The 128,453-nt window shown below is 41.1% G+C and overlaps 2 protein-coding genes across 3 annotated transcripts; one reads left to right on the forward strand and one right to left on the reverse strand.

The window, feature by feature from the left end:
- Nucleotides 1–14,418: 14,418 nt before the first annotated feature.
- On the reverse strand, nt 14,419–63,551 carry TRPA1 (transient receptor potential cation channel subfamily A member 1). The gene is made up of 27 exons (XM_037058222.1): nt 63,411–63,551; nt 57,432–57,591; nt 54,844–55,019; nt 50,780–50,887; nt 48,046–48,154; nt 47,703–47,848; nt 47,105–47,241; nt 44,168–44,216; nt 42,592–42,691; nt 41,827–41,927; nt 40,660–40,829; nt 40,410–40,574; nt 38,745–38,862; nt 37,424–37,590; nt 33,522–33,615; nt 30,250–30,309; nt 29,668–29,760; nt 27,045–27,115; nt 25,965–26,127; nt 25,070–25,159; nt 23,463–23,632; nt 21,393–21,522; nt 20,794–20,976; nt 18,081–18,149; nt 17,524–17,637; nt 15,828–15,925; nt 14,419–15,262 (listed from the first exon to the last, which is right to left on the reverse strand). The coding sequence occupies exons 1-27, from the start codon at nt 63,528–63,530 to the stop codon at nt 15,064–15,066; spliced, it is 3,360 nt and encodes a 1,119-aa protein (XP_036914117.1). The 5' UTR covers nt 63,531–63,551; the 3' UTR covers nt 14,419–15,063.
- A 48,284-nt stretch (nt 63,552–111,835) lies between these two features.
- OTUD6B (OTU deubiquitinase 6B) lies at nt 111,836–122,651 on the forward strand. Of its 2 annotated transcripts, XM_037058708.1 has the most exons (7): nt 111,836–112,109; nt 112,696–112,847; nt 115,061–115,141; nt 117,462–117,774; nt 118,575–118,636; nt 121,504–121,610; nt 122,417–122,651. In XM_037058708.1, the coding sequence occupies exons 1-7, from the start codon at nt 112,028–112,030 to the stop codon at nt 122,499–122,501; spliced, it is 882 nt and encodes a 293-aa protein (XP_036914603.1). In that variant the 5' UTR covers nt 111,836–112,027; the 3' UTR covers nt 122,502–122,651. The 2 variants fall into 2 exon arrangements, with proteins under 2 accessions (XP_036914603.1, XP_036914604.1); XM_037058709.1 differs by lacking the exon at nt 121,504–121,610 and having other exon boundaries at nt 111,839–112,109.
- The last annotated feature ends 5,802 nt before the right edge of the window (nt 122,652–128,453 follow it).

Below are 128,453 nucleotides of genomic sequence, written 5' to 3' on the forward strand. Positions count from 1 at the left end.
AGAAAGTTACTAACTAGTTCTCTTTTGGTTAAGCATATTGGTGGCCATGAATCAGCAGCTACTCAATGATTCAGGGGTTGAACAGAGAGAATCCGTGGTCTAAGTACTTCCAATACACGTAATGCGGGGAGAAAAGGAGAATGCTCCAGGAGTGATGACCAGGCAGGAGAGGTGAGGTGGCCTCCTCTAACCTTTCTCTCTCTCCGGACTTCCAGAATTAGCTGCAGGAGAAGTCCTGCTAATAGGGAGGGAGAGGGTGAGGGACCCGACAGTGTCCCATCTGCAGTGAGAGGACTTACTGCTTCCTCTACGGTACTGGCCTTAGGTGGGCTCTGCTTCATCATTGAAATATTCTGACCTAAGTGTGAGCAAAATCCCTTAACTCAAAAACTGGCTCACAGCTGAAATAGGAATAAAATGTCCAAAAATAAACTACAGTAAATTCTTGGGTAAAAAGAGAAACACACAGAGTGCTGTAAAACTAAATAATTTGGCTTGCAAAAAAAAAAAAATGCTTGCTCTCTGGGGACTTTCAACTGTTATCCCATTGCCCCTGGACCTCCAGAAAGAAAAGAAGACCCTGCCTAGAGTATGTCATTGATCAGTGTCCACTGTACTGCCTGCAGACTGGTTTTCTGTTTAAGACTGGCAGGAAGTACAGACCTAGGCATTCTCTGAGGTCCTGCTCTCTCTTTCCTCTTTTCATGTGTGTTACCCACTTGGTCCCAGACAGGAGTCCGTTTCTTTCTTCATTTGTAAGTTATAAATATAACTTCATAAAAAGATCCCTCTGAGTATTCTTAGAAGTTGGGGCAGGCTTCAGCTCATCTAGGACTTTTGTACTTCTTAAATATTTACCCTGGTGGTTAGGAATACGTATAGTTTCTTTCAAAAAAGTGATGAAATGTGACCCATGCTCATTAAAGAAAAATTTCAGGCAGAGGAATTTACTTTTGAAGTAAGTTATTCACAGTCTTTTCTTTACCCACCCTGTGAAAAATGAACAAATGGTAGAAGAAACATTTGTCTGCTTATTTTTTCCTATCTATCCACTTGGCTAACCATCTGTCCATGCATGCACGCATCCGTGCCTCCATCCACTGCTTAGGAGGGAGAGCGGACATCTTTCGTGTTGCCCGCTTGGCCTCCCCTTGGCTCTGACACGAGTTGACCACAGGATCTCTTCTCTATGGAGCCAGACACGTGAAACAGCCTGGCCAGTCACTGTTATTCATCACACTGGCCGCAGTATGTGTGGCCAGCTTTACCAAATAAACGTTATTTTACTATCCATTGTTTTATAACATTTTAATAAGTAAACATTGGTTATCTTTGTCTAATATCTTAAAATTGTATAGTATACTTTACAACACATTGGTAATAAAGAAAACCATTTAACGTGTGATTTTAGTGTTTTTATAATATGCACACCAGAAAAAAATAAACACTGCCTCCCTGGCTGGTGTAGCTCAGTGGATTGAGCGCGGGCCTGTGAACCAGAGGATTGCGGTTCTATTCCCAGTCAGGGCACATGCCTGGGTTGCAGGCCAGTTCCCAGCAGGGGACACACGAGAGGCAACCATACATTGAGGTTTCCCTCTCTCCTTCCCTTCCCCTCTAAAGCTAAATAAATACTATGTTTAAAAATATTAAACACTGCCTATTCAGGAACAGAAAGGTTTTAAAGGCTTCCTCAGAGACCCGGACATTTCCATCATGGCTTTGGGGTTTGTGCTAAAATAGTTAAAGTGGTCCCATTCCACGTTAATGAAAATATTTATATTGGGGCTCCATTTTCACAGATAATCTTTGCCCATCAGGGATTTTCCCTTTTAATAAAAATGTTAATTTTATTAAAACAACCAAAAAATCAGTCTCCTTGTGTATTATGTAGTCAGACACAAAAGGCCACATATAGGCATAATTTCACTTAAATGAAAAGTCCAGAATAGGTAAATCCAAGGGCAGAGAGAGACCAGTGGTCACCGGGTCTGAAGGTGAGGGGAGTGAGGAGTGACTGGTGACTGGGCACCTGGGTGTCTAGGTGTCTGAACAAGTTCCAGAACTAGGTAGTGGTTGTGATGTGACAGTCGTAAAAAAATTGCAAATGCACTCAAGGCTGCTTCAGTGTACACTTTGAAGGATCATGAAATAAAATTTGATTTTATTTAAATTAAATTTTATTTAAGAATAAAATTTATTTTAGTAATTATGGAAAATGTAGGAAACCTTTACATAGATGTAAGATAAAAATAATTTTTAAATGAAATTATAGGGGAGGGGGAAAGAGCTCTCCGGTGAGGCAGCCCACCCAAACTGCAGTCTAGGACCCGGTTCGAAGGCACTGTGGGAGCTGAGGCTCCTTGCTGGTATGATGTGGGTGCTCCTGAGCCTGACTGGAAGCTGTGTCTTGAGCTTGCTCTGGCTCCAAAATTGGAGTTGGCATATTGCTTGTTCTATCTCTTAAACTTGAATGGAAACAGCGCGATCCTGCTCTTGCTCTGTAGGTAGAGATGGTGCAGGTGGTTGTTCCAGAGCTTGACCTTTAACAAGAACTGTCCTGTGACTCTAAAACTGAAGCTAATGTAGTTGCTTATTAGAGCTCTCGAGTATGAATGAGAGCTGTGAAGTGAGCCAACTCTGGTTCTGCAATTTTATCTGGCATATGTGTTTGCTCTACCTGTTAAGCTCAGTCGAGAGCTCTGAATTGAGCCTGCTTTTGCTCCGAAGCTTGAAGTGGTGCAGATGCTTGTTTCAGAGCTTAATCTTGAGCAGAGATATGGGTTGAGCATCCTCTGAGTCTAAAGATGAAGCTGGGATAGTTGCTTGTTGCTTGTTCTAGCTCTTGAGCATGAAGGAGCATTCTGCTTGAGCCTGCTGTTGTTCTGTAGCTAGAGGTAGTGCAGGTGGTTCTAGCTCTTGGGCTTGAATGAGAGCTGTAGATTGAGCCTGCCCTGGCTCTGGAATCAAAGCTGGCATGTGAGCTTGTTCTGGCTCTTGAGATAGTGAGATAGTTCTGGCTTGAGCCTGCTTTTGAAGTTGCAGATAGATCAGGTGCCTCTGTCTTGCTCTTGTAAGGAGAGCTGTGGCTTAACTTACACTGGCTCTGAAGGTGAGGCTGGTGTGGTTGCTTAGTCTGCTCTGGTTTTGCAGTTTGAGCTGGTATATAGTTCCTTGTTCTAACTTTTGAATTTGAATAAGAGCTGTTGCCTGGGCTTGCTTTGGCTTTATGCGGAGCTGGCATGAGTGCTTATTCAAGATTTTGATCTTGAACAAGAACTGTGGCTTGAGCCTATTTTTGTTCTGAAATTGGAGGTGGTGTGGATGATTTGTTTACCTCATCAGCTTGAAAAAGAGCTATTGCTGTCACTCTAGAACTATAGCAGGCACCAGAATTGCAATTGGCATTAGCTCTTGAGATGGTTCTTGATGGTGCTCTGGAGCTGGTTCTGTAGCTCCAAGAAGAGAAAATATTAACGATATGACTGCCTTTCATGTGCCTTCCACAGACAGAAAATCTTGCATACCTATCAATGAAGTCTCAGTTCAAGAACCCACCCCCAGCAAGTAATCTGAGCTTATTCACACTCCTGGCCTAAGCCCTGCTTCTGGAAGCTCATCTCTGTGTGGCCCAGCCCCATCCCCTCTGTACATGCCCATATCACCCACCCTGAGTCGTCTTCATCCTCTGTGTGGACGAGGTACTCAGGGGGTTCAAGGTACTACCGCTCTGAAAGGAGAAGCTGGGCCTGGTGCTCCAAGTCCATGCCTGGAAAGTTGAACTCTGTGTAGGCCAACAGCATCAGACAGGGAAATTCTAGAGGCTGGAAAAAATTATCTGGGCATTGGTCCAGCCAGGTGTCCAGGATGGAGGAGGTGAGCCTGGGAATAGACTGATGGGCAGCAGTCTGAGGCCTGGCATTTCCCTCCACACGGCCCTCACAGAGCACCTCTGTGGAGCCCGGGGGGCCTGTGCCTCCTGCGTCTGCCCACCCAGAAGCCAGGGCTCCTCCTTGTCTACCCTCAGCCAGGCAGTCCCAGCAGTTACACGTCTGGCCACCCAAGAGGGGCTGGCAAAAAGCCTTTGTAACTCAGAGCTGCTGATCAATTGAGTGACAACCTACCCCTTTCTTCAGAGAAGCCTGGCATACTTCTCTGTTGGTCTTCCTGTCTCCTGTCCACTGGAAAGTCAAGTCCATGAGGGGAGGGAGGAGTGGTGTCTGCTCTGTTCATTACACTCACTGGCACACAGTAGGTGCTCCTTGAATAGCTCACCAATGAGAGAACAATGAGGAACCCTGTCTCCTGCCCAGACTTCCAAGGGCCCTCCTCACACCTGAAATTTTAGTGCCTGTGCCTGTGCTGCCTAATTCACTAGGTGCCCTGTGTCCGTCTCCTCCTCCCACTGACACTCGTCCTTCAAGGGGGGGCTGGCTGGCCTCTGAGCTCTCACCAAGTCCCCTGAGTGCCAGCTAGGTACCCACTGTCGAGGTTCTACCAGATAGTGAGCAGAATGTTCTGGGTGTGGGGTGGAGGCAGAGATGTGGGGTGGAGTCAGGACTGAGCAGGGATTGTCTTAGGGGCTGACACCGTCCTCTGACCTTCCCAGTGCTCTCCTATAGCACCCAAAGCCACATCCATAGCTCTCTGGACTCTTCTCTTCTTTTTTTGGAGAAGTCCTAACACCTCTGCTGTCTTGCAGAAATCCTATGATGTGTGGGATGCAAGTTCTGCCAGCACTTCTAATTTATAGTCCCCACACTCCACTCATAGTTCTGACCCGAAGCCCACCCACTTTTTCAGCTGGTCCAGAGGTCCACTGTCTTCATCAGAATACAAGAAGACACATTCCTGTCTAGAGGAGGGCCCAGGGCATCACATCGACGCTCCTGTGGACAGTGCCTGCTGTGAAGTCTAGTGTGACTGCCTCCAACTAGGACAGATGCCCTAGAGGGGAGTGTTGTCTGCTATGTACCCCGGGTTAGGGTCAGCACCCAGAGAAGTACCTGAACCCGGAGGGGCTTCCTACATATTTGCTGAATGAATGAGCCACATCCAACCCCAGTGAAGATATTGGAGTGAGCCTGGGGCCCACTGCTCACCCTAAGATTTCTGTTGCGGCTTCACCTCAGATAGGGACTTACAATGGAATCTCAAATACCCTTTACAAATGAGAAAAGGGGCCAGCTCAAGGCCATGGGGACAGTGAAGGGTGAGGCAGAGTTTTCAATATGGGGAGTAGGAAAATGCCCATTAGCACGCCCGTGGCTCCTCCAGCAGACCTGTCCCTGGGGCCAGGTCCCCAGAGAGCACTTTCAGGGGGCACTCCACCAAGTTCCTACAATAACTCTATGGGGCTGGCCCACCGTCCAGAGGAGTAGACTGGACACTCACCGGGAGCCTGTGGCCCAATAATACTGTGCTGTGGAGGGCCAGGCCGCTCACCTTGTAAATACTCCAGCACCTGTTGGGTGGTGGCAGAGGCTCTGCAAGTGCCCAGAACCATGGAGATGGAGGTATGGTCCCTGCCTAGGAAGGCGGCACCAGGTGTTCTACCTGCACATGTAGCTGGCGTGCGGGACAACACCCACACCCCGCAGGTCTCACTCTGCTCACAGGTGATGCATCGCCCCGCCCCCCTGTGTCAGAACAGAGGAGGGCCATGCAGTCAGAGGCAGCACCACGGACCACAAGGAAAGCTAGGGGCTGGAGCTCAGACCTAGCCTCTGGTGGCAGAGGTGGGACACGAAGGCTCCCAGGACGAACGTCCTTGCCCTTAGAAGTAGAACTGGAGGAGGGCAATGACAAAACACATTCGTGTCTGTGGTCCTGTTTTGTTAGGTGAGGGCTGACAGAACCTCTCCTATTAACAGTGTCGCCCTGTGATTTCTGAAAAATTGTCCCATTCTGAGATAAAAATGCAGAGACTTTTTTTCCGGCAGGGGTGGGGGAATCAAGATATTAGGCCATGTGGACTATTCAGGGCAGTACCATTGAACTGGCAGCAGAAGGGAATCATGTCAAGGTCAAAGTCCCATGGCAGTAAAGGGCTGGATCGCCATGGTAACCAATCCCCCTCAGGGTTGCAGCTCAGGGAGGCCCAGCTCCCGAAGTGGAGCGGCCAGGGGATGTGTTCCTCAGGACAGCAGGTGGCAGAGCCACTGACATGGTCCCACGAGCCCCACATCCTCTAGGGTGAAAGCACCCCGTTGAGCGTGAAGATGTGGGAGACTGGGAAAAGGGGTGCAAGGACTGTCAGGCCAACACAGTCACCTGGGGACCACAGTTAAAACAGGAAAGTCTACAGAAAAATTCAAAAATACTGCTGACCGAACAGGAGGTGCAATGGTAGAAGAGAGGCTTTTCTGATATTCCTACCAATACGTGGACAGTGACTGTGAATCTGGCCAAGGCAGGGGCTGGGCAGTGAGGGAGGGCTGGGGAGGGGACACGGACTCAGACTCCTTCACAGGCAGGACTCTAAGGGGGGAGCCCAGGGAGCGGCAGCGCAGCTTCAGGCACCTAGGCTGCCCTTTGGCTGGACAGGGTCCTAGGTGTTGGGCCAACTCGGCACCTGCCCTTGCTCTGAGCCTGCACTGGACTCTGTTGGCAATGTGGGCACCTACCCCTCCTACACGGAGACGGGATGGAGACCCCATCATCAGCTTCTCTCCAGTCTCCTGTATGGAGCTCAGATAGGGCCTGGCCACCAAGTAGAAAGCCTCGGGGCCCTGTCTTTGCTGGGTCTCAGACCTTGGTGACTGTCTCCACTCCAGACACACACACAGCATGGTCTGCTCAGACCTCCACCAAGGAGAGAAAAGACACAGTAGCCCAAGGGCCCTGGATTTCCAGGGGCACAGATGAGACATTCCTTGGGAAGCCCCTTTGCACAGCCAGCCTTGTCCTGGGGTATGATTGTGAGAGGACCACCAGGTCACCCACCACCCTCTGACCTGTTCCTGACTGGGGGGCCCACCCTTCATGTCCCTCTCCCCACAACATGAAGAGGAGGGTGTGGGGGCTGCCCAGAGAGAGCTAACAGGGATATTAGGGATGACGTTACCTGGACCAGGGAATGACATTACCTGGACCAGCCTGACCTAGGCTGCTTTGTATAAACTTAAGGGGCCTCCGGAGAATGGCCCCAGGCATTGGAGATGAGAGTTCAACCCTCAAGGCTCTCGCTGGGAAGTTTCCTGAAGCAACAGCCCCGCTTAGTTGGGACATAACAAGGAAACATCTTTCACTACCAAGTGTTCCCTGCCAAAAGAGAGAGTGATGAGGCTGTAGCTAGAATGTGGGTACCTGGTTATAGGGTTCCAAATTCTATTGGGGGTCTGCTGTCAAGGAAGCGACTTCATTTCCTGTGGTCCCTTATCCAAGCCCCCTCCTCAAATAACATATCTAGATAGTCCTCTGGGCTGCTGACTGCTCACGGCCCTCGCCATACACTTCCCTATCTGTACACAGTGACACCAAAAACCCCCTGGAGGGTGTGAGTGCAGCCAGGCTCCCAGCTTTGAGGAGACAAAGCTAGATCCATATTTGGCTGTGCCTTCTGACCATGATTCTGCACAAGGCATGAACTTCTGGGGTCTCTCCCCTTTCCCCTAGCATTTCCCCACAACCCCCACCTCCTGGTAGACACATCTCCTGTAATCCCGTCCCCTGAAGTGTGGACTGCATTAGTGACTCCACAGAGATGGCAGGGTGATCCCGTGTCACTTCCAAGATCTGGCTGTAAAAAGTCAGCAACGAACCGTGTGCTCATTCCGACCTGTGTTCTCTCTGGCTGCCTCCCCAGGTCTCTGTCTCTCAGGCCCCTGTCTCTGGGGCACAAGCCTCTAATGTAATGGGTTGCAATCTCATATGGCCAAGCACTGAGGGGGCCAATAGACAGAGTGGAGGTCAGGCCCTCAATCCAAATGAGTCCCACTCTTCCCCTGAGTGAGCTCAGATCCCAACTGACAAGGATGCTGCCTTGGTTGAGACCACAGCCACCCTGTCCTAAGGGACACTGTCCTCCCAGAAGCTGAGGAGGCTAGAGGCAGGCTAGAGGCAGGTGAGGCAGGCTAGATTCCTTGTCCCCAGAAAGGAAAAGATGTTGTGTGTTTGTTGTGTTTAAGCCACTGAGTTTGGGGTAATGTTGTCCCACAGCTGCAGTCCACGTCAGGCCCTGGGCCTGACCCCTCCCCCTCCCTCTCTCTCTTCTTAGACATCCTGAACTTCTTACAACCCTTGTGAGTATTTGTGCCATTTCCAAGACCAGACTGAGCGAACTCCTTTCTGCCTTTTAGCTAAGACTGACCCTCAGTAGCTTCAACAAACAGGCCATTGAATCTTTTATGAAAACTTGTCTTAGCTACCTTAAAGTTAGGGGGTGGCACCTTAAAGCGCTGTTTACTATTACAGGTCTCATTAGAATCTTTATCAAACCAATGTGCATGGGAACCTGGAGTGAGGGTGATAGAGTACATAGCATTTCCCATATTTGACCGTCGATTTTTGTTGTTGTTTTTTTAATGGATGTATCCAGCGGTAATAGTGTGAGGCCATCACAAGAGCAGTGCTGCTCAGACTGTGATACATGTGTGAACCCCGGGCCACTGTGGTTAACACACAAGTGCAAGTTCTGCTTCAGTGGGTCTGGGTGGGGTCAGAGATCCTGCATTTCTAACAAGTTGTCAGTGAGGACCACTGTTTAAACAAGGATGCTATTTAGCCCTGGCCACTGTGGCTCAGTTGGTCAGTGTAGTCCCATGTACCAAAAGGTTGGGGGATTGATTCCCAGTCAGGACAGATGCCTGGGTTGTGTATTTGATTCCCAGTTGGGGTGCATATGGGAAGCAGCCAATCAATGTTTCTCAGTCTCACATTGATGTTTCTCATTCTTGCTCTCTAAAATCAATAACTATATTAAAATTTTTAAAACAAGAATGCTATTTAGAAGAGATGAGAGAATGTGGGACAAACCCGCATGAAGAGCAAGCTCTGGAGGGAGCAGAGAGCCAGAAGAAATGTAAAGGAAGAGCGCAGGTCTCATTCAGCTGAAGTTCAAGTGGTGAATTTGTTGGGGAAGAACTAAGGAATGTTAAATGGTCCCTCAAATGGCATACAGACTAAGGTGGCTTCATTTTTTGTTATTAAAACCCAGATAAGGGGGAAAGAAAGCCAGGCCCAGTATGGGTTCAGATTTAGTTTACCCAGAAACTCAAGTTGCGTGGTTATGAATTGTTCTAAGTCCTTAATTTATTATTCAGGAGGGGATATTAATGTCCAAAATTGGAAGGGGAAAAGTGGGCTGGCATAAAAAAGAGGTGAAAATGGGTCAGGTAAGGAGGTAACACTGCAAAACCTAATCACGAACCCTCCTCTCTCCTACGCACAGACCCATCTCCTGACCAGGCCTGTTCACATCTGGGAAACTGTGGCACCGAGGTTACGGTAGTGGCTGCTGCTCTCTGCTGGCTGCCTTGGCCTAGACGTTTCTTCTCTCCGGGTTCCTTGGCAAATGTGTTTCAATAAACTTCGTGGGTCACAGAATTCGTAAATGTAGAGCTGGGATTAGCCTAATAGAGGTGTGTTAAGCTATTTCTACAGCATCCCTACCAATGATTCACTTCTACCATTTATAGTTTGGCATATTTTGATAACTTATTTGAAACAAAAGGGTTAATAACTCATGGCTTCCTAATAGACCAAAACCTTTATCAGTATAAAGCACTATTTTTGCCTAATTTCAGTTTTTCCTTTGGGTTCTTTGTGTTAAGTTCCTTTCATCACTCCTGTGGTCCACATTTTTAGATTAATTTTGCTCATCTCTCTGTAATACTAGTTTAGATTATTCTCTAGTTATTAAAATTAACCCAAATGGAGAGCATTTTGCCTTCAATGATCGTTATTTTTGTTGTCAAGATTTATAGGCTTTATTTGTGTAGTCTTGATTATGTTTTTAGATCTTTATGGGTCTTTTGTTTTTCTTTTTTTAAAGCTTTTTTTTACATTGTTTCTTTTCTTTTTTAGTGTACTGAGAGGTATTTATTCTGTTTAAATTATATTTATGACAATTTTTAGAGGAATTATCAAGTCTATATTTCTCAGTTTCCAATGTCAGATATGAAACAGTGACTTTAACATTGATTTGAATAGAATTGACTCCTTGATGTGAAAAATGGGTGATGTAGTATGTTTAGTATTAGCTCATTCACCACTCACTACTGTAAAATGCAAAAAGTCCATGTAAAATGGACAATTTTGTAGTTGTCAGAGCTGTCTTTGAGCTGTACTGAAGGTATAATCTGCAGTTACACTGTGCTGGCTTGGTCTTTGAAATGTACACAGTGGAAATTTACGAATGGGTGAGTCATCTCCCTATAAACACGTGTGTCCTGCGTCATGCACATCTGTGCTAGCGTTCCTGGTCTTTTGGAACTTCTGTTGGTTAGTGAGAATTCATAGGTGTCTCTTCTTTCAAAGTTTAGGCTCAGGCATGATCAGTTAAAAATAAGCTTTAAGCCCTGGCTGGTGTAGCTCAGTGGATTGAGCACGGGCCTGTGAAGCAAAGGATCACGGTTCAATTCCCAGTCAGGGCACATGCCTGGGTTGCAGGCCAGTTCCCGATGGGGGGGACACATGAGAGGCAACCACACATTGATATTTCTCTCCCTCTCTCCTTCCCTTCCCCTCTCTCTGAAAATAAATAAATAAAATCTATTTTTTAAAAAATAAGCTTTAAAATTATTATGAAAGGACTATCCAGTACCCAACAAGATATTAGAAAACATTCTTTCCATGTTTCAGCCTGTGCTTTAAGCTCTTGTCTTATCTAGTGGAATTGTCACATATGTCATATGGTGTTCCTCATTATGGTGAAATATGAAACAACAGGTGCTTTCCCCCATTACCTGTGTCCTGAAATAGCCAAAATATATACACAGAGGATCAAAGGACAGAGTTCACCTTTTTCTAATTTGTTGGAAAGTACAGTGCAGACAGGGTAAATTCAGCTGGGAATTCTGTTGGTCACAAATGTCATTAGCAGTTTGGAGTTGAGAGCTTTGTCTAGAGCTGACTTTTTAGAATAGTTACATGGTCAGGCTAAGTTGAGGTATATTTTTGTTTGTGTTTCTCTAAGTCTTCCCCTTTTAGGGTTATGACAGCTTAGTGACTAAATAGTTATTTTCTTTTTCTGTGATACATTTCTTCTCCAATTCCAAAGCATCTGATACTTCTTTTAATCAAAAATCATAATTATACACATAAAACTCTATATATTAACATAACAGCCAGAATTTATAGTCCTAGTTTGCTCTTTACCCAACTGATTCATGCAACTAATGTTGAACAGTCATTTAAAATAGTATGCACATAGACTTCTGAACTTAAGTTCTGCAGCTAATTAATGCTTTCTGATACTTTGTACATACATACATATATTAATATATTCTATGACAATGGTTTCTCAAAATATTTATTATTTTTATTGATGCCTTTAGAGAGAGAGAAGAAGGAAGAGAGAGAGAGATTGATTTGTTGTTCTACTTACTGAAGCATTCATTGGTTGGTTCTTGAATGTGCCCTGATGGGAATCAAACCTACAACCTTGGCATATTGGGATGATGATCTAATNTCTGAACTTAAGTTCTGCAGCTAATTAATGCTTTCTGATACTTTGTACATACATACATATATTAATATATTCTATGACAATGGTTTCTCAAAATATTTATTATTTTTATTGATGCCTTTAGAGAGAGAGAAGAAGGAAGAGAGAGAGAGAGATTGATTTGTTGTTCTACTTACTGAAGCATTCATTGGTTGGTTCTTGAATGTGCCCTGATGGGAATCAAACCTATAACCTTGGCATATTGGGACGATGATCTAATCAACTGAGTTACCTGGGCAGGCCTCTCAAAATATTTACTTAAAGACAAATATTAACAATAAATGAAAACACTTAGACTTGTATTTATTTTTCAAATTGCCATACTAAATGTGTTCATTAAAATACCTGCCTTGACTTTTTCCTACTTGTCCTTTCTAAGCAGAAAAATACGTGAACCTTAGAAACATTTCACCCAGGCAGTAAAACTATGCCCCGCACGCAAGGCCCACCAGCTCGATAACATGCTTTCCAACTTAAACAACCTTAAGCCCTGAACACAGAAGAGCATGACTAAGCAATTCAGCAACTTTCTCCTATTCTGTTTTCCAAGCAGGTTATAGTCATTGTATTCCTATGTTGGGGAAAACTAAAAGCAGCAATTCAGCTTTTCACAGATTCTTTTCTTAGCTAAATCTCCACATGCCAAGTCCATCATTGAAGCCCTTGTGGTGTTATACCAATACCAAGAAAAATCACGTGTTGATGATCCTTATTATCCATATTATTAAAATGGCAGATCATACATACCTCAACTTTTTTCTAGAATTTAGCTTTCTCTCACTGTCTGTTCTTTATTCTTATAATAAATATATTGAAACTACTTACAAAACTTAAAATTTTAAAAAATTTGAGCAGTCTCATAGATAGTACGCTTCCTGTTATTCCTGTTATTTTCAAAGTTCTCTGGACTACCAATTGCTCGTTTATGGAAATTTTCAAAACCCTGGATAGGCTTGGTCCTTTTCTTTCTGAATCATTTACCAGCTTGGACCGAATCCATTTCAAGGCAAGATGTAACAGCCGAAGAGGGGCAGCAGCCCCCAAACCAGTGAGAGCAGCAGGAGAATGAGGTATTGGGGGTGAAAGGAGGAGAGGATTTCAGAGCTAAACGATGCGTCACTGAACAGTAAGCTGCTAGAGAAAAGGTAAGATCGCTTATTTACGTTCAGCATCAGTATTTCCCACAGCAGGTGCGGGGGAGGGGGGCGTGTGTTCACACCCTCTTGGTGGTAGAATGAAGACCTGTCTTGTGCAATGCCACCCAAAGTTCTAGGAGTGTGAAGACGGTGAAAAGGCCATTTGCTCTCATGATCGTGACATCCCTGTTATTGCTCCTGGAATGTAAAGTTCCAGGCTTTCTGTTTTAAGGGAAACAAAGGACAAAGATTTTCCACTCAGCCAAGATCAAGGCATGTACATACAGCACTGACTCAAGACCATACATTCTGTTGGACCATGAGTGAAAAAATGTCTGGTTTTCTTCTAGTGTATATTGTCACTCTGCATTCTGTCCATTTGTGTGTGAGTGTGTTTGAAAATGTGTGTGACAGTGGCGGGTAGAAGCCACCAGGATGTCTGTCTCTGAGGAGATGAGTGCCCTGTGGGGTGTGCACAATGAGAGTAAACAGCAGTTGGAAGCTCTGTACCAGACAGACAAATGGTGCCACAGCTGCATCCTACAGGCATAGTGTCCATTGTAAAGAGGTAAGAAAGAGAAGAACCATAGCATAATTGCTCCTATATAAAAAAAAACATACCCCCAACAACACCGTTCAGTATGACACATGGGTACATACATGGCCAAAGATGCCTGAGAGTGGATGTCTCCTAGAAGTCATGAGGGAATAACCACGAAAATCGAGGCAAGGGGGGAAGTGAAATAAATCAGGAGGATCACCTTGACTGAGGTGAATATGGAATACATCACCTTCCTCCCTGCCCTTATTCATGGATCACAGTTCTGCCTTTTGTCTAAAATCAGAAATCAGTTGTTTTATGTATTTGCCAAGTTTTGTAGTTGTGCGATGGGGAGGTTAGTCCAAAGTCCATTTATTTGCCATAGTCCAAAAGAGAAAGAAATGTCTTTTCTCTTTTGAAAATTGTTTTAATAAGTTTTAACTTTTGTTTTCTTTTTGTATTTCTTTTGCAGTATTTTATTTTATCATTTTTACACTTGGCTTATACATGGCAGACAAAGGTCATGGGCACAGAGAATGGTAAATATCCCTTTCAAATAATTGATCATTTATTTGTCATTTTCTGTGGCCTGAATGTTTGTGCTCCCGCCCCCTCACAAATTCATATGTTAAAATCCTAAGCCCCAAAGATGATGGTACTAGGAGGTGGGGTTTTGGGGAGGTAATTAGGTCATGAGCAGGTAATTAGGTAATTAGTCTATTAGGCAGAGCCCTCATGAGTGAGATTAATGCTCCTATAAAAGAGGTTCCAGAGAGACCCTTCGTCCTTTTCACTGTTCGAGAATAGAAGTCTGTGACTCTGCTGAGGCCCTCACCCAACCATGCTGACACCTCATCTAGGACTTCTAGCCTCCAGACCAGTGAAAAATAAATCTCTGCAGTTTATTTGAGAGAGAGAGAGAAAGTCCATGAAAAGATCAACACAGAGGCAAGTGACTGGCACTGGGCATCAAAAGAAAAAGGGCATTTGTGACGGAGAAACTTTGGCAAATCTCAAAGAACTCAGCTCAATGAACGGCTCACACAATAGTCACTGGGGGTGAGTATATAGGGTTTCCATTTATTGTGACCATTGGCAAACAAAAATTACAGAAACGGCACATGCTACCTGTGGTAAGATTCATACATCTCATAAGGTCTGTTGATTTGAGCCTCAAGTCAAAGAGACATCAGGTGTGCTGGAGCAGAGGGGTGAGGCCACTTGTTATGATCAGGACAGTGCACACTGGGTCCCACCCACAGGATCTTCCCACACAGAAAGCACACCCAGTGGGAGAACCCAGTGTGATCCTTCACTGCGTAATGCATTACATATTATATAATTAGCGAACAGGAATCTAGTGTTGACATTTGTATTCTAGTTCAACAGTTACATTTATTACTCCTTATCAAAAATGTGTGTTCCAGCAGATGACGTCCTCCCTAGTAAATAACGAGAGCTAAAGTCCAACTTGGACCTATGAGCAAGGATATCCCCAATACAGAGTGATGGCAGAACATGTGACGGAGGAAGGGGTAGTTTACTTAGACACAGGACACAGGAACTATGACTTCGCATGGAGGAAAATAGAATCAGCTTCATGCTTTTTCCTTACTGATTTCCAAACTGGAAATCAGACCCAGTGTGTACATTCGTATATGTGTGTTGAAGACATAATGTGTCGGAAGCCCTGCTGCCTTAGGCAGCTACTGCTGAGGTCACGGTGTTTGGGCCCTTATTGCTCTCAGCACAGACTTCCATTTGCCATTCCTTTGTTCTAACTGCTCTTTTTTATACCTGTCTTGAAAAGAACTATGGTTGTCTTCATCCTCTGTCTCCGAGATGATTTCCATCTTCTGAATGATGAGTTTAATAAGCTCGTGCTGTTTTTCCAGAAGAGAAGTCACGTCCTTCAGCCTAAAAGGACAGACAGGCTTCATGAATTTATTTAAGCCCTTCTGGGTACACAAAAGCCTTTGAGAGATACTACAAGCACTCTGCATCCGATTACTTGTGCACTGGCTATACAGACTCACGGCATCAGAGTCCTTCTAAGTTCAAGTGATTTTCCTACCGTTATACTGTTGGTTCATGGCTGGTTTATTTCTGTTCCCATTTTAAAGGTTCAAACACTGTTGCATAGAAAGGTTAAGTGACCTAAACTCAGGTAAAAGAAGCCTAATACCCTTACACTGAACCACTGTGCCAGCTTCTCCAGGGATCCTCAAAATCTTTCAGAGTTTTTTGATGTACCAACTGAAATGGCTCAGGAGGATTGCAGCTTAAGATACCGATCAGTGAATAGCAACAATAAGTTGTTGGTTCTAAAAACTCATGATTCTCCATCTACTAACAACATCAGTGAGTTAAAACATGCCTTAATACATTAGATAAACACAAATATATAGTATAACCTTATACTATGCATCATTATTTAAGAGTTTTAACTTTCTCAAATGCAGATAAGAGAAAAAATACATACCGGTATTTCTGCTTCAATATTTCTACTTCTAAAGCTGTATCAGTATTTGGTATTTCTTGTCTTGCTTCATGAGTGCAAAAGATATACTGAAATATACACTATGGGATAAAAGATTAATAGTTACTCAAGTTAAACTCAATTCAGGAACTATTGCTTGAACACGTGCCATAGCTCGGCTGCTGAACCAGGGTGGGCTGGCAAAGTACCTGTGAGCCACAGACCTCAAGGAGCTCACATTCTGTTTGAGAGATTTAAATACATATGCAAAGAGATATAATGGAATTACATATGTTATAACATAGGAAAGTACAAGGTGTATAAGTAATGCAGAAAGAGGAGTGAACTGGAGTGAAGGATTCTTTAGGAAAAGGTTTAAATGAATCATTTTTATGAACAATGCTCATCATAAGTGGCAGTATTTCATCCAGGGTTGGTTATTTCTCTCAAACTGTTCTGCACCATTATCTAACACAACTGAGTTTCACATGGGGAAATTTCTGAAATTCTATTTTAATATATATTAAAAATATATAGTCTTTAAACCATTAGTGGGCTGGAGACGGTCGAGGGCAGATGTGAAGTGACCAGGAATGAGGTAATTCTAGGAGTCCAGGCAAGAGGAGACGGCTGTTTGCACAGGCCATTCAGGAAGTCAGACGGCCTACACCTGGGATTGACTGGGCGTGAAGGGTCAGGAAAAGGGAGTGGAAATGTCAAGGATGACACCTTGCACAGGCAAATGAATGGCATGGACAGTAAGTGACATGAGGAACTTGGGAGAAAGGTGGGCTTTTTCACCCTTTCCCATAGGGAATGTTGGGCAGGAGTGACATCTGGGAGGAGTGAAAGTCATGAACTTTTACCTGAGTTTGTTTTGAACATGCTGAATTTCAAGGACCTTTGAGACACACCAGGGGAGAGGTCAAGTCCCCGGTTGGATATAGGGGCCCAGAATACAAAGGAGAACTCTAGGCCGGAGAAATCAATTGCTGAGCTTCTGCATTAGGAAGTAATTGCAACCATGGATATGAGTGAAGTCAGGGAGACAGTGTAGAGTCAGAATAAAAGCTAAGCTTATACTTAGGTTGACTTTATCCTTTCATGACTCTACAATGGAAAATTAACCTACAAATAATTCAGAAGATTTGTAGAGAGGAGAGGAAGCCCTGAGACAGTTAGGATTAGTATCCAGTACTGATATATCAGTACTCTTAATATAGTCCCTTTTCCATTATAATGCAATGCCTTGCTTAATCTTTGTGTATTTTCTATGTGTATATTCCACATGTGTTTGTGAATATGTACATGTGTGTTCTGTGTATGCACACAGATACACATGTCTGCATGTGTGTGTAAGTGACATGTGATTGCAAAAAACAAAGCCTATCTGCACTGTGAAAAGGATAATTAAGGGGTACATCTGGTCTCCTCATCCAATGCTCTCACAGGGATGAGGCACATATTTAACATTGAAATTGTGGCTGAGCCACTTGGAAACAGGAACAAATGTTTCTCCTGCACTGCTCATCATTTTATCATCCTGGCTCCACCCCACACTTTTTTTGAAAGCACAGTTATTTCCTTCCCACAGGCAGAGTGATTCAAAGTGTGTAAAAGGGCACCCTTAGGGATCCACAATGAATGCAAGTCAAGGAGTGTCCCTCTGTGTACATGGATGTTTGTTACATGTACTTACTAATAACCCCCTCCTGTATCTGGGTCTGTTGGGATACACGATGACGGATTTCTGATCCACTTTGCGCAGGAACCAGAGTGGCAGCTTCTTCTCTAAGTTGGTATGAAGTTCCACCTAAAGCGCATTTTGGATTTAATGGGTAGAAATGCTTAATTAGCATCTGGAATTCATACTCTGAACAGACACAATTGTTAGTACAGCCAACTGAAACCAACTTCACATACAAGCAGCCGGGCTGGCCAGGTCTCCTTCGCCCCTACCTTTCACCTCACCCACTGACAAGATGGGAGCGAGCTACCTGGTTGACAACATGTTAATTCAGAAAGAGGCTCGGGTAATTGCTCAGTTTCCCTGCTGAAATTGCTGTGTGAAAATTTCCTTTCATTTTTGATTTTCTGACTACCAGAGGTACACCAAAGAACATGCGCACCAGGCATAGCATGGCTAGCCTCTGTACTAAGAAGATGCCATTATTCAACAACTTGTTCTCAGAACTCAGCTCTTCTTACATGTGAATGGTCAGGACGGTGCTGATTTCAAATAAATATGATACTTACCTGCATAGCGATCCTCTTCAGCAGTGCATGCTTCTGGACCTCCGCAATGTCACCAACTGCCAGACCAATCTGAAGCACAATGCAGCACTGAATCACGACCAGTTTAATGGCTCATGCCACAGTGCCCTTGAGTTCTCCCTGGGAACTGTGCGAGTGAGCGTGAAGTTTATCTGCAACGCCCCTGAAACATGGCTTACACACCTCACACAAAGCTGCACAGCCGGTGTGACTTGGCGACAGTGACGGCCATGTTGGTGGGTCTGGTAATCTTAAGTGTTATCATGAAAAGTGAAGACATACAAATTAATCTGAAACTCATTTTAATTTGAAGTCAAAGTATGTTCTTTTTGGAAAGGCAGGGGTAATGCAATACCAGATGCAATGGGTAACAGCCATTCAACATGGCTGGAAACTGCAGTAATTTAGGATCTATAGTAGACAAGAGAGACTGGACAACATGGCAAAATAAAACATTAAATTGAGGCAAATGAAGGAATTTCTGTCTTACATATGTTTGGCAGGAAAAGGTACATTTTAGGGTTGGGTGAGGCTCTGGTAAAAAAAAGACCCATTTAGAAATCTACAGTTAGAGAGAATTAGGTGAGGGGTAGAGGTCAGCTCAGTCCTCCTCAGTCCCAATTAAATTGTTCACATTCACTATTAGACACTCAGTACCTCTCTACGCTGAACCCGACTCTGCTTGCTGAGGCCTGAGAGGAAATGCCCGTCCCTGTCCTCATGGAGCTCAAAGTCAAGTAAACTCCAGGAGAGAGGGACTCTGTCTGTCCAGGTCACCGCTGTATGTCCAGTGCTTAGAACAGTGCAGGGCACATATTAGGCACACAAAAAAGCTGCTAAATGAATGAGCAGTGAAAGTGTACTCCAGGGTGTACAAACAAGCATTGAGAAACAAATATATTTGGCAAATAGGTGTTTGGCAGGATAATGTTTTTGTTCTCTAGTTCGCAAATCCTGAGGTGGGTGTTCTCTCTGGTTTAGATCAGGACCCCTCAAAGCCAACTGTCTCCTAACTGCGACTTCATACACCAAATGTACTTGCCTGGGCTCCGAAGGCATCTGAGCTTGTGAGACATAGGCTTATAGCTTGTGAGTCGTCTGAGCTGGGCAGTGTCATTATAACTTATTCATATCAGCTTGTAAATTTCATTAAAATTTACTAATTTAAGTAGCAAATTAATAATGAAATATTAATCAAATACTATAAATATTTAATTGTAGCTAACAACGATTAAATGCATATCATGTCTTAAATGCTTTGTGTTAGCTCATTGCAACCTTTTATTATTATCTTTCTCTGGTTGGTGCAAGATCTGGGTAGGATCTAGAGCATGATGACCCTTGCGTGTTGTGCTCATGGATTTAGATTGGACTGAAGCTTTAGAAGAGTCATAGAATAAAAGTTAAAAGAGCCACTGACAGGCTCAGCTTTTCATTACCAGAACATTACTGTGGTGATAATTTGCAGGAAGGATTAGACAGAGAAATGAGATGAGAAGGAAGAGCGATTTCTCAGTGCCCTACAGCAATAGGCATGAGGAACCATGAAGCTGCAAGCTTGTAGGGAGTGGCTAGATGAGGGAAACATGGGGGGAAAAAACTGAGGAAAAGGGGGGCGGGGTGGAGACTATTTTCCAGTGATCTGAGAGAGTTTCAGGGAATGAGAACATTGTCAGGACATGTGCATCTTGAGTATGGCACTGACCTATGCTATTGCTCAGCCAAATTCTCCTCCTGATAATGATCTTCCAAAATGTAACTGAGTCTAAGAGAAGAAGGTGGGCTTTGTATCATTCTCTATTATTCTTAGTGCTATCTTTTATTTTTTTAGGTCACCAAAATGAAACTCTGGAGTTGTGTCAAGCAAGTGAATCAAAACATCAAGTAGCCCGTACTATTATTTTTTCTTCCTGGAAACACTGCCTAGCACATTCCCTGGTGCATAGTCAGACTCATAAAAAGTGTGTGGAATATGTGCATATTTGAATCAATGAATAAGAAAAAAACATGCCCTGTAATGCCAGCTAGGATGCCCCGCGGACCCGGAGTATATTCCTGCCTGTGTTGGCCAGGATGCCGGTGGCCGGACAGGTTGTCTGGGGAAGGGCACGGTCATGTCTGCTGGGGTGGTCAGCCCTGGAGTGCTCTAGAGGGGGCACCTGAATGCTGCAGATGCCCTCCTGACTTAAATCTCTGGTTCAAGAGTGGTTCAAGAGATGAGTTCCTCCTCCTGCACCATGAAGGTTTCTGCCTAACCTTTGGCTTCCCCTCCCAGCCCCCCCCCAATTCCAAAGCCCATCATTCATTTTTATTCCTTATTCTGCCTTGTAGTTTTTCATAGCATTTATCACCGCCAAGTCACCATGCTGCGTATTTCTTTCTTCACTACTTAACTTCATGACAAGTTTGTAATTATGTAGAGACTGAGTATTAATCTGCCTTGTTCACCACTGTTTGCTAGTACTTGGATCAGTGAAGGGCATCTAGCACATTCTCGGTAAGTATTTGCCAACCGAATGCATCTTTGCATGTCCTGGCCCCCACCCTGTGCCTGGCACATTCCAGGCACATTGAAAAAATGAGTTTCATAGGTGTCCCATTTTCCCTTCATGGAGGAACGTTAAGGAGGCTCATAACTATTATTATTAAGCCCCAAATGATCAACAAACAGGAAGTACAAGGGTAAATTACTTACAAGTAAATTCATGAGGATAATTGGGACAAATATTGTGAAGGTAACAAGTTGTGCAAAGGAGAGAAGTGGATAGGCCAACTCATTTCTCAGAAATGGCTCTAGAAAGGCATCGCGGTAGTTAATATCTCCCAGCATCATGCTGAAGGTCTGAAGTATAGAAAGCAGCGGGGAGCTGAAGGCATCCTGAGGAAAGATAGCGAAGGAAAATGAAATGCAAAACCCATTAATGAAAAAAAATGTCTCCTGGAGAGTAAAATGATAAAATTATATTTAAAATATTTTTAAGGTCCTAGGGCTATAGCTACTAAAATGCAATGATTAAAACTACCAAAAAAACTGGTAGGACAGTCATCACAATGATTTTTTCTGCGCATAAAACAAATCACCATGCATTACACGTAAACTTGTTGGCAATGGAAAAAGTCATTTAATAAGATTATACTTTTCCCTGCAATGAAAATCACTTGAATATTAAATATATCAGATAAACTGGAACTATCCAAATATTGTTGTATCATTATTACGTCTATACATCAAGATTTGAATATACATATATACTCCTAATATCTACAGTGACAAAAGGAATCAGAGCTCCTCACCTGTATGTTCAGGAGGACGTAAAAGCTGAGTCCAAAGGCCAGAAAAAGGAACAAAAACACGACTGTGGACCTCAGCAAAGTCTTCATAATTACCTCCAACATAACAATGAAAATGCCACAATTTTCAAATCTAGAAAAATTTGAAAAATTACAGTATTTATTCCCTTTCCTGGTCCAGCGTATTTCATTTGGTGTCAGTATTTATCACACACTAGGTGCTAGTTTTCACAAGTGAGATAACAGGCCAGGCGCTGCCAACCAGAAGACATGAGAATTCATGAGGGGTCAAACTGTCTTGTTTTCCAAGCTGTTCATTCAACCTGCTTGCTTTCTTCTTGATTTCCCCTCCTGACCGCTTGGCCAAAGTAGGAGAGAGAAATCATAGCTTCCCAGTACCAGAGACAGTGCTCCCGGATGGGGAGGGGAGGAGAGAGATGAGTGTGTGGTGCATCGGTGGGGAGTGATGAGTCTCTGTACCTGAAGGTACCTGCCACCAGGCACATACACATGCTTCACACTCGCCCTCCTCGCAGCTCCCTGAGCTCTCCTGTGTCACCCCTAGCCACCTGCATTGTAAAATGTTTGAGTAGATAATGGAGTATTATGGCCACTAACTTGTGCTTTCCCTTTGGCTAAGGTACCCTGTTACAAAGGGCGCCACAAGATTTTAAAGCTGAAAGACTCCAGAGGCCTTAGGAACCAAGTTCCCAGAGACATCCAGTCACTTGCTAAGGTCACTGATAATGACAAAACCAAGAGAATGGCACCACCTGGACATGTTTAAAAGCCTCTTGCCTTCCAGGACATTGTTCTTCCCACCAGATAATGTCTTTTCCAGGGGGTGGGAGGGGACAGGGTTCAACCCCAGGGTTAGAAAGATTTTGGTAAAATGCTGACATGTGACTTAAGAGCTTAGATCTTGGGCAAGTTACTAACTCAGTGCCTCAGCTTCTTCTATTGTAGCCTGTGAGTGATAACATTTACCTCTTGTTATTATTAAGATCAAACAAAGTGACATATTTAACTCAACATTAGCAATTGTGGGAGGCAGCCGTTCTTTCCCCTCTAGAGTTAGATTCTTTGGGTTTACTATTTCCCTTCTATCAGTAATCTTCCCCATACCTACCACTTCATTTTGATTGTGTTAATCTAAAGTAAATAATTACCAGATAATACCAGGCAAAACAAGAATAGCCAATACTTTCATACCCATTGACTCCCACGGATTTTTCTAGACCAGTGGTTCTTGATTCAAGGTGATTTTGCCACCTAGAGGATGGTTGACAATATCTGGAAACATTTTTTATTGTTGTTACACGGGTAGGGCATGGTAGCTACTGGTGTGTAGAGGCCAGGGATGCTGCTAAACATTCTACAGTGCACAGCACAGAGCCCCACAAGAAAGAATTATCTGGCCCCAAATTGTAATAGTGCCATGTTTGAGAGAAACCTGGTCTCTCCTCTGAACTCCATACCTCCCTCCCTTTTTCCTTAATAGTATATAAAAGCTATCTTCAGCCCTGGCTGGCATGGCTCAGTCGATTGAGTGCCAGACTGCAAAGCAAAGGGTATTGCTGGTTTGATTCCAAGTCAGGGCACATGCCTGAGTTAAGCACCAGTCCCCAGTAGAGGGCACACAAGAGACAACCAAAGATGGGTGTTTCTCTCCCTCTTTTTCATTCCCTTCCCCTCTCTCTAAAAATAAATAAATAAACTGTTTAAAAAATAATATCAAAAGAGAACTATTATAAGTCCCATACATGCATAACTAGCTTATTCCTTATCCAGTTTTTATAGACTGTAAATATATCTTTTTAAAAATTTATTTATTTATAGAAAGGGGAAGGAAGAACGAAAGAGAGGGATAGAAACATTAATATGTGGTTGCCTCTCACGCAACCCCTATTGGGGACCTGGCTCACAACCCAGGCATGTGCTCTGACTGGGAATTGAACTGGCAACTCTTTGGGTCGCAGGCAGGCACTCAATCCACTGAGTCACAGCTGCCAGGGCCTTCTTTTGATATGAAACATGCCTAAAAGATATAGAAATCATTCAAGCTGGTTTTACCTCTGAAGATACAATAAGAAGGTCATCCAATAAAGGAAAATAGCGATTGCTCCACATTGCCACTGCAAATGAGCTGGTATACCAACAAACAAGGGCAACACAAAAATGATGCTTGTTGTGTAGATAGTCCACTCAATTCCATTGTTAGGGTCCAAGAAGTAATTCCTTTTCTGGTGTTGAAAAGAGTGAAAAATTACCACATGTAGAGATCAAGACCTAGCATCTTACAGATGGTTCTGTATTGCATGTAACCAGTCACAACAGTTTTATATTTTTCAAGCATTGCAGCTGGAGAGTTTAGGACCAAGGAGCCAGCTCCTGCCACCCTGGACTGAACTTGGAGTCCTGGGTTCATGTCATTGTTCTTGAAGGTGGCCCAGCCTCTTGTGTTGACCCGGCACTTAGGGAATCTGATGCCTAAGGAAATTCTACAATGTTCTGGCTTTTCCCCATAGAGTCCACTCCATTTTGAGGAAAACTCAGCGGGTAGGAGGAAGCTGCAGGCTGGTTTAGTAACTCCTGACTGCCTGCCTGTATGTGGACATACAGAATATAAAGCTTCTAAGGAAGTTTGGGACCTGTGCTAAGAATCAATTGCCATAATGATTTGGTGTATTTTCTACTTTTAAAAATGTCATGCAGAGTGGGTCATTTAAATGGCAATAAGGAAATGCAGAGACCAAATCTGTAATTCTGATGTTTAAAAAGTAAAAGTAATGAGATACTAAATAATATGCCCTAAATCATTTAATGTACAGTTGAACAATATAGTCTAACTCTCAGAATTGTGACAATTTAGTGAATATATACATATAAAAGTACTTGCAATGTATATTATAAACACAATGTGCCAGTATGGTCAGGCAAATACCCATGTGCTTACATAATGTAATGAGTTTAATTTTCACAGAAAATAAACTTTTGTGTAAAAAGTAAATTTTAGAAAATAACAATCATAAGAAGTATACCCTAAAATTGGATAATAAAAGTCTTAGAAATAAAAGACAGATGCCATCACCAGCCAAAACAAGGACCTGCAGATAATTTCCATGCCTCTTGCATCTGATCTGAACTTGGTTCATCCATTGTTAAAAGTAGAGTAGAAAGTAAATATTATGCTAAAAAGTTCCCAATTTTTATTATAACTTGAAATTTTATGCAATAAAGAAAAGGATTCCTTTTAGGAAAAGAATTCAAAGAAAAAAACATTTGAAATGAAGTCTTGGCCCAAATAAGTCTTCATAAACAGTTACATTCAAAATTATCCCATTCATAATATGTTAGCAAAATATTAACCTCATTTCAGAGAAAACACAGAAAAATCATTCCTAAGTTCACTTGTGGCCGGACCGGCCCACACAGACTTGTGAGGCTGGGACGCCGCTGCTCTGGGTATGTCGCCTGGGACCATCCGGTGCAGTGGCGTATCTGGAACTGTGTGATTTCTGCATTTGGAAAAGTTTATGCTTGGTGTTTCCAATCTACACATTTGTCCAGGTATGTGATTTTATTCTGACATACACTGTTTCAATAATTATTTAGCAGTTAATTTATGTCCTGCATATTAAAATATTTACAACTTTAGAGATAGGAAATGCATTATTTACCTGTTGGAAAATTTGGATCACTTCTTTGCAATATCCAAATAAACTTGATAAAAAAACTAAAATCATGCAAACTTTTATAGAATATGAATTCTGAAACAAAAATAATGTAAGAAAGCACATATATAAGGAGATACATTAAAACAACAATATTTCTTAAAATTTTCTACTATTAAATATTTATTGTGTTTCTTTTGCTCCATTTTGATGTACCATTTATGTTTGCTTTAAACAGAAAATTACTGTAATGCCAATATAAAGGTGATGCATACTCATTTCATAATGCCCTACTTGAAAGGGGCTCAAAAATTGCCATTCTAAAAAATCTGAAGGGATATGAATCTGAAAACTCACGTAAAAGTCATTTTACTCTGGCAAAATACACGAAATATAAAATTTATCATTTTAAGGGCTTTGTATTTTTTATGTACATTTACATTTTGAAATGTGCAATTCTGTGGCATTAAGAACATTCACAGTGTGCGACATCATCAGCACTATAACGTCCAGTTCCATAACGTCTATTTCACCCTGAATGGAAATCCTGGACCCACGGATACCACTCCCCGCCCTCTCCAACTCCCGCAGCCACAGATCTACTCTCTCGCACAGCAGTTTTCAAGTTCTATACCTCAGCATTCAAGCTAGCATCTCATTCATGTTAATGCCTTTAAAACTTAATTTACAAACTTATTTACTAACCTATGCAATTGTGGTCCCTCTCATTCCACAGAGGATTTTAGGAGAAACTGCTACCACATGTGAATTCTATAGGCTGTTTCTAATAATAATCAAAGTCCTGATATTTCAGCCTTATTATGGGGTCAGTATTCCTAAGGTAAAAAGCACACTTTAAATAATCTTTGACTTTAAAAAGTTGAAATATGTAAATAAATACCTTGGTGTCTAATATTTCTAAATGGTCACTGGTTTCATTGATGATTCCAGTTGAGTTGAAAGCCAGTCCTGGCTTTATATTGACAACGAGAAACGTCATAGGCAGGAGACCAAGGCAGTAAGACCCTAGGTTCAAAATATGGGCTTTAAACCCATAAGCCAACCTACAAACAGATAAGTAAGCGATAATTGAGGAGTTTCAACAGAAAAAATATTTCTTTAAGATACCTGTGGACAAGTAGTTAGGATCTCTCTCAGAAATTTGTTTGGTAAATGCACTGAACTTTAGAACCAAGGAGATCTTTGAATTCAGCTTTTTCATTTCCAAAAAGAATTATCTTAACTCCCCAGTNGTGTCTAATATTTCTAAATGGTCACTGGTTTCATTGATGATTCCAGTTGAGTTGAAAGCCAGTCCTGGCTTTATATTGACAACGAGAAACGTCATAGGCAGGAGACCAAGGCAGTAAGACCCTAGGTTCAAAATATGGGCTTTAAACCCATAAGCCAACCTACAAACAGATAAGTAAGCGATAATTGAGGAGTTTCAACAGAAAAAATATTTCTTTAAGATACCTGTGGACAAGTAGTTAGGATCTCTCTCAGAAATTTGTTTGGTAAATGCACTGAATTTTAGAACCAAGGAGATCTTTGAATTCAGCTTTTTCATTCCCCCCCCCAAAAATAATCTTAACTCCCCAGTAAACCATGACTTAAAAATCTCTCACCAATTAACAGAAGAACAAAGACATGAGCTCAGATCCTCTGACTCCAAAGTCATAGTTCTTTCCAGGAACACACCTTCCCCTTCATTCATGTCCACTAAACCACAGGGCCCCGAATACCTCTCCTCGTAAGGATTTGCCCCCACCCCAAAACATGTTATTTAATATCAAAAATAACCAATCTCATCATTTTAATACCCAAACATACAGATTTTCAACACATTTCATTTTTCAAAGTGTAAAACATTAAATTAATAAAATTGGAAACTCTAAAATTCTATTAAAACAAAGCCATTTAGAAGACTCGGTACATTTCATGGAAATCTCATTATAAAGAAATATTACCTAATGCTTACCATTTCATAAGTAAGTATTCCTTACACACAGGGTGGCTGAGAAGCTCTATGCGGTTATGTTGTACCATCATCTGAAAAAGAAATGATCAGTAAAAATGCAATCACCTTAAGCTAGCAAGTATAAACCAAGCTTTTTGTTTGCTGGTTTTATCATTTTACTTGCTATTATAAACATAACAGCTGTTTATTTCAGAAAATTTGAAAAACCAAAAATCATACCAAGAATGTATTTTAAAAAAAAAATCACAAGCTCAAGAGAAACATTTTATACAGATGCAAGTATTTGATTCACTCTGTCTCTTTCAATTTCTCACTTGTTGAGCTAACATGTGAGAAACCTCTAACTTTTACAACAAGTTAGAGCTTTTCAATTTTGCATAAGTTACAACCAGAAAGGATATTAAAGAGAAACAAGTGAGGGCTACACCCCTGTCTTTGCTTGAAGAAACTCAAAGCTCATCTCTCTAGAAGTATTTATAATAGTAGTTGAATTAGCCTGTATACCATAAGCTTGCATGAGTTACTGGGAACTACTAGTATCTATTTCAAAATTAATTTTTAAAAATGTATTGCATTTTTTCATTACTCAAAATTAATTTTTTATTCAATAAATACAGAGGGGGAGTGATATTGGCCAGGAAGCCCCAGACTCTCCTTCACCCACTGGGACTGGAGAGATGAGCTTAAATCAACAACAATACACGGACCAACTCCCTTTGTGAGAAAACCAGAAAACTAGTTGAGAGGGTCCTGCACCACAGGTGGGCCCTCAGCCTAAGGCGGTAGGAAAAGTCATGGCATTTACTTGCTATAGCCCCTCCCCCAGCACAGAACAGTGAGCAGAGAGGGAGAAAACTCTCAACTCCTCGGCTTCCCTGAGGAGGGGAAGAGAACGGTGCAACACACGTTCAATGTTCTAACTTTTCGGGGGCTGCCGAGGGTCTGTTTTCTGTCTTGCCTGAGTCTGAATGCCTACAGGTTGATCTAGGCTTCTGTGAGCAATAATTTCCTGCAGCAGACCAGCTACCCCTCCAGGAGACCCTCACCTCTCCTCGAACTACAGCAAGGGTTGCTGTGTTATTGAGGCACAATCCACTCATGGGCTTATGTGCTGCCCACTGAGTGTGGTGGTTTTATTCAGGGAGCCCGTTTCACATAAATTATTCTAAGTCTATATTATTCAGAGTCTATTTCTTTTTAAAAGCTACAAATATTTTATTTCCTCCTATTCTAGTGGTGGAGACATAAACTCTTCCTGATGATAAAATATTGCCTGTTCTTTCAATTACAGTGGGGGAAACCCCCACACATAGACCAAAATTCCCTATGTATAACTGTAGTTCATTACGCTTAGGCACTGCTATTGAGTCTGAACTATAAGAGCTGCAAAACGTAATCTACTCCGGCAGAACCAAAAGGCTTTGCAGAGTCATTGCCATCACTAGCCCTGTGGGCGGAACATCCATATGACTGCTTCCTTCACATTCCAAGTGCTCAGTAAGCCTTCTAGACTTTCACTTTAGGTGATGGCTGACATCAGGGTCTGTACCAAAGGTTTTCAGGTAGAGAAATGAATTCATTTAAGGTAAATGAAAGTTCTGAATTGGTCTAGACCAGTGCCACCCAGCAGAACTTTCTGCAGTAACGGAAATGTTCAATCTCTCTGATGTTGAATAGGAAAGCCATAGACTACATTGGTTCCTGAGGGCTAGAACAGTGGCTACAGCAAATGAAGAAATGAGTGTGTAACTTTATTTAATTTTAATTTTAGTAGTCACATGTGGCTCATGTTTACCACATTAGCACAGATCTCAGTCCTGGACCACAATTTACAAATCCAACCCTCAAATATGTTTTATTTTGCTTTCATGCCATTTTATTCATTGCCAATATTTACACAAGCCTGGGTTGCCCTTCCCACATGGCAACACTTTGTTGATACAACAGCCATTGTCCTTTTACACCAGGAGCTCATCACACAGCTGTTACCTGCTTCCTCTGCACTTACTTTGAGACCCCTGGTTGAGACTGAAGTAGGTCCGTTACATGGCTTCTATTGCTTCATCTGCTAGAAATGTACAAGCACTCTTTGGAATAAGAATTGGTTTGGAGCAAGTCACTTAGGAAATTTGGGTCCATACTGAAAATTTAGGGCCTGCTCTGAGGTTGTTTTTATTCTTCCCAGAGGTTCTAAAAGCTTCTGAAAGTTCGTTCCTTGTGGAGCCCAGTGGTTGGCTGAACTTGGAATCTATGATTGCAAATGTCAACCCCTGCATTTTCCTCTGGTTTACACTGGAGCAAACTCTTTTAAATATGTAGTTTGTCTGTATTGAGATGAGCAGCCTGTGTTATCCATGGTTTATTGGGTTCTGAGTTGGGTTAGGTTTAGCATGACCATTACAGCTAAAGTGATTAAGAGTATGGAACTTTAAAAAGGCCAAACTGTAGCAATTGTAGAAAATGATTGCTTTCTTTACTAAAAAAATAAAGGGTTGGGCCACATGGCAGACAAACATAAAACTATAAATCTAGAATTCTCTTGAGTCCCCCTCCTAACCCTTTGTACCAAGGCATTACAGAGCTGGGGTGGAAACCACCTGGATGACATACACACTAGACTTACATTGAGGGCCATGAGAGGTGGGTAGATGACATCCTGTGCTTTTTTTTTCGTGAATTCTAGTGGACACTGAAGATACCTGAAACTATATTCGATCTGTAGAAGATATAATTTTAAAAAATTATAGTCTAGTATAGACCCCCAAACTGTTCTTGACAAATCACATATACAAGCCTACAATTCTGCTGAAAATGAAGTGATTCAAATAAAGTTGAGTCATTTCATCCAAACAAAAGTAAATTAAGTTATTATTGTATATTAGTTTCAAAAATAAATATTCTAATAAAACAAAAAAACAGATATTCTAGAAAGCTGATATTCAATTGATTTTTAACTCATCGTCATGGGAAAAGATGAATTCTCAAAAAATCAACCCTAGATAATGCTATTAGAAACAGTTAAAATATTGGAGATAACTGAAGATCTAAAGGGGAAATTGTCTTATGAGTAAGTAATGTAGCAAAATGACAAATGAACACAATAATTACCACCTTTTGAGATTATGAAATGCTACTAACACTCTTAATATTCTTTAAAGAGTTATACTAAAATAAACTTCAAACTATTATAGTAAAATAGGCTTACATGGTAGTTTGGGCAGGACTTGTCTTCTCCGGAGGGTGTCACACAGCAATCTAAAAGTACCTTTGGGAGGAAAAATGGCTAAGATTTTGGGCAAGAGAGCGGGTAAGAGACAGGATTTGATCCCATTTCCACAAGAACACCCGAGACATTGCCTTCCCTTCCTTTGCTTCTTGTGCTTCCAAGGTAAACTGTAATCCATATCATTCAGAAACAAAGACAGTGACCAGAGGGGAGAGGGGAGGGGACTGGGGGGAAATGGTGACAGGTTTGCGGGAACAATTATAAAGGACACATGGACAATAATAACAAGGGGGGGTGGAGATGGGAGGGCTGGGATAGTAGGGAGAAGTGGAGGGGAAAGGCAGAAAACTGTGGTTGAACAACAGTAAAAATGTTAAAAAAAAGAAATACATTTGCAATTACTTTGTTAAAAAATAAAATAAAACAAAATGTGACATCTCTCACTGAACACCTCAGAAACGCCAGGGATTCTGAAAAATATCACGCACTTGAGAAACAAGGTGCATGTACTGAAATTTGAGGAGGAAACATTTCACTAGTTCTGCCTAAGATGTAATGTCTTTCTGGGATTGTAGAGAATATAGAGATTATTAAGGATTTCTTTACTTGGCATCTTTTAGTGATAATTTATTGTCCCTAATCAGCTCTCAGCGGAGCCCTGGGGTCTTCCTTTGGCGGAGGTCCCATCCGCACGGCTTGAGCCCCAAGTTCTGTGCTTGCCTCTGCCCCTCGCTTGCTGAGCAGTGGGGACAAAGCCTTCTTCCCAAGGAGCAGGGACAGGAAGTGGGGGACAGCTGCTGCAAGGAGAAGTGCTGCAGGCCTTACAGATGCTTCACAAAGGGGGAAGTACTTAAGAGGCCACCAGAGCCTTCCATAGGTTGTGTGGGGACAAATATTTTTGTGGGGATCCTGTCTGCATAAATGATTTGCGGCACCCCAATCTGTGGGTTGGTGCTTTCCTGGTGGCCCAAATTCACATCCCGAGAAAGTCATTATAGAAAACTAGAAAATATATAATAGCATAAAGAAGAGAAGAAAAACCAGTCATAATCCCACACCTGTGATAATTCTTATTGACATTGAGATATATTTTTTCAACTGTTTTCTCTGTTTTGTATATGTAAATATTTCTAACACTTTTTTTCACTATTATTGATAATGCTGCAGGAAACATCTTTGTATATAAATCTGTCTGTCCCTCCGATAATTCATTAGGACAGAATCCAACAACTGGAATTGCTGAGTAAGAAAGTCTGACATCATTATCTTTTTTTATTCTTGAATTATTATTATTTATTAATTATTGTGTTATTTTCCATATGAACAACTATGAACCAAGATTTTTTTTACTTTTGTATTGCATGTTTTTCATGATCATTTATCCCCTTTTCTATATGCACTTGGATGAAATTCATGCACCTAAAATGCTCATCCACGAGCTGGACCTGCTCCAATATCCATTAGATGTCATAAAGAAAAACAGCACATGCCGTACGTAGCACATACTAAGTGCTTATTGAATAAATAAAAACCATTAATAGTGCTAATAACCACATAGGTGGTGTACGAATAACAGGATGTGTGATATTGGATAAGGACCATCCTACGCACGTTATATAGTTTACCTCCACCTTTTGTGATATGTTGCCAGGTCGTATCAGCACCACTGCTTTAACAAAAACAGAAAGTGGAGCTCAGAGAGGGGAGATGACTGGCCTAAGTCAAGACGCAGAGCCAGGACCAAACCCCAGGGCTGCCAGGCTCCAAATCTGCCTGGCTGCTTCCTCCCGTATCTCAATGTACTTTTCCCTGTGAATTACATCTGAAGTCACTCCTCTTTTCTAAATTATTCTCTGTCTGTCCCAGACTTTAAATCTCAACTTTGCCAGGAGGTCTTGTATCTGCATCCTTTAACACTCATAGGCTCAGCGTCTGTAGATGTTTTTTCTCTCGCAGTGGGTGCCTGGTGACTGCTGGGCTCTGTCCAGCCCAGTCACACTTTCCGGACCCACAGAGGCTAGGCAAGCAGTGTGACCAGATGAATCATGCCAGCCTTTGGAGCTTTCCCATTGTCCTCCAAATGTTGGCTCTCCTTGGGCCTCCTGTTATCTTCAAAGTTTGGGGTTTTTATTTATTTTATTTTAAATTATTAATTGCATTTATTAGGGTTAAATTGGTTATAAAATTATACAGGTGTCAAATGTATGACTCTGTAACACATCGTATTATCTGTTCACCACCCGAAGTCAAGTCTCTTTCCATTACCATTTATTCCCCTGCCCTTTACCCTTTTCTATTTGCTCCCCACCCTCCTTTTCCTATGGTAACCATTATATTGTCTGTGTCTATAGTTGTTTTTCTTTTTTGGCCCCATCCCTTCACCTATGTGACCCATTCCCCCAACTCCTTCCCCTCTGACAGCTATCGGTTTGTTCTCTGTGTCTATAAGTCTGTTTCTATTCTGTTTGTTTATTTTGTTCATTAGATTCCAAATATGAGTGAAATCATACGGTGTTTGTCTTTCTCTGTGGCTTCTTTCACTTATCATAATACCCTCTAGGTCCATCCATGCTGTCACAAAAAGTGAGATTTCTTCTTTTTTTTTTTACTCTTCACAGTTCGGATAGAAGCATCACTCTACTACAAGGAAATCAGCTGAATAAGAGGGACAATTCACCTGGCGACAAACACTGGCATTAGAGAGAGCTAAACACACAAGAGGAGGAGGTCGGGGGGAGAGATGGGAGGTGCTGGCTCTGTCGAATGGAAGCAGCTGCTACTCACTTGCCCAGCGATTCCTGCCTTGTGTACACTAGGCCCAGTCACCAGATCTGATTTTTACAAGAAGCCAGATATCCGGATCCTTAAGGGAGCCCCCTCATTTTAAGTGTAAGCGACAAATGCACATTTGGAACAATAACATGCATTCCATTAAAAACACATCTAGAGAAATTGTTCAGCCAGCAACCACAATTAGTAGTCTCTGCTCTAGACTTGCATTATTTGAATAAAAAATCTGTTGCCCATTATTTTCTATATTCCACATAACAACTAATAGGATAGCCTTCTTTAATCCAAGTCGGTCCTTCTTAAATACTTGTTGGCTAAGTTTTCTTATAGACTGTGTACAACTAGAAACTTTATTTAAAGATGGAAATTACTATTATTTAGGTTATGATTATAACAACAAATTCTCACATTATATTATATGATAAAATATACCCATAAGGAGTTTTGTTTGAAGAGCTTACTTTCATGCATTCAGGGAGGTATTCTACCAATTCTGTGACTGGACACTTATTGATTGGAGAATTATGATTAAAAATGCTAAGACATTCTTCCCATCTGTAAAAAAAAATAATAATAAACAAGTCTTAATTCTTCTGTTCTGTACAATAGCAAAGCTACCATTTGATAGTCAAGAATGTATCTTTATAAGAAACCTGAAATGATCCCAGTGGAACCAATATTTGAACCAAGATGCATCCATTAATAGGGTCCTTGTCCATTAACACAAATTAGAAATGTGGGCAAATTCCAGGGTGGCTGTTATAATCATTGTTCTCTTTCTCTAAATGCCTTTAAAGAATGTAGGCTTTGCCTTCTGTTCCTCCTGAGATCATGAGTTGGTCATGCTGAGTAGAGATATTCACCTTCACATACTTATTATAGCAGCACAGAACTGGGCACAGGATATTTAGCATTTAATCCGCATATACATCATGTATTGAATTAAAGTACAAAATAACACATGCCAAGTGTCTGGCAAAGCACAGGTTCTGCCAGAACGTTGCAGAGGCTGCCCCTTTCCTCATTTCCATCCAGTTGAACAGGATAAAAAGATACATACGACACCAAGGAGGAAATAGATCTATGACAGAAAGTAGAGAGTCCATGGACCTCCGATGGCCCATCTGTGTCACAGGAGACCGGTTCTAAAATCTACTCAAAGTTTCTGTTAGCCCTATCAGTAAAATCCATCTAGAAAATGCACATAATCAGTAGAAAACTTCTGCTTGCATACTTCAGTTGACAAGTGCTTCAGAAGAACGATCAGCAGGAGATCTTGAGACTGTCCCATGCTCGAAAACACAGGCCTTCTCTGCCTTGAACATGAGATCATTCGCCTCTGTGTCCACTGCTGGGTGACCCTGGGCCCTCGCATGTATCTGTCTGTGATTACATAGAAAAATTTGTGCGCGAGAAGCGGGACAACCCACTCTCCAACTTCATCATTAAAGCTCCTAGGAGTCTAGTTCAAAAACCCTCAACCACAAAAGATCCAGTGTTAATGGGAATTCCATACATGGTACTAATGACAACACCCTCGGAGAATATTTTCACCAACATCCAGTTTTTGGATTTCTGTTGGAAAGAGTGTCGGGGAAGTTCAGACAGGGCTGGGCAGAGTGTTCTTGACAATGACTGTGGTGCCAGATATGGTGCATGTCTGAACCTCCGAGTCTCCCGAGACAGCCACAGGTGATCCAAGTCCCCATGACTTAGTAATGGAAACTGAAGGACTCTGGCCAAGATGGAGGCATAGGTAGACACACTTTGCTTCCTTGTACAACCAAAATAAGGACAACAACAATTTAAAAACAAAAAATAACCAGAACTGACAGAAAATAGGACTGTATGGAAGTCTGACAGCCAAGGAGTTAAAGAAGAAACATCCATCCAGACCAGTAGGAAGGGCGAAGATGGGCAGCCGGGTAGAGAGGACTGGTGGCAAAGTTGCAGTGGAGGGCCAGGGCAGGCAAGGAGGTGGCTGCTGGCCCTGCAAGGTGGTGGCTGGTGGCCCTGCAAGGTGGTGGCTGGTGGTACAGGCAGTTCTACATTCACCTGAAGATAAACTGGGAGGAACACCTGGGGAGTGAGACCGACCTCACAACCCAGGGCCCCAGCTCAGGGAAATAAAGCCTAAAACCACCAATTGAAAACCCCTGTGGGAGTTGACGAGCTAGTGGGAGAGACTCCCAGCCTCACATGAGAGTTCATTGGAGAGACCCATAGGATCCTAGAATGTACACAAGCCCACCCACCTGGGAATCAGCACCAGAAGGGCCCAATTTGCTTGTGGGTAATGGGGGAAGTGACTGAAATCTGGCAGAGAGCAGAGAAAGCACCCTTGTTCCCTCTTGGACCCCTTTCCCACATACACCTTCACAAAGCAGCGACATGGGTTGCCCTGGTGAGCACCTAAGGCTTTGCTTCTTTTATGTAGCAGGTGTGGGAGACAAAAAAAAAAAAAGGCCTAAATGAAAGAACAGAGAAACACTCCAGAAAAAATACAACTGAGTGATGAGAGATAGCTAACCTATTAGATGCACAGTTCAAAGCACTGGTAATCAAGATGCTCACAGAATTGGTTGAATGTAGTCCCAAATTAGATGAAAAAATGAAGGCTCTGCTAAGTGAAATAAAAGAAAATGTGCAGGGAACCAATAGTGATGGAAAGGAAACTGGGACTCTAATCAACGGTGTGGATCAGAAGGAAGAAAAAAACATCCAACCAGAAAAGAATGAAGAAACAAGAATTCAGAAAAATGAAGAGAGTCTTTGGAACCTCCAGGACATCTTTAAACGTTCCAACATCTGAATTATAGGGGTACCAGAAGGGGAATAGGAAGAGCAACAAATTGAAAGCTTATTTGAACAAACAATGAAAGAGAACTTCCTCAATCTGGCAAAGGAAACAGACTTCCAGGAAGTCCAGGAAGCTCAGAGAGTCCCAAAGAGGTTGGACCCGAGGAAAAGTATACCAAGGTACATCAAAATTGCATTAGCAAAGATTAGAGATAAGGAGAGCATCTTAGAAGCAGCAAGAGAAAAGGAGACAGTCACCTACAAAGGAGTTCCCCTAAGATTGTCAACTGATTTCTCAAAAGAGACCTTATAGACAAGAAGGAGCTGGAAAGAAGTATTCCAAGTCATGAAAGGCAAGGACCTACATCCAAGATTGCTCTATCCAGCAAAGCTTTCACTTAGAATGGAAGGGCAGATAAAGTGCTTCTCAGGTAAGGTCAAGTTCAAGGAGTTCATCATCACCAAGCCCTTATTATATGAAATGTTAGATGGATTTATCTAAGAAAAAGAAGATATGAAATATCAATAGTAAAATGACAGCAAACTCACAGTCATTAACAACCACACCTAAAACAAAAACAAACTAAGCAAACAACTAGAACGGGAACAGAACCACAGAGATGGAGATCACATGGAGGGTAAACAACAGGGGAGTGGGAGGAGGAGAGAGGGGGAAAAGGTACAGAGAATAAGTAGCATAGATGGTAAGTAGAAAATAGACAGGGGGAGGGTAAGAATAGTGTGGGAAATGTAGAAGCCAAAGAACTTATATGAATGACCCATGGACATGAACCAAAGTGGGGGAATGTGGGTGGAAGGGATGTGCAGAGTTGAGGGGAATAAAGGGAGGGAATGGGACAACTGTAATAGCATAATCAATAAAATATGTTTTTAAAAAGTAAAAAAAAAGCTCTGGCTGGCGTAGGTCTGGATTGAGCCTGGGCCTGCAAACCACACGATCGTGTTTCGATTCCCAGTCAGGGCACATGCCTGGGTTGCAGGACAGTTCCCAGTAGGGGACTCATGAGAGGCAACCATGCATTGATATTTCTCTCCTTCCCTTCCCCTCTAAAGATAAATAAAAAAAATGTTTTTAAAAAAGTAAAAGAAAGAAAGAAATGGAAACTGAAGATCAGCAAGGTCATGCAAAATGCCTGTTGTTACCCAAAGAGTTCATTAAAACTTTCTGTTAGAAACTGACATTTGAAAACTGTTTTAAAAATATTGATTAAGGCCTGGCTGAATAGTTCAGTTGGTTAGAGCATTGTCCCAATACACCAAGGTTGCAAGTTCAATTCCCTGTCAGGGCACATACAAGAAGCAAGCAATGAATACATGGATGGGTGGAATGACAAAATCGATGTTTTTCCTCTCTCTCCCTCTCTTTCACTCTCTCTCTCCCCCTTCCTCTCTGTCTCTCTCTAAAAAGAAACTCAATAAATAAAAAAAGTTTGAATGTTGATTAACAGCTGAAACTTACTCTCTCTTCCCATTTTCTCTCAGGTTGTGAATCATTCCTCACGCCAGTAGGCACTCAGTGACAGTGGACAGGAAGATGGCATACCTTTTGTTCCTGATGGTCGTAAGAACCACCTCCTTCCTCCAGTTGTGAATGGCAAGGTGCAGAAAAGAGGCCTGATGCTTGTTCAGGACGATGTCAGAGCCATAGCTCAGAAGGAGAGCGACGGCCTTGGCGTGGCCTTCCCTTGCAGCAAAGTGAAGTGCTGTGTTCTTTTAGAGAAAACAGAACATGGGAATCATCGACAGTGGCTAATCATGCCTTGGCTACGTTACTACCATGGTTTATTATTGAACTGCTTCAAGGAAATTATTAACAAAACTAACCATTTAATACCAAAATATCTAAAATGTAAAACTGGTGCCCAGAATGAACCTGCAAAATACCGAGTTTATAGTTCAAACATGGTGTGTGTGCATGAATTCCAAGAGGTTATTTTGCTTTGTTTTTGCAGTGGGATGATTCTACAAGGACTAAGGACCAGCTGTCAGGGCAAGGATGCTGAAATTACCACAGGAGGGAATACTTCCGGGAAATCTCTCATGCTATAGAATAGTGGTGCCTAGATTTGGGGTTTTCCCAGACTCATAAATTAAAAAAAAAAAACCCCAAACATCAGAGCTCCAGCCCTAGCCGGGTGTCTCAGTGGTTGGAATGTTACCCTGCTATACTAAGGTTGTGGGTACAATCCCTGGTCACAAGAATCAAGCAATTAATACATAAATAAGCAATTAATACATAATTAAGCAATTAATACATAATTAAGCAATTAATACATAAATAAGTGAAAAAAACAAATGGATATTTCTCCCTCTCTCTCTAATAATCAGTAAATAAAAACAGTCTAAATCAGAGCTTCTATATGATTGCCAATCTTTTGTTTTGTTACATAAAGACATTTTTAGAAAGCAATGATGATCTTCTATCTCCATCACCTAGTGAAAGAATTTACACTTCAATGCTTGCCCTACTCAAAAAGGAGGAAGAAAGAACATCCACTCAGAATAAAGGATAGTCCTTCAAATCAAATACACTGAGTTTTAGGAAGACTTACCCTGGTCCTTTTCATTTTTCTCAGTTTACCAGAGTGGTAGAAACTTTGTCATCAATCCACACAGGCCAGTAAACCAGTCTCTGCAAGACTGAGGAGGTGACCTCAACACGTCCCCACCCCTTAGCGTTCTCCATATCCTTTTTCCCTTTCACCCCCTCCTCTCCCTAAGAGTCTGCAGAGTAAGAACCCAGTAAGGGTCTATGAGCAGGGCAAGGGAGGGGAGAGGCTGGGCTAAGAAGAGGTCTTTCTTGCAGTTTTTGAAGTTGCTTGTATGCCAAGACTTTGGGTAGGTATGAGGAATGTCATACGTACCCCTTCTTCATCTGGCTGATCTGTTGTGCACCTCAAATTTGTGTCAAGAATGACCTTCATGGTCTGCGTGTACCCGCCGAGGGAAGCATGATGCAAAGCCGTCCAGCCATTGTGGTCACTGTTAAAGAGTTAAGAAAAGACATGTGCATTCCCCTTACAGATGAAATGTGGGATGGCATACCACCATTGACAAAGGTCTTATGACAAAGAAAATGCAATCTAAGTTCTAGTAACTAAATATGTATTATATATTCATAACAATTAGCTAATTTCAAACCAAACAGTCTTAAACAATCTACCTGTAATGGGATTCACCACATTTTTTAATTTAGCAGAATAAAATGTAAAAGTATGTAAGTGCAATATCAAAAACTTGGGGACAGGTAAAACGAGTTAGCACGTCTATGTCATACATATTTTTCCCAAGCTGTAATGTATTACATGCACTATTTTAAATCTTGTTCTGTTCTTTCATTGAGCATGGTATATAAAAATTTTCCATGATAGTAATATGAGTCTTCATGGCCACTAGCTAGTACTAATAACAAATGACAAAAATAGTATCATCATCTTACAATACGTCACTGTAAGATACTTAACTTAGTGCCACTTAGTCTTCTAAGAGTTCAGATCTGAAGAGATCTCTCCTCTGTGCTCTCCAAGACGCTGACTTACTCCCTTTGGAAAATGTCTTTTCTCACAGAAATTTACTATTAAACACAGTGAAGTCTTGATATTTTTCCAAGTTATATGTACAAAAATTGTGTGAGATCCTGACACAACTCAATTTCAACACTGGCGAGCAACTGCATTAGGGTGCAAGAGCCACCTCGCTACTTCAGTTCCGATGTAATTGAGTAACGACTCTCTGGCCTGCGTCCACCTGGGGCCCTCTGCAGGTCACTGCCTGCGTTTCCATGGAAGCAGGAAGGAACTGAGCAGAACACGCAGTTCTCAGCTGCCTCCGGGGATGGGATGGGCAGTCTGACAAAGAAATGTGGTTTTGAATATTAGCTTAATGAGCTCTTTGCTTACTCACCTGGTTGACATTAGAAGATGGCTCATCATATGTCTATAAAACTTCTGGGTGTTTATTTTCCTTTTACCAAGATGTCATTTATTTATGCTACCTTTTTATTATGCATAATTATTTTAATTTCGTTTTGCTCCTTGTGTTGGAGTTAAGTATAATGAAATTCAGGAATATTTTATATTTCATGTTGCAGTTTAAAGGGTGCTTTTTATGTCTGCCATTCATCAGATGGAATGAAAAGTACAGTCTGCATTTGTACGGGGTGTCTGTACGTGCACACACATGGTTTTGTAGCTACGTTAAAACATGGTAGCACAATAAAGTACAATAAAATATGAGCAACTGTATTTCAAAGCTCCTGGGAACTACTCTGCACAAAGCCATTTAATCTGTGACCCTGAACAAGGTCTTCAACTCTATAAATCTCAACGTCTTCATTCATCAGTTGGCAATAATATTGACTTTTCTTTTAATATTTCATAAGTCACATATGTTTCAAGGAGTAAATGAGATAAATGTCTTTAGGGAGATAGAAAGTTAGGTACCATCATTAAAAATAAAATAGAAACACAGCCTGGAAATGGTTAATTAGTTAAAAAGAATATACAAATATTCATATCATATATCCTCACCTGAGAAATAAGGCCCCTTTTTTCAGAAGAAGTTGAACTACTTTATCATGCCCATTTTTTGCAGCCAGGTGAAGAGGAGTCATTCCATTAAGGTCACCTTCATTCAAAAGCCTTGTATCACTCAAGTCTTGCAGGAGCCTCTGACAGGTATTGATACGCCCATAACTTGAAAAAATTAGGTTTCATATGTTCAAAGCACATATCAAACAAATGGATGACATGCTGATATGTCACATAAGCTGACCCTTACCTGGCTGCGAAATGTAGGGGTGATTGCTTATCTTTGCTTTTGGAATAAATGGACACATTAAAGCCAAGCAGGTTGTTTACAGAGACAGGAACCCCCTGTTTGCACGCATAATGTAGAGGAGTACACCCATCGTTGTCTTCATCCATTACCAGCTTTTTAATATGTTGCATCTATGGGGAAAATCAATATTCTAAACATAACTCTGCTATCATGCTAATTATAGTGTTTTTCTAACTATTCTATAGCACGGTATTTTCCAACAGGGGTCACTAGGTATCCCTTGAGGGCAAAAATATAAATAACCTTCAGGGTAACAGAGGAAAAGAACCACAGATGATGGTGCTTGCTGTCCCCCTACAGTGTATGTTACTACCACGCACGAAGGCCCTGGGCAGCACTAGGAGCAAGAAATGTACTTAACATTTTTAACCTGGCAGTTTCCAAACGTACTTGACCAGGCACTGCCCTCCATAGCCCCCCCTTCACTTTTTCTCCCCACAGTAATGCTAATGTGTTCTATTAGGAGAAAGTGGTGAAAGATTAACATTAGGTTTACTTTATATTTTGTATGAAAATTAAATTAAAAATGAATGTCAGATGAGCAGCTTAATCCAATCAATAAACAAATATTTTATTAAAGCTATTCAAATACATACATTTTTCATTCGTTATTAAAGATACTGGCAACGTGGAAATCTGTTATAAAAATGCGATGCACTTCAGATACACCTAATGGTCACTTAGTAAATATTAGTTCAGTGAATATAACTATAGAGATAATGCTTTCAATGTGTCAACCAGTGAAGTATGATGAACATATTGTTTTAAATTGATAATGGTGTACTGCTAACCCACACATGTACTTGGCCTTTTTGCTGATACCCAGTTCCTAATGGTCAAAAGAGTGAAGGAGAGCTGACTCAATATCACAGACTAGGACCTATGAGAACCCTGTGTAACTTAGAAAATTCAATCCCAGTGTAATTTACTATTGCCAGCACCACTATGTGGTAAGCAAACATTTAAATATTGCATCTTTATTTTAAAATAAATTTTAAATTCCAGGATCAGACTTCATAATAACAAAAATCACAATAAGCAAAATCACTGTACTCTCTGTGGAGCCCAACCCCGTTTCTGGAATCCGCACACATGCATGAGTATTACCTGCATGAACTCGGGTTGCAAATTTTTTAATCCGTAAGGTTGCTGCACAGTCAAATGCAAAAAATTACGTCCAAGATGGTCTTTTATGTCTACCTGGGCACCTGAGAGAGCACAACATAAATGTAACTTCTACCCACTTACTTAAAGCATGGCCTGTGGTGGAGTTTTAATTCAAGAAAGCAATTTTTTTTACATTTAAATCTCTCCCAACCTTTAACTTACAGGAAACTTTATTTAGATAAAAAAAACCTAAATATAATTATAAATGGGTTTACCTTACCATGTGTATGCTGTATATATGTGTAAAGGTGGGGAGATAATACGTGATTTAGTACATCAATTAATATATGAGGTCTTACCTTTGAAAGCATAAACTATAAAAGATAGAGAGATTAGAGACCAAGAAAGAAGAGGGGATGATACATCTGTTCTTTGTTATTATCACATCAGGTTCGTGTCTAAAATGGGACAGTGATAGTACGTACATCACATAAAATCAGTCATCGAGAGAATGTAGATAAGATGTTCAGCAAAATGCCTGGGACATGAAAACTGCTTTATAACTATTATCTATTATTGTTCTGAAATTATCATTTTTAAGTGTTGATCCCTTATTAGACTGAATATTTCTCTAGACATGAGAAATAGTCTATTTATCTTTGTACTCAGGTACCTGGCCCAATGCCTGGCCCACAATAAATGGATAACAAATGTTTAATGAATTAGGTAGTAGTTCTAAAGGTTAGGTTTGGTCCCTCATGGTACCTTTGGAGAGTAGCAAATTTACAGTATGCCAAGATGCAGAAGCAGTTGCTAATAAAAGTGGAGACCGTCCTTCAGAATCAGTTCTATTAATATCTGCTCCCTAAAATAAAACAAGCCATTCAATAAAAAAGTTTATAAACAGACAAATCAACTTATATTACAACCTGTAGATAATATTAATTCTTTGGGATAGAGTGCCTACAATATGGCTAGTACCCAAACATATGACTAACTATAGCACTGTTTGAAATTTCCCTATAATTTATAGGTGGTGACATCAGAAAGCAAGGCATTCTTTTATAATTTTAACAACAAAAATTGTCCTTACATATTAATCTTTTGACTGACATCTGACAGTAAAAGGTCTCTGTTACTACCTGAACTATAAAATAAAATCTTTCGTCCCGGCTGGTGTGGCTCAGTGGATTGTGACCCACGATCACAATGTGGGCTTGTAAGCCAAAGAGTCAGTGTGGGCTTGTGAACCAAAGAGTCACTGGTTTGATTCCCAGTCAGGGCAGATGTATGGGATGTGGGCCAGGTCCCCAGTTGGGGGCCTACAAGAGGCAACCACACATTGATGTTTCTCTCTTTCTCACTCCCTCCTTTCCCCACTCTCTAAAAATAAATAAGGTCATTAAAAAATAAAATCATTTGACCTTTAGCAATAGTTGAGTTCCAACTTTTAAGAAAAATTTTAAAAATATTTTATTTATCTATCTTTAGGAGGGAAGGGAAGGAGAGAGGAAGAGAAACGTCAGTGTATGGTTGCTTCTCGTGCATCCCCTGCTGGGAACTGGCCTGCAACCCAGGCATGTGCCCTGACTGGGAATTGAACCAGGATCATCTGGTTCGCAGGCCTGCACTCAATCCACTGAGCTACACCAGCCAGGGCTTTAAGAAAATATTTTTTAATATTCATACAAAAATATTCCAAATTTATTGCATACATGATTTAAAAAACATTCACAGAAAACTGTTTGCTTTTTAAAAATCACGAAATAGCTGTAACTATCACCATATCAAGAATTGCTATTGACAGCCAACATGTTAAATACTACAAATGAGAAAATACTTTTGTTGTTGATATGTTCGGACTTAAACAAATTCATCATATATTCATCTGTATAAATGACTTGTTAGAATTTAACTCAAATTCCTCAGCTGTTCAAAGACAGAACCAGGGCAGCTGGGGGTAGAAGCTTACTGGGTGGTAAAGGGGCTGGTGCGGCCCATCCCACCCCCACTGGAAAGCCTCGTGTACTGAAGAAGGGTCAGCAGAGTCACCAAGCCTTGCACTCCAGAGATTTCTTGCCATGTACCCACCCACTCCCACACAAAACACATTGACACAAGCATCAGAACACTCTTTGGTGCTTCTAACCTCATGATAATGGAGTTTGGTTGTTACGTATTCATGCATAATGTGTATTGGCAAATGTGTCAATGATCTTTTTGTAAACATTTGCTGATAAGAAAAAAGTAGAATTTGGCTTATTTCTGAATTCATATTATATAATTATATGATTTTTTTCAATTGTAGATAGTAATAAAAAACTGTCAATGGAATAGTTACCACTGAAATTAAGTAGTCTGCTAGTTCATGGTGATCAAATAATGAGGCCCTGCAAAAAGAGAATTATAACATTTTAAGCTACTACTGATATAAAATGAGGCTACTATATTCAAAAAGTCAATTTAAATGATCATTTAATAACATGATAAAATGCTAGACAATTAAGAACATTTAAAAATCTATAACTGGTTCTGATTAGGGTAATATTTTCGAAGTAATTATCATAGAGAAACATCAAATACATCACAAGATTGTCGTCCTCATCTTTTAGGAAACCTGCTTTCTCTCTGTGAAATCATCCTGAGGCTGTTCTGAAATGAGTAGCGACATCTGTCCTAAAGCTAAAGATAACTGATTGTTACCAGCACTGACCCCGGGTTATTACAATGGTCTGTGCACCTAGAATTCATCAGCAGGGTTCAAAATGCCCCCTTTTTAGCAAAAACTAATAAGACACAGTTAGCTTTCCTGAGGTTTTGTGAAGCTAAAAAAAAATTATGGCAAGAATTGAAGCCATTTTGGTATTACCTTGCAGCTAGTCATAAAGATAATGTTAATAGACACATAAAAGTTTTCAATTTATATGGAAGCACACAACAAATGTTAATGCTTTAAACATTTTTGTTTCCTGTAGCAAATCTTATTTCCTTGTTCCTGTTCAAGATCATCTTAGCTATTCTTAGCTCTTTGGATGTAAATCTCGGAATAATTAGCTTGTTAATTCTGACCCAACATTTGAAAGAAGTTGTATTGTATTTAAATAATATTAAATGCATTTAGTAATTTTAAGATATAATGGCATTAAGGCCCCATTTGATTTGTTCTTTCATCTCCCAGTCTAAGACATTGCTATTCAACATGGAAACTGCAGACCAGCAAAACTGGCACTACCTGGGAGTCCAATAGAAATGAAAATTCTCAGGAGATTTGGACACTAAGACTCAGAGAGGTCAAATGACTTGCCAAAGGTCACACAGCCGCGTAGGCCTGGAATCCCAGTCCTCTGACTCCAGAGTTCTCTGTTGCAGCCAGAACAAACACAAGGAATTCTAGTGCAAAGAGCAAACTTTCCTTTGAAGCTCAATATAAACTCTAAACAGCACTAGCTATTAGAAGGTCATTTCAAGATCCTGATTCAGTACTTGGTTAATCAGAATTGGACTGAACTGGCCCAAGAAATTTAGCCACTTCAAGTTGAATACCGTATTTCTTGGGCTATAAGACACACCGCCCCTCCCCCAATTGGGAGGAATACTGGTTGTTAATGTTGCTGTTGAGTTCTGTTTACATTTACATTGGTGAAATATTATGTTATTAAATATTTTACCACATTTTTTGCTTCAAAAAATTTCCCCCTATTTTCCTCCTCTAAAACCTAGGTGCGTCTTTTGGTCTGAAAACTACAGTATGTCCATGCTTCTGGGTCAGGGAGATGGATCTCTTTTTCTAAAATAATTCCTTCTTATTCCTATTTATTTATGTAATAATTATGTATATTAAAGCTGTATTCTAAATGGACATTTTTAACTATATCCAGATCATTGTGTTTCTAAATGGGCTAAACATTAGAGTCATTTAAGGAGTTTTAAAAATTCCTGATACCCAGCCCAAAGATTCTAATGTAATCTGGGATATGAATTGACATTGGGATTTTATAAGCTGCTAATGATTCCTATGTGCAGCAGTTGGAGACTTCTTCAGGCTAGAGGTTAGTCTGTCTACTGAGATACATTATTTCAATGGCTTTTTTTTTTTCATTTCTAGGATTTCTAACTCTAGGATTTTTTTCATATAACAATCTTTGATTCATACATGGCAATTTCCTCCTCATCAGGAGGAAATTTATTTATTTCTATTTATTTATTTATTTATTTCTCTGTAACTGATTTATTTCACACTTCCTGTAACTTTCTCAGTCTTAAAATAGCATTATTTAACAATTATTTTCAGAATACCATATTATTTCTGTTTCCTTAGAAGTAATCTTTGTTGATTTTATTTTATGGTTTTAAATCTGAATAATTTGGTGTTGTTCTCTCGTCGATTCTATCGTCTTTTATGAGTTTTCATTCAGGCGGAGAAAGTTGAGTTAGCAAACTGATCCTCAGTGGGAGTTCCTTTCTACCAGGCGGGTGCCACTGTGTCTGGTGGTTTTGCTATCGTACATTCGTCCCCCACCTCCCCAGTTTAGAATCAGATCTTTATTGGCAGATAAAGTATCTTTTTCCCTGAGGGGTATTGCCGATTCCCCTGCGAGATAGCATAGGCTTCCAGCATCTTGTGTGTGTTGGGAGACAGGCAGACAGAGAAAAAGAGACAGACACGGCTTGTCTTAGCCACCTTTTTCACTCACATAGGAAACATTAAGTCCTTGTCTCCCCCCAAAATTGTCCTAGCATCTTGTATGCCTATAGTTTCAGATGCTCTTTTCTCTCATATGTATTCTGTTAAATTCTGCAGGAGTATTTATCTTGTTTGGAGCGTGGCTGTTATTTCCTAAAATGATGTTTTGAAAACCTTTATCTATAATTTTGGGGATGGGCAGAAAGGGGAATAGGGTGGAATGAGTGGAACATTCATATCTATCTGCCCCATTAGCTCCACTAAAAATGAGGGTGAGACACAGAATGAATTGGAACAGATTGGAGGGGGTGGGCAGAGTCATGGATGTTGACCTTCTGAGCATACAGACTTGTATTCCCTGGACTGAAAAGTGGCAGATTAGGCCACTGGTGATTTTATTCTTTCAAAAATCTATTTAAGATTCTACTTTGATTCCAAAGGAGCATGAAGTTTCCAACTGAACGCCAAGATTTTTGTTACCTCTGTCCTTTTCTTTTGAACACTGACATGTAAGTGCTAACTTCTTCTTGCAGGGTGTAATTTAACACCAGAAGACTAAAAATCTGTACACAGAAGGGTAGGTAGGACACTTGCCTGTGAAGCATCGTCTCCTGATTTCCGTCCACTGAGTTAACAATATCATCAGTCCCACAGTAAGAAGTTATCATCAGTTTTACAATCTCAGTGGCTCCCTGGGTGGCCGCAAAGTGAAGGGCTGTGCACTTCCCATTCTGTAACGAGTTGTGACACCAGAATCAATGCCTAATGCCTTAGATGAACTCACCTAAATTCAGCTGGGAGTTTTTTTCTTTCTAGGTCAACTAAATCAAGGACTATAGAGTTTAAGGTGATGAACAGCCCTCAGTTCTATCTACCAAAGAGAATCAGTAGGAAAAAAATCAGAGCTGGCAATTTGGCTTCCCTGCAACCTGACAGCTCTTGACAGCTCTGACAATACTTCTGTCACTGACAGTGTTGTTCTCTTTACCGGGTGTGCTTTTGTGTTTGCAGTTGTTTTCAGTGGCTCTCGAAACTCTTTACATAGATTTTAAAGTTGGTAGAGTGTCTTGTTCTGCTTCTGCACGAATAGCAGAAAATACCTGTTTTGATCTAAATAAGAGCTGTAAAGCATTTTGGAAAATAATTTATGACCCTGGAAAGGAAAAGGCTTGTGTAGAACAGGGACGGTCACCTCCATGAGCTCCAGCTGTGCACCGTTGTCCAGACACATCTTAATCATCTCCAGGTCTCCACTCTGAACTGCCATGTGCAGGGGGCTAGCTTTCCCATTCGTCACAAAATTAATGTGAGACTGTCTGTTAAATCCATGTTCTTCACCTTGAGAAGAAAATACAATTCAAGGTTACAAATATTACAAATAAATAAGAGGAATGTTTTAAAAAGAAAGGGTGCTTAGCCTTACTGAAAGGCTCACATACAAATACTATTAAATACCATGAAATATTTTTCAAATTATTAGCACCCACCAATATAGACTTCTTTACAGTACTTAATGTAGGAAAGCCTCTACTCACCATACTTTAGTAATATTTCCAAGCATTTTTTGGCACCTGAAAAGACAGCCTGGTGAATAGGAAAACATCCCCATTTATTTGTCATGCATGGCTTAGCTCCATTTTTTAACTGGAAGAAAAGAAAGAACGGCAACAATGAAAGTCAAAGGACACCACTTAAACCCGTCGTTGCAAGGATGGACAAGGGTCTACATGCCTCTCTGAGACCGCTGTATTCTTCCGTAATTATGTAAAGCTATATAGAAAACTTCAAATGATATAAAATCTAGCTAAGAAGGTAACTTTGGAACCAGGCTAAGTTTCTGAAATAGAGACATTTACTCTTATTTTCCAAAGATGAGGTAACAACATAGACACAAAACACCATCTTGATAGCCCAGAAAACTAAAGTGCACACATTTTTCAATAGAATTAATGAGATATTTTTAAACATTAATACGCCTCCTCCTATACCCATTCTCAATCCCTGTACAAATAAAATGATATGATATTTCCCAGGTTCTTTCCCTTTAATTTATGTAAATTAAGAAATGATTAGCCCTGGCTGGTGTAGCTCAGTGGATTGAGTGCGGGCCTGCGAACCAAACAACGGAGATTTGATTCCCAGTCAGGGCACATGCCTGGGTTGCAGGCCAGTTCCCACCGGGGGACGCATGAGAGGCAACCATACATTGATGTTTCTCTCCCTCTCTCCTTCCCATCCCCTTTAAAAATAAATTAATTAATTTAAAAAGTGATTATTAAAAAAGAAATGATTAAATCAGCATTCTTGTTAACTATGGAAATCAGGTGTTTTCACTGATGGAAATTCTCCACTAAAAAAGGTGGAGAACTGAATGACATGTTACCTGGACCCCTGAGCCCACCATTTTCCGCTCTCCTTTTCTACAGATCAGTGAACTTGGTTTTGTTTTAAGTACCTTTTATTACCATAAGAGAAAAGATTTTGAAAAAGCAGGAAAGTGTGCCAAAGCAAATATTACCTGCAATCTCATCTTCTAGGGACAGCACTGGTTTATATTTCAGAAGACAACACACTTTTTTGTTTTATTTGTAAAGGCAATTTTTATGTGTATCCTTTGTGATCATACTGTTCCGAAAAGTTTTTACTTACCAATATTCTTTAAAAATGTAGTTTTATCAAGTCCATGTTTCGTTTTTGGGTGCACCACATGTTATACAATAAATCCTTTTAAATGGACTTCAACTTTTTCCCCGTTTTTTTCCCCTTCTGATATATATAATACTGATGTTAACATGAGTGCTAGCTTTAAATATCTCCAGGATGTACTCCCAGTATTGGAATCCGTTAGTCAAAAAGTATTCACACCCACAGTGAATGAAATTCTCTGACTCATGAAAATCTCTCTAACACTACATATCGACGCGTTTTTTTATCTTTCCAATGTAAGATTAAAAAAAAACTCATTGTAACATGTTTCTCTTTGATTATTAGAGAAATGAATAAAACTTTATGTACCTCCTTGCCAGTTTCCCATGGAGTGTTGTCTTTTCCTTATGGATTTGTAAGAATACCTTACATATAGATGCGTATCCACTTAAAGGTAAATACATAAATAAAATCATGGGCTTTGTCTGCTCAGGCCAGTGGGTGCATCACAACCCAGCACTGAGCTATCCATACAATCTGCATGAGGCCAATGTGTACTTCATGTTACTTGTTCAGTTATTCTGAGGAGTTAATTGCTAGTACTTTTAAGATTTTGCATCTGTACTTATTTATATATATTATGAAATGCATCAACATGTAACAGCATGAATATTAGCTGGCTCCAGAACTTTGATAATGCACTTTTGAAAAGTGTTTTATGGTTCCCTACAGGCTTTTAATTTTTTTAGTTAATTTTGAAATTTTCATTATTTTCAGCTATTAACCCAGTAAACATGTTAGAACATATTTGCAGATTTAAATATTAGGAAGATATTTTTAAATTATTTTAGTTCATTTTCCTACTCTCTGGGAAGGCCGAGGGGGGAAATCCAGTGGTAAAAACACAGAATATGGCCTGAATAACATCCAAGCGATAATATCAGGGGAAAGGCTGTGTACTAAAATTCTAGCACCTCACTAAGTGGGGCACTAGGTGGAGCAGGAGTCTGTCATTTAGATGGGTGCGCCCCGGCACAGGGGACCACCCCAGAGAGAAGTGGCTCTCCTTCAGTGCTGCGGACAAGAAGGACCTTAGCCATTATTGTCACAAAGAGCTCCCCGTCTGAGAACCCATGGCAGCAACTTCTTCTCATCTTCATAACATGAATGGCTATGTTTGCCTTGGTTTTTATTTTATGGACCTGCTTGACAATAAGTCTGCCATTGACTATGCTTATCTTTCCTCTGTCTATTTAGAAGTTCAAAGTCAAAAGTATGATCCACTTTAATCAACATACAAGCTATTGTATTTTGTATTTTGTATTCTGGCCTTATCGCCAGCTTAATCTTAATTTACCTATCTATACTTTCTTTTCGTTTTGATCTTCTCATATTTTCTTTAATGTTATCCTGTTAGTCTTCTGTAAGCAACCTCAGATCCATTTAAGATTTAAGGCGTGTGTGTATGCATATATAAAAACACACAGAACAATCCTAACGACATATTTTCTGTATTTCATATTTTGCTAAAAAGAGAAACTAAGAGTTGTTGTAAATAACAACGATTCAGGGTGTACTAATAAAAAAGGAAAGAAAACAGGGAAAAAAGATTAAAATACAAACCAAAATCTGCAGTGCTTCGCTGTTATCTTTGGAGCACGCGATTAGCACAGCTGTGTTTCCGTTTTCTCCCTCCAAATTAACATTTGTGCTGCTGTGCTCAGTCAAGACCTGCACAGTTGGAAGAGGGGAACAATCGCCAGAAGTTAACCGGCAGCTTTCCAAACACGGTAGTTAGGTTACAAACTCTTGATGCCCCGTGCCATGTCCCTATTCACCATTTTTCATCTCTTTCCCACAGAAGCTGCATGAAACCTTACCTATACTTGGTGCTGCATAAATTTCTCAAACAGAGGAGTACTGGGCATTTCTGTAGCACCTCAATTAATGCAATATGCTGTTGTGGAACTCGACATGGAGTAAGAATTGTAGATACTAGTTAAATTAGTTCATTTAATATTTCTCACTTGTATTAAGTAACCTATGTTAACTAAAGCCTTCAGAAAAAAATAAATCCTTTAAGTGTGCAGGTTAGGGAGGACGAAAGGAGGAAAAGAAGGGGAAAATGAGGTAGGGGAATAGGAAGAGGTTTTTTCCTCTCTAGTCATTTTTCTTTTACCTAGATTGCAAGCATTGTGGGAAATGTCAATTAAAACTCCATTTTCTTCAGTAGAGAAAGAGTTTCATGTAACACTGGTAAAGCTTAACTCAATTAATTCAAACTTAGTCTGGAACAGAAAGTTTTTCTATGATATGAGAAACTAGCATTCCTGACAAAATGGATAAGCAATTTTTTCTGATGGAATTAACTAAAGACCTGTTACCCCTTCTCACCTAGTTTGCTTCCAGCTGACCACTGTCCAGGAATACATCAACCTTTAACTGGTCTTTATTTTATATTAAGTCTAACAACACTTATCTCATATAAATGTCTTTCCCAAGAGAGAAATCTTGGGGTTGACCTACTAGAGGTCTTTTCTCTTTCAGCAGGCGTGTTATAATGTGCTTATAATTAAATGGTTTAAAAAGAATTTATTAAAACAAGTCATTTCCTAAATGCTTGACTTTTTAAAGAAGTACACAACCTCCTACCAGCATCCCCTGTTAATGGAATGTGTGCTGATGTGTCGGCACACAAATGAGTTGAGCTTACTAAGTTACTCCTAAAAGAGTATTAAAGTGAGATTTTCATTCATAAGAATGTACAGGGGACTACTGATGGATGGAGAAAAATGAAAATACAGGGTTCATTCAATGGACTTTAGGCACGCTCACATTCTGTTCTTAATAAACGGCAGATCCACACGCAAAGTAACCTACCCAAGGCTGAGATTTGTCCTTCTCTACCCTTCTTAGAACCACAGACCACAGATTCGCAGCAGGCATTAAGGTGGTCAGGTATTACGGTTGTGTTACCATGAGCACCACCTTCCAGAAAGCTGCGTTTCACTATGTGCGGCAGGGGTCCCAGGAAAGCAGCTGCACTGTGCACCCACTCCAGACTCACTCGTGACCAGGCAAGTTGGAGGTTCTTGGCTGAGCTTCCCCGATGCCCCTTTGGTGAGAATTGGAGATGCCTCATGGGACGGTCAAGCCAATGGATAAACTGAGGTTAAGCCCCAAGGACTAAGGCCTGCAGGCAATTGAAAAACAAGGCTTCCTCCTAACCACCAGGCCAGTGTGCCCCAGGGAACACTAAGAATGTGAACAGTCTGCAAGAACTGCAGGCGATGATGCATAATAACTTTTCAGTTCGCAACTATGCCAGTCAGGGTGGAAGGTTTGGGGAGAGGCTGGCAGAGCAGAATAATGGGAAAGCATTCGGAACTGGCCACAACTGGTGGGGCCCAGGCCTGACCCCTGAGGGTAACCGGGAGAGGTGGGGGAAGACCGTTGGCAAGCATGGGAGACACTCCAAAATTCCTCCTCCTTCTTCTATTCTCTTCATCTCAGTGGAAGCAGAAGGGTCTGAACATATTTTTAGAGGAAGTTGTAGCTGGAAAGATCAAGTACGGGAGCGACGATGCCATTTCTCTTCTTGCTCCGGTGTCACCCAGGAACATTTGTTATGCCCTTTGTTCTAACTTATAAATCACTTTTGGGCTTACTTCCTCCTCCATTTGTGTGTGACACCTACCTTTCTGTATTTGTTAGCCAGCAGAGTTCTAATTTCTAATTAGCAGTAGCCTTTCAACCGTTATGTGCCTTTGAATTCCCAACTCACAGGTTCAGAGCCCAGATTAATTAAGTCAATGGGTATTTGTTTCTGAAAAGAGCCTTGAGAGGAAGCCCCAGGTGCCTTGGAAAAATACTATGTGACATCTGTGGGGGTTGGGGTGGGGTCCCTGCAGTCACTAGTGGCCCCATTCGTACGATACTGAAGCAGCATCTGGTCCATGAATGATGCAGACATTTAAGGAACAAACAGGCCACTGGCAGAGACCTTGGCAATAACCTTCTCAAGTGGCCACCCTGACTCCTCTTAGGTGCTGATCCCTAAGCTTTCCCCGTCTCTTTTAGCCAGGACCCCTAGGTACTCATTCATTCTTTTATTCATTTATTCAAAGGTCATCATTTATCAGCAGTGTGGAGGACTCGACATATTGAGATGAGTCACACACAGCCCCTCCTCCAAAGACAACCAGCCGGAGGGGGAGAGAGAAGCATAGGAACATGCGATTACAATACCCTGAGCTAAGAATCAGGACAGACCTAGATACAAGGTACAACAGGAAAGTGGAAAGGGGACTCCCCTCATGCCCTGTGGGCCTGGAGTAAAAGGACCAAGAACTCAGGGTCTGAGAGGACGGTGTTTGGGCTAAAGGGAGTGGGAAGCTCATGGACACCCTGAGACCTCCTTGGTGATTTATAGACAAAGTAGCTTTCCGGTGTGGTATGATGGACTGAATGCCTTTGTCCCTCAGAACTGAAATTCCTAACCCCCAACATGATGGTATTAAGAGGTCGGGCCTTTGGTAGCTGATAAGGTCTTGAGTGCAGAGACCTCATGTAGGGAATTAAGGGACCCAGCGAACCCTCTTGCTGCCTCTGACAGGAGAGGACACAGAAAGACAACAGCCATCTATGAACCAGAAAGCAGGTTCTCGCCAGACGTGGGGTCTGCCTGTGTCTTGCTCTTGGACTTCTCAGCCTTCAGAACTATGAGAGATAAATGTTTGCTGTTTAAGGCACGTGGCCTATGTCAGTCTGTCACAGTAGCTCAAGTGGACAAGGACATGTGGCTTAGCACAATGGCCAAATGACTTGTAATATTGTTTCTGCAGGAAAATTTATTCTAAGTTCCAATTGTCTACCACAGAAATGAATTTCTGGAACATGATCCATTTGTAAATTGCAGTCCTCTTTAGGTCAGCATGTATGTTTCCAAGGGTGTCTAAGATCTGACATGCAGTTTGAAAGCTAGGGCCCAAACCTTATCTGTTGAGCATTTACCACAGTTTCCTCTATTTGACCTAACTTGCCAAGAAAAAAAGAGAGAGAGAGACAGAAAAGAGAAGGGAGGGAGGGAGGGAGGGAGGGAGGAAGAGAGGGGAAAGAGAGAGAGATAGAGAAAGGAAAAAAATGAAAGAAAAAAGAAAGAAAACCTTGAAAAAAAAACAAGAAATTTCCCAATAATATTGTAATGTGTTCTGCTAAAATTATCACATGTCACCCACTTGAACCAAAATAGCAAATCATAATTAGATTTTATGTTTTCACTGATATACTTACCACCTTCTTCCTTTTAATCATCAAATCAGTCAGGAAAAGTGATAAAGTATTAGCTTGCCAACATCAAGATAAAACAGAATCCCTAATTGTTATTTAATTGTTATTTTCACCAGTTATCTGATAGTAGGCAAGTGATTTAATTTTCCTTGCCTCAGTTTTCCTCAGCTATGAAATGAGAAAAGCCTTACTTCATAATTGTTTAATGGGGATTTTAAAAACTAAACATGTAAAGTCCTTAGAGTAATGCTTGGTAAATAAGGACACTTTGATAAAGATAAGACCGTATCCTCATCACCTTTGTCATCATGACCACCACTGTCACCACTAACGTGTCCCGACAGCTTCGGTTGGCCACTCAGCCCAGGCAGGGAGAGCTGGCCTCGGGCCCAGCTTACCTTCACCACCTCGTTGCACATGCCCTGCACAGCAAGGTGGAGGGGCGACATCATGTTGATGTTTCGGAGGTTTGGGTTGGCTCCTTTGCTGAGAAGAAACTTAACACTTTCAACCCGGTTTTTTTGTGCAGCCCAATGCAGAGGCGTATTTCCATGATTGTCCATCACATTCAATACTAGAAAAAGATGTCAAAATATGAGTAAGGTTTTGCCTGGACTGGATTGAACACTGACCACATCCCTATTCACTTCAAAGTTCAGTGCCAGGCTTCACTTTTGCCATGAAAAATAAAAATACACAATGGACCCCTGGAGAGGATGCATAGAATTATGACGCTGACTTTGTCAAATGAGTGGGATGTCTACCTATGGCATCGATAACAAACAGATTCTCCTATTGCCTCATGTTTTTATCTGTGGTATGAATTTGAAGATTGCTATATTGTATTGTGCTTAATGAGAGCAATAGGTATATGCCAAGCACTCTACTAGGTCCCATATAACCATTATGTCATCAAACCCTCCAACACCCAACTAGGAACCAGGACTGTCTTTCACAGAGACAATGTTGAGGCCTAGGGAGGCTCAAAATCTTGCCGATATCATACCACTAGTAAGGAGTTCAGTAAGTTGCCTTACTTCTTTGAAGCTCAGTTTTCTCATTCAAATTTGGTTACCAAAAAGAATATATATATGTGTATATATATATATATATATATATATATATATATATGTATGTTTTGGGGAAGAGAATATGAATATGAATATGTCTTAATGCTTGGCCCATAATAATGCTTCAAAAAATGCTAATGAGAAAGAACACAAGACACCACTAATAAACCACAAGACTAGAATTACAGCTTGAGCCTCTGATGCCACGCCTGGCTTCCATGTATTTCTACAATATGATGATACATTGTACTGTTTTCTCTGTGGCCTCAGCATAGGAGTGGGCAGCATCTCATATCTGTTCTCAAATAGACATAACTGCTTTATCAGCCTTTTTAATTAGTTGCAGGGCATTTTTACGTCTGAGGAGGGAGAAAAGCACTCACTCGTAACAGTGATTCGGGGACAATCTACAACACCTAGAGCCACGCTATAGCCATGTCTGTCCTTTTTAAAATTTACCCCTGCGCTATTTCCTTTTATTCCTCCAAATGCTTCCTTCTCAAAAACACACACATGCACTCACGCACTCCCACAAGTCTCACTCATAGACACACACACACACACACACATACACACACAAACCTCTCATCCATTGTGTCTGATCAAGGCTGAACACTATACTGAGCACTTCAGTCAGCACCAAACCTGGTTAAACAGGGGCCTAAACTTACACACTTCCATGCACTAATGAAATAATCTCCACATTTTTCAGATATCATTTTTACCAAGGTCCAGAGGCTCTCTAATGTAAGCGCGTATGTATTGTGATCTTCCTACTCGATGTCTTTGTGGCAACTGATCTTCTAATTCATCTGTTCCCAGTAACTGCCCTTGCGTGTGTCACCACTCCCTTACCTATCACTCTCTTCACCATCCTGCTTCTGGCTTTTCTCTGCCATCTGGCCCTTAATGTCAGTGCTCTCTCCTCAGCTACCTTTAGGGGCAATTTCATGGTCTCACAAATGATTTCCATGCATTTCCACAGTCTCAGCTCCTTCCTACGCAACAGTGACTTTGCAGGGTTGGCTGCTTTCCTTCTATGTGTCTAGTTGTCTGCTGGTCATTTCCAAGTGAATATGCCCCGGGCCTTTCAAACAGTATGACCCAAACAAATTCATTAGCCCCTTCCATGTCAGACTTATTTTTCTTCTGTTTTCTTCAATGCCCCCTCTTCTGGTGGTGGGGGCAGGTGGTTACTATTAGCCTCCTTGCTTTAAGAGTCTCACAGTCACCTCTTGACATTTCCTCCTTACATTCAATCTTTTATGAAGCATTGTTGACTCCACAGGCAAAATAGCTCTCAAATCTCTCCCTTTCTCCTCATTCCAACCTGAGCATCCTGGTGTCCTCTCACCTGCTTTTCACACTAAAATAGCTTCCTAGGTGGGATTCCACTTCCGATGCATCTTCCACAATATTGACAAAGTTATCTTAGATTATAAAGGCCTTCGCACACTCCCTGGATACTTACATCCCTGTGGCACCCACCTTCCTCATCTAACTGCAGCTGAGTTACCCAGATGAGGCCGGGTGCACCAGGCTGGGGTTGTGGGAGCATTCTCCAGCTCCTTAGGGTGTCGATTTTATTCATTGACAAGCAATTGAAATGTAGAATAATCTCAGTGAAATAGCACAGAAGGATACACAAAATGTGTATGATTTTTTATAACCTTTCAGAAAAATTTAAACAAAATCTGTGCTTGCTGTGCAGTCCCAAATCTCTCCACTATCCTTAGCAGTGTTTCAGCGGAAAAAAATTAAGGAAGAATGGCCTATAGGGAAAATCACACTCCAAGTGAGCTATTCAGGCCCTTTGTAATCTGGAACTAATTTACCTTCAGAGTAATTTCACACCACTTTTTCAATGAATCTAATGGGGTCGTGGATGGGGAGCAATCATGGTAACATTTTGTTACCTTCACAAGAGGAGTCATTGAGGATCATCTCCATCAGCTCAACTTGACCGTCTTCTGCAGCACAATGCAAATGCGAGGGAGTCACATCATCATATTTGCTCCACTTATTTTGTTTCTTCAAACAGCTTTGGAATTCATTTGCATTTCCTTCGCAAATCACCTAGAAGTATATTTTTAAAATGTTATATCAAACAAACATGCAAAACTTAGTATATGTTCATCGTTAAGAGTCATCATCCAAAACTGCTTTTTGTGCTTACAATAAGGTCATATTTTTCTGAAGAACACAATATACTCACAGACATAAAGAATGGGTAAGCGTATGCCTAAACATTGATAAATACATTATGTAAATGATCTTATTTTCACATGATAAATGTGTATATACTATAGAAATAAAGGTCTTGAGGAAAGTTTTGACTCAAAAGTAAGGAATTTTATCTGAAAATTAGGTAGTGTAGTGAAACTATAGAAGAATTATCTTTGCCAGATGAAACTGTGAACTACAGCATGAGGGATTTGGGTAAAATAAAAAGATTTTTCTAAGCACAAGAACTAAGTCCAGGTATCCAAATTGTTGTGCTCCCTTTGGCCTGCAGTCAGTTCCCATCCAACATTTCCTTTCTAATGTCCCAGAGCCAGAATCATGAGCATTGGCGTGTCATTCACTGGTCAGTTACCTAGGACGGCTTCCCACTCAGTCCTGGGAATGAGTATTCTGATCACGGGGGGTCCTGCAGCAGCCGAGGCAGGTCAGGCTCACCTCCTCATCGTTCTCAGTGTGCAGGAAAAGCTCTTACTATTTGCATTTACTTAGGGCCATATATCAGGGCATCGAGAACTTAGGTCATTTGCCCGAGGGCACTGTAAGTGGCAAAGTCAGAAATTTGATCAGGAGATGCATGGAGTAAATATTTTGGCTGGATGGTGAATGCTAAAACTGGACATACACTAGAAGCTGAAGTCAAAACCACCATCATACGATGGACCACTATTCACTGACAGAGTAAAGTATTACAAAGCCCAGGGACGGGCACTGTAGAGTAGTAGGCTCAGCAAGTTCTGGGACCGTCGGCTGCTCGCACTAACCTGCAAATGTTTAATTCCAAACAGATGATCACGACCTGGATGGCCAGGGAGGAGCAAGAGGTTTTTTAAATATCTATTTTTCTCTAACACGTTATTTTCTTCATGCTTTTTGAATCATTATGACTGGACTGAAAAAGTTTATCACAGATGACATTATGTTTCTTCCTTGTGAAATTTTAAGGTGACAGTGTTAACATTCTGAGTTTGAGTCATTCTTACAAGACAGGAATACAATTTCCCGGATAAGTCTTTCTCTTGAAAAGCTCATGACATATGAAATTAATTTACTAAAAATTAAATAAATCTTTAAAAATCACTTTATTCAATATTATTAATGTTACTATAGCAAACACAATTTTACAGAAACCTTCAGTCATAAACTTGATTCTATGACTCTGCCTTGCATTACAATTTAAATTTTTACTAAATATTTTGGATCGAAAAGTATATTACATTCTTCCTAAAATGAATTCATCCTTTCTTAATATCTATGCTAATTGACAATTTAGTTCCTTATTCAACTACTTGAAAAATCTTCATCTATGTTTTACATAGAAAAGGAAGAATTTTCAAAATTATTTATAATCATATTTAAGCATATTTGAATTGACAACATTTTTATTCAGATTGCTTCTAGAATTTCTGCCTGTATTTGAAAGTGAGTATTTAAGTATTATCAGTCAATATGAATGAGACACCTTATTCTACTGCAAACATATTTACATTGTTTATATATGATGATATCCCTGATCACTCAGAGACCCTGGAAATGGCATTAAATTAGGTATTTTGATAACGGTGCCAAAGTCAAAGCCAAAGCCCAAACTGAATTGCAGATTTTAATGCCAATTTGAGGCTGAAAAAGCCAATCTCAACTGTACCCCTGCACTGCGCACCCTGGCCTGACCCAGAAGCCAGGCTCTCCAGCATCGCACTGTGCTGCCCTGCGCGTGTGGGCTTGACCTTCACCACCAGGTTTCCACCTGGGTGATGCACCCTTCTCTCTGACCTTGTTTCCAGCCCATGCAACTTCCCCCCTAAATCTCCTTCCCGCAGTCCTCCGGAGAGCTCTAGGATGCCACCCTCCAGTCCAGCCTCTCCGGGTCTCTCATGCATGCACAGTGGAATATTCCAGAAGCCACAGTTGTGGGGTCACATCACAGCACTCACGGTTACTAGAATGTACACACTGTACTCTCAAGTTTTTAAATGTTTCTAATATGGTAAATTTGGTACCTATAACCTCATTGGGAGTCCTCATACTGTTTAAGTGTAAAAGGGTTCTGAAACCAAAAAAAAAAAAAAAACCACGTTTGAAAAATTCTTTAGTTCTTTCCTAATGCTATCTATGCTAAATGTGTATTACACATGTGTATACTTATTTGCTATGATACTTTCATATGTAAATAATTTTTCAAGAAGGAGGGGAGGGAAGAAAGAAAGAAGGAAGGACAGAAAACCCAGAGCGCTTACAGGGCAGCAGGTGAGGACACGTGGACCATCAGATACACTAGAACTCCTCCCTGGTGAATTTCAACTCCCTCCATGGGAAAAGTTAATGGAACCTCCCTCCAATCCTGTGACACTATAGAGACTAAACATTTTCTCAATATTACTTCAAGCTTTGCAAATACATAACCAAAAACACATTTGTCTGAAATTTTTCCAGAGCTATTTTCTTAGCAAATATTTCATCACACGGACCAAAAGCAAAATCTTCTACAAGACAGTAGTTTTTCAGGGAACCCACTATAAAATGACCATTTTTTGAAAATGCAGAAACCTCTCCAAACAAATGATCCAGGCACTTGCTTTAATCCTACTTTCGACAGTGACTGGCCAAATTGGACACGTTGTAATATCTGTGTCAAAACCTGTGATTAGTCATTTTAAAGACAACCAGAACATTTCTTCCTACTAAAAATTGTTTAGTTAAAATAAAATGAAATGTTAAAATACTTAATGTATTTAATGTAGTTAATAAAGAATTGAGCATTCAGGATTCATATATAAATGTCAAGTTGAATAAACACAACAAAAATCTCTTCAATTTTGACCTTGGGTTTTTGCTGCTGCCTTAACACAAAATAGTACCCAAGGAATCACTCTTCTATCGTAGCCCCTTCAATGGAGATGCGTTTCTTCTCAGTTACTAAATTCTATATAAGCCACACATACCTTTAGTGAACACAGGACATGACAATGGGTAACGAACCATTTCCAAATTTACACACATTCATTAATAATGAGCTGCTTACAGAAATAGGTCTTTCTTAATGCCTTACCCTATGAAAGATGCATTTACCTAAATCCATTTGGAAGTATCTTAGCACCTGAATAATACGTTCTTCCAGTGATAGGAATGGGATTATATTGCTCTCCTCACAGAGCCAGAAAGAGCAATTTATAGGTCTGTTCAGAGATATGCTGTTAACACAATCCCAGTTACACACTCTGGGGACCAAGTACCAGGTTCAGATGCTCCCCAGGCACTGCCGAATTCATGAGCGCATCAAAATACTTTATACAAGTTCATCAGAGGCACTAAACAGTCAGCATTTGAAGGATTTCTTAAAGAAAGCGCTACAATAAGAGAAAACTGTGATTAAGACAAATTATTACGTATTCATTCAGTGTAGTTTTGTAGTGTCACAGGCTCACTGTAGATTCTTTTGGATTCTAAACTATATGGCTGCATACAGAACACAATAAACTATTTCACCTTTAAAGACGCAAATTCTTTAAGTTAGAGATATCAAATATCTCTGTTTCAGGTTACTTTAATGAAATGCATGTAAGTGGTGATGGGGCAAAAAGGAGGGAAGCTAGGGGGAGACATTACAATAAGTGAAAGGTCAAATGCTAAAGGGTTCACTCTTGCAGAAAGGTCACTGGGAAAGGATAAAGGGGTGTCAGATGGTTTTATGCACATTTCTCACCTTGCAAGGCTTCTGCCAGCCTTCAATTTTGTTAGTATGCATGATATGCTATGTGCGTAGAGAGAAATACTATACACGATGTCTTTTGAGTCCAGAAATCCTTAAAGTTCAGAACTATTGGGAGAGTTATATGAGTTGATTTCTAATTCATCTCACCATTGAGATATCTACAGAATGATCTGGAATTATGACTGCAGGTAGTAAAATAAAGTATATAAATTCATCTAGCTCTACCGTGACTTCTAAAACAACATAAATGGTTCTACTTAGGTGAGCAAAGAAAGTATTTCTGGTATGATTTTCAAAATTTTATAATTCTGTCCTGTCCCATAATATTAATCCCAGAGACGGTATCCCAGTGCTCGAAATCTGTTCATGACCTCAGTACTGGGGATTTGGCCAAAAGACCTTGATGAAGTTGTTAATATTGAGGAGGAGAAAAGTAGCCAGTGCTCAGTCTGGACGTGCAAATAGACTCAGCTTGGGAAGCCAGGTTTTAGGGTTATGTGATGTACTGCACATGCCTGACTCCCACAGACAATTGGCCAGGGTCAATTTGTGCTACCAGTTTAAAGGACAATTTGGCAATTTCTACCAAAATTAAAGTTCTACATAATCTCTTGATCCTGTTAGGACTTTAACATACAGACACACCCACTAAAAAACGAGTGGATGGAGAGACGAAGCTACAGCTCTCCTCGCAGATACATCCAACCACAGGAAATAATGGGAGAAAACCAGACCAGACACAACCTAAGTGTCCATGGAGGCAGAACTGGTTAAATACATCACGATAGACCCAGGTGAGGGAATACTGCACTGTACCAATGCTAAAAAGAGTCAGGTACATCTCCAGGTGCTGATTTGAAAAGCATTCTGAAATAGATTGAGTGAGGAAATCAAAGTACAAACCTCTGTGACATCCCACTTTTGTGAATGAAAAGCTATAAGCTATGAACGTGGGTAATAAAGCAATCCTCTTCCCCCACCCCGGGAAAATACATAGGCATTGTTTACTGTGATTCCATTATGAAAACGGATTTGTGGTGGAGGTTGGGAGAGACATTTGTAGGGACCTATTAATGTCTGAAAAGAGACCCTTCTTCGCTGACAATCTCAGGAAACCCAGTTGCGTTTCTGAGCACCTACTGCCTCTGCCCTCGAACTGCGCCATCAGAAGGCGGCGGCAGCAAACGCTAGCTTCAGATCGGATGCCCAGGGAAACTGCTTCAGAAACAGAAGCCCCATCATAGCCTTTGGGACCCCCTCAAGGACCACGTACACATCTTCACAGGGTCTCCCCCTCCGCACAGTCTATCCCAACCATCCACTTCCAGGAGGATTCTCCAGTCCGGCCATCCCTGCAACGCTTCCCTTCCAGGTGCTGGTTTCTCCGGTGTACTCCAGGGGAGAAGTGTGCTTCTCTGACTGCTAATGCACTTCTGGATATCTGACCACCAGGGACAGCCAATTGGCTCCTCGGTTTGAAATAAAATCTACCAAAAGGGCTAGCAAAACAGCACACGCTCCAAAATTGTCCTGATGTTATGCAGTTGCCCGATTTTGCCAGATGTAAAGGATACATTTCGAGGGCGGGGGGGGGGGGGTGCGGCTCCCCAGGCTGCCATTGGCCGCCCAGGAGCAAAAAAAGGTTGAACAAATGAGCAAGCAAACAGGACAGAGCAGGCACCGTGTAGTGTGGGCACTTTCGCAAAGCGCCCCCACCCCCGACAGCCCTCGACCACCCACCTGCCCCGCCCCCGCCCGGTTCCCAGAAAGTCCCCGCGTGCACGGCATGGACCCCAAGCCCGCAGCTCCCACCTGCCGTGCTCTCCGAGTTCCCATCCCGGGGCTGCCCCCTAGGAAACCTCCAATCGAAGAGGGCAAAGAGAAGGAGAACCAACACCGCCCTGACCTCGCCCTCCCGACCACCGCCGGTCGCCCAGGATACCTTAAATGAGTCCTTGGAGTCGTCCAAGTCTAGCTCCACGCCCTGATAGACCACGCCCTGGGGCTCCTTCTTCCCGGCCGTGCGCAGCAGGTTCCTCAGGCTGCGCCTCATGGATTCCATCCTGGATGCCACCTGCTGCTGCAGCTGCACGCCACTTGGACCTGGGGGGACAGATCCCTGTGAGCGGCAAGGAGCCGAGGCCCGAGTCCGAACCGGCGGTCCCAGGACTGCGGAGCTCTTGCTCGGGGTGGGAGTGTTTTAACTAAACACTTTTGCGAGGAGTTCCTAGCACTCCGCTTGTAACTCAGAAGACGGAGGCGCGCAGGGTGGAGGCAGGGACGCGGACCTCGTGGTGGACGCACTGAGGGGGCGGTCACTCAATTGTCCCCTGGGCTCACTGCTTTAGGCTGAAAGCTCGAATTTCCTGTCCCAACCCCCCACCCCTACCCCAACCACCACTACCACCCTAGTTTGGTGGATCCAGCTTAAAAAAAAAAAAAAAACACTAAAAATCCCCACCCCTATACCCTACCCTGGCCCACAGCCATAGGGAGGGAGAATGAGAAAATAACTGGGTACATTGGGAAGATTTCTGTTTTTTAGAATTTTTCCCTTAAAAGCCATTGGGCTTGGTTTTTCCTTGTCCGTCCTATTTTAGAAGCCTCTTTGATTGGGAGATACTTTTTTTAGAAAAACTTCCATTTTTTCTAACAGGATAGTGGATAACAATACTGCTCCACTTAGGAGCAGAATGACTAATAAAATGACTGTTAGGTTAATGTAAGTCAAGTCGTTGTTTGCCTTCAGCGTTGTTTGGAAGGTTTATCTCCCTGGGCCCGCACTGCCTTTATTGACCGACAACTAGGTGTCGGTCGTGCAGTGGAAGGGGCGTCCGCTGGGCTGGAGAGGCTCAGTTTTCGTTTAGGTACTGACAGTGGAGCGTCTGAAACGTGTTGCCGCTATGTTCAGGTCGCAAGGTTAGAACGCAAAACACTGCCTTCCAGAGCCGGTTACACTTTGCACAGGAGAAAACGTTGCTCTTATTCGGGTTCTGTGTGTGTTCCTTTGAGACCGCGACACAAGTCCGAATGGATCCAGGCTCCCGCATGGGGCCCGCGCTCAATAAAAGTATGTGGACTGCCTGAGTCAATGGCAGCCCCCGGCTGAACTCAGGGGTACTAGAGTGGTTAGGATGATACTGAGCCCTGTGGGAAGGTCCCCGCAAATCTTCCAATAGATAGGACAGGCTGCCATCAATTCCACCCCTAAACTGGAATTCCGTAGAAGGTTAATATTGAAGCCTGTGGCCATCAACCCCTGTGGCCTTCTGAAAGATTAGTGAAGGGTACAGCTAATATTCAACTTTACCGCCTGTAGCGTTCCCTGTAGCGTTGTGCTCATAAAGTACAGACCAGGGATCAGTGGCATCCCAGGCTGTGGTTAGGTTGAAGCGGGAAGTGTATTTGACAAAAGTAATTTTTAAAAAAGATCCAGAGAGTTAGGGAAAGAATAACGTTGAGGCACTGCTGTCTGCTGGGGTTTTACTTCTATTAGGTCCTCATTTTAAAAAGAAGTGCCTCAGAGGGATATTAAGACTTTCTATTTGTTATTGCCAGTTTACTTTGATCGATTGCTTTTCTCCTAGCACTTATCTGCAAAGGGTCATTAAGACAAGCAGAGAATAAAGAGGAATCTGAAAGGGGTCATTCTGGAAGTCTGGCAGAGGGCGGTTATGGGGGCAAGCACCAGCTGCCCTTGGGAGAGGAGTGTGGGGGCCAAGGAGCTCATCCTGGGAGGGGTGCTGGGAGGGGGGTCAGCCTCCCAGGAGGTCGACCCCCTCCTTCCGCCTCTGTAACTCACTGGCTTCAGCTGCCAGCACAGATTCCCTGCAGAGGAGTACCTTCTGCCCTCTTGCTTCCAAATAAAAATATATATATACAGAGAGGAGAGGCGCTTACTAGCCCCTTTCTGATGCTGCTCCCCAATTAATACTTGCACACCAACTCTGTACCCCTGGAGTCTCGGGTTCCTCCACCATTCTTCCCATCCCAGCATTCCTTTTCGATGTGTGACTTGAGTTTTCCTTTATGTTTGTAGCTCTGTGGATCTGCTCCCGTCTGCCTCCTGTTTTTCCAGAAGTCTGACATTTCTAGACCGTTGGTGGCATTGTTTTCTGTTTCTCTACCTTGGTTTATTCTTTATTACAAAAACATATTTTTGGCCATTTCATAGGATCTCAGATGAGAAGGAAGGTAGGTGTGCATACCCAAACACCTGTCTTAATCAGATCGCTGCTTCTCAGGTCGTGTTTTAAAATTCCACCCTGTTTATGCCAAATTGTATGGAAAGGAAAATTTTTGTATACAGCAGGTCCTGAAATGTTACATTAGAAAAGGATTGAGTCAGAAGACAGAGAGAAAACTAATGTTCATGAGACTCCATTACTTACCAGATCGTGTTTTCAGTTTGATGACAACTGAGATTCAGGTGGAAAATTCTGGTTAATCTGCATACATTGTGAGATATATTACACACACATATCACTATGAAATGCTTTTTCACTACCAGGGAAAAAAAGAAACTCCATTACTTTGTTACAGAGAGCCCTGTAGCAGATTCTGTCCTTTGTACTTCCCACAAGACCAACGGATACACCATCCTTGGCAACCACGGTTTAGAAAGATTATTGGAACAATTAATAAACATGCAAAACTGATTAGATTATTTAATATGTCATATATTTAAAAAGCTAATTAAGTTGGCCCCCCAGAGAAGGGAAACCTTGCTAAGAGTTAAATAATTGCAAATAGTATATCAGATTTGAGAATGAAGTAAGGTATAAAATTGATTTTATTTGTATTAAATTCTTATAAACTGGCACATATGTTATTCTTTAACTTAATCTGATGAGGGAATTAACCTTTATGTTGTAAATTTCTGTTTCTAACTATTTTAACTGAAGTAACAGCCACGGTCATGGGATGGAATTAATCCTACACTGTGAACTTTTTTATTTCTAATTACTTAACTAGAACCAATAGCCAAAATTTAAAATTTGTTTCCATGTTATCTGCCAAGCCTTTCCATGAACTCTGAACAACCATAGCTCGAACAGAATTTGATGTGAACTAAAGTTTTATTTCATCTGATTCATGACGGGAAGGAATTAGGAGAGAGTGAAACTGAATAACATCACATATAAAATGAGAATCTACATTCCTCACAGGTGTGACCTAACCTGGCACTTCAAATGTATAATAGTACCAGAATTAATCTAATTTCTTGTGCCAGAAACCTAGACTCATCTCACATCTAAAATATATGTATTATTCTTTAAAACTGTGAGAGTTGCAAGATATTGAATCAAAATCATGCTCACCTTCAGGCATGGAGATGATATGCAGCTTCTGATGTTACACAGGCGAAAACACCCAAGGAGAGAACTGTTCCTTTTCTCACAGTCAGTAGGTGGCACCCACTTTTATAGACCCGTGGAGTTATACAAGGGGTGGTTCATTCTAAGAGTCAATATTATGCTTTTTTATTGGACTGCCTGATAGAAATAATGAGTGAATACTAAATTTTCATTACTCGAGCTTTGCCATTTCACTACCAGCTACTGAAAAGGAATCACCTTGTTTAGTCATTGCTTGTAAGTTTATCTCACCTACATGGCCTCTTTTATAATGCTTACCACAAATCAGAATAGTTAATAGCTAGCCTTAGGAGAATTATCTAGCTGTTGCAGGAAACTAATGGCCGTCCTTCTACTGAGTAAAAGACCAACTGCCAAGAAAAGTGAAGGAAGGATCACAATATTGTCATTTACGTATTTAAATCTGTTACATGGCAGTAAACTGGGTAGAAAACTGAGTCACCCAATAGAAAATCATCAGTACAAATGTCTCACACCACAACCATGTATCTGTATCGAACACAGAAGGTTCAAAGAAAAGTGAATTTCTAAAAAGAGTAGTTAACAAATTACCCTGTGAAAACAAATGTTTTAAAAAGTAAGCTAACTTTGGACATCAAATATAACAGCTTCATTGAAGGTACCTCGTCTGATGCATTCTTTGTTTTCTGACCTAAAGCATTTTTATTCATTCATTCAGGTCTTAATTCAGAAACATGTATTGAGCAGTAACTACACACTAGGTAGTCTGATTATTGTAATAAGAATCGGTACCTCAGCCCTGGCTGGACTGAGCGCTGGCCTGTGAACCAAAGGGCCACCAGCTCGATTCCCAGTCAGGACACATGCCTGGGTTGCAGGCTAGGTCCCTGGTGGGGGTCACGTGAGTGGCAACCACACATTATGTTTCTCTTTCTCGCTTCCTTCCCCTCTATCTATAAGTAAATAAATAATTAAAATCTTAAAAACTAAAAAAAAAATTGGTACCTCAATCATGAAAAGTCCAAAACAGATATTTTTAATCATCCAGACACTTTTTTTCGAGTGGTAGCTTAGAAACCAAGGTCCTTCTTATACAATGAACCTGTCTTCTTCATCTCACAGCTTTTCATGTGGCTGCGTTCATTTATATCAAGCCACAGAAGACACAGAAGAGGCAAAGGCCTGGAGCAGCTAGAGGGGTGTTGTCCTGGGCCAGTGAGGGGGCCGGGAAATGTCCCCCCCCACCTCAGGTGCTGTGGGACCACAGCTATGGGTGGGAGGTTGGTCAAGGAAAGCTCCTGAAAGAAGCAAAGCTCCTCTTATTTGATGAGTAGCAGCTAACCAGGGGGAAATTGAGGTGGCAAAGGAAGATGCGTGTGAACTGGATCACTGTAGACAGGAGGAAGAGCATGGGCAAAGCATGGAAGTGAGTGAGGATGGTGAAAGGAAGGAACTATAGCAACACGGGCTCTCCAGAGGAAGCAGAAGGAAAGGACTGTGGGTGCTTTTGTAATTGGGGTGCCATGTTATACAGTTTCAAATGGTGTTTTTTGTTTGAGCTCTCTCCAATAGCATTGCAGGGGATGAAGCAAGCAGGCCAAGAATAGGGTCAGTAAAATCAGTAAGAATGGCATAGTGATCATACAGTCCGAAAGCATGGAGCCCTGGACCATGGTAGTGGACATAAAGAGGGAGGAAGGATTTTCTGGACCTCTGGGACCTGGGCACTGCTGAAGTTGGAGGACAGTTTGAGAGCAAGATGAGTGTAGGGTGGAGAGTCTAGAATGACTCGGAGGCTTGTGATTTCCTGGAGAGGAGAGAAAAGGAAAGAAAAGTGGGGTGTATTTAGAATGAAAGGAGGAAAAGAATCCATCACTCAGAAAGCCATGAAATGAGAGAGTTTCAAAATGGGAGAAAAATTTAACTTTCCTCCTAAATCTGAGTAAAAAAGAAGAGAATGAGGACCAGAAACTGTCCTTTCAATATGGAGACTAAAACCTCACTGGGTGACCTTGCTAAGGGCAGTATTAGAATTTAAACCTATAGCACAATAATAAACATCTCAATACCATTGGACATGATAGCACATCATGTTTGTTATAAATGAAAGTACAGTTTACTTGAGTGTTTAAGTGGATCAGTTATAGGTAGAAGGGGCTTTGATAGTTATCACAATAATATTGGGTAAAGTTTAAAATAAATCTGGATACATTCTGAATATTAAAAGATTATCTCTGGTTCATAATTACTGAAGCTCCAAACCTGATATTTCTCAGTGTGAAGACTTTCACTTCTGCCCACATTTGTTCAGAAGTTTGGTGATGATAATGTACAACATTGTTTCTACTGAAATATCCTGGTGAGTTTGCCATGATGTTGTCAATGATGCAACATCAAAATGACAGGAAGTGATGTGCTAATCAAGAGACATGACCTGTGGAATTTGTAATAACAGAATTTCAAGGTTATGCTGAATGTGAAAGGAGTTTTCAAAACCTCACACTGAATAATAATTTGCTCGTGTTATTATTTAGTTGTCAAAAACAAACATTTTAATAAAGTTCCAATAAAGTTCCATTTTAATAAAGTTACACTTGCAGTGTAAAATCTCAAGGAAAAGAAACAGCTTAAAAAAAATTAACAAAACTGGAAGTGGTAGAATGCAAAAGTGTGGTTTTACTAAGAAAATAGCCTCTCAAAAATTAAAATGCAATACTACATTACCTGCAATGACAAAATCTCAAGAAATAAAAGTGATGCAGAAATTCCACTATTAAATATATCCGGTTATTCAATCATTGGTAAAGGGAAACAGAGTTCTTTTTTCACTATATATTCTTTAAGAAGGTCAAAAGCTTAAGTGGAAAATGACCTGCATTTATTTTAAATGTGTAATGTGGTGGGTTATTACAAAGAAAAAGAAAAGGAGTAACCTCTCTTTTACACTTGATTGTTTCTGCTTGTTTTGTGCGTGTGTGTCTGTGTGTGCATGTGTGGGGGAGGGGTGCTGACCAGGGATGAGGTAAATACAATTGTCCATATTACAAAGTAAAGCAATTAGGCCAGCCCTGGCTGGTGTAGCTCAATGGTTTGAGCACGGGCCTGCGAACCACACGATCGGGGTTCCATTCCCAGTCAGGACACATGCCTAGGTTGCAGGCCAGTTCCCAGCAGGGGACTCACGAGACGCAATCATACATTGATATTTCTCTCCTTCTCTCCTTCCCTTCCCCTCTAAAGATAAATAAATAAAATATTTTAAAAAACCAATTAGGTCAATATATAGAACATTGCAAAAGCTGCCTTTCCTTTATGAAATCAGCAAACCCACTCCAAATTACCATCTATCCACAGAAGCTTTCACAAATGCTGTGCTGAACCAGATTCTTCCAAACTAAGAGACCAGAAGGTCGGACAATGACATAGAATTTGAATCATGAGGACCATGGTTTGAGTCCCTACCTGCCATCTGGCAATTTTGTAACCTTAGGTCATTTAATTATTCCAAATTTCTGATATCTGAGACACAAAATAGAAATAATAAAACCAGCATCATTAGGGTGATATTGGAAACAAATTAGACAATGAAAGAGAAAATGTTATTAAACTGTGAAGTGCTGGGTTTTACAAGCAGCATTACAAAATGCTTATTTACTATGCTGACAGCCATTTCCGTACTATAAGAAAGCATTAGAAGCACAGTACCAGACAGAACATTTATGGACCTTTCAGGTGGAGACACATTAAGTCTTAGACTTTTCTAAAGTCAAAGGTGCTCTATTGTGGTTCTTGGGAATAAGATAAACATTTGGGGAAATAATTGTGGAGTAATTTTTTTATTGAGTCACTGTAATAAAAGGGAAATAATGCTTTGTGGTTCCTCTTCACCTCAGAGTCACCAAGTCACTTACAGTAATTACCGGACACTGCCCACTCTGCTGATGGCTAACATCTACTGATAATCACAAACAGCCAGGGTTCATACTTATTATCTCATTTAGGCGCTTCACATTTACTACTTCATTGAATTTGCATGGCAACTTAGGAAGTAGGTCCTTTACTTTCTTCATTTATAAAATGAAGAAATTAAGGCATTTATCCAGGGGCAGTCCCCAGATGGTGTACAATAGTCCCGCCTTATTTATAGTTTTGCTCTCTGAGGTTTCAGTTACTTGTAGTCAACTGCAGTCTAAAATATGACACGGAAAATTTCAGAAATAAACAATTTACAAGTTTTAAATTGCACACTCATCTGAGTAGCTTGAATAGCATGATGAAGTCTGCAGGTGCTCCCCACCATCTTGGTAAGAGGGTCTTCTGTCGCCCCCAGAGAACCCTGACACTGCGTCGTAGTGCCTGCGTCGTCCTCCCCACCTCTTCTCATCACAACAGCATTTCATCACCCTGCGTGGTAACAAGAAGTATGAGTATAGGACAATCAGATATTTTGAGAGGGATGGCATGCTCTTAACATCTGTCACAGTATATAGTTATATGGCTGTATCAGTTATCGTTACTCTTTCTATGCCCAATTTATAAGAAACTCTTTACTGTAGGCTTGTGTGTGTAGGGAAAAAACATCTTATGTATAGAGTCCGCCACTCTCTGTGACTTTGGGCATCCACTGGAGATCTCGGCATATATCCTCCAAGGATAAGAGGTGACTATCCTGTGTGGCTAAGGGCTGTTAAGGATAGAGATTCCATAAAACCTTGGTTGTCGATGCTAACATTTAAATCTCTGAGTATCAACAAGTTACTCACCTATGCTGTTCATTGCTTGGCTCTACATATATAATTGTTACTTTTATCTGTAAGCACTGAGACTCCATAGTCTAATACATTCTGACTATGTTTAATAGACACTTCAGACAAAATGCCTGCCCAAGAGGAATCCTTCTAGACATAAATTTCCTGTGTTGTAGTTAAAGAAAATAAAAACAAATTATAATTACTCAATTGTTCAGTAAGGTACTAAATTAATCCAAATTAAGGTTAATGTTGGGAGAATACCTAACTACAGAGACAAGGGAAACAACCAGTTAATCTACAATAAAGGCCAAATTGAGAACCAGGTACACATAATCACCCTCTTTCTTTAAACTTTGTGTTACTACTATCGAAAATATTAAGGGAGATACCAGGTTTTTTAAGTATTTAACAACATTTATAATAAATCTCAGTTTACATATCGAAATAAAATATTGCAATGAATACATAGCCAGACATTAATTTCATATTTTAAATGATGTATTCATTCAATTAACACTTGCTGAAGACCATCTAGGTGCTGGAGATATACAAAAAGAAAGGCGTGGTTGCTGGCCCGAAGACCTTCTTTTAGGGAGAAAAACACTCAGGTGTGATTGCAGGAGTCCAGAGATGTGGAGAAGGCATTGAAGGGAGTAGAAACAGCAGAAAATGCTTGAGGGCCTGGAAGTCTGATGTAACTTCTTCAATGCTCTTAGGAGCCTGAAACTGATTAGGTGAGTGGCTGCATGGATAGGAAGTAGTGAGATTGTTAAGGGCTTTATCTCTGATCTTATGAATTGGGGAAGACGTCGAAAAGGTGGAGCAACACTCAGTTTGCTGTTTAGAAAAATTAGTCTGGTGCTGGAGTTAGGAATGGGTTGAAGGCTGTCTTGTAGCCTGTCGAGGCTGGGCAGATTCACCCTGGATTCAAGCAGATGGAAGAAAGGTCTTGGAGACGTGGGGATGCCTGACAGGCCTGTATTCATGGATGGGCGAGCCATGCACGCTGTGAGCTGCACATCCCCCAGCAGGAAGCCCCCCACTCTCTTACATACTAAATGCACACAAAGCAGGCAGGAAGCCAAAATATTGTATAACACAGTGCGATTCTGCACATGTGAGCCCACTCAGTGTTATAGGAACAATTTATTGGACCCAGTCTCAAGGCTATGAAAATACATACGGCTCATCTTAGTTCCCCAGACATCTGGGTGAGGGGGCCAGACTGACTGTTTACTCTATGAAGGCACAAAACCTAAAAACAGGGAGATGGCTAGAAAATCCTAATGGTCAGGTGATCATGTGGGTCTGAGTGGAGGCAGGCCCTTATGCAAATAAGGCCTAGTGAATGGGAAGGCCCAGTGAAAGGCTGTCGGAAATACCAGTAATTCTAAGCCATTCATGGGGGTACTTGAAGGGGAAGTCTGTGTGAGATAGCTATTTCTGGATGGTGAGGGGTATCATTCCTCTGAGGTGCGAGAAAGAAGTCTGAAACTTAAGTACTGTTGAAAGTATTGGAGTAAATGAAATCAACCAAAATGAGTAAGTAAAGCACAGATTGCAAGGCAGACTAGCGTTGTAAATGACTAGGGATTTGTGGAAGAAGAAAAAGTGTTGTGCAAGTGAGTTACATAAACAAAATGGCGAAATGGGGAAGCCATCCGGTCCAAAGCCTTCTACGTACTCGCACTGTGCTCCATGAACGCCGGTGCTTCAGCACTGACATTCCCTCAACGCTTGTTAGGAATGCGGACTTTCAGGCCAGGCTCACAGCTGCTGTAGCCAAACAGTCACGTCAATAGCAAAGTTTGGGAAGCTTTGGTCTAAAAGATTGCATTGTTTTCCTGCTCTAGGTCATTGTTTTGATGTGGGAATATGGGCCTGATATCGTCAAGCCTTCTGATTTTTCAAGAGGCAATCTCCCAGTTTCAGGAATCTTCTATTACGATCAACAGAGTCAGTATTTATATTGCCAAATGTTGCCTGATTTTCTACGGAGTTGCCTCATTGCTGTTTTACTGTCGTTTCCTAATCGCGAGGGTGTGTAGCCATATGAAACTTTTAAAACATCAGGAAAAGTGTCTTAGCAAATGCAATAAATATTTGGGGAGTAGATAAACTCAGATGTGTTTATTCCGGACTAGTAACCACCACATGATCTCCATCTTCATCTGTTGACGTGTGTGTGTGTGTGTGCGCGTGTGTGTGTGTGTGTATGTGTGTGTAGACTTTTGTGCTGTCTTTCGGGAAGCTTTGATACATATCACACTGTTATTTTGATTTAAGGAAAATAGTTTTATGATCTGGTAGATAAAGATGAAATATCACCAAAAGTGCATCTGCTTTTAATGACTTTTGTGCGGTGGTGATGAACTGTCATTCAACTATTCACACCCCTTTCTACTGATTCTTTATAGACTTATTGTAGGATTGAAAATATCTGTTCAACTATTATCTTCATTTCAATTTATTAATTTAACTAGAGGAAGTGCACAAAAGTGACCTGACTTATGAGATTCCTATTAAAAATGCATATATAATATATGCTTATAGAACACATAAGTTGTTTTTCATTTGTTTTTCTTGTTTTTCATATTGATATCTATTGGCCTACATCAGGTCAGCTTTCATGTAACATGTGTGAGAGAATGCAGTGTTGGCAAACTTGTGTGAGGACTTTTGTTGAAGATGGTGTGTGGCAGACGACCACAGTGCAGCCCAGCACAGACATCATTCCTTGCCTACCTGATATCCATTCCATTGTTTTCTTTGATAACAACTGGGTTTTGTGTGATGAGCCCCATGAATGCCCTTCTAGGCATTCATAGTAGGTCTACACTTATCATGGAAATCCCATTCCTCTTTGCCAGTGATTGGGTTCCACGTGAAAGTCTAGAGCTTAAGATGCAGGGAACAGTAGCTTCTGAGAATATTTTTCTCCCTGATTGAAGGAGAAAACCATCTGGTGAAAAGCCCTTTTCTACCTGCCTACCTCCTAGTTTCATCTTTAGACATTGCCAAGTGAAGATTTAATGCCTGGATCTGCAGCAACCATTCTGTGACATGAGGCAAACAACATGAGAATGGGAGTTGGTGTGCTAAGAGTGGTACAGAAGGATGAGCAGAATCTGTGTCCTGTAACATGGCCATTGAGCTTTCGAGCTAACTCTGGAACTACTTTACTCTGTACTTTGTGTTAATAAAATAATTAATCCTCTGTATCCCTTGCAGTTAAAAACATTCCCTCTCTTTAGGGACCCAATAGCAATGTGTGTGTTGGGGGAGGTTTCCCGACACCAACAAATAATTCCTCAGACACCAACAAGATGTCCCATCATTCAGCTCAGTTCCAACACTAGCGACAACATCTGACTCCACAGATTAAGGGCTCAGTTGCACAAGACTGCCCCTCCCTCTTCAGGTGCCAGTAGAAAGTCCAGATGGTCACCTGTACTTCAGACCAATTGGCTGTAAATCGGAGGTCTCCACCACCTCCGCCTTGGCTGCGGTTAATGTGATACAGCAGCTCAGAACTCAGGGAAACATTTCTTCTTACTAAATCAGCAGTTCATTGTAAAAGGATATAACTCGGGAACATCCAGATGAAAGAGAAGCACAGGGCACAGTGTGAAGAAGGGCACATCATTCTCCCCAAATCTCCATTTGTTCACCAACCCAGAAACTCTGAAGCCAGTCCTTTGGGGTTCCTATGGAAGCTTCATTACGTAGGCATGATTGATTAAATCATCGGCCATTGGTGATTGCTGTCAATCACTCAGTCTTCAGCCCCTGTGCCTTCCCAGGAAGTCAGGGGGTGAGACTGAGAGTTTCAACCCTCTGATCACAGATTAGCTGTGCTGGCAACCAGTCCCCATCTTTCCGTTAACATAACATTAACCTAATGTTACCATTATGTTAATGTAACATTATTGTAATTATTAAAACAACATTAAAAAAGATACCTTACTATAGGGCTCTCCACTTTGGGAATTCCAATGGTTTTAGGAGCTCTCTGCCAGAAAGGGGGATGAGGACCAAATAGATATTTCTTATTACAAATCACAACACACCTTCTCATACCTAGCCTCTCCCAATCTCTCACTGAAATGCCTGTGATGACACAGGGAACATACTGGTAACTCATTCTGAAAACCAAAAATCCACAACATAAAAACCCTTCCCACTCCCCTCTATTAAAAAATGATACAAATTTGGAAGATGTCCCTTCGGTGTTGGAAGAAGTGGAAATCAATTAAAATCCAGCAGAAATTATTTTTTTATTGGGGACAAAACAGCTCACTACTCTTATGTTCAAGAATAAATAACTAGCAGGAGTTTCTTCCATGACCTGCTTCTCTGTTGCTGAGGCCAATTACAGAGCAGAAAGAATCCGTGATAGTTTTGCCAATGTACTCCTGCTTCTATTCATTGAAAAGTTTTCCAGAAAAGCCTCATCACATGTCAGGGGTTTAGGCTCACTTCCTCAGAGATGACTCAAGGCTCTGAACAAGACTTTTGAGTAAATATAGGTCAGGGTAATGTAAATCCCTCTTACCATCATACTAGTTCATATTGTATCATCCATTTAAACATCCTGTGCTCAAGAAGCACTGTAATTCCTTGATATAAATATCTAGCCCACAGTGATAAATATGGCCAGTGTATTATTATACATCACTGGAATCCACAAAGCTATAATTTATTGCAGAAAGCTAAATCTTTTTTGGCCGCTTGAATTATCTTATGATCCTTCTTATAATTGTTCATTAAAATACGGATTTTTAAAAAGCAATTGTATTACATGTAGTTGCTCATAGGCATCATTTCAAAAATAGGATGTAGTAAAAATCGTTTAACAAAACTAGAAAACTTTATCACAGAGACCCATAAGAAATTTTAAACACAGTGTAAGACTGTGACTCTGCATGTGTGTAGTAACATTCAGGGAATATTGCCATTTAGTCATTAAACAAAACGTTAGTAGCTAAGTAAACTTGCTTATATCTATGTAGATGTTCATAGGATTAAACTAATATATAAAAAATAAGTCAGGAAAACAATAAAAATAATATGGGAATTAGATCCCATATTGAATGAACTCCAGAAAAGTGTGAGCTTCTCTTGCACTAACAAAAACTGTGTACGTGCTCTGTTTGGAAACCTGAATGCTAATTGCATTTTTCTCATATTAGGGGAATATTACCAGTTTTTAGGATAACGTTCTTGTGACTGTTTTTAAAAGAGTCTTACAATTTAGAGATGCCGACGAAAATATGTACAGAGGAAATGAGAGATGCGACGACTGGAATCTGCTTCGCCACAACGTGGCCAGTGAGAAGCTTTAGAAGAGCGTTCGTCATCACCACATCGCCGTTGCTGAGCACTGTTACATGACGGTCCGTTTCACTCTTTTGTCCACATCTTAAGCAACTCTGTAAGGGAAATCTCAACTAACTTCCACAAATTGGGCACACCTGTGTAAATGGCACCCACAGGCTAAGACTATTACCAGATCCTCAGACGCCCCCACTTCTGCTTCTAATTGTAATACCCCCAACTTCCCCAAGGGGGACCCCCACTTGCCTACTCACATCATGTCTTTGTCTGTTTATGTAAATTTATATCAATGCAACACTCCTTTGTAGCTTGGGTTTTTGTTCAGCATTAGGATGGGATATTTCAAAATTATTTTATGTAGTTGTAAATCATTCATTCTTGCTGATGCGTGTTCTCTAATGTGTGAATCTACCACCATTCACCTGTGCATTCCAGTACTGATTGACCTTTGGAAGTCTCGTCGCTTTTGCTTTACAAACAGCACCACTGTTAAAATTCTGTTTTATGTCCTGCAGCAAATGTATATTCATGTTTTGGGGTGTTATTGTTTTTGAGAATATATCTAGAATTATTGGATCATAGGGCATATATATGCGCAGTTATAATACATGCTACTAAACTGTTTTTCCAAGAGGGTTATGGCAATTCACGCTCACACCTGCACTGTTCTAGTTTATCTGTATCTTTGCTAACACTTGGTATTGTCCATCTTTTTCATTTTTTATTTTTGGCAGCTGTACTGGGGTATCATGTTGTGGTTTAAATGTACAATTCCTTGATAACCATGAAGTTGAGTATCTTATTATAGGTTTACTGACCATTTGGATATCTTCTTTGGTGATGTATCCATTAAGACATTTTTATCAAGATAGACTCTTTTTTCAGCATATGTAAGAGAATCTCTCACTCAGTTGTTTTTATTCTCAGTGGTGTCTTTTGATACACAGATAGTCTTAATTTAACATACCCTTCTTTGCCGGCTGTTCCCTTTATCTTTAGTGCATGCTGTGTTAAGTATTTTCAGCAGTCTTTGCCTACCTCAAGTCACAAAGGTGACTTCTCGCATTTCTTACTGTAAGCTTTGGTATTGTGTCAGCCCATACGGATGGACAGTCTATATGGGACTGATTTTACCTTCGCAGTGGAGAGTCAACGTACACTGGTCCCTCGTGTGAACATCTAAATAACCCAGCACTGTCATTTTTTTAATTTTAAGGTTTTGCAATAATTAATCATTATATATTCTACCTTGCTTGGGTGGCAGGTTAAAACAAAGGTTTTGTTTTTTTAATTGTTGTTCAATTATAGCTGTCCCCATTCCCCACCCCCATTACTCTCTCCTGCCCTACACCCCCCCCAACCTCCCACATTCAATCCTTCACCATCCTTGTCCTTGGGTCCTTTATACATGTTTTTTGACTTGACCCTTCCCCTTCTTTGCCCTGTTATCCTCCTCCCCACTCTCCTCTGGTCACTGTCAGTTTGTTCTTTATTTCCACGTCTCTGGTTCTATTTTGCTTGCTTGTCGCCAGCACGATTATTAAAAAGCCGTTTTTGCCTAGTGCACTTTCCAGGTCAGCTCTGTCATAAAGCAGGTGTCTGTCTAAGTGGCAGTTTCTGAAGTATCCCTTCAGTCCTCATGTTACCAAACAAGGGTCCGAGGGGGGGGGGACAATACTTGACCCACCAGGGGATGCCAAAAAAAACTGCTTCAGAAAACAGGGGCCCCTCCCAAGGACAGTATACTAATATCTATTAGGCTCTTCTGTCCGCCGCCAATTGGAAAGACACCTCTCAATGCCAGAGATTTGTGAAAAGGAAACAAAATGTTTATTTAATGCTATTCAGGCCTAGTGCCTTCATTAAAATATCAAAGTCTTTAAGGGTATACACCTACACACACCCACACACAGCACTCCCTTCTCCCACTGTCCCAACTCCGGGTACCGTAAATCAGGAAAAGAGCACACGTCCGTTTTTTCAGGTCACTGGCACTGTGTGGCTGTGTCGCCTGTCCAGGCAGGATCTCCAACTAATCCAAAGTCATGCAGCACCTTTCACTGGCAAGAGTTATTTGTGCCAAGTTCCAGTCAAAGTCTCTCCCGCTTTCCAGGCCACTGGGCCAAAGGAGCACCCCAAAGCCGCGTGGGCTTCTTCTACCAAAGCCGCACTCCACCAAAAGCACGCGTCTTTCTTCTTCACCTGGCCGCAGGGATCTCCATTCTGGCAAAGCTGCGTAGTCTTCCTTTTCACCTGGCCAAGAGGGGGTCTGCACTCTGCTGAAACCACGTGGCTCTCCCTCCTAATGGCTACAGGGGTCTACATCTTTCCAAAACAGCACGGCTCTCCCCCTCACCTGGCCAAGAGGGGGTTCCTCACTCTCCTAAAGCCACATGGCTCTCTCGCAGGTACTATCTCAGAGAAGCAGCCCCAGTTCCAGCCTGGGTAGCCACTCCCTTCTCCCTGGCCCAAAACTTGGCCACAGCTATTTAACATATCTATGAAACCAGTTAAAGGTTATAGATATGTTAAATGACCATTCCAGAGGTTAGCTGCAAAACTGTTGCTATGCAAAACAGTTCTCAATGGCCCTGCTCCATTCATCCCTTCCCTCAACTGACACCTGGGGGGGGGGGAGGACATCTTAATATTTCCTCCAATATTCCTGTACACTTTGAGTTCTGGACACCATTCCAAATCTTTTCTGGGCCCCCCCTTGGCTGCACCCTGTATCACTTACGTTCAGTTTGCCGGTCGTTGCACTGGCGGAACACTGTCTTAGAGCTGTCGATAGGTATTTAATGTCCTTGTCTGTTTACACCAATGTCTAAGTCATTCATGGGTCAGTTCTCTGTCTAGTAAGTGTTGACTATATGTGAGAAAAAATACTGTAGAGAACCATATGGGCTCTAGTTAAAAGAACCATAAAGGCTGTGGTTGAAGTATCTTATATAAATATATAAATTTTTCCCTTGGGAAAAGAGGTGGGAAAAAATGAACACCTCAATTCAGTCAAGGATTGTGCTAAGTCAGGACTGGGTTAGATTTTTTTTCTTTTCCCCCTTTTTTTCATTTTCTTTTTCTTTTAAATTTAATTATTTTTCAAGTACAGTTTTCTGTCTATTACTCCCATCCCACCCCCCATGCTCCCCCCTCCCTCCCATTTCCACCCTTCTCAGTTGTTGTCCAGGACTGGGTTAGTTTTAATGTAAGACTCATTCTAGGTTTGATTCCTATGTGTTTTTAAGGCATGTCCTTTTGGGAATTTTAATGGAGATGATTTTGGTGCCTGCCTCCTCCGTCTTGAAACATTGTGGGAGGTTTTTACCTTTGGAAGTTCTCAAGTGATACTTTTAAATCCTTACCCCACCACATACATAACTTTACATCCTGTCAAGAATCTTGAGGAATACTGCCTGTGTTGTTAGGCAGTGAAATTACCCAGCATCCCACTCTGCTTTTTAGAAGAGTTTAACATTGTTCCTCAGCCACTTCCGCAGACCCGTGGGAACACTACCACGCATTGAAACCCCTCAGGTCTCCAATTTATTACTCCAGCCCCATATAACCACTAAAAGCTTTGCTGGTCTCTCCTTTCTCCTGTAAGATCCCTCTGTGTGCTATAGAATCTATCTTTATCCCAAAGGAAAAACACGACTGCCGTCACTGTCCTTTGGCAGGGTGTCATCTCACCGTAATTTTATTTTATCCTTTTTGTTTCTGTTATTATACAATTTGAGGAGTTACGGCTCAATGGATGTATGGAACCAAAATGCATTTCAGAGGGTCTGCGAATTACCAAAAATGGTATTATTTTATTCATGTATTTATGTGTCATTTTTTCCCTAGGGAAATAGTGTACGGTTTTTGTCAGGTTCTCAGGGGAGTCCATGAGCAAGTGGAATTCACAATAACCACTTCGCCACCATTCACTTAACCTTCTTTGATATATTTGAATGTGGGCATTTGTTTTTTAAGTAATTTTGTTGATTATGCTATTACAGTTGTCCCATTTTTTTCCATTTATCCCCCTCGACCTTCCACCTTCCCGCCTCCCAGCATCCCACCCCTCCTCCCTTAGTTCATGCCCTTGGGCTTGAGCAGATAAATCTTTGGCTTCTCCATTTCCTATATTATTCTTAACACCCCCATGTCTATTTTGTACCTACCAATTACACTTTGTATTCCCTGTACATTTTCCCCCATTCTTCCCCCCTCCCCATTGATAACCCTTCAAGTGATCTCCATTTCTGTAATTCTGTTCCTATTCTATTTGTTTGGTTATTTTTTGGTTTTTAGGATCAGTTATTAATAGTTGTGAGTTTCTTGTCATTTTACTGTTCATATTTTCGATCTTCTTTTTTCTCAGATAAGTCCCTTTAACATTTCATATAATAAGGGCTTGGTGATGATGAACTCCTTTAACTTGACCTTATCTGGGAAGCACTTTACCCGTACTTCCATTCTAAATGATAGCTTTGCTGCATAGAGTAATCTTAGATGTAGGTCCTTGCCGTTCATGACTTGGAATACTTCTTTCCAGTCCCTTCTTGCCTGCAAGCTTTCTTTTGAGAAATCAGCTGATAGTCTTATGGGCACTCCTTTGTAGGTGACTGTCTCCGTTCCTTTTGCTGCTTTTAAGATTCTCTCCTTGTCTTTAATCTTGGATAAGTTAATTATTATGTGTCTTGATGTGTTCCTCCTTGGGTCCAACTTTTTTGGGATTCTCTGAGTTTCCTGGACTTGCAGGCTATTTCATTTGCCAGAGTGGGGAAGTTTTTCTTCATTATTTATTCAAATAAGTTTTCAACTTCTCACTCTTCCTCTTCTTCTGGCATCTCTCTGATTGGGATGTTGTAATGTTTAAAGTTGTCCCAGAGGTTCCTAAGCCTCTCCACATTTTTTAAAAGTGTTCTTCATTCTGTTCTGGTTGAGTGTTTATTTCTTCCTTCTGTTCCAAATCATTGATTTGAGTCCCAGTCTCCTTCCCTTCAGTGTTGGTTCCCTGTATACTTTCCTTTAGTTGTATAGCTTTTTCACTTTGTATAGCTTTCACTTCTTCCTTTATTTTGCAACCACTCTCAATCATTTCTGAGAGCATCCTGATTACCAGGGTTTTGAAATCTGCATCTAATAGGTTGTCTATCCCCTCATCACTTAGTTCTTTTTCTGGAGTGCTGATCTGTTCTTTCATTTGGGCCATATTTCTTTGTCTCAACGTACCTGTTACATTGTAAAGGGCGGAGCCTTAGCTATTCTGCCAGGGCAGGGCAACCCACTTCACTGCATAGTGGTGCTGTATGTGGGGGAGGGGTCAGAAAGAGAACAATGTCACTTGCTGGGCTCTCCCTCCAAATCTAGTGACTTCCTCTGCTACCCACAGTGAGTTGGGCCCTTCTGGTACTGATTTCCAGGTGGGTGGGTTTGTGTTCATTCCAGGATCCTGGTCCCCTCCAACAGACTGTCCTGTGAGGCTGGGAGTTTGTCCTGCCACCACAACCCCCACAGATTTTTACAGCCAGCGGTTTTGAGGCTTTATTCCCTCACTGAAACCATTTGTTTTGTGATCTGCCTCACTTCCCAGTTGTTCTTCCTGGTTTACCCACACAAAAATGTGGGGCCACCCGGTCCCCCAGCTACCACCTTGCCAACCATCCTCTCTGCCCCAGCTGTCCATCTCTGCCCCTAGTACCAGTTTGGGTGAATGGTTCTTCTTTAACTCCTTGGTTGTGAGACTTTCACACAGTTTGATTTCCTGGCAGTTCTGATTGTTTTTTGTTTTTAAATTTGTGGTTGTCCTTCTTTTGGTTGTGTGGGGAAGCAAAGCATATCCACCTATGCCTCCGTCTTGGCCAGAAGTTCCCTTGAAGTAGACCTTTGTAATTGGCTTTCTGACCATCCATCCTCCCCCTTTCCAGGAATAGCCACAATTTTTATTTGAGGACCCATTTTCCACTCTTCTTCATCCATATCTGAAACAGTTTCCCCTTTGCTGAGAGCCAGTATATTGCCTTTTTGCTCAAGAGAATTCCGATTGGAATTTCTGGAAACGGCAACCAAAACCATCCAACGATTCACTTTATCATACATTCTTTGCCCTCTCTAGTACATGGCTTTGCTTTTTGCAGACAAGGCCAAATGTTAAAGTTGTTCTGTCATTTGCTGGGACCAATTATTAACTATATGGTGAAATACCAACCTTGTGCTGGTTTTGAGTCTCCACGCTTAGATTTATTATCATCAGCATTTCACCATTTTTCCCTCAGTGGCCAGGCTTGCTTACTTGCCATTGCAGACTTAACATTACTCCTGCCTGGAGAGAAGAGGTCACTTTTTGCTTTCCTTTTCTTGTACATTCTTCTGGATACCATTGTTGTTTTATTTTCTCGCTTCTTGCTCTAGGAAGGAAAGATTCTTAAACAAAGTTTCTGAAATTCAACCTCAGCCTCTTGACTGTTTTTATTTTAATTACACTTAACATAATATCATATTAATTCCAGGTGTACAACACAGCGATCACACATGTATGAGTATATATACCTTACAAAGGCAACTGCTTCTTCATTAATACCTCTTGGGAGGAGAGAGAAGGTCATTCCAAATGTCTATAGACTAAAGCACCCCTCAACCACATTATTCAAACCTTCTTTACAAAAAGACTCCTCACCTAGATGGAATCAGCCCAACTCTTCTGCAGACACTTTTTTCTTTTTACACTTTTTTTTATGGGAAATTGTACACACCAAAAAGTAGATGGACTAGGCATGTGATTACTGTATAGTAAAAGCCAACTGACCCTCCTACCAAAACAGCTAGAAAAAGTAAGATGAACTATGCAAACCAGATTGTTAAAGAGAAAAACAAGGATGTTTTTTTTCAACTTTTCAAATGTGGCTCTCATTTTCTGTTTAGGCAGTGCCGAATTCCACGTACAGATTGATAGGTAATAGCTGATAGGTAATAGCTTGATAGGTATAGCTACTACCTTGATAGGTAATAATTGATAGGCAATAGCTTTACATAGCTGAAGTAAAGGTTTCTAATTATTTTGAACTAGTTACTTAACTTAGAACTACAGGTGAAGAGGCAGACGAAATGAAGTTATAAACACAGTTAAGCCAGTTTGGTATTGCATGAATACCAAAGGACCATAAACTTAGGTCCTTTCTAGTGGATAACCACAGTAGTCATTTAAAAAGACCCACAAAGGTTTAGCCACTCCTCTGTGACCTTTTACCAGCTATAATGCAAGCAAGTCTCAGACCAAATTCTGCCCGCAGACATTCATTTAAAAATTGTTTCAGCTGTCTAAAATCCTCCTCTGTCTACCATTCCCATATCAGCACCCTTGAGGCAGACACGAGAACACTGCAGAGGTGGGATTCAACAAACATTAGGGAAATGGAAATCCTCCTAATGAGTGGTTGGCCACAGGACCATTTAAGGATCATTCCTAGGGAATTCTCCCGAAAAGTGCAGGGTACGGGATTTGCTATTCTCATCTCCTGTTCATGTGAGGACAGGAGATATTTCTCAAACACTTTACCCCATATACACATTTTGAACACTTCTTGCCCACGAGATGTTATGTATAATGTGGGTATGTAGGGTTTGGTGTTCTCTGTAGTTTCAGGATCTACTTGGGGTTTGGAACATGTCCCACACAGATAAGGCGCACTACTGCATATTTACCCTTTGACCAAACCATCTCACTTCTGGGACTCGATCTTATATACAAAAAATGGAAAATGCACAGAGTTAATCACTGGAAAACGGTAGCAATAGCAAACCAGTGAAGAACACCCAAGTGACCATCAATGTTGCGCTTGTCAAATAAATTCCGTTTTATTCATACAGGGGCCGGTGGGCCCGGGCAATGGCCGCCCATGGGCTGTACAGAGGCATGCAGGACAGGAGAATGGTGGGAGGGGGTGGATCCCATTTTCGTTGTGCTGAGTTTGAGGGACCCTGGGAAGGTTCAGGAATTCAGCTGGGTGAAATGGGACCTGGGGTGAAATTGAAAATGCTCCTCACTCCCCAAAAGCTGTCTATGCTCTTATTCCTGGAGCTTGAAAACATTATCTTCCACAATAAAAGGTGTGGAAGGTGTGATTGAGGCTACTGAGATGGGAGATTATCCAGGTGGGCTCAGCGTAATAAAAAGTGTACTTAGAGGAGAAGTGGAGGGGGGTGGGGTCAGAGTCAGGGAGGGAGGTGTGAGGGTGGAGGCAGAGGTCAGAGGGACTGGCTTTGAGCAGGACGGCCTCTCTAAGTTGAAAAGTCAGCAGCAGATTCTCTCCTAAAGTCTCCAGAAAGAACCACAGCTCTGCCAACACTTTAATTTTTTAAAACCCATTTTAGACTTCTGGCCTCCAGAACTGTAAGAGAATAGATTTGTGTTGTTTTAAGACACCGAGTCTATAGTAATTTATCACCGCAGCAATAGAAAACTAATGCACAGTCTAAAGCCAGCAACAGGTTAGGAAGAAGATAAAGGCTTGGAGGCATGAGGCGGCTGAGGACGGGATCCTCAGGTGGGCGGAGTGAGCAGAAGCTGAATAAAAACGCTGACTGAATGTGGGGGGAAGTCAGCTCTTGAGCAGCCCTGGGTGAGAAACAGGTTTAAGAAGACCCATGCCATCCAATGTCCAAGAGGGCAAAGCCACAGGATGCCTGAAAAACCCCTTTTGGAGGGGACAGTGAGGTCTCGGGCAACCACAGCCAGGACATTTCTGGAGCGAAGTGACAGAAGGCAAGAGGTTGAGCAGTGGCTGGTAGTGAGGGTGTGTACACATGGTCTCAGGAAATCTGGGTTTTGTCCCAACTGTGCCCAGCCTCGGCAGAGACCCTGGGCACAGCAGCCCAAGGGTGAGATAACAGTCATGCCCTCAGATGATGGCAATGAAAGATCCAAAGGCAGGGTGGGAAGGGAATGCCAAGCTGGAACAAAGGAACATTTCACATCTATTTATCAAATGGAAAGTGGATGCTATGACGCTGGGGCAGGCTTGCAGAAAGCTCAGCAAGTCCTTCAGTACCCCATAAGGTAACATAGTACCACCATTCAGTTATGAATCTCCACATTTAATCAGCCTAGTTCTGTGCTGGGCACATAGAAAGCAAAGATTAGTGAGCTTCTTCTCCAGCCCTAGGAGATCCTGGTCCAGGGCGAGGAGAGAGAGGGAGTATGTATCTCTCCTACCAGATGTGAGGCACCATGAGGTATGGTGGAAGGAAGGACAAAGGAAGGAACCACTTACCTCTCCCCTCTCCCTGGGGACAGGGCAAATCCCTCAGAGGCCATGGAGGCTGCTGCAGCCCTGCTTCTGGGACTTCCCCGTCCCCCAGGCCTCCCTCCAGCAGGACCACCTCCTCGGCCAGCCCCAGGGAGGGGCAAGGACACTGGGCTGGCTACACATGTGGTTTTCCTCTTTGTGTTACACAGAGTACCCCAGAAAAACATTTTGCTGATATGTAATTAGACCAACATAATAGAATCGAAGAAAGCAGTTGGTCTCACTTTAGACAAATCTGGCTTTTACAACATTCGAAGAGGATACATTAAAAATAAAAGCATGGTTCTAAGATGTGGGAAAGGGCAGCAGATGAAAATACATGCAGGGCATAAAAGGCTTCTGTTCCAAGTCTCTTTACCCACCCCCGTGGTTAATTCATGTTATTGCCTGATTTTCTCTACTGCACAGAAAGACAACAAACTCTGCAGCCCTTTGAGAGCCCCGCGAAATAATACTAGTGTTATTATTTGAGATACACTGTCTGCAAAAATGGCCTCAGTGGTTACCTCCCTGTTTCTGGGCCTCTGCACAACACAGCTGCAGTCTCACCCCCAAAGAGGTAGAAAAGGCCCAGCCATTGTTAGTATAAGGAGAACGGTTTGCATGACATTGATGTAACCTGGCAGCCAAGGAGAGTGGACTGGAATGCACATGTGTGAACAATGATGACTTCACTGTGCTAGTCAGTTGGGGCAGTAGATGCCATTGAGTGAGCATGTGTACTGTGTGGCTGTCACATTAAACTGACTGAGCGAGTGCAGCAGTGAATCTGCATCAGATTTTGTGTTAAGCTTGAACATTCCTCTACAGAATCTATTTGGATAATTTAAAAGGCTATAACTATGGGAAACAGGTGATTGGCAGCTTCATCACAATAATGCACCTACTCAAGTATCACATCTTATGCAGAGTCTTGGTAAAACATCAAAGTACCCAGGTAACTCAGCCCCACTGCAGCCCAGATTTGGCACCCTGCGACTTCTGGTTTTCCCAAAACTAAAATCACCTTTGAAAGGAAGAGATTTCAGACCTATCATTGAGGTTCAGGAAAACATGATGGGGCAGCTGATGAAGACTGGGAGAACTGTGTGAGGTCCCAAGGTGCCTACTTGGAAGGGGACTGAGGCGTCATTGCCCTATGGACAGTGTTTCTTGTATCTTGTATTTTCTTCAATAAACATCTCTATTTTTCATAGTATATGGATGGATACCTTCTGGACAGACCTCGTACAAGCCCCAAGTTTCACCAGTAAACTCTATTTCTGGCATTCCCTAAACAACCTAATAAAGGCTCAAACGTTGTTCGAGGTACAGGCAACAGAAGCCACTTGTGTACACAGCCTTTCTGGTGAGACCTGCGTTGCCTATGATACCTGGTCCGTGCAAAGAGAGGGAATGCTGTGCTCTCTCCCTTGCTCGGAAAACAAAGATAATAACCTGTTCCAGTTTTCACGTAGTGGATGGGTCTTTATGCGTTTGTCGCTCATCAGCTGTAAAGGTAGTAACCGAACAAAACTAAGGTTACTCAATATTTACTGGGGACCCCCCTGCGCCTCCTTCCACTAAGCCTGTGTAGCATACACGTGTGCATCTGTGACACTTTGAGAGGTAACATCACAACCTGGTATCCTTTAAAAAGTCCCTTTCTGCTTAAATTAAGTTAAATAAACTCAGTTGCCTGCCCCCGAGACTATTTATAGACACAGAGTCCAAGGACAGTGTTCTGCAGCACTGTGCTAAAGATCTCCATGTGTGTCCATGGAGGAGTCCATGTATGTGCCTTCACTGGGTTAATGTCACAAATCAGTTCCCAGTGCACTTAAGGGATATTGTATGCAACATTGTAATAGACTAGTATCACATGGATATTCTATGTGGGGGATACCACAGTGTGGGGAGAGAGGACTCACCCCAGGAAACTGCTGTACAGTTCCCAAGACATGCCTTGAGTTGGTGATGGGTTGCATCATTCTCTGAAGCTCCATGGTGTCAACCTTGACCTTCTGCAACAGGAAACAGCTAGGAACCTGGAACTGGGTGGCAGGGTCCTGAGAGTGTCTTAAAGTTTAAAGTTTAAACCACAAAAGTGTTATTGTTTTATTTTATTGCATTTATGTTCTACATGGGGATTTTAAACATTTTCCAAGGAAAGGACAAGATGAAAAGGCATATAAAATCCCATTTAGTGGCAAAATAATGACACAAATAAGAGCTGGTCCAGGAGTCAGGAATCCAAAGGGAAGATTCTATGTAGGTTATGTTTGCCTTGGCCTTGTAGAAATATCTCACATAAATACATATATTCTTAAATATGCCTTTTCCCCAGCCTTTTTTAAGTATTATTTTTGTGTGTGTGTGTGAGAAGGTTAAACTCCTTTAATGGGCTTTGGGGAAACAAGAAAAAGGATTTAGTGTTCTGGGACTAGTACTTTAAAGAGGGCCCGGGAATTTTGAGCAGCCAGGCCTACGAGACAACGTGGGAATCCCGAGACAGTCTCCGGGGATGGGTATAGAAAGACAGAGGCTGCGAGGCCGGTCTACAGCTGTGACTGCCACGGGCCGCCCAGGGACTCTCTCCAGAGCTCCAGCCGGTCGAACCCGGTCTACAGCTGTGACTGCCACGGGCCGCCCAGGGACTCTCTCCAGAGCTCCAGCCGGTCGAACCACACGACTCCTTGTGCTGCACCTGGATAAGGGAAGTCTTTATCCTACACCACTGAATACCTACTAGCAGCACTTTTTCATGAAAGTAAACTTACTTTCTTTTAAAGAATCAGAAGATAATGTAACGTATCAAGAAGGTACTTTAGCGCCCTGGCTGGTGTAGCTCAGTGGATTGAGCACGAGCCTGAGAACCACACAATCGCAGTTCGATTCCCAGTCAGGGTACATTCTGGGTTGCAGGCCAGTTCCCGGTTCCCAGTTCCCGGCAGGGGACGGATGAAACACCATACATTGATGTTTCTCTCTCTCTCTCTCTCTCTCTCTCTCTCTCTCTCTCTCCTTCCCTTCCCCTCTAGGATAAATAAATAAAATCTTTAAAAAAAAAAAAAAAGAAGGTACTTTAGCTTCTAATGTCTTAAAAGACCCAATTTGCTTCCAACGACAAATTATACCAACAGTGGCTCACAGTGGCCTTAATACCACTGTTACTGGAATTAGTCAAAGAACTTGAGAATCCCATTCTCATCTCAACTGACCTTCAGAAATCTCTTCTCCTCCCTAGATTATTGATGTTGACCTCTGTAAGGCAAACCCTTTCCTTTGTCTCTGCTGCCCTGGTTTCCAATTACTGTTGCTGTCCCCAGCCCTGGTTTTGACATTATTACAACTCAACAGGGTTGAGGTTTCTTCAGCACTTTTCTGAACAAGAAACTTCAATTCACTGTGGGAAGCTTAATAATATTAATATTGTACTCTCAAAGAGCACTTTCCATCTCTGGGTTGCTTAATGCTGCCGGTCATGGTACTCACTGGATGAAGATGACGTGGCTTTTAAAACCCATTAGCTTTCTGAGCGCACCTTCCTGCCTCCCTCCCTCGGATCCAGATCATTTTCACGCCGTTTTCTTCTGGGCACGGCCCCAGGAACGATTAAGCCCATTAGAAAGAGTGTTCTCTAAGTCCACCTTGATCTCAGGTCCTACTACCTCTTTACTGAAATCTCAATTTAAGCTTTTCTCAGATACAATTTCTATCAAATTTTAGTTAGAAAGACACCTCATTCAGGCATTCAGTCACATACATTAGGTTATATTAGAAGAGACTGAGAATAAAGGGTTTCTCTCCTATTTTTTTCTGCAGAAGTTAAGGCTATGTTCTTAGGACAGTTTACAAATATGATGAAGGAAACAGGTTACTTTCAAAGGGTATAATTAAAATCTTTGTAAAATGTGAATTGAATATTTTGTTGTGACTTCCGAATGTACATTCGAAAGAATGTACATTCTTTCATAATGTACAAAGAATGTACATTCTTTCATATTTACATATTATACCACTGCTGTGTGTAGAGAAATTATAGTGTTATGCTCAATAAAGGAGGAAATGGTACGTATTAAACAGCCTGGGAAGGTGCTCTGTTGCTCTTGAAAAATGAACTACACCCAACTCATGTTATGGTGACTCTATCATATGTAAAGAACTCTAAGATTTTAAAAAATATTTCCAACTTTTTATTTTAATGCCCAAGTAAGAGTAGTAGTTTTTTAAAAAGCTATCCTCTATTAGCATCTCTTCATAAAACAATTTTTTGCATTCAGATTGAAGAGAGATCATAGTTGTAAATAATAAAATGAAATAGATTTTGTTTTATATATTTTTTAAAACCCTGATGATAGCATCCTTTTCTTATTTTGCTGAAGACAGATGAAAACTTCATCACAGTCCAGCAGGGGTGTTTAGAAACCTAAGGAGACCTGATTTGTAAGGTCCCTGATGGTTCTGACATTTCAGGATCAAAAATAGGGATTTTTAGAATGTACTTTCTTTCTGAGTGTGATGCTTTGCAAATTAGCCCACTATTAGGATCTCTAGAACAGCCATTCTCAGACAGCATGAGCCTAACGTTGGTCCTCTGCTAGGACTAACTTTTATTTTTCCAAATTTATCTCTCCTTCTCACCCTGCCTCCCAATCTTCCACATTGTCCAAGTCCACACACACACACACACACACACACACACTCACCACCTACCAGAATCACACAGGAAAATCAAGGAATTTTTTAAATGATTTCATGCTAGTTAGTGGCTTAATAAGTTATAACTTGATTTGCACATTTAAAACTAATGAAAACACTCTTCAGTCAAAGGATTGTATCTTTACGGGTCATTTCTCACAGAGTCAGGAAGTCTAATTTTTTTAAGTTTAATAGGTAGCGCTAACTACCTAGAATTCAAGTCTTTCTTCAGGAGTGAAGATGAAGCCAGCTGCTGTAAAGACGTCCGTACCCTCTTATTCTTTGGACTCTATCCTTAAAATACACTTGCCTTAAAAAGCACTAAAATCTAGGACTTTGGGGAGGTGGGAATGCAGGCAGGAAAGTAGAGGCAGAGACCCTCTGGGATTGGCAGAGGGAGGGAGGTGAGATGCTGAGCTGGTCCCGCCCCTCACACTAGCCCCCTTTCAAAAAACACGGGAGTGCCTGGCGCAGGTGCTGTGCCCCTTGAGCCTTAGCCACAGGCTGCAGCAACGGATATCAGTAGGATGATAGACTTCGTCCCTTTTGAGATTCCCACTGAGAGTGACAAGACCTTGCTGGTGTGGGAGCTGAGCCCCAGACCCACAGCCGAGGCCTTGCACGTCAACCATGGCAGGGTGGAGGGAGGGATGAAGAACCAGCTACCTTGGCCCAGAAATGTTCCAGTGAGCCCTCTTCTGTTCCAGTTTCACAAATGCTGGTTTCCTTTTTAATTTATCAAGGCATATACCTACTTTCGAATTATGTTTCCTAAAAGAGGCTATAGTATCCTCTTTATTTCACTTAAAGCTCTTAAAGCACCAGTTAAAAAAATAAGACTTTCCATTGTTTCTAGGAGTACAGTGTTTGTAACTAGGCATCATGAGGCCCGGCCGCTTGTCAGGGCATACACATACAGAGATTCGTATGGAAGCAAACAGCTTTTGTCAACAGAGTTCCCAGTTGAGAGGTCTGAGAGCATTGCTACACTGAGCCCTTCTTTTCCACAAGACACAGAACCTCCCTTGTTCCCCCAAAGATTGCCAACCAAAGCCACACCCAGAAGTTCCCTTTATTGCTTATCTGTCCTTTTGGGGCTTAAGCTGGCCATGCAAACAGGCCCCCAGCCTCCCTGGGGTAGGCAATTGCGGGTTTCCCAGTCGCCATTGTCTCGCCCCAGCCCCCTCTCTCGGAGTCTGGGCTGCGATCCCAGACCTCTCTAGACAGTGGGTACAGGGAAAGCTCCTCCAGAGGGTCTTCGTGCTTCCCTGCCGGGCTCTCGGTGTCTGTGCACAGCTCTCAGGGCAAGACAGAGGACACAGTCCGGGATCTACCTGCCGTGCTGCACTGGGTCACAGAGTCCCGAAGGCTGGAGCCCGGTGGGGCACACATCCCAGGGTGGGACCCTGTCTCCATGCAGGGTTCCAGCCATGCAGGGCCCTCATCTTCAAGTCTCACATCTTCCAGTCCCACAAGTCCTCCCAGAAGCAAGAGCCCAAGAAACCAAGAAGCCAAAGGAGCAAGAGACCTAGAGCCAAGTGTGCAAGTTTCTGCCTGTCCTCTGTTTAAACGTCCTCCCCCACAATCCCATGTGTGAGGGGTCCTCAGGCTTTACAAAGGTGCCTCAGTGCCCACCATTTTTGTCAGCTCCCCACTGTCTTTGACCTTCTTTGGGGTCATTCTGGTTGCCATTTTGCTGAAAGGGGCAGAGATTTCCCAGCGTCTCTTTGCCTGGTGAGGGGAATGGGGGACGCCCATCACTCATGCAGGGGCTGAAAGAGCTCTACTGCCCCCCAGCTTTGTCACTGAGTGGCTCAGCGGCTGGCATGTTCGCACTACCACGTGGCCTTTGTTTATAGTTTGGCTCCAGGGTGTAAGAAGACTGTCCCACGATTTTGGTTTGGATTGCAATTTAGATGGCCTCGGGTGCTTCCTGCAACCAGCGGCTCTCTGCAACTTTCTCCCTTCTGATGGGGAGGGGCTGACCCGGCAGACTGGAGTTCCCTGGGTTGGGGGCTCCCTCGCCTCCCCGGGACTTCTGGCCAGGCCTACCCACCCCACCCCCATTACATTTTGTTATAATTGAGAATGCAAATAAACAAACTTTGGGGTTACAAAGTGACCCCATCTTAGCCAACAGAATTTGAAATTATCTCGTGTGATCTTTTTCCAGAGGTCTAGCCAATAGCAATTCCCTGGACCATAATTTTGCTACAATCAGTCAGCCGAAGTCCCGGAGTCCCACACAGTGGCTGAATAGCACATGAAAGTTCAGAGCATGGGTTACCCATTTTGCACTCCTTATGACTGGCAACCTCCTCCCCCAAGCGCCCATTAGTGCGAGAATCCTCACAAACCTTATGGTTAAAGCTTACTCCCAACCTGGAGGATACCCTTCCTGGCGCCAAAGGCAACTGAGGGATACGCCTCCTAGGTACCAAACCCAAATCGTATGGAAGGGCCCTCTTGGTCTAAATGTATGAAAAGATCACTGGATGATGGTCCCCTACTTAAACCAAATTCAAGTAAAATCTCCAAGTCCTCAACAGCAAGTGTGGGAAGTCTTGGATCTGAGAGACTGTCCTGAGATCCTCAGGTGCCTCTGGGAAGACTATGGGAGCACTGGGGTTGCTCAGGAGCCAGATATGCTGGCTCCAGGCTGGTGTCAGGAGATTAGGTGGTCACTTCAAAGCCCTGTATTGGCTCCATGAACTGTCAACAGATGGCCATTGTTGCCAATTCACTGCCAACCAGAATCTCCAATTTGGAGTGCTGTGAAGAAGAGAACTTTATTTGGTGCAAACAGCTCGATGATAACACAGCATAGCTGTAGAAACAGCATGGCCAGCATTTCCCGGAGCCAGGTCTCTCTTCCGCTAGGCAGCTCCGTCTCTTTGATGGCTGGTTCTGCTCTGCCCCATTGGTGCTGGCCTGCCCTGCTCCATGGCGGTTTGTCCCCTCCACACAGTCTGTTCTTCTCTGGTGAGAGGTCTTCCTATCTCACCCCCAGCCAGGGAAATGCAGTCTTCAGTCTTCAGTGGAAAATGTGCTCTAACATTCTTTTTGAAAGAGGTATTTTTAAAATACTGGCTGACGGAATCAAAGACTAAAATAGAAAACTTTATGAAGGGGCTCCCTCCCCATCTTGTGATCCAATGCCTTTCCTTTACTGCCTAGGGTTTTCTTGGCTTTTTGGCACATTCTGCTTCTACACTATAGTGGTAAGAGTACCCACATGAGAATCACACAGTTTTGATCCTCAAGAGACGATATATGTGATTTGAGTAGGTCATGTAATCTTTCTTCAGTCTAGAACTCCCCACTAGGGGAATTGGGGTGATCATGCTCGCCTCATATTTTCATTATAACATGGCAGAATATTTGAAGCATGTGTTAATAGGTAGCTGGACTTATTATACTCAGCACCTAAAATATTGCACTTGTTTAAAAGTGTGCATAGATTTGAAGTATAGACCTATAGGCATTCTATAGTTCTATGTCCATATAATATTTTGTTACTATGTAGCTAAAACTATTTCTAGAATATTTTATCTTTACAAGTACCACTAATTTACATATTACTTATAGGTTGAATCCAAACATACAGATCAATACAAATTATATGCCAAAAGCTTATTTGGTGCATTCACACAGAAAATTTAATGCAAGTTGTGGTTAAGTTTCTAGGATAGGATATATAAAACTATGTCATTCATAAAATAGCTCAATCATATTAATTTATTTATATGGGTCAAATCCCTTATCTCAAGAACTGTAGGTTATTCTGAGCATGAGTTCCTCTGAGGCTTAGCTGAACTGACTTTCATGGACTTTATTGTCTTCTTTGAAACTGAGTGCCATAAAATCTATGGGGAAATTTTTAGGAGAGAGTGGAGAAGAAAGAGAGCATTTCAACAAGACACTGATAGAAAGAAATTTAGAAGTTTCTAAAGCTTTGAAGAAGGTCCTGAGCTAAAGGAGCATTCATTAAAAAAGGAATTCTATTGTTCACCCATGTTCATGTTCATAGCAGCATTGTTCATAATGGGCAAAATGGGGAAGCTACCCAAATGTTCACTGATGAATGAATAATCAAAATGTGGTATATAGGTTCAATGGAATATTATTAAACCTTCAAAAGCAAGGACATTTTGGCACATTTATAATATTGATTAACCTTGCAGATATGATATTAAGTGAAATAAGTCACTAAAAGACAACTATTGTATAACTCCACCTATATGGAGTACCTAGAGTAATCAAATTCATAGAGACCAAAAGTAGAAGGTGGTCTCTGGGAAGAGAGGTTGGGGAGGTGGCTCATGGGTACAGAGTTTCAGTCTTACAAGAAGAAGAGTTCAGGAGATTGGTTGTACCATGATGTGAATGTACTTAACACTCCTGAACTGTGAATGAAAAATGGTTAAGGTGGTAAATTTTATGTTATGTGTATTCTACCACAGTTTTTTTAAAAATGAAAGAAATGCATTATAATACTAAGAAAAACCTTAGATGTGGGAACAATATTTTTTGTTTTGGTTTACTATTAGCTCCTCTAGAATGCTAATGATACATGTAATAACATATAGCAAGCCAGGAGCCAGGTGACTTGATACTTCTGTTTGGAAGTGTCCTGGGGGATTATATAAACAGGTTTTTTATTTCAGTTGTTAGCACTCTTGGAGGCTCCCGGGAAACATTAAATGTTCCCTTGGCTTGGTCATGGGATTTACTCTGTAAGTCTCTCCAGTGGGTAATTATGCTATTCAACAAGCCCTCCAGCAGACTCTCAGCTTCAATCAGCTGTGGAGTGTTCTACGTTTCAATGTCCAAGGACAACCAAGGAACCCCCAAGTATTTAAGAAAATATTCTACATGAAAAGATAGAAGTAAAATGAATACATAGGAAAAAAGTGTGTCATAGTGATAAGATAGGAGAAAAATAGTTTTAAAACATAAAAAACTAACTTTAATATCATAAAGAAAGAAGGAAAGATACTACATCCCTGAAAATAGAATATTTGGAGAAAAATCTTAGAATCATATAGAAAAAATAATTTCAAAAAATTTTAAATGCAATAAAAATTTAGAAAATAAGATTTAAAAAACACAGAAAGTAGGGCAAACAGAGCAATAGATGGAAAACAGCAAGAGAATAAGATAACTGGAGGACATACAGATATGGGACTTCTAGGAAAATGGGTAAAGAAAAAATGAAAGGGAGGAAATAATTCAAGAAAATTTCTGAGAACTGATGATAGGAGTTGATAGATAAAAGGACCCACCAAGTGTCTAGCATAATATGTAAGAAGTAGAGAAAAACTGCAAAAAACACTAGCTTCCAAAAAGAAAATATCAAAGTGATTTTTATTAAAAAAAGAGAAATGATTTTTAAAAATTAAAAAGAGACTTCTCAACAGCAACACTGGAAGACAGAAGATGGTGAATTAACATCTTCAAAATTCTGGGCCCTGGCTGGTGTAGCTCAGTGGATTGAGCACGGGCCTGCGAACCAGAGGATCGTGGTTCGATTCCCAGTCAGGGCACATGCCTGGGTTGCAGGCCAGTTCCTTGCAGGCTAACTACCAGCAGAGGACGCACAAAAGGCAACCATACATTGATGTTTCTCTCCCCCTCTCCTTCCCCTCTAAAGATAAATAAATAAATAAATAATCTTTTTAAAAAATCTGGAAAAAGTTTATTGCCAAACTAAAATTTTATACCCAGAACAACTATCTATGAAGTGGTCAGATATAATAGTAAGTTCTCAAAAAGGTTGTCCCCAATGTGTTCTTGTTAAAGAAGCTAAAAGAGGATTTGCCACATCATATCAAGGGATTAAAGAAACAAAGAAGACTTGGAATCTGGGAAGCAAGAGATTCCTGACGAGAGAGGAGGTGGGGGTCACCACCAAGATCATAGTGAAAGGGGATTTTAAGACCACACCTTGCTGTAGGACCAACAAAAACCCATCCAGACTGAAGCAATTCAGAGAGGGCTGAGAGAGACTTAGTCAAGAAGATAAAATTGGTAGTATCTCTAAAGTGTTTGAACATACTGACAGGAGGTTTAAATAACTAAAGGTGGTTAAATAAGGAATAAATACATAGAAAAGTTAGCAAACAAAAAAATAAGACGATTGTTAATGTGAATGAAAATAAAGCATATAGAACAGAAAAAATGATCACTGTATATTAAAATGTTCAGCTTTGAAGAGCATTTCTATCATCCTATGAATGTAAAATGATAAAGTGACATTTTGGGAAGCATGTATGTGTGTGTGTGTGTGTGTGTGCGTGATGGTGAGAAGGTAAAAAGGAGCTTATACCTATCTTCTATTTTTAACAGAGGACTAAAATAGAAAAATTAGAAAATAAATAAGAATGTTATTTTGAGATATGGAGGTAAATATTATAATAATTAGATTTAAAATTAAGTCATCACCTTTGTGGAGTAGAAAATGGTGATAGTATGTATATGACTATTTTGAAAGCACCTAAAACAATTGCTTAAAACATGTACACCTGTGATAAAAAGTAATGATAGAATTTTTTAAAATATTAGGCCCTGGCCAAGTAGCCCAGTTCCTTGTGAGTTCAATTCCCAGTCAGGGCACACACAAGAATCAATGAATCAATGCGTAAATAGATAAATAAGTGGGACAATAAATCTCTCTGTATCTCTCTCTCTCACACCTCTTTCTACTCTCTCACTCAAATCAATAAATAAAAATATTAGAATATTTGTGTTAGAATATGCTACCGACCTCTGCCAAAATGACAGCTTCTTACAATAAATAATATGCTCTAACTTTCTATTGTAGAAAACAAATGTCCCCACCAACTTCTGGACACAGTGGCTTCTTAACTGACTTCTAAATCCAATGTCTCTCCTCTAGCAAATTTTCTTTATGGAAGAAGACAGGAAATAGTAAACATCAGCAATTTAAAATAGAAGTAATATGATAACTTGTATATAATAATGGTAACAACACAGTGCCAGCTGAAATTTCCTGGGAAATTTAAACGCTCAAGAACATACATCACAGATCCTATCCTGACAAATAGAAAATTCATTCAACACTCCTAATATTGTTAAATTTCCATGACAAACGTTTCCATTACATAGGAAGGGAGACAGGAAAAAGAAATGACAGCTAAGCCTTGAGCTATGAACAGTGATCAGTTTTATGGCTCCATGAATTAATATTTACAAATGTGGACAACTCGGAGTTGGAAGGCCTGCAACACCACCTAGAATAAATAAAGCATTGTGAATTTTTAACTCTGATATATGGAAGAATTCTAAAACCTAGAGTAATTAGTTGATTGACCTGCATTGATTTTGTAAAATACTAATTTGAAAATAAAACACACTTATTATCTTTAGATAGTGGGTCCTTTATGCAGAGATACAATTCACACAGCATGTAGGAAAGCACAAGCAAACTTTCGCTTTGGCTTCTGGCCTCCCAGAACCCAACTGTAAGAAGAGGGAGAATTGCTAGATAAAGGGGAAGGAATAGGTCTTCAGCCAGTTTCAGAGCAACCCAAGAGAGGAGAGGGAAGTGGTGGAAGATGGAGGCAAGACAGATTTCTCCAACAAGTATAGGTTCTCCAAGCATCTGATTGTTTCTATGTGGCTAGGAGGAAGACGGAACTTTCCGAGGGGGCAGGGCAGCATGACCCTCCCAGTCCCAGTGAGCTGGCTCTCAGCCCCTCTTCCAGACCCACCAAGCTGTTCTCCTGCTTCCTGCTTGCTACAGAGAAGCGGGCCAGGTTTAGGAAAGGGCTATCCAACAACATAAAGGGAGGTGGGACAATTAAGGTCTGAAGCACTCCATGCAAAAACAACTAATTATTTAAAACAACGTATGTAAAATCAACCACAACGCTTATATGTTAAACATACATTGGAGCTAAAAATTCACAATGCTCTATTGTGAAGTTTCATCAGTTAACTGTACCTCAACTTCAAGTCTCAGAATCGATCTGGTAGCCAAAGAATGTTTTCTTACAAAGTGGTTTTGGCGTGGAAGAACATGTGACCCCTAGTGCTTGTGTTCTAGAAACTCCACTCCGAGACATTGCCGGAAGTCAGCAAAGCCAGGATTCAAATCTACCCTCTCTGATTACAGGTTATTTTCCCTTTCCACTCAATCAGTTTATGTGTTCTTTACAGAAAGATATGTGCATGGGCCAGGAGGGTGAAACACAGATTTAATTCCCTGTGATGGTACGGCCTCCATCTGCCCTACCAGTTTTGAAATTTATCACCGACTCCTCGCATTCAGTTCCACCTGCTTCTATCCTTTGAGATAAGGTGTTTACTTTGTCGATTCTCATGTCTTTAACTCCAACCTGGCTCTCCAGCCACAGCTTCCACCGCTCACTGCCTCCCCTGTCCCCTAGGTGTAGAGGACCAACGGCTCCTGCACTCCATGGCCTCCGTTCTTCTCTCTGCCTCAGGTACTTCTGTGTCCCCTTCCACGTCTGGCCACCCCCGATCATCATTCAAGATACGGTAGATTACCCTCCAGAAGCGTTCCTTTCCCAACCAGCTCCACTCATCCCCTATGTCCCTCCAAGTCCACTCTGGCTAAAGTTGCCTTTTTTTTTCTGTTTCCATAGAATCCTGCCAACCTCTATTATCTCATGTTATTCAATGATTATAACCACCTTGAGGACAAGGAATACATCATCTTTCAACATTAGACAGAAGGAGTGTCAGGCCTTGAGGTCACAAACCAGGACCTATAATCTGTACTGAGCTCACAAAGTGTTACTGTTTGACCTGCCAGGATGTACAATTTCACACTGAAGTTAGGACACCCACCCGGGCCGCTATTCCTGTGTGGCGACGATCCAGAGCCACAGGCGGCGTTAGTGATCTCCAGCCCACCACAGCCCTCAGACTCTCCACCGCTCCCAACCCTCACTTCCAGCTGCCATGCTTCTTTGACTCGCCCACCATCGTTTCTGGGTAGATTTCCTGGCTACTATGGGCATTTGACCTGAATCCATGTTAAATGAGCAACAAATGTTTTTGAAACGAGTAAAGACATTTATAAATTAGAATAAGTGACTGCAAAAGAGGGCTTTTTAAGAAGGAAGAGAATTTGTGCCCTAAATGGGAAGAGGGTGGGGTAAGGTGTATTTTTAAAATTTAAGAAACTGTACCACAAGCCAGAATCAATTATTTTCATGATTTGAAATGTTTCCAAATGGCTCTCTATGCTTTTCCAAGGCCGAGATAGTCACTGTGCCCACATCCATACCCATCTCAACCCTGTTCCCTGAATATGTACTAACAGATTTATCCTGTTGATGGAATCATAACTTTAACTCAAAGACGCCAAGGTAATGCTTTCAGTTAATACGAAGCAAATTCCAGATACATCCAAACCAGGGGCTCTCATCCGATTTAATAATAATCTTCTCATCAGACTCTTAATCGTATCAGTTCACTGACTCTATGGTTGCTGTTTCACGTCCCTTCCCATCCCATCCATAAAGCAAATGATTTCCTGAAGTCATTTCATCAGCGTGTGAGTCAGGAAGCCTCTCTGAACTGCAGTGGGATGGTGCTGTTTCAAGGGCCACCATCTTTGGAGGCCATCCTGGAGCAGAGAGGAGTCCCTTTTATCCAGTCCTGTCTGGGCAGCACAGTTTTTATTACCCACGTGCTTCCTGAACACAGGAGAATGGATACGACATTTAAAGTGTTTCATAAAACCTCTTTAGAAAGTCACGGGAAAATATAAAAGGAGGAAAAATATTGACTACATCAAAATAAAATTACCTGTAAATACCTGATTTTTTCGCACAGCACATACAGTGGTAAGCAGCACAGCGGTGGCCCCGTATCCAAAGGGTGTGCCTTTGCTGTGCCAGGACCTTCCGAAAGTGCTTGAAACCAAGGACAGCACGGAACCCATAATGTATATACATACGTACACTTTCCGGCTTCTCTTTGGCATCTGTGCATGGCCAGCGTCAGTCAGTAATCTTGCTCTTTGGGGCCATTAGGAAGTAAAACAAGGGGGACTTGAACACAAGCACTGAGGTGCCAGGAGAGTTGATCCGATAACCAAGTGGCTACTCCGTGACTAATGGAGGGGAAGGGGGTGTTCACAGTGCGGAGACACTGGACAAAGGGATGATTCATGTCCCTGATGGGACAGAGCCGGTTGGCTTGAGATTTCCTCACACTGTCCGGAATAGCAAGTAATTTAAACTTACGAATTGTTTACTTCTGGAATTTTCTACTTACTACTTTCAGACCTCAGTTAACTACAAGTCACTGAAACTGCAAAAAGGGGAAACTGCGGATAGGGGGAGACTGCTGTACACATTCGAGAGATTATGAGAAAATTGCCCTTTTTAAATGGAAAAGGTATATGTAGATGCTTTATTGTAATCAGACACTAATGAAGAATCGTTGGCATCATTGACCATTCTGTTTCTAGGTGACAAGGCTTCACTCTGCGAATGTTCAGAAGTGGGGGCTCTTTGTGTGAAGGAGAGAAGCCTTCACTGGGCTCTGGCAAACCTCGGAGGGAGTCCTGCGATTTTACAGCCCGGGGTCTCTTTTTCACCCAGGGTATAATGAATGGAGATACTGATATATGTATTCCTGTTAATTGTTAATGTTATTCTTCCTGTTACTAGTTAATTATTAATGTGAGTGTTGTCCTCAGATGTCTCACACTGAGCCCTGTGCATAGTAGCTGCTCAAGAGATAGTCCTTTAATTTCCTGAACGGGACGGTGGCGCCCCTGCATGAGAGGCACCCTCCGAGGGGTCCGCGCCCCAGTGGACAGAATCTTGAGTGCCGGTCTCTCTACCGGTGCTTAGAACGTAGTACCCCAACAGCACCAAGAAGCTGAGAACGACGGGCCCCTCCGCATGGAATGAGATTGGTGGGCAGTTTTCTATGCAGTTAACTAAATTACAGAGGAAGATGAAGTAGTTAGATAGACACATACGTGTACAAATAAAACAACTAGAGTTAATTAAAATCTAGATATCCTTTTCCCCTTGTCCCCATCTATTTATCCATCTGTCATCTGCATACAAATTACAAATGCTATACATACAGTAGTCTCCTTATATTCAGATTTTCGTTCTTCCCATAACAAAGTGCCACAGACTGGGTGGCTTAGACAATAGAAATTTATTTCCTCACAGCTCTGGAAGCTCGAAATCCCAAGGTCAAGCCGTTGGCAAGGTTGATTCCCTCTGTAGGTTGTGAGGGAGAATCTATTTCATGTTTCTCCCCACCCCATTCTGCTGGTTTGCACGCAATATTTGGCGTTCCCTAGCCTGTAGATAACATAACCTTCATCTCTGCCTTCCTCATCACTTGGTGTTCTACTTGTGGGCATCTGCCACTGGATCCAAATTTTCCCCTTTTTAAATAAGGACACCAGTCACTGAATGAGATGCTCACTCCATTCCAGTGTGGCTTCCTCCTAATTACACCAGCAGTGACCCCATTTCCAAATAAGACCACATTCTGAGGTCTGGAGGTTAGGACTGAAACGTATGAGGTTTTTTGTGGGGAGGGTTATTTTGGAAGGAGGGTGTACAATTCAACCAAGAATGTCAGGGGTGCTTAAGAAGTGTCTGTGTTCTATGCTTCCCAGATCCCATCATGCCCCAGGACGTCACTGCTTTGTCTCAGGTGTCAGGGACCGTATTGCAAATTGGGAGATTTGACCAAAACGAGGTTCTGGGTTCTCTTTCGTTTTGCAACTTATGGCCTTGTGCCAATTAAAAGTAAATTTTACCCTATTTCATATTCTTCCCTAACAGTTAAGCTAGCTAGAGAAAATGGCAGTTTATTTTACATTAGTCATTTAGGTAACAATCAGTAACATTTATTAAGCTTACACTGAGTCAGTTAATCAGTAAACAGCAGAATCTCAGTTATCTCGAACCCATGGGGGGGCTAAATCAATCTGAATTAGGAAGCTGAATTTATGGATGGCTGAATCTTGTTGCTTTCAACTGTAAAACTTAAATAAATCAGCAAATAAATAACGCTTGGATAGGATTTTTCCTTACTAAAATCTGTGTTTTGCTTCTTACTTTAAAAGCTATTTACCTTTAAATGTTGTTGGAAATATGTTCCTCAGTATGGAAATAAATTACTGCTCTGAATTTTATCACAGCCATTGCCCCAAATTCCATAGAAAAATGGACAATTGTTTCTACACTCCATCACCCAAAATTACTCTTTGAAATCTCATAGTAGCTCCTGGTTTTCTTTCTGTCCTTGCTTTGGATATTGGGTCTTTGTACATAGCTCTGCTAACGCTCTTGTTTTGTAGCTATTTTTAATGACCCTTTTAAATGACAGCCTTTAAATCTACTGGGGAAGCCAGGTCTTGTTAGATTTCATAGGATGAGGCGACATGTGAAACACTTGTGAATTTTGGTGTGTGCACACTATGATACCAGGGAGAGAAGAAGCCAGCAGGAACAAGGGCAGGAAGGAGAGAAGGCACGGAGAGGGCTCAGAGTTGCTGGAGTGTCAAGTCTGAGGCATTTGCTATGAGAGCCAGTCAGGGAGCGCCCTGCGTCTCCTTGGCCCTGCTCAGGAATTGGACTCTATCCTGAGTGATAGACATTTAACCAGAAGAGAGCTGGTAAAATTTGAGGTTGGGCAAATCTCCCTTTTGGCTGCCTGAAGAGTTTATCTGAGAGACACAAGAATGGGAAACAGATTAGGCTGGGTTGAAAAGTGAATGGAGGATGAGGAAGCAGAAGCAAGAAAGTAGCGATAGTGATTTCAAGAAGTTTGGATTATAAGCAGAGGCGTCAAACTGCATGCGCAAAGGAGGACAGAGGTTTGGAGAGTTTTGGTTTTTAGAATGGAAACGTATCTTTCTCCTTACCTGCTGACGGAAAGGGGAGCTTGAAGAGAAGAAGAGAGGGAATGGGTTTGAACGAGGTCCTGGAAGAGGCTGAAGGTTTGGAGTGCAGGTCATGGGTGGAGTCAAAGGCACAGACGGAAGGGTTGGTCTTGGACAGGAAGAGAGGCCCCTCGTTTGGGTCGGTGCCAGACTCCCCCTGGATGAATTGTGAGCTCTCTGTGGGCGGAGACACTGATCTCAGCAGAGGGTGAACACGGGCTCTCTGGTTAATGAGTGAGTGAGTAGAAGAGTAGGATGGGGGTCAATGGTGCAGGTGGGGCCACGTGAAAATGGAGGAGGGTCACGGGCCCGTTTCCTTAATGAAGTATGTGGGTCCTACCAGTCAAGGGCGTTTGTATACACTAATTTTGTTCAACATCTCTCGTGTCTCCAGTGGAAGCATCATCAACTTTCTTTGGCCTGGGACTCCACACTTTCACTGCAGCCTTCAGCTCCTTCTTGTCTGTCAACCAGGTTTTTATTACTCTGGTAACGAGTGGGTCCTTCTCCAGAGTGTGGACTGGGAGGCCCGCCCTTGCAGACCAGCTGAGACTGCCCTGGACAGGGGCTGCTCAGGAAATCCTAAACAACCCCACCTCATTTAAGTGACTTTTAGATCATCTAAACTCCAAGACAAAAGCAACAGCAGCATGTCTACAATGCTCAGAACCTGCCTTGGAACCCATGAAACCTCCCCACCAAGCAGCCAGCTTCTGACAGACACGAGGCCTGGACTGTGTGCTCCTTGGTGGTGAGGCCTGGGTCGTATTTACTTGTACGTACTCCATACTCAAAACAGTGCTGCACATAATGCAATTGAATCAATCAGTAATGGGAGGAGTAATAAACACTATTTTTTAAAAATGATACCTCCTCCAATTATCGCCTGACCAGCTTAAATGTTCCTACCTGCTTCCAGCCTGGCCCAAGGCTCTTCTCCCTACTGTTTCTTAGATTTCAACCCCAAGCTCTGGTTCTTAACTTTGTCTGGTCCCCTATCTGGTCCCCGCCCCATACCGCTGTGGGCACCTTTGAAGCTGATGCTACACGGTCGCGTTTTGTAAATTACGTTCAAAATCAGTAATCCCCAGGATGAAAGCAGATTTCCCCTGAGCACATAGATATTTAGATTGTGCTTCTGGCTTGCTGTCACAAAGAGAAATGGTTAGGTAAGATTGATCACAAACGACTTAGTTGGATTTATAGAGCATGCCCATCTTAGCTGCAGCATGGCTGCCACCTGCTGGACATTCTCAGAATCAGCCTTTTAGCACCACCTTATTTCCCTGTATTTCTTAGGCCGTAAGACTGATTATTTGCGCGTGCTCTCTCTCTCTCTCTCTCTCTCTCTTCCTTCTCTGTCTTTATTCCCTCTTTGTCTTTCTTCTATAATAATTATAACTATGTTTCACTACTCTGACCCTGATGGTCTTTTAGGACATCAAGGACTTCAGCCACTTTTAAGGGAAAAGAAGATTCAGTGCTTGGTTGGTAGCAGACAGCATGGACCCAGCCTTGGCCGTGCTGAATGGGAAAGCTCCTCCTTGGACAGACCTCTGGTGAAATCTCCTGCCCGACACATTCATCATGTCGTGTAGAGATGCAAAGAGATACTTCCACAGTCTCATGAGTAGAATACTCGCTGTCTAAAGGTTTGTATCACAAAGGAGCCACATGATGGCCAATTACCTCTAATGCTTTAGGCAGGGGCCCAATTTTTATTTTACAGACAGATTTTCACATGACTAGAGGGATGGGGTAAATGACAGAGGTGCCTGTGTGTCCACACACAGGCAAAGGTTGGAACACAGAATTTTGTGTCTTTGTCACGAAAGACATCTTCCTCTCAGTGGCTCACCTTATATTTGGTGCTTGTTGTGGATACTCATTACCTCCACAATGAAAACGAAGAGGAAAAGCAAGTAAATATTTCCTCATTCTCTAAGGTTAGAAAACACATTTTGAAGGCGGCTAACTAGAAAGCTTGGAAGAGCAGTGTCATTGTTCCAGACACACACTGCCCCCTGGCGTCACGGTGAGAAATGGCACAAGCGCTGCGGAGCTCATGGTTCTGTTAGCAGAAGTCCACACGAAACTGAGACGTCTCTCCAGGCTTCCATTTAAGTTAAATTATAGTCGGTAAGATTCGTGTTTGTAGTGTGTGTCCCAGGGGAAGTAATTTTCTTGCCATCTCTGATTGGAAGATACATAGGCCGGTTCTCAACTGCAGCATCTCAGAGAGTATTACTGCACACCAGAGCACAGTGAACGGGTTGGGAATGGCTTGTCTTCTTCACAGCTGTGCGTGCTTGCTTAAAACAAATATCAGTATAACAACCAAAACATGTTCATAAACTCATCCCGATCATGTCAACAATAAGATTATTTTTTAATTGGAAGACTACAATTCAGCATATTTTTATAATGCCATCTAAATTTATAGAAAAAATTTTAAAATGTGATCAACCTTCATCCATGGTCAGTTTTTTACTACATATAAGCAATTATTTTGCGCCTTCTGGTTTCCACAAAATAGATGTTTTATAGCTCCATAGTATTCACTTAAAAAACCGTGTACATGAACGACCTGCTTTCATCGTGCCTGCCACCACCTACCTCCAACCATAACACCTTCTTTGTCTCTGAAAGTGGACTTCACCCGCAGTCACCTCCAGACAGCTTCCAGATCAGAATTACTGACTCGAATTCCAGAGCCATCCCACTTGAGTGTTTTCTCCCAGAATGTGACATGGTGCGTCACAATATGTCTTGTGATCTTCTTTGGATGTGGAACTTCTCCCAGGCCAACTGCTGCTAAATCAAATCACACTTTATCTCTCAGTACAGTGCTTGGCATACTGCGAATAGTCGTTGCTGGTATCAAAAACACTATGAATCTGAACGAGTTACACACTGTGTCCATAGAGAAGAAGGAGATTTGCCCCAGCTGGTGTGGCTCAGTGGATTGAATGCTGACCTGCAAACCAAAGGGTGGCTGGTTTGATTCCCAGTCAGGGCACATGCCTGGGTTTTCGGCCAGGTCCCCAGTAAGGAGCATGAGAGAGGCAACCACACATTGATGTTTTTTCTTCTTCTCTTTCTCCTTCCTTTCTCCTCTCCCTAGAAATACATAAATAAATTTTAAAAAAAAGAAAATTTTACCTTTTGCCACAGCATGGATAGACCTGGAGATTATTTTGCTAAGTGAAATAAATGAGTCAGAGAAAGACAGATACCATATTATCTCACTTACATGTGAAAGCGAATGAACAAAATAAACTGACAAACAAAACAGAAACAGAGGCATGGACATATGGAACAGACTGACAACTGTCAGGGGGAAAAGCGGGGACTGAATGAAAGACGGTGGAGGGATTAGCTAAAAACATATACGAGAATGTATGCATAACTTATAGGCACAGATGATAATGTGGTGATGGCCGTGGGTGGGGGGCAGGTGGGGTGGAGGTGGGCAAAGAGAGGGAAATGGGGACATCTGTACTAGTGTCAACAATAAAAAAATTAGCAATGTAACTGCCTTACAATTCAGTGATCCACTTCTGGCAATATATATCTAAGAACCCCCAAACACTAATTTGAATGAATATATGCACCCCTATCTATGTTCATTGCAGCATTGTTTACAAGACCCAGGATACGGAAGCAAGACAAGTGCTCATCAATAGACAAGTGGATAAAGAATTTGTTGTACACATCAACAAAGTAATATTACTTGGCCATAAAAAAAGAATAAAATCTACCCTGGCTGGTGTGACTCAGTGGATTGAGCACGAGACTGGGAAGCAAAGGGTCACTGATTCGATTCCCAATCACGGCACATGCCTGAGTTGCAGGCCAGGTTTTCAGTAAGGGGAGCATGAGAGGCAACCACACATTGATGTTTCCCCCTCTCTCTCCCTTCCCCTCTCTCTAAAAATAAATAAATAAAATCTTTTTAAAAAGAATAAAATATTACCATTTGTGACAANCAGGATACGGAAGCAAGACAAGTGCTCATCAATAGACAAGTGGATAAAGAATTTGTTGTACACATCAACAAAGTAATATTACTTGGCCATAAAAAAAGAATAAAATCTACCCTGGCTGGTGTGACTCAGTGGATTGAGCACCAGACTGGGAAGCAAAGGGTCACTGATTCGATTCCCAATCACGGCACATGCCTGAGTTGCAGGCCAGGTTTTCAGTAAGGTGAGCATAAGAGGCAACCGCATATTGATGTTTCCCTCTCTCTCCCCCTTCCCCTCTCTCTAAAAATAAATAAATAAAATCTTTTTAAAAAGAATAAAATATTACCATTTGTGACAACATGAATGGACCTACAGGGTATTATGCAAAGTGAAATAAGCCAGATAGAGAAAGACATCATATGATTTAACTTGCGTGTGGAATCTAATGAACAAAATAAACACACAAAGAAATAGAAACAGAATTGCAAATACCCAAGACAGACTGATGGATGCCAGAGGGAAGGGAACACAGGGGTGGGGTGAAATGGATGGAGAGATTAAGTACAAATTGATAGTTATAGGATATCCATACGGATATGAAGTAAAGCATAGGAAATACAATCAACAATATTATAATAACTATATGGTTGGTGCCAAGTGTGTACTGGAAATATCAAGGGGGACACCTTGTAAAGTATAGGATTGTCTAACTCACTGGGCTGTACACCTAAAAGCAATACAAAATAATGTTGAATGAAAACTGTAATTGAAAAACAAAATTTTAAAAACGGTTGTCCTTATTTTAAAAGGGAAAAAATCATTTGGAACTTGACTAGTTAAGGACAAAAAATAAATTACAAATCCTTCGAACACAAAATTTGGATCTACTGTATTTTTATACCCTAATGAGTGTCTTTTCATGGCTGAAGGTCTTGGTGTCTATTTGTGTATTTCTATATATATGTTGTAAATGTGAGATAATTTTCTACCCCCAAATGGTATTGCTGAAATTAAATTAAAGGCAAGCACTTTCAAAAATTGAATGTTCTAAAATTCTCAGAAATATAGAAACTAATTCAAATGCTTTTCAAGTTTACATAATCTAAGATATATCTTTAGTAAATAAAGGTTAGTTTAAGTTTGTTGGTTTAAGTGGAACAGATATGTCTTTTCAATTATTGATAATTTATTTTATATGTATACTTTACTATGGCTTTATAAAAATAAATTCATGTTAATAATAGACTTTGGTGTCTATAAAATATGTTTCTAGAAGTTATAAAATATTTTCATATATTTGCCAAGCTAAAGAATGCTGATTGACTACCTCTTAGTTTTCAGAAACTGAGGTTTTAAGAGTTAAAATCTCAATAAATGAAGGAATAAATTTGTCATGTACCAGAAGGGCCCCTGGAACAACTCAAGAAGATTTGTTTTTTTCTCCTTACAAAAGAGAAATCTTAAACTATTCAGGCTTGTTTTTTCATGTTGGATTGTATGAGAAACACTGTAAAGTAAGTGATGGTTTTATACGGCTAAACTGTGGTTGTTTGTAAATTAGACAAACTAGCTGGGGGTATGGGAAACCTGAGATATTCACTTGGTTGTTCCTAATTCCCCCTTTTTTCAGTTTTTACACTCTTTATGCATCATAGTGCATTTAAACTGAACTCAAGTTAGATAAATGAACTTATGAGCTGACATTATTGATAAGAAACATCTTACATATTGCCAAGGTTTGATAAAGTCACCTGAGAAAAATGCCAAAGAGGTAGCCACTTCCTTTCACATCAAGCTCCCAGGGGATTAAGACTCTAGAGTTCACTGACTGCCACAAGATTTAGCTTTTCTTGGGGGAAGGACATCACTAAGACATTCTCCGTCCTCATTGGAAGTAACCTTCTCAGGCACCTGACCTCAAGGGAACATCTACCCTTGTCTCTGAAACTCACCTCCACGTGTAACAGACGCCAAAGTCTACTCTAGGATGAGAAGACGCTAACATCGGAGGCAGACAGGTACCCCAAGACACTGATAAGGCCTGTGTACTTACAGATTGATATTGAACTCAGAATCCATTGTTTGCTGTCTTTGTCTGTCTGTTAGTGATATTCATGGCCTAACAAGTTGGGGGGAGGCCTGAATAACAGAACTTACAAACTCAGATGCTGAAAGTAACCACATGGGATGGTTTTAAGGTAAATATTCATAACCCAAAGGAGATCATGGTGGGCAGTCGTAGGCCTGCAGTTTCCTTGACAAAGGTCCATCTTTACCTTAAGTGAGACTGACTGCCTATTGTGTTTTTTATCTAAGATGGCATACCTTTGAAAGGTCAGAGTCTTCTTTTCCAGACCCCTCAACGCACCACTGCCAGGGCGAGAGCAGGAGACCCCCGAACCCCTCACTGTTACTTTGTTGCCCACATACCATCTCCATGTGCTGTGCATTTTATCATCCTGTGTCTACCAATGTACAAGAAGTATGTGTCTCTCCATTTTGTTTTTTATTCCATCCCATAGTTCCCTGCTTTGCTTTCTCTTGCCCCCTTAATCAACCACCATGGACTTCGTGTAACCCTCCTTGTTTTCTAATGCACAAAAGAAGCTGCAAAACTGGCATTGTCAGGTGCTTTTCCTCAATCTGTTGAGATGTTGCTTCCCAGCTATTGTCAGTTTGGCTCAAATAAACTCATAAAAGTTCTCTATATGTTCGAACATTCCTTATATCAACATACTAGTCATAATAATGGTTATACATATTCTTTGGGTTATTCTATGTAGACCAACTGTTATGATTACCAGACATGTCTAAGACAGCTATTGACATTTTTATGATGTATGTAAATGTTATACTAGATGTAAAATATAGAAAAAATGAGACAGGCAAAACTGCGGTCATGATTTTTTACAGAATGGAAATCATCCAAAGTGTGTTTTCTCACTGAAGGCCATAAGACCTCACTGGCTTCCATTCTATTTACCTGTGCCTCCCTTTTCAGGGAAATTCAGCCTTAACTCCCATTCCATGGTTATACTATTTCCACATCCCCAATGGCCCACTGAACATTAACCTATGGTCATTGTCACCAATTCAATGCCAACAGGGTTTCCTAATTTGGGGTGTGGTGAAGAATAAAACTTTGTTCAGTGCAAACAGCTCAATTATGAAGCAACAGGGCCAAGGGAGGCCCTGGGGCAAGGCAGCCCTAGGGCCAGGCTCTTCTCCAAATATACAGCTCTGCTCTACTCTGGGTTGCTCCACCTGGGGCAGTCCACTCTGCTCTGCCCTTGGTCTGCTTCACTCTTCTCTGGTGAGATGTCTTCAGAGATTTAACTCTCCCTGGGGAAATGCAGTCTTCAGTGGAAAAGAAAAGTGCTTTTCCAGAGCTGGAAGAGAGCTAACTTACATAGACAGAGTCCTTGACCTTGGACCCTGATAGGTCCATCCTTATTCAAATGAGGACTCCAAAGGCTCACAGTTTGGTAAAAACAAACAAATAAACAAACAAACAAACACAAAAACCCACTGTTCTGGTTGGTCAGACTGGAGCTGCTCTGATTCTTGTTCGGGTCCTGACCAGGGATCAAACCCACAGTCTTGACATATCCTGACAGTGGTCTAACCAACTGCCATATCTGGCCAGGGCTCAAACTCCACTTTAGAGTGCCTCTGTTTATATTACTTTTTCACACCTTTAAAACAATGACCAACTTATTACCTACTGTTTGATTCAACCCAAAGTTTACTACTTTGACTACAGCTGTCAACAGTTTTGTCGACGTTTGATTTTTCTTTTCCACCTTTTCAACAGCTCTTCTTAGTAATGGGACCAAAAGAGGATTAAAAGGGCCATGAAACAAAACACGAATTTCCAAGATGGTTCTCGCTATGTCATCTCTGAGCGCCCGCATCAGGACCGACAGCCCAGCGCGCAGCTTTATTACTCAAGGGGCTCTAGCCACCCAGCTAGTTAGTCTTCAGGCTGCAAACTCCAACCAGCCAAGCCCCGCCCCCGCGCGCTTTCCGGCTGGTGTCTACTCGCCCGGCGCCGGTGGCGCTGTGGGTCGCGGGAGTGCGCATGCACACAGCTTTTCACTGGCTACACGGCTCCCTCTAAGACTTGTCCCAAATCTGGTACCGCCTTGAAGGCGGGGCTGGCTCCCAGCCTGGCCAATGGCGCCCAGGGTGAGGGTTGAGGGGTGGGAGGTGCCTGCCGGCGGATGGTGCAGGATTGTTCCCTCGTGAGTGCTGGGCTACCAGGTGGTCATGGACGTGGTCTCGGCCGAAGAGTTGGACGAAGAGGAGCAGCTGGTGAGAAGGCATCGCAAGGAGAAGAAGGAGTTGCAAGGTGAGGGCGGAGTGGGAACGGAGAGGTCACCGGACAGGCGGGTTCTGGGGAGCCTTGGGCTTGGAATCTGCATGGTCCCAGACTTCCAAAGCAGCCAGTGGCCTCTTCTCCGCCTCCCCTGCCCGGTGGGACCCTTAATGCTCTAACCTCCCGTGGCTTCCTCTTTCACCAGCCCCGCCGCGGTCCCCAGCCCGACGCCCCTCCAGTGCCCGTGTGAGAATACCCCCCTCCCCGGTCTCCCTTTCTCATTCCAGCCCCAGTCACTGACGCTTAGCCCTAAATGAGTGCTTTTAATATCTTCCCTCAATTTTAAGAAGTACTGAAAAGATTTAGAAACTAAAATCATTTTTTCTTTTTTTCTCCTGCCCCAATACACTCGCGATTATGTTAATGAGACTGCGGGGAGAGGGGAGGACAACTCAACTTCATCTGGGCTGTTTAGTGTAATTGATTGTTAATGAAGTTATTATTGTTTACATAATTACCTTTTCTATAGTCTCTCTCTTTATCGTCCCCTTACTGTTCCTATTTCCCATTTCCTCGTAATCGCTGGGTTTTTGACTTGAAGTTTTTGGTGGCTTTTTAGCCAAAATTCAAGGTATGAAGAATGCTGTTCCCAAGAATGACAAGAAGAGGAGGAAGCAACTCACTGAAGATGTTGCTAAGTTGGAAGCAGAAATGGAAAGGAAACATAAAGAGGAACTGGAGCAATTGAAGTTGACTTCTACGGAGAGTAAAGTATGCCTCTTTTTGCCTACAGCATTTGAAAGCAGCTGCCCACTTCTGTTAAACCGTTTATTATGTAAAATCATACACTGGGAGGGAAAATGAAGTCACCGGTCATGCTGGTGCATTACCTTCATTATTGTTGTGACCAGGTTTCCACCAGTGTTTTGTAAGGGAGGTCAGCCAAGCTAGTGCACTTGACCCATTTACTTGCCCAGAAGATGATCAGATTGATGAAGTGGGCTAGAGGAAGCTTCACCAAGTGAAATTTAGAAGTATAGACGTGTAGTTCCAAAATTGCCATTAAATATGGTTGTGACCCCTGGTAAAGTTACTTAAACTTCCTGAGCATAAATGTCTGCACATATGATGATACAGATACGTCTGCTGTTTGTGTAAAGGTTTTGTATGAATCAAATGGGACAATGAATGTGAAATCATTTTAAGGTATAAGAGTGCTTTATACTCAAGTTGTAGTGAATGAAGATTTACTGAACGTTTGTTGGGTAAATCGGAGCATACTGACATCATTGTAACTTACATTTACTTTATTATTGTAGCCAATATGTGTTATGTGCCAGCGTATTACATGCAATATCTCATAAATTCTCATAATAGCACACTCTGAGGTACTACCTATGAAGTAAGGGTAGATAATCCCATTTTCACTGGGAGCAGACTCAGAGTAAGAACATTGTCCTGAATTCACAGCATCCATTAAGTGCCAAAGCCAGAGCTTAGGATGTAAGTATTGAATTAATTTTTTTAATTTTTTTCATTTTTTAAAGATTTTATTTATTTATTTTTAGAGAGGGGAAGGAGAAAGAAAGGGAGAGAAGCATCAATGTGTGGTTGCCTCTTGCCTGCCCTCTACTGGGGATCTGGCCTGAAACCCAGGCAGGTGCCCTAGACTAGGGATTGAACTAGTGATCATTTGATTAGCAGGCTGGCACTCAATCCACTCAGCCACACCAGCCAGGGCTGAATATTGAATTCTACTTTTGTATAGTGGTGGTAGTTTATTGCTTGAGTTTTGGATGTCGAGGATCAGACTCCATAACCTCACTCCGTATTGGTAGTTACCAAGTTCTTGTGTCTATGCAAAATTTTTCTACCATAATTAAATTTTACTTTATTTGGTTTATTTTTGGTCTGCTGTTGACAGGGAAAATGGCTTATCTGTCCTGATTTGTGATGGTTGTTATATTAGACATAGTCTTATTTCCTTTAACTTTATTTTTATTAGCCAGTCAATAAAGACCCTGGCCTCCAGCTACATATTAACCAACTGTAAAAAATGCAGACTGCATTTCTGCTTTGAACTATTATCATTTTCATTAACTTAAGCTTGTTTTCTTTCTAAAAGCTGACTGAATTTTGACGTCATTGCTGTCTTGTTTTTTTCCAGATACTTCTCTGCATCTTGCCTATTGTCAGTATGGCAATTTATGCATTTTAACAGATTCATCTGAAAAATATAACAATACTAATTTCACTAAAGTTGATAACCACACTTTGAACTCTTAATCTGGTTATATTTTGATCATTTAGATTGCCTTGGAGTATACTGACTTTGTTGTTATTAGAGGTATTATTTGCAGTTATAAAATACCAGCTGCTAATCCTGGTAGTTATAAATCTGGCATCTTTTTTCTTCAGCAAATACATAATCCCCATTTAATGATTAAGACTGGTTGTAATATGTTAATGATACTTATAAGGTAAATTCTATATGTAGCTGTCAGTTAGATGGGAAGGGATAGAAGAAGTTGATCTCATTAATGGGGTCAAGAAGCAGCGTCGTTCAGCAGGTTCCTTTAGTTATGATGGAGAAAGACCTCCGCTGCCCCATCTGAGGTTATGAAAACAGCACTGAACTGAGCCAGCTCAGGACCTGTGTATCCTGTCAGCACTGTCAACATTCAGAGAGGCGGGGGGTGGAGTGCTGAATGAGCTGACTCCTGAAGGAAGTATTTGATGAATGGAGTAGGCATGCTGAGAAGGAAGGAAAGTGTGCAGAGGTGAGGGTCATCTTTGAAGGGCTGTAAGGAAACTTCTTGGGAATCTGACACATAGAGAAAGGAGACAGCTATGCTGTCTCATGTTTATCTCGTGCTGTTACTTAAATTTGAATTGTGGGATTACACATATTTGTCATTTTCAATAATAATGTAGTGATCTGGTACTCTGAGTGTTAACAAGTTACTGCTTTCTGTTTTCTTCAGAGAGATTTTGATGCTGTTAACATTTCAAACTTGGTTCTTGAGAATCAGCCGCCTCGGATATCACGAGCACAGAAGAGACGGGTAAGAGAGTCGTGTTCCAGGTGTTTAAGTTGGTGCTGTGTGCTCAGTGCTGTCGCAGGTGCTACACAAGCAGAGAGTAGGAAAGAATGATGGGGTCCCTTGTCAAAGGGCCTGAACTAACATTTACGAAGCACTGGGAGTATGCCAGATAATAGGCTAGATTATATGAAATATTTAGTCCTGACAATAATCCTATGAAGTAGGATCTTATCCCCATTTGATAGAGAGAACATAGGCCTAAGGCAATAGACAATAACACACTCAGTCTGCAGTTCTTATAGAAGGGTGGGCTAAGGGGGATGTGCAAAGGATATGTTTTACAAACATATTACCCCAGTCCTAGTAATGCAGAATCTTCACAGTGTGGGCTTAGGTGATTCTGGTGCACAACTTTGTTTAAAAACTATAGTAGTAAAATGCTGAAATGAGGATTTGTGCACAAGTTAAGCAAGATACATAGGTATACCAAATTCTCAGAGAATTGTGTTTCCCATGTAGTGGTTAATTACAGTGAAAATTCAGAGCAGTGTTGATGAAAGAAATTCCAAACCTAAAGAAAGTTTATTTTGAACCAAGGCTTTGGGGTTAATTCTAGAAGCAAAATCTCAAAGGATTGAGATAATGCTCCAGGAAATGGCAGTTTTGTAGTTTATTTTCTACATTGGAAGCAAAGGAGAAGACATAAGAGAGGTTATGTAAACTCCATTGGTGGCCGATTCAGGAGGCAAAAGAAAGTAAAGTTAGGAGATCTCTAGGATTGGGTAAAAAGTAAAATGGAGAGATATGCTCTGGCTGGTATAGCTCAGTGGATTGAGTGAGCTATGAACCAAAGGGTTGCCGGTTCGATTCCCAGTCAGGGCACATGCCTGGGATATTGATGATATCAAATGATGATATCATCAATGTGATAGTCCTTGTGGGAAAAGGGAGGAAAATGGCAAAAATGGTTAGAGAATTTACTTCTATCTCCTTAGTAAATGTAAGTTAGTCCTAATTGTTATCAATTCACTTTACTACATTGTCCTCCTCTTAGGTCCCCAGTGGGGTCCACATGAGAAGCAACTACACATTGATGTTTCTCTCCCTCTCTTTCTCCCTCCCTTCCCCTCTCTCTAAATAAATACATAAGATCTTTAAAAATTAAAACATTTAAAAAATGGAGAGATACATGTTTCTTTCTTATTGGTGGATAGTTGACATTTGACAAGTGTAGTTAACGGAGGTTTGTAGGTCAAAGATAAGGATGAGGAGTGTTGGGGTCACCTGGCCCCGTACCAGGCTGTTTACCTATGAAGGTCTGGAGAAGAAATCGTTGTGACATTACCGTATGTTAGTTACTCTAGAAGCACAAAAACGGTGGACAGGCCTGTTTCAGTGTGGAGATTAGTCTATCTTACAGGCTTCGAGGCATGACTTCCCACTGTAAATTGCTCAATTAGAAAATGTTTATTTTGTTTTATTTTTTATGATCAAGAGATCCCACATGGTTATTTCCAGTCATTACGCATGTCAGGCCTGCTGGGAAAGCCCCTTTTAGTCTGCAGAAGGGAAAGTTCGTTGTGTTAAATGATGAGTTGGAATTTAAAAGAAATTTAGTTGTTTAGATAGGTTATTTAAAGTAGGAGAAATAGCATAGACAAAAATGTGGGAATGAAATTTTGCATTATCAAAGAGCTATAAAGAAACTGATTTATGGGAATTAATGATTTCATGATATCAAAGTTATGGGAATGAGATTAGATAGGTAAGCTCTTCCACCTTGAAAAAGAAACTTAAATCCATTTTCTTAGTCCCAAATATTGTTTTACTAACACTTGATATTAGTGTTCACAGTAACTCGATGAAGTGTTACTGTTTCCCTCCATTTATACATGGGAACCCAGGGCTTAAGAATCTTAACACAAAGTCACACTGTAAATGGGATTAACACCCCGTCTTGTCTAACACCAAAGTCCATGCAATATTAACTAAGATGCAAAGCTAGGTGCTGAGTATACACAGATGAGAGAGGTAGTTTGGTGGGGCACAGGGCGCAGGCGCCTTTCTCCGGCTGACTCCATTGCCTCCAAATGGAGGCTGGATGCCTCCATTTTCCCCTGTCGCCCTGTTAAAAGAAGAGAAAGAAAGGTAGTTTGCCTTTAAAGGAGAACACAGGATAGAAGATTCTGCAGCTGCTGATATCATCGGTATGATAGGGCTTGTGGGAAAAGGGGGGGAAATGGCAAAAGTGGTTTGAGAATCCTATATTTCTATCCCCTTACTAAATGTGAATTAGTCCTAACTGTCAGGAATTTACTTTACTCCATTGTCCTCTTGTTAGGACAGAAAAGCTGCACTGGAAAAGGAGCAGAAAGAAAGGATCGCGGAAGCCGAACTTGAGAACTTACATGGAGCCAGACATGTAGAAGGTGAAAAACTCGCTCAGATACTGGCAGCGCGGCAGCTGGAGATCAAACAGGTCCCGTCGGATGGCCACTGCATGTACAGAGCCATCGAGGACCAGCTGCAGGGGCAGGGAAGCCCTCTGACGGTCGCCGCCTTACGGAGTCAAACTGCCGAATACTTGCAAAGCCACATGGACGACTTTCTGCCCTTTTTAACAAACCCTAATACAGGAGACATGTACACGCCAGGTAATTCCTTTTTTTTTTACTGTAATATGTCTTGTTTCACTTGTGGTTGTTGTCATCATTCACTAAAGTTCTTCCTCAGATGGAGAATAAGACAAACAGGTATAGTCCTTTGGGCAAAAATGCCTCAAAATTTCGGTAGAATTGTTTTCTGTAATTTTAATACATATTAGTTCACTTTGCTTTATTGAATACCTAATTATTTTAAGTACTTATTTCATAGTTAGAATTATTTCATAGTTAGAATACATTGATGGTTTTATATGAGATACTGACACACACAAGGGAAACGCCCCACCGTAGCAGCTGGAGGCACTTTCTGATGCCGTCACTGAGAAAGGAATTTCAGCTCCTTTGCACTTTTACCCTGATTCTCATCTCACAGTTCTCATGGTGTTACAGTGGGGCAGGTTTTATAGAGGCTACATTTTTTATTTTTTTATATTTTCAGTGTATTCTTTCAGATGCAGGCTTAGGCTTTAAAGTACATGTCAAGATAGTGAATAAGGTGACAACTTCTGGTTGAGCTAAAGAGAGGGAAGTAGGTTTGTCGTGTAGCGAAGGTCGTTGGGTCTCAGACTGAGACAGGAAAGCAGAAATGCTTTGCTCTCGGGTGATAGGGGGTGGAGAAGTGAGTTAAGTTTGGGTCTGGGAAGTGGATTGAATTCCGGAGGAATACAGGTGGAGAAGAAGAAAGTTTCTAGCTTGTGCAGTTTCATCAGGAATTGTGGGATCTCTAAAAGGGGTTTTGTAAAAGGAGTTAAGAAAATTATTAAGTGCAGTATTCTGTCAATTCTCTACAGAAGAGTTTGGAAAGTACTGTGATGACATTGTAAACACAGCTGCATGGGGAGGTCAGCTTGAGGTAAGTTTATAATTTTTTGTGGTGATTGTGGATTGTTAAATTATTTCCAAATCCCATCCGTAGTATTCAGATACTTTTCAAATGATCCCAATTTCTCTTCGAAGTTTCCTTTTCCTTACACAGTTGCTATTTCTCTGCTGACAACGCATTGAAGTAAGGAGTTAACATTCTTGGGCATTTCAGTGTGTACCTTGAGGAAGCGAAGCGGTATTTCATTTTAAATAGCCCAGTTTTTGATACGGGTTGGTGAGGCCGATGTCACATCTGCATAAGTGTTTGCATTTGTTATGCTGCTACTGGATGTATATTTGATTTTTTAAACTTATGAAAGTTAAGATTTTACTTCAGTACAGTAATATTTACCCTAATGACTCAACTGACGAAAGTCAATATTGGGAAAGTAACATATATCCATTACATCAGATATGATAACAGTATTTTTATGTGAAATTGCAGTCAGGTCCTACCACACACATCTGTTACAAATGTGTGGTGAATTCCTCACTGATAGTGACTGAATGACTTGAAAGCAGTATCGATGCATTAAAATGCACACATTAAAAATGATACATTTTGTCCCTGTAGGGAGTTAATCAATATATTTTTTAGCTCCAACTATTTATCTTACTTTGGTAACTTTATTACAATAAAACACCTAAGTGGTGATGAGGCGGCCTGGGTTATTAGAAAGTCAGGAGATAAGAGGGGAGGTTTGGGGTTTAGGTCCTGGCTTTTCCTTCGACTTCTTAGTTTTGTGACCTTGTGGGTGTTTGTCAAACTTTCGAGCTCATTGCATGGGGATAGTAAAAACCCTGGGTATAGGTCATTTGTAGGCACTAAATAAGGCAGAGGGTATATGCATAGAAGTTTGTAAGCTAAAATGCCAGGCAAATGAATCTAGCAGTATTATTAGTACTGTGTAGTGATGCGCTGGCTGGTGTGACTCAATTGGTTGAAATATTGTCCTGTTCAGCCAAAGGGCGCAGGTTCAGTTCCTGGTCAGGGCACATGCTTAGGTTGTGGGTTTTGTCCTTGATCAGGGCTGATGTTTCTTTTCCTCCCTTTTTTTTATTCCCTCCCCCCTCTCTGTTAAAACAACAACAACAACAACGAAAAACCAGTAGTTTGTCCGCAGGTGCAGATTTTAAAAAAAATATACTGTACAGTGAATATATTAGTCATCTTGAATAGTTTGTGGCTCTGAGTCCTGCACTTTAAGAACTGTGTTGTTCAAAGACCTGACGTAAACATTCTTCAAAATCTGATTTGTAGTACCTCTTCTGAGCCACCAGGGGGAACTGCGTCCATTCATTTTGTGGGCCTCTCCTGGGTCTCTCCAACTCAGAAAGTTTTCCTGGTAGCTTTGTGATCACGTTTGGAGTAGTTAAAGATACTTGAACTTTCTTTTAAGGATCCCAAGTTAATATGAGGATTAGAAACCTCTTTCTAAATTCAGAGAAACCTTTTAAAAATCCTTTGAAGAACATTTCTCCTAAATTGTTCCTCTCTGAAGCCATTTGAAATAAGATTTGCTGTTTTCTCAATGAGGTAAATTTAAATTATGATTGATAAAATCTTCATATGATTTCCGAAGCCCGAGAAGATTTCTAGAGTTTGCTTTGTACCCTTCAGTTCAAGCCAGCTTTAAAAAAAATGTTAGGTATGAGAAAAAACTGCCTCAAAGGAACAGTTTATGAGATAGAATATGAGATTAAATTTGCCACTGTGAAAACATAGAATCTTTTTCATATTCCTGAAGTAATTTCTTTCTTTAGCATAAAACCTCCTAAAAGGACCATGCTTTGGATTAAATGATGTTTTAATGGGGCAAGTACATAGATCAAGGCCCCACATTAGAGATAGTTAAATGATTGCTTTGTTTATGAACTTCCTGTTTGCAGATCACTTTATTCCCCTGTGCTTGACCTCGGGCCTCTTACCCTTTCTCTGCCTCAGATTCTAGGTTTTTATTTTTTTATTTTTATTATTTTTTTAAAGATTTTTTATTTATTTATCTTTAGAGGGGAAGGGAAGGAGAGAAATATCAATGTATGGTTGCCTCTCATGAGTTCCCTGCTGGGAACTGGCCTGCAACCCAGGCATGTGCCCTGACTGGGAATTGAACCATGATCATGTGGTTCGCAGGCCCGCACTCAATCCACTGAGCTACACAAGCCAGGGCAGATTCTCGGTTTTTAAAATGAGTATAACAGTGTGCCTATCCCATGGGGTTATGTGAGGATCGTATGCATTAATAACTTACTCATCCAGCTTTACTCTGTTATTTTATGTTTTATGGTATGCAGTTACTTAAACTTGTGCACAGATTAGAGGGAAATTCTAGGAAAGGGCAGCACGATCCATACCTGTGTCTCGACCTGGGCCTTGAAGAGCACGAAGCAGCGGCTGTCAGCACCTGTGGTGTCTTCGTGTCGTCCAAAAAACTTCAGGGAAAACAAGCCCCCCATTCTGTGCTGTTCCCTCTTTTTCCCTCTTTCCCTCCGAAATTGTAATTGGTTTGGCCTGGTGCTTTAACAAAAGCTTTTTAAAAACTTTTTTATTATGGAAATGTTCGACTATATTCAGAAGTAGAGAGCCGGACATAATGAACCAATTTACCTGTTCCCTTATTTTATTCAGCGAGACATTGATATTTCTAAGTAGCTCTTGTGTAGCCAGGGCCTGAAACTTCTGCATTTGGTTCAATAAATATCATATTTATTTGTTAACTTGAAAGTTTTATATTAAGTACCTACTGTGTGCCAGATTCTCACTGTGTGGTGTGGAACAGAGAGAATCAGTAGCTTAGGATTTCAATAAGTTTTACATTTTTATCTTTTTTCACTAATACATTTTCTTTCCTGTAGCTGAGAGCCCTGTCTCATATTTTACAAACACCGATAGAGATAATACAGGCAGATTCTCCTCCTGTTGTAGTCGGTGAAGAATATCCAAAAAAACCATTAATACTTGTGTAAGTACCTAGAAATGTCTACTGTTATATTTTTCATTAAGACAAACAGGATTATTAAAAGACTTAAGGTTGATTAATTTAAAAAACTATCTTCAGTGGAATCAATTATGTTTATTTTATGTTAAAGGCAATTATAGAATTAAAAAGCATTGTCAAAATACGTGATTTGGATAGTTGTTTGAATTTAGATAGTTGTGGTGATTTATTTTTGCATATGAATTAAGAATAAAGTCATTTCTGAAGGTTAGAAAGTTTTAGGATTAGTTTGCTTGTTGTCCTTGGTTTGCCATTGAAACTGCTAAAGGTTTTAACAAGTCAAAAGCTGAAATTCATTCATGTTGTCTGGTTGTTTATTCCTTAGAGATTCTTTCTTCATATTGTAAAGAATTCATTCTTCATATCCTTTCTTCATTTTACGTGACTGAGAGGTCTCCTCTGAAACAGCGTTGAGAGTTTGCTACTGGCTGTTAGTGCTTATTAGCTAATCCTCCTAAGGTGGTCATTCATGGCCTGGGTTTAGGTCAAAATTTTAAGCTTACTGAGCACTCAGCATTTTGAACCTTGTATTTCCCCTCCACTGATTGTGCTTTACCTGACTTATACTCAGCACAGGGTAGAAGGTCGTACGGACTGCTTATGCCTTTCACATGGTGTTGAACTTTAAGTAATATGCCTATGTAGTTGCCATTAAATGGCAACCTTTGTGGAGTTATTCATTCACAGTGCTTGGCTTTATATGCATAATAAATACTTGTATGTAAGGAATTACTTTCACTAAAACCACTCATTTCTTTTTTTTCTTTCAGATATATGAGACATGCATATGGCTTAGGAGAACATTACAATTCTGTTACATGGTTGGTGAACAGAGCTACTGAAAATTGCAGCTAGTTTACAGAATGTTGCACAATTGTGTTTTAGTACAGTGTGCTGATACGAGTATTCGTACCAAGTGCTGGATTGTTCTAAACATTACTGAAAAACACAACTACCTTAAATCAGCTTTATGACAAAGCTGCTAACAAGTTTTTAAAAAAATGTCAGCGATAAACTTTAACCAGTGTCACCGTAGTGGTATTTTGAAAACACCTCTAAGTGCATTGTGGAGAACATCATTCATAGACCAGGATGCAGCCCTATTTGCTTTATTAATACAGGGTCCTGAACATTCTGTTGAAATAAATCTTAACTGTTTAACTAAAAGCTTTCAGTAACCATGTAAATGTAACTTTTCTTGAAGGAATGAGATGAATCAGGTTCCTTGTCATTGCAGTAATGTGGGGATGGTGATAGCAGATTTAATCATGCCTATACATGAACTTGATTAACCTTGGCTGGGTGGCTCAGTTGGTTGGAGCATCATCCTGAACGCCAAGTCCATGTGTTTGAACCCTGGTCAGGGCACGTACAGGAAGCAACCAGTGCATGCGCAAATAAGTGGAACAATAAATCGATGTTCCTCTCTCCCTCCTCTTTCTAAAATCAATAAATAAGAATAAGTAAATAATAAACTTGATCGTAGTAACCTTGGCATAAATGAGAGTACTGCGGTGAAGCTTTTTTATAACCCTACCAAAGTGAAGCTAAGAAGCTTATTTTAATGATTAAGAATTGTAAAATGTTTCTGTTCAGCTGAGAAGCAGTTGTTAACCTTTATGAAATGAGGCACATTCAAAGGTTAAATAGGTGTTTCTTATTAGAGTTAAGCCTCCTAAGAATTACATATTAGCCTTTTATTTGTGTGTAATTTAAAAAGACTCAACAAATGAACGTCAAATTCATTTGTTACTCCTTGCTGTTTCCTAAACTTCAGAGTGCAATTTTTCTTAAAAATCATTTTTTATTTTCATTTACAGTTGACATACATTATTATTAGATACAGGTGTACACCCCGGTGATTAGACATTGCGTAACTTAATAAGCGATCATCCAGTAAATCTCTCCCCCATCTGACAGCATTCATGGTTATTGGATTCTTACTGACTGTATTCCCTGTGCTGTACTTCACATCCCCATGACAGCTCTGTAACAATTTGTACTTCTTAGTCCCTTCACCTTTTTTGCCCATCTCCCAAAGCCCCTTCCATCTAGCAACCATCAAAATGTTCTCTGTATCTTTGATTCTTTTTCTGTTCTGCTTATTCATTTTGTTCTTTACATTCAGTTGATAGGTATGTATTAATTGACTTTTTTTTTTCAAAGTTTTGATCTTAAAGATGATGCTTTGACATTTCGTGTAACACTGCTTTGGTGGTGATGAACTCCTTTAGTTTTTTTCTTGTCTGGGAAGCTCTTGATCTGTCCTCTGATTCGGAACGATAGCTCCTAGCTCCGCTGGGTAGAGCAATCTCGGTTGTAGGTCCCTGCTTGACAGTCTCGTGGACATTCCCCTGTAGGCGACTAACTGCTTTTCTCTGGCCTGTTCTGTAACCCACCATCTGAGTTTTCTTGGGGATCTGAAATTTATAAAATAATGGAATTATAAAATACTAAACACCTTGGCTTTATTTTAAAGTAATCTGTTACTTTGAAAGATAAGTATTATGAAGTAATAAAACAATAAAACAAGGTATTGTGAAACCTAGTAATTATAAATTTCATCTATATTTAAAGTATTGGAAAATGTCTTCTTAGCAGCTATTTTTTCCTAACAAGTGGCATTTTCTTGATTATAGGTTTATTTTTATTGTTTTTAATTTTTAAATGGTCAATATTGTTATGAACAATATTTAAATGGATAGCTTCTGTTCTTTCACAGAACTTCAGATAAAAAGGATTTGAGTCATAACCTAAAACTGTCTTTAAAAAAATGGCAGATGTTAATTTAAAAGCAGATACACTAGTTCAGTTTGCCGTATGATGATTTCATAAGTTTTATTTTCATTAAGCTTTCTTGTTTGTCATAACTGAAAAAGAATGTTGGAGTTCTGGAATATGTGTTAAGCCAAGAATTTTATTCAGTTAAATATGTTTACAACTTGTATTGAGCAAAAAAAAAAAAAGGAGTGTGTATAACTATAGTGAACAATATTGTTTTGTTCATATTATCTGTTTGCCAAAAGAATAAAAGATGAATTAAATGAATATTTGTTCAAATTGTTATTCATTAATCATTGTAGAATATTGAAATAGAGGAAACTGATTTTGTTGTAGAATTTTATCCAGCCTTTATATTGTCTTCACATATAATTGAAAATAATACAAAAACATATCCTTGCATTTAAAAGATTTGGAGTAAATGTATTATGCCCCAAACAGATTGAGCTTGATATCATCACTCCAGGAGGCCTTAGGTGAGGATTTAGAGGGTTTAAAGGATTGTGGGAAAGACGATTCTGGAACCTGGGAGGAGGACTCCTGTTGGCAGTAGCTGAAAGTTTAGTGATGACGCAGCATGAACACGGAAATGAAAGATACATCATCAACCAGATGACGCAGCCAAGGAGATTTTGAGACAACATTGAAAGTCCTAGTTGCCTAATAGTGAAGGAGGAGAAAGGCAAGCGGAAGTAAGAATTATTAGATATAAATGAACCACTATTTTTGAGCTTGAAAAATAAAACTCTCTCAGCCCTAGGCTCTTCAGACAGCAAATTATGCTTAAAGTGAGTTACAGACAGAGAGCTGATCAGGGAACTGTGAGGAGAATGAAGTCCAAAGGTGAAGTCAAGGGCATGACTCCAAAACCCTTGAAGATCTCAGATTAAAGATGTTTTCTAATCAACTGATGAGGGAGCTTTTAAGATTATCCTACAGAGGTTTCACATTCGGACCCAAAATAGAGAAGGGATGGCAAGGAGATTATGGGTGTGGCTTTCGTCTTATAGAATGAAATAACTTGTAAGATAAGTTTTGGAAGTTTTTAAAGGGATATCAGTTTTGGATCAAAAGTGACAGAAAGCAATGAAAAGATGGTCCCTCATAACCTGCTGTGGGAATGTAAACGGATGCAGCCCCCTTTGGGAAACGCTCTGGCCATTCCAAAGTTACCATGTGACAGTAATTTCTCCCTAGATATGTAATCAAGAAAATTGTACACAAATATGCATAGCATTATTTGTAATAGCCAAGAAGTAGAAGCAATCTATATGTTCATTAATTGGTAAATGGATAAGTATTTTTAGACCATCAAGGAGAAAGGCATACTGGTTGGTACATGCTAATACATGGATGAACCCTGAAAGCATTATGTGGGTGAAAGCCAAAGAAGAACGCATATTGCCCGAGGCCATCTATATAAAATCTCTGGAATAAATCTGTAGGTGAGTGGTTGCCTCAGGTGGGAATGGATGGGAGGAGTGGGGGAGTGATCGCTAAAGGACACAGGGTTTCTGGGGATAGTTTATTCCGGTGACTATACTTACCCCGTTGAACTGTACACTTTAAGTGGGTGACTTGTATGCTATGTTATAATGCAAAGTTGTTACCCACCCCCCTGCAAAATTCTTGAGTTTCTATGAATAGGACGCAGTCAAAACTGCTCAATGAACATGGCCTGTGTGTTACAGAAAAGAAAGAATAAATCAAGAATCCAGAAAGGGCATCCAACAGCCAGTCTTAGGCAGTAGGACTGAACCCTGACCAGGGAACTGACAACATGGACCTAACTGGGCTCCAGAACTGCTATGCGCCAGGGCCTGCTTCGTGCCTCTTTCACTTGTTTGAATGGAACTGTCTGTTGCCTGTTCTATGTTCCACCCGTTGTTAAATTCAGGGCCTATGGGGACAGATAACTGGTTTTCTCAGTTCACAGAACTTCAGATAAACTGTACTTGAGTTGGACTTGAGGAACTTCCCCAAGGAGCAGCACCCACCTTTGCACTTGACTTAGATGACATCTTCTGGGGATCTGACGCTCTGCAGAGATGAAACTTTTCCAGAGAGGAGGCTCTTGGGAGAAAGTGTCACTACTGGGTGTGTTATCAAATTAATAGAAATCAGTGTCAGATTGTAGTGGTCTGCTCACCTGTTTAAAACAAATTACTAGCTTTGGATAGTTTCGGCTGAGGTACTGGCCACACAGTTATTTAAGAGGAGATGAGTGTCCATGAGACACTTTAGACCAAAGCCCTGGGATCACTTTACTTAGTACCAGGATGGTTGTTCTTAGGAAAGTAAAATATTGTAAAAGAAGTTAGAAAATAGGATCGGAAGAAATAAGACAGAACAGTGATTACGTGATCGTGCTAGCAACCGAAATTATTAATCATCTCTTGTTTTACTGTTATGATATTGATGCTCATTATAATACTCTGTAAACTGGATGATTCTTCTTATGACTTTGACAGTTGCTTTAGCCTCGTACTGGAAAAGCCCTTGTTTCTGATACGAACTGGTCAGCTAGGCTTTCTCTGGTCATCCTGTGTAAAAGTGCAAACTCTTTATTCCCACTCTCCCTATTTTCCTCACCTGCTTTATTAATTTTTTTAATTCCTTAGCACTTAAGATTAACATACTAGATTTACTTATATATCTTGATTTTTTTCTTCCCCTCCTAGGATGTAATTTGAGTGAGAGGGATTTTTGTCTTTTTAATTCACTCCTTTATCCCTAGTACCTGGAACAGTATCTAGCATATAGCAGGTGCTCCTAAACATTTGTTGAATCAATGAATAAAGTGATTTTTGAATTACAGAGGGAGGATTGAATTATATTCTGAATAGTTTCAAATCAGAATGCATTTTACAGTATTTAATTTTTTGCAAATCAGCAATGTAAATATATTCATATGTAAATACATATATAAATATGTAAAATCTCAAATGCCTCCAAGCTTTGTAACTGGGATTCGAATAGTAATCCAATGTCACTGGCTTCAGCTCCCCCTCTTTCTCTTGTTTTTGTCTTTGTCAATCTTTTATTTGGAAATGTTCAAATATATACAAAAATAATGAGGATAGTATAATTAACCCCTATGACTCATTACAGAGCATCACTGCTTTAGAATGTTTGGCCAGTCTTGTTTGATTTATTTCTTATACTGTCCCCTCCCCACCCCCTCCACTCTCCTCTCCTCCAATTATTTTAAAGGAAATTAAAGACATGAAATTTCACCTGAAAATCTTAGATGTATTTCTAAATGTTAAGTACATTAAAAAAAAACACTACCAGTATTCTGTTACCATGCATAATATAATTGGCAATTCTTATCATGTAATACCCCAGCCTGTGATCAATTGACTTCATGATATATTGACTTCATGATATATATTTTCTTCAAACCAGGATCCAAACAAGTTTACACACTGCATTTGGCTATTATTCCTCTTAAGTCTCATTAATTTCATACTAGTTTCCCCTCATTATTATTAGTGCCGCTGATTCATTTGTTAAACCTCATGTTATTTGCTTTAGAATATCCCGTGTTCTAGATTCGGCTGACTACTTTCCTGAGATGAATTTAGCTTGTTCTCTAGTCCTTATATTTTCTGTTGTTAGGTCCCGAAACATGATTAGATTCAGATTTAGTTTTTTTTTGACAAGAATATTTCATAGGTAGTGCTATATACTCTTTATTGCATCACATCATGAGACTTATAACATGTGACTAATGGTCTAAAATTACTTAGCGAGTTATTAGTCTGATTATTTATAAAGTTCCTCATCAACCTCTCACCTAATATTTTTAGCATCCAATTATTATCATTGTATGTCCCGTTATTTCATTAGGATTTGCTACAGTGGTGATTTTCTAAACCTATTTTTTCTTATTTATTAGTTTCAGGTATTCTTTGAGTAAGAACTCTTTACACTATTAGGTTATAATAAAATGCACTGTATACTGGAAAAGCAGGATAAATGCTTCATTTTTTCCTTTATCAATTTTCAGACTCACGAACCGGT

This window comes from Sturnira hondurensis, unplaced genomic scaffold (assembly GCF_014824575.4).
Source record: "Sturnira hondurensis isolate 20B ecotype Veracruz unplaced genomic scaffold, ASM1482457v3 Scaffold0010128, whole genome shotgun sequence".
Taxonomy (NCBI): Eukaryota; Metazoa; Chordata; class Mammalia; order Chiroptera; family Phyllostomidae; genus Sturnira; species Sturnira hondurensis.

Excerpts from the sequence above, each read along its gene's own strand:
- TRPA1 (XM_037058222.1), bottom strand. The coding sequence starts at position 63,530 with ATGGAATCCATGAGGCGCAGCCTGAGGAACCTGCTGCGCACGGCCGGG. Across the intron at positions 38,863-40,409 it reads AAAGGGGCCTTATTTCTCAG|TGACCACAATGGCTGGACGG; the intron begins GTGAGGATATAT and ends ACTCTTTAACAG. Across the intron at positions 30,310-33,521 it reads ACCTCCCTGAATGCATGAAA|GTACTTTTAGATTGCTGTGT; the intron begins GTAAGCTCTTCA and ends TTCCTCCCAAAG.
- OTUD6B (XM_037058708.1), top strand. The coding sequence starts at position 112,028 with ATGGACGTGGTCTCGGCCGAAGAGTTGGACGAAGAGGAGCAGCTGGTG. Across the intron at positions 112,110-112,695 it reads GGAGAAGAAGGAGTTGCAAG|CCAAAATTCAAGGTATGAAG; the intron begins GTGAGGGCGGAG and ends GTGGCTTTTTAG. Across the intron at positions 112,848-115,060 it reads TGACTTCTACGGAGAGTAAA|AGAGATTTTGATGCTGTTAA; the intron begins GTATGCCTCTTT and ends TGTTTTCTTCAG.